This window comes from Crotalus tigris, unplaced genomic scaffold (genome assembly GCF_016545835.1).
Source record: "Crotalus tigris isolate CLP2741 ecotype Arizona unplaced genomic scaffold, ASM1654583v1 scf7180000017987.690289119674:8195010, whole genome shotgun sequence".
NCBI classification, from domain to species: domain Eukaryota; kingdom Metazoa; phylum Chordata; class Lepidosauria; order Squamata; family Viperidae; genus Crotalus; species Crotalus tigris.
Window position 1 is genome coordinate 5,135,213 of NW_024096758.1, and position 125,078 is coordinate 5,260,290.

Consider the following 125,078-nt stretch of genomic DNA (forward strand, 5'->3'; position numbering starts at 1 on the left):
AAACTTAGAGGCTGGGGCGTAGTGCCATTAAGCCCAGATGGACTGAGACACTTTTTGTAAAATCAGGCCTCTCCAATAGTTGCAGGCTCCACGTTTCATTGCAATCCTGTTTGGGACAATGGAAAAAAATCCCAGCGTGGGATGGCTGGACTGTAGTCAAGGGGAGCAGGTGAGACTGACCAGGGAAGAGCAGCAAGATTGCAGGACTATGGAAACGAGTCAGAGAATACCACCCCACTTCTCAGAAACAAAGGCTCCCCTGTCTCCAATGTGTTTCTTTCTCACACACAGTCATGCACACATCTCTTTGGGGGCTAGCCAGACAGGCTGCTTGCTGGAAACTCTCCTGGCTAGTGACGTGGGAGAACCGGAGGGGCAGCAGACACCAAGACCCATGAATCGGACCAGAGCTGAGATCATTTCCCCAGCCTTGGGGGGGGGGATGTGGCATGTTGAGGCACAGGGTCCCCGCATGGTGGGTACATGGCCTCTTGCCCTGTGGCAGGGACTTCACTCAGTAGCAGTGTTGTGCTGACTCCCTTGGGCTGGTCGGGCTTCATGCACACCCCCTCTCGTTTTTCCCATTCCTGCACACTCCCCCCCCCTCGTTCCCGTCCTGACTGTAACGAGAAGCAGATGTGAGCAAGCAGCCCAAACCCAGCACAGGAGGGAGGGGGTGGCCAAGCAGGAACTGAGACTGCAGAAAATCCCCATTTCGAACGAGGCTGGCTGGTGGAAGGGATGTTCAGAGGGCCAAGGCCAACCCAGGGGTGAGGGAGCCAGCGGTTGGGCAGGGAGCAGGGAAGCCCAGGATAGGGAAAGCTGGGGGGGGGGAAGAGGGCGCTGGGGCTCATAGCTGCCAGGCAGGAAGTTGGGGGGAGTGAGCAAGCCAGCTCTGGGAAGTTTGCAAAGCTGTCAGTGTGTGAGGAGTGAGCGGCTGCACAGAGCCCTCTCGGCCCGTGTCGTGCCTGCAGGCTGAGTGTCAGGGAGAAGGCCAGAAAGAAAGGAGGACTCCTGCTCTGCCAGCATCACTTGGCCCTGCTGTCAAGGCCTAAGGGCCCAGGCCATGTGCAGCTGACCCGAGGACCCAGGGAGAGGATCACCAAGAACTGGGAATGGCCGGACCTGGGGCCATCGCATGGCTCTGTATTTGGTGGGGCCTCCTGGCCAGAGAGGTCTGGGGCATGAACTATCCTCCCAGGTACAATCTATACACAGGAAGCAACTTGCCTTTCACACAGCTCCAAGGGACAGCACAAGCAACCAATGGGGCCCGAGTGGCCAGCCGCCACAGGTAAGACAGCTGACTATACAGATTATGGGGGATGCAGGGCTGGAGCAAAATCAAGCTGTCTGGAATAAGGGTCCTCCAGAAAGAAATGGAAAGGCAAAAAAGAAGGAAGTCAGACTTCCACAGGCATAATGCACTTATGCGTCTGCAAAACTGGTTACTGCCTTGTGCTTCCCACCAGCCTGAGGGGAGGGCACTGGAAAAGACAGCTTTTATGTTCTATGAGGTTTAAAGGATACGGAGAAGACCCAGGAGCTGGTTGGAAGAGGATGGAGGGTTGAAAAAAGGCCCCATCAGAGAAGGGCCTTATTTGCTTAAATATTGCATATTTATATATGGCTGGCTATCCATCTCATGAGTGGCAAATCTTCATTGCATGACATTGCAGGTTTAAAAGTACCCATTGCTTATCCCTCCGTGTGGGTTTGGAAAAAAAAATAGGATTCACACCATGTCAGTTTTAAATTTTAAATCTGAATAGCGGCAAGCCATGAATAGTCTCATCAATCTATTGCTTTTTATTGTAATGGACTTTATGTTATATTATATTATATGTTTGTTATGGATGATTATACACTGGCTTGAAATCCCAAGAAAGATGCCTGACAATGAACATGGAAAAGAGGTGGTGACAATGGTGTTTCCATAGCAACACACTTCAATTCCTGTCCATGTGCTTATCTTTCCCAACAGAAGGTAGATAGAGGCTCTGGATGCAAATTAAGGGCTGAGGACTATCCCATGCCCAACATGATCCTAAACGATTGGTCTAGCTACCCACCCCATCAGCTTCCTCTTTTGTTTGAGGCAGTGGTCTTTCCCCACAAATCTGGGGTGAGCATGGAGGCTTGCAATGGAAAGTCCTGCTTGCTAGATGTATCGTAAGCTGTTAATATTTGTGAGAATAAGACTTGGGGATGGGTTGTCTTTATGAGAGAAAGGGTTGTGCATCAAGATGACCACAAAATATTTGTGGGATATTGAGGAATTGAGTTAAATGCTGAACAATCAAATAATGGAAACAAGAGACAAGGTGGGAGTGGGGTGGGAGAAGGAAGTTTGCTGCTTTATCCAGTACTTCAGATTCTTTCTTAGCTAGCGTGGGGTAGGGGGGGAGGGGGGAAGGAAAAGCAAAAACAGTTGTGGTTTGAATGGATACTGCTTTTTGAAGGGGGAATTAGATTCCAGGGTAAATTTGCAGCTAGTTTGGTAAATAGGAGCAGCATTGTACAGAGGCAGAAAGAAAGGGGCTCCAGAAAATAGTAACAAGAAATGGATCTTGGCAAGAGTTGTAGCTTAGGGGAGAAAAGCAAAGTAATACAAGACTTGTTCATTCATACAACCACCCTTCACTTCCTCCTCCCATCTTAACTACTCCATAACCTGCCCAGAATACGATAAGTTTCTGCCCAAGATTTTTCCTAGTTAGGCCTCTTCTCATGGGCTGGTTTTGGAGATATGGAGAATATTTATTTGTTGTTAGATTTATAGGCAGTCCTTCAGCCACACCTCTATTGTAGTTTATAACAACCAAGACTAAAATCATCCATTATGGAAATGTACTGAATCAGTGCACAAACATTACACAAAAATAGCAGCCAGACAGAAACAACATATTATCTCAGATCTCCAAAGGCTGTCAAAACCAATGAGTTTTGCCATCTGCTGGAAATTCCCAACAGAGTGGGGCCTTCTGGAGGCTCTCAGTGGAGGCAGAAATGTTGAGTGCCAAATAATGGGAAAAGGCTTATACTGGTCTGATTTGAACTGCCCCTATTCAAAATCTTCTCATAGTAATTATAATGCAGGAAAGGTTCTCAACACATGCTTAGAGGATCAATCTATTATCATTTCATATGAATTCCTTTCTCATGTTGACCCTGGCATGCAGGAAATGCCCTAAATTTCCTCTGTGAGGATGGGAAATATGATAAGGTGAACTGGGCAAACATTAACCAGTAGGAAAGTAACTTGTTAGTTCAGACTAATCTCTTCCAATAATGGAAAGAGGCATCCCTGCCCGGCCTTGACCTGGCTGTTTTTTAGCAGAATCTCTCTGCTAAGATCAAACTCCTCCTTCATTAAAGGCCCTTAGGCAGTGATGGCGAACCTTTTAGAGACCGAGTGCTCAAACTGCAACTCAAAACCCACTTATGCCTCGTCAGGTGCTGGGTGGGTGTGGCCCATTGGGTGGGCGTGGCTGCGGTGATAATAGCAGACTGGGTGGGATTAAAAAGTTCAATCAATCAATTCCAACTTTGCAAGATCTTTTTTGAGAAGTTGAAATTGATTGATTGATTGAACTTTTTTTTCTGTACATGGCAGAGGCCAAAAGCGAAAAGGTTTTATAAAACCCAGCGACGGCATGCGTGCCCAGAGAGAGGGCTCTGAGTGCCGCCTCTGGCACCCGTTCGCCACCACTGCCCTTAGGCCTTAAGGATCCCTCTGAGCAAAGGTGAAAAGCATTCTTGAGGCAATTCACCTGGATCCAATATGTAGTGCAACTGGGGTCTTGGTGACAAGGAAAGTAAGTAAGCAGGGAAATAGGACTCCTTCATTAAGTGCATTGCCAAGAGACAAAAGAAGAGGGAATTGCTGTGGTGCCATTTCCTCTGTTACTCAAGATTTTGAGGGGTTCACTATACTACAGGAGGAGGAGATGACACGTTTTCTCTCACTAGGGCAGTGGGATTCCACAGATCATGAGCAACTTACTTAGTCTGTTGATCGAAGAGGATATTAAAGGCATTGTTCTACTCAAACCACCTAGTCAGTACAGGATCCCTTAGAACCTCTCTGACTATCCGCCCTCTGCCAGAGAACTCATTATTTTGTGTGGCAGCCTGTTCTACTGGCTGATAGTACATATAGTTGGGAAGTTCCTCCTGACATAAAGCCTGAACTCCTTCCTTGTTATTTTAACCCATTGGTTCTGGTCCTGCCCTCTGGGGCAATGGAAAATAAATTCATTCCTTTTTCTTGTGACAGCAGTTCAGATAATTGAAGACTTCCGTCATTTCTCCCTTTAGTCTTTTGCTTTTTTCTGTCCAGATTCTTTTGCTGCTCATCATCGGGCTGAATGTCTATAAAGATTCTTAATCATCAAGGTCATGGTTCTCCCAAAGGTGCTTTTTCACAAGGCAACTGGACTTTGTTTTTCCTAGATGTTTCACTTCTCATCCAAGAAGCTTCTTTATTTCTGACTGAATGGTGGAGGGTGGAAGGAGTTATATTCCTTGCAGTCATCTGGTTGTTAGCTCTCTTTCTGAGAGTCATTGAGGCCACTTGGACTCAACTGTGCTTTCAAGGCCACCTGACTAGTTCAAATGGGTCCTTCACCATTCAGCCAGAACTGAAGAATCTTCTTGGATGAAAAGCCAAATGTCTTCAAGGAAAAACAGAAGTCTAGTTGCCTTGTGAAAAAGCACCTTTTTTCATCATAGGGCAGGATTGCAGACTTTTATGGTTCCCAGTAGCCTTCCTCTGAGCTTACTCCAATTTGTAATTATCTTTTTGAACTATAGTACCCCCCCCCTTTCCAAATGGAGTCTGTGGAAAGGAACAATTACTTCCTATGATTTGAGTTTTATACTCATTAATGTAATGCAACGGCTCCCAATCTTTTCTATACTCCGCACCCCTAGAATGCTTCTGATATATTCTCCCTTACAAAAGTTCAAAATAACAGCAACAAATTATGCATATACACCAGGGGTGTCAAACTCAATTTCATTGAGGGCCGCATCAGCATTGTGGTTGCCCTCAGGGGGCCGGGTAGATGTGGCCAGGGTGGGTGCGGCCTACTGGGTGGGTATGGATGGAGTGGGTGTGGCTTACTGCGTGGGTGTGGCCAGCTCTACATTGTTCGCGTCAAGGGTGCCTGTGGGGGCCTGGGCAGGAGTGGGACAGATCTGAGGGTCTCTGGCAGAAGGGGGTGGGACCAGGGCAAGTGCCAAGGCATGGTCCACTGGAAGAGCCTCGCTGTTCCTTTCAGGCCATGCAGCGGGGGGAGGGCTTATGGAGCTAAGACTGAATGCGTTTCAGCATAGATGGCCACCACAAAATTGTACATTGGCTCCCAGTTGGCCTGGGCCAGGGCCAAGGCAGTGGGGGCCGTTCCCTCACTGTTTCCAGGATGGCTTCGCGGGCCACATGAAACCACTTTGTGGGCCGCATCCGGCTCCTGGGCCTTGTGTTTGACATGTCTGATATACACTATAATTTTGAAAACCCAAGATTTCACACCCGCTGGAATATTGTCTTGCACCCCCGATTGGGAACCCCTGATGTAATGCAAGATAGCATGTGCCTTTTTAGCAGCTGCATCACATTGCTGGCTCAGCGTGGTCAACAGCAACAGACTCTTTTCAGATGTTCTATTGAAGAGCCAAGTCTCCCCCCTCTTGTGTTGTCTTTGTATAGCCATGCCCCACTTCTGTAGCACAGCACGAAGCTTCTCCACTCAGTACCTTTTTTGGTCTTTATCAACAATAACAACAATGAAGAAGAGTTTCTTAGTTTAGATTAACATCGAAGTGTGCCTAGGCACATCTGCCTCTGGCTTTTACTTGAATCCCATGCTTTGTTTGGGGATTTAATTTATTTAAAACAAGCATTAAAATTTAAGGCCTCTCTCAAATCCTCATCCTCTCTAGAAGTTGAATCTTGCGCCAAATATGTCAGAGCAATGTTGCTCTTTATCTTTAGCAATGTGGAGTAGGCAGAAGTTAGAAACATGCTGCTCAGAGAATCTTGCTGAAAATGAAGCCGTTTAAGTCCTGGCCTCAGCCCTGAATTAGAGCATCTCTGTCTGGCATGTGGGAATATGGAAGTGGGGTAAGATTTTGGGCTTTGCTACTATTTGCTGTACATGGGCCGGAATAGAACAAAATAATTCAGTTGTGGATCAACCCAACCCTCCTTTCTTGCACCATTGCAGGAACTGGTGTGCTTATGTGGTATCACGGAGTGTGAGCTGTGTGGTGGAAGATGGAGTCGACACGTATGTGAAACCAGATTATCAGCCATGTGTTTGGGGACAACTCCAGTGTCCTCGTGTTGTCACGTGAGTGAGGGGCGAGCAGGGAAAAGGGAACACCTGTGTAAGTCACTGTAGATCCCTTACTATTCCGAGTCATTGCAGAGCATGTAGAATTGGGTTTGGACTGAAAACAGCAGCAGGGCAATGGAAAGCATTTGTCCCCTTCTCATTCGCAGTGATCCCAGCCTCACTGGCAAGCTGGCCTGCTACCTGGGTAGAGTAAGAGGTCATGACTTCTCTGGGCAAATGGGGAAGAGAGGCTGGATGCCTGTGGCTGTTGCCTGGCGTGTGCCCAGTCCATCAGGGAAATGCACTGATCCCAGCGCCAATAAAAGTTAATGGGCCATGCACATGGAAGTGAACTGCTGCCTCCTAGTGGTGATCTTTTGGATTGCAAACAAATTAAAAACTTCTTTAAGTCAGATTTGACTTTTGGTGACTATTTGACTGTATGTATTTGACTATATGCAAATACATCCATGTACTGTAATTTTAGCAACAACACAGAAGTGGATTGCCATTATCATCTTCTGGGATTTTTTTTTTTTTTTACTTCCCCGTGCAGACTACATCTTAAGGATTTCTGGTGGTCTCCTACTTAAGCATTAACCAGGTTTGACTCTGTTTAGTTTTTTTAGGTCAGTCATTGTCAAGCTTATCAGTCCAGAAGAGAGACCAATGCTTGTTCAAAGTAGATGAGCTTTTATCTTTTTCTGAGGAATACATGCAGGGAGCTCTGACTATCCATAGGTGAAAAGAACGCTATAGAGAATCACCTCACCCTAAGAAGAAAAATATCTAATGCTAGCAGTTTGCTTCCCAGCTGCCTGCTAAGAATGTTATTACTTCTCCAAGCAAATAGTTAACCCACAAAATGACCCCTGCCCCATTTCTTACTCCAAGCACAAATCCTCTTGGCTCTTCCTTCCACCTGACAGATATCGAAGTTTTGTGCGCCCACGCTATAAGGTGGCCTATAAGATGGTCTCAGACTTGGAGTGGCGCTGCTGCCCTGGCTATTCAGGCAATGACTGTGCCGAAAGCGGGACGCTACTTGCTACCAGCCGACCACGACCCCAGCCTGGTCAACCCAACCTATCCGGCTTTGGCAACCCACTCAGTGGTGGAGAAGGTAAATTCAAAAGGCGTAAATAAAGTTTCCAGTTTGCTGTAATGGTATAATTGCTATCTTTTAAAAAAATCTACATGTGGTTTTCCTAGCCCAGTGATGGCGAACCTTTTAAAGACCGAGTGCCCAAACTGCAACCCCAAACCCACTTATGCATCGTTGGGTGCCGGGTGGGTGTGGCCCATTGGATGGGTATGGCCAATTGGGTGGGTGTGGCCCATTGGACGGATATGGCCAATTGGGTGGGTGTGGCCCATTGGGTGGGCGTAGCTGTGGTGGTAACGGCAGACTGGGTGGGACTAAAACGTTCAATCAATCAATTCCAACTTTGCAAGATCTTTTTTTTCCCACGAGAAGTTGAAATTGACTCATTGATTGAACCTTTTTTTTTTTTGCACACGGCGGCGGAGGCCTAAAGCGAAAAGGTTTTATAAAACCAGCTGAAGACCTAGGACTGGGGCGACAGCGCGCGTGCCCACAGAGAGGGCTCTGAGTGCCGCCTCTGGCACTCGTGCCACAGGTTTGCCACCATTGTCCTAGCATAAAAGAAAAGCTCTAAATGAGGAACCCAGTGAGGTAAAGCATAACTATGTATGGGATCAGCATATGCAAATGTATATATAGAGCATAAATCATAGCATTTGCTAGCTTCTTAAGAGATTGACTCTTTAAAGGTTGCCTTTTTAAAGACTGACGATTGCTCTGGGTTTATAACTTGGCAATATTGCAACACATCTTCAATATTCTCACCTGGTTGGCTCCCAGCACCGACAACTCATCACTCTGGTTTCTCCTGCCACAAACATCTTCTCAGACTAAATGTACATTAGAATAAATCTAATTCCTAGCATTGGGTATTTTCCCATGCTTCTTACTCCCATGCTGCTGCTTCTAGGGGAATTTGCATGAAATTGTCAGAGGAGATGAAGAACAGTGGAGCTCTTCGATCTTTAATGGGTGAAAATATGGCATTTTAGCAGGGCTTCTTTTCTCACCCCTGTGACAAGCTGCACCTGTCAAATCTCCTTCAAAATGACTACAATCTACCCAGTATCTTTGCAGCTGCTCATTGTTGAAGGAGGCTGATGGAAAGATAAGTGCCAGATGTGGAGAGATTCAGGTTCTCACAAGATTATTTTAAAAAGGCTTAAGGATATGATTTTAAAGAGGATTCAATAAATGCATGGAAAGATGTCCTTAAGTTTTCCTTATTCAAATGCAGTGCATTTTGGAAGACCAGATGTTGGAGGCAAGTTATAGAGGAAGCTATCATCAACTTCTTAGAAATACTAGCCATTTGCTATTGGAAGAAAGAGTGCTGAATGAGAGGGAGCTTTCGGCATAATCCAGCAAGTTTGTATCCTGTAGTTGCCTACTACTTGACCATAAGGCTGAAAAAAAGCTATTAATCTTTACTTTTCTTCAGATTAAGTTCCAGGAAGGAACTTTTTTTTTCATTAGGGTAGAAAAACTTAGTTATTCTAGAATAATTTAAAGTTACATTTTATCCTGGCTAGTTAGTAAACTGTATTGTCCTCATTGGTGATTTTGATAAAAACATCCTGGTTGATGAATAGCCAATGACATGTATTTCTCACGTATGCTGCCCAGAGTTGCATAATCATCAGATGGGTAGCGTATAAATGCAATAATAGAATCATACTAAAATACCCTTATGGTTACTGATAATTATACTTGTTTGTTATAGTTCTCCATAATTGGGGAGGGGGGACAATAATATCAATACCTCATGGTTCTGTGCCACTCTACTTGGAAAAGGTTTTACACTATACAAAGGACTGGTGTAACATGATTTAAATCACAGGCTGCAGATGATTAAAGATAATCAACAAGCATTGAGATGGCAATGAAAACTGCACATAAGGAAAAGGCTTATGTGATTTGTGCAAGAATATTCCCAGAATCAACAGCCCATTTTAAGCTTTTCTTAATGCAGTTTTGGTTTCAGGAAAATGATCTAAGCATTTACTTGATTCTCAGGCCCTTCTGGCGAAATTTCCTTGGTGCTCTCTGAGCTTGGCTGTTTGTTTGCAGCTGATTCATTATTCAACTAGGTAATATCAGTGCAATGTTATGTGGGTTTGCTCCCTGTTTAGCACACACACACAAGCAAAAAGTCAAGCTGAGAAAGCACCAAGGATTCCACTGCTCAACCCCAAACTACATACAGTATATTTTTTTCTATTGGTTTTTCCCAGTGTAGGGCATCCCAAATAGAAGAGTTGGATTAAACTTCTACCGTGTCTTGATCATTGGTGTTATACATGCTGCCCTCCAAACAAGAAGAGAGGAGCAGGTTAAGGGAGGTTATCTTAGAGTTAAGCAAGCCTCTCAGATTTAAGCTGCCCACTATTTTGTCAAGTTGATAAATTCAGACCAAAGTGCCCTGATGCCTTTTTCAATCTCTCCCATTAGGACACAGGGACTCAGCGAAAGTCCAACAGCTGGAAGAAAAAGTGCAGAGCCTGACCAAGCAACTGCAAGACTTGCAGTCCACCATGCAGGCCAATAACGCCAAGCTGACCGAAGATGTGCGCCGGGCAATGGAGACCTCCCTGAACGGCAAGCAGCCAGCAGACGCCGCCGCACACCCGGAGATGAAGGAAACCCTCAATGAGATCCAGCGCCACTTGCAGCGCCTCGACAACCGCATCACCAGCCACGAGAACGGGCGAGGCACGGGCGGCAGCGGGTCAGACGTCCGGGGCGAGGTCATCCGGGAGGTGGAGCGGCGCTTGCAGGACTCCTGCGCCTCCTGCCAGACGGGCGTGGAGGGGCTGAAGCGGCAGCAAGCCGACGACCACGACCGAATGCGAGCTCTGGAGAAGTTGCTTTCCTCCCAGGACCAGCGGAACCGCGAAGCCGTGAGCGCCATCCAGCAGCACGTCAGCCGCCTGGCCGAGCAGCTGCCCAAGGCGTGCTGCCCTCAGAGGGAGAGTCGGGTGGGCGAGCTGGAGCGCCGCCTGGAAACCGTGTCCGATTCGGTAGCCGCGCTTAACGAGCACGTGGGAGGCCGGCCGCAGCCACAGGCGCCCTGGAGCGTGGACAGCCGAATGACCGAAATGGAGAGCCGCGTCAACACCACGCAGCGCAGCCTGGAGGAGCACTTGGTGGACTTGCAGGTCATGCTGCAGGGAGCGGACGATCGGCTCGGCCGGGCTGAGAGGCAGCTCGACTTCCTCTTCTCCCGTCTGAACGATTTCCAGAGCCACGTGGGCCGCGCTCTGGCCAATCTGTCGCGGGACATCGGCGGGCTGAAGGACAGTAGCCTGCAGCAGCAGGGGGCGCTGGAGCGGGTCCGCGTCTCGGTTCACGCCTGCACCCAGATCTGCACCGAACCGGGCAACCAGGACTCGCAGATCAGCAGTATCTTAAGCGACCTGGAACGGCGCGTGCTGGACAACGAGGGGCAACTGCGCTTGCTGGGCTCCAACCTCCACCAGCTCGACGTGTCGGGGAAATTGCGAAACTTGCAAGGCTTGGTGGGAGCAAATAGCGAAGCCCTTAGCAAGCTGGCCGGAGAAATTGGCGAGCTTGAGAACCAGATGGTGATTTCCATGAGTGCAGGGCCGCCAGATTTAATACGTTATTCCAATCGCACCAATAAGCGCCTGGATAAATTGGAGCAAGAGGTCGAAAGGTTGGAACACCATCCCTGCAGTCAGAGCTGCTCCCAGCTATGGGGAGAAATGAGACAGCTCAGGGAACAAGTGGAAACCTGCCAAACAGCCTGCCAACCAATGGGAAAAAAGCCAGCACTGGGTACAGAGCAAGGGGAGACCTCCAAACCTTTGGATGGCTTCAGCGTGACTGGCGGCAGCTCTAGCATCCACCTTCAGTCTTTGCAGGGAGAGCTCTCCGAGGTGATCTTGGGCTTCAGCTCACTCAATGAGACACTGGCTGGGCTGCAGGCCACGGTGGAAAAGCATGAAACCGACATCCATGAGCTGGGCACTACCAAGGATCGCATCATCACAGAGATCAACCGCGTACAGCAGGACGTGACGGAGCATGTGGGCGAGAGTGACGTGCGCTTCCAGGACCTGGGTCATGAGATCCATCGGTTTAGCGGTACTCTTCAAGTGGAGGCATCAGACTGTCGGAGGGCCTCTGGAGGTCTGGCAGAGCGACTGACTAAGCTGGAAGGCACTTGTGAACGACTGGACCATGTCTCAGGGAGCTTGCGCAAGATTAAGGAAGGGCTGGACAAGCACATATCGGCTTTGTGGGGCTGCATTCATGAAGTGAATGGGACTCTGCGCAGCCACGGAACCTTGTTAGAGAAGATCCACGGCAGCCAGTTGGGCACCATCCACCGCCACCTCAGTACTCTTAATGGCTCCCTTCATACTCTGAAGGGTCAGCTGCATGACCTCACCCTGCAGGACTTCACAGGTACTTTTATCAGCTCTGATGGGGAAAGATGGATTAGAAGCAGTAGGACTCAAGGTTGGCATAGTACAGGTAGTCCTCGACTTACGACCACAATTGAGTCCAACATTTCTTTTGTTAATTGAGACATTTGTTGTGAGTTTTGCCCCATTTTGCAACTTTTCTTGCCACAGTTGTTAAGTGAATCACTGCAGCTGTTACGTTAGTTACACAGCTGTTAAGTACATCTGGTTTCCCCATTGATTTTGCTTGTCAGAAGATCGCAAAAAGGGACCACATGATCCCGGAGACACTGCAAATGTCATAAATATGAGTCAGTTGCCAAGCCTCCGAATTTTGATCATGTGACTATGGGGACACTGGAATGGCCGTAAATGTGAAAACCGGTTATAAGTCACTTTTTTCAGTGTTGTTGTAACTTTGAACGGTCACTAAATGAACTGTTGTAAGTCAAGGAGTACCTGTATATCCTAGCCATCTTCCCCTTTCTTATGAGGTGCTATCTGGAATGACTGTCCTTTGTTCTAAATTTCAGGCCCTCCAGGTCTTCCAGGTCCCATGGGAAAACAGGGCCCCCCAGGCCCGATGGGAGCTCCTGGCAAGGATGGAAAGACTGGCATGGAGGGACCTCCAGGTGAGAAACCAGCCAAGTTCAATTACAGTTTGTGTTCTAGCCTGCGCCTTTAATATACAATGCTCCCAAGAAGATCAGCTTTACTGCTTAGCAAATGCTGTATCTCTTCAAACTCTCTGATTCCCTTTCATTCCATAGTCATCCTTGCCAAATATGTTAGTGATAAAGAGTTTCAGGAGCTTCCTCAATTAATGATTTTCAGACAGAAGAAAAACAGCTGCAACAGGTCTAGTTCTTGGATTAAACAGATGTTCTTACAAGGAAATTGAGATTGGAGATTTTTTTGTAGTGGATAATAAGGCTTAAAAAAACCAAGGAAGGTCTAGATTAGGATGATAATGGGAAGAATTGTACCAGAGTACTCTTGTTGGCATGCAGTATGCAAAAGTAGCAGTTGCCAAACCTTCAACTATGAACTTAACTAGACCTCACTAAATGCAATATTGGCACATCAAGACCATGTTTTCTCCTTATTTGATCTGCAGTGTTAACTATCAACACTGTAGGAAGTACAATCCAATAAGGGCAAGACACTATAGCTTATCCCACCTCATGGGCATACTTGTATTCATGTGATTCCTTTTCTTTGTTTTGCAGGTTTCCCTGGAAAACAAGGTAACAAAGATCAGATAATGAGATGTAGAAGAGAAGTAATTTCTATTCTATTCTTGGAGGAAACTGAAGGCTTAAACATAGGAAATTGGAACTGCTAAGTCCTGTGTTCTATCTAGTTTAGAACTGGTAGCAATAGTGCTTTGAAATCTCTAGCAGAAAAGGAGTTTAGTGCTAAACCTGGCTGATACCGGGATAGCTTACATGCTTTACTACTGCACTATGATAAATGGAAGTCTCCTTTTCAGCCAGTTTCTTTCGTCTCCCCTGTTTCTGTAATGTTATGGGGTGTGGGGATGGGGTAATGAAGGAGAGCGAGGAGAATATTTACAGGCTGTTGCTTGAATTATGGAAGCTAGGAGAGATCACAGTTTTGATTGCCGTGTTTCATGTAAATGGACCAATGTGATTAAATTGAAAAGCTGGTAGATTAGGATAGTGTAGGCAGAGAAGGAAAGCAAGTAGTAGAAGGTGATTCTTTCTCCTCCCAATTCTCTTGTAGGACCACCAGGTCCACCTGGAAGAGTGCTCAAAGTCTCCTTCTCAGCGGCTCTGACAACCTGGCATTTCAGTACTGGAACCATCATCTTTGACAAGGAGCTGGTGAACGATGGCAATTTCTATAACCCAAATACAGGTCAGTGAATATAAGATGCAAAGAATGTATGGAATGGGATGGTTGTTATATTAGCATGAAGGAGCCTGCAGCTGGGTCAGACCACTTGTTTAGCATCCTATTTCCCATGGAAGGGTAATAGCCAACCAGACATTTTAGGATGAACCAGAATGCTGCAATCTTTTTTCACTAAGGTGCCCTAGCCACTAAAATTCAGCATGCCCTCTCCACTACTGAAGTTGCATATTGCCATTTTGACCATGAGCCACTGATTACAATGGTTTCCCATGGGATTTTCTTCTTCAAGCTCTTTTTAGTGTCAGATCAGCCCCTAGCCACCTCTGAAATTAAGACTTTGTCTCCAACTCCTAATGTGTACTCTGTAAGCTAGGATTAAAGGCAAAATTTCTTTCTTTGCCCAATGATTCTTCTGTCCTTTTCTCCCTTCAGGAATTTTCACAGCTCCTGTTTCTGGCCGCTATCTGGTCAGCGCAATTTTGACTGGGCACAGAGGTGAGAAGGTTGAGGCGGTGCTCTCCCTTTCCAACAAGGCCATTGCCCGCAGCGACTCAGCTGGATATCAGCCTGAAGGACTGGAGAACAAACCGGTGGCTGAAAGCCAACCAAGTGCTGGTGCTTTGGCAGTCTTCACTCTCATTGTCCCAATGGAGTCTGATGAGACCCTTTGTGTGGACCTCGTGTCTGGCCAGCTAGCCCACTCTCCAGATGAGCCACTGACAGTTTTCAGTGCTGCCTTGCTTTATGAGGAAGATTTGGGGGTCCATATAGTTCCTCAATGGGGGTAGGGAGCAGCCCAAAGCAGCCCACAGCCCAGCAGGGAAAGGGATCCCAAGGAACCCCAACTTGCACCCTAATAACACCTCTGTTCTTCCTTTCTGGGCTGGTATCACCGAGCGATGGTAGAGATATAGTGATTAAGGTGTTGGATTCGGACTAGGGAAAAGCAGGGTCAAGTCTTCTCTTAGCCATGGAAGTTCACGGAGTGACTTTGGGCCATTTACTCTCTTTTAGGCCAGCCTACCTCACAGGGTTGCTGTTGTGGGGATAAAACAACAGGCATTCCCATGGAAACTGCCTTGAACCTTGGTGGAAAGGCAAGGTATAAATCTAATAAACCAATACATTGGCAGCTTTTGCCACCCCAGATTCCTGAGAACTTAAGTTGTTTCAAGCAAACTTTTTGCTGGCACTTCCTATTTCCCTCCTGCCCGCCCTAAGGCATGAACCATGGAGAGTTTCCGCCTTTCAAAGGCCCTGCAGGCTATGCTATAGGTGTATTAGTACTCCCTGCATTGTCTAGAAGAAAAAGGCAGAAAGTGCAGCTGCCTAGACCAAGAGAACATGTTGTCAATGACAGTGATGGCAAACCTATGACATGCATGTCAAAGCTGACACACCACAACATTTTGAGTAACTCTCCAGAGTTTATGCCAACGTTCAACAACTATTCTCAAAAGCACACCCCATTCTCCTGCAATTTTCAGAGGCTGTGGAGGCCAGGCAAGAATGAGGTGTGCTTTGGTACAGCTGCTGGGTCCTCCAGAAGTCAGGCAAGAGGGTCATGCTCTTACATAGCCTCCTAAGCCTCTGAAAATCATGCAAGAACAGATCGTGCTTTTGTGTGGTTTCTAGAGGCTGTGAAAGCCATGGAAGAGCATTCTCCAAAGCCTTATTTGACCTGAAGCAAAATCAGGTGGGCTGCAAGAACCAGTTAACAGAAGGAGAACATCCCCTAAAGGTAAGTGGCACATAGCAGATGCTGGGGAATGTTGGGCCATGGGGGCAATTCTGCCATAGCCTGAAGCTTTTGTGCCTTTATTAGCGGCAGTGGTGGTGCTAGGGATGAAGTTGAGGCCTGGGCTAATGTTCAGGGTGGCTTAGATGCGGTAGATAGAGAATTATTTCTCTTTTGTTTGGGGTGTGTGTTTGTGTGTGTGTGTGTGTGTGTGTGTGTGTGTGTGTGAGAGAGAGAGAGAGAGAGAGAGAGAGAGAGAGGTCAGCAGAGTTAAGTGTTTTCTGAAGTTTTGACATGTCGAGCCAAAAAGTTCGCCATCATTGGTTTAGGAATTAGCCCTTCCTTACTTGCTGTGGAATGGAGGGAAGAATCCTTTTTGTTATTTATCTGTGTCTGTCATTTCCTGGAAAAAATGCCCACTGCTCTTTTTTGCATCGCCAACTGACTCCCTGCTTTGCCCACATTTTCTCACAACCCGCATTGTCTCATCTAATCATGTCTGCTGCCAAGCTGCCAAAAACCAGGCCAATTTGCTATAGATTTAAGAGTCCTGGATTTCTAAGCCACAAAGCCACTAATTCCTACAATAAGCGAGGAAGAAAAGATATCTTTTGCAATCTTTTTGGCAGAGTTGTAAGCAGAGGAAGGTGGTGATGAATGGAAAGTAATTCCACCTCTCTCTGTTTCGTCCCTTATGTATATGCTGTATAATGGCTAAATTCAGCTAATGATATAATTATTGAATAAATTTTTTTTTTTAAAAAAAAGGATGCACCTTTCTTTTCATTTGTGTGGTGTGTGGCAAGTTCAATCATGTAAGAAAAGGGGAGGAAGATTACTGTTCTTTCTTCCCCTGTACTGGCATCTCCAGATAGCCTGGAGGGAGGTGTTAAGAGGGTGCTGAGTTTATAAAGTCTTTGCACTGCAGAAAGCAACATGATCTACCTCTGAATCCCCAAAGCCTTATCTGACTGTGCCCAAGGGAATGTGAGCAGTCTGGCAAGATTCTTGTAACACAGGGGACTAACACTAAAGCTGCTGCTTTGAAACTATTCACGAGTGGTTCTGGTTGCTTGCATTGACATCCCCTGATGCAACTGTCTCAGACAAGTAACCGACCAAATTAAGAAATACTTGACCTCCTAAAATGGGACTCCTTCTAAGGACCTCATAAGTGATCTCCTGTGGATAAGAGGGAAAGGCAGAATAAAATTTTAGAATAAGAGTAAGAGTACTCTAAGTAATTCAACCAACCTGCCTGGTTGTGTAGGGAAAGGAAGATGTTGGCTCTCATTAGTGGTAAACATGTTCAAGTACAAACATATGCATGGAATCTTTTCGTCCCATTTTGGGCATGGGCCAACAGGAGAAGATGCATGTTGTGTGAGTCCAATAGTCATTTAGAAGAAAGATTGATTAATGTTCTTAATCAAGGAAGATTCCAATTGACTAAGAACTCCAGATTGCCCAAGCAAACAGACTGTCCTCAGATGAAAAATCGCACTGTATATTACTTTCTTGTCAGCCCAACTGAAGCAAAGGGATAGGACTGTAGTTGAGCAAAGCGTGTATAACAATCATTACCATCAGACTGAGTCCTACAATTAGACAGATTTTGAATATAAATGACTCCCAAATGATTGGTTGCTACAGTATTCGATTTTTACTACTAATTTGACAGTCTGACTTTTAATCAGTCTGTGTGGTTTTAGGTACCATATGGGTGATGTTTATGAGACAGTGTCATTTGCTGTTCTACTTCAGCAAAAAAAATAAATAGATCTTGATACCAATTAGCATGAAGCAGGAATATTCCCAGAGAATGCGTTGTGGGGGAATCAGTGTGTGCAATTAGTATCATTAGGATTTTCCATAATTTGATAATTGAAATATCTGATTTGGCAGGTTGTCTTAATTTATCAGGATTCTGAAACTGCAGCTAAGAAATGAGCAGGTGAGTTCAAAAAGAGAAAGCAATACTGCTCTCTGCTACAAAAGATAGATATTCTCTCCACACTCATAGTATAGGTTACCCTATGAAGCCCAGATCTGAATTCTGCCTGGTTAATGTGACAATTGGATGTTAGAACTGTCAATAAAAATATAGAGGAGAAAAGGAAAGATTTTCAACCAGGAGTAAAAGTCATTTTGAAAAAAAAACATGAAAATCATCCCTACAACAGCGAAAGTACATGACAGTGCCTAATACAATATTCTGACATATTTTTTAAAAGCGTTGTGTCTACAACCATCCTTAAGTCTTCTTCATCCCCCATTTTTTTAAAAAAAAAAATACATTATTTTAAAACATGAATGGTAACAGTTGGGAGTTAGATAATCCTAGGAAAAGCAGAATGTAATGAAGAAAATAGTTCTCCCCATTCTCTGATAAAAATCCTGATTTGGCAATTGCATATGAAAAATATATTGACAGTACAAAAATGTTGGTCTGTAAATACACACAACTGTGCTTTTGTTCAAATATTCTGAGGATAGGGCTATTGGAATGATTGCTAAGAAGTTAAATTGGGGGGGGGGGATTACAGTAAAGAGACCAATGAAAGGCCTTTTTTTTTAGTAGCCATCTATCTCATCTCTCAGCAAATGCATCTTGAGGGAGACTTCTGAAGATTATATTAACATCTGGGCAAAGTGTGTGGAGGAAAAGTGTGGTCCCAGACTGATTAATGTTTTAAGGGGAATATTAACACTTTGAATCGAGTCTGGAAATGAACTTAAAATGTATCATGAGGCATAGACCTGACATAACACGATAATATCAGTCAGTTCCTGTTAACCATCTCGCTGTCTTATTTTAAATCTGTTGAAATTACTGGCATTTTCAAAGACAATTCACTGTACAACATACTGTTAAAATTCAAACAAAATATTACCCGTTTCTTTCAAAACTGTCTGGAATTGCATGTTAATTCAAGTATTTTCCCAGAAAGATCTATAATTCAGATCTTGTGTGTCCTAGATAGGCCTAATTACGCCATTTGTTCAAATGGCTGGCTTATTCCTTCTCATCAAGAAGGAATATATCATTCCCTGGACACAGCTGGGCATCACATACTGTATAAGTGAGCAATGATCAAACTCACAGATAATAAATAAGGTTTGTCCGAGCAACATTAAAATAAGCAACTTGGTATAAAAACCCATCCTGACTCTAGAACTTTATAAGAGCTTTATAAAAGCTATGATCTATTCATAATTCCTGTGGACCCTGCTCAAGCAACGCTTTTATGCTATATCCTGGATGGAAGGGAGGGACTGCCAATAATCTTTCCAGCCATCCTCACCACTCCCTGCAATGTCTTCCTGTCTGAAGCAGTGATGCTTCCAAACCAGACTGTAATGCAATATGACAGGATGCTCTCGATCGTCCCTCTGTAGAAAGTGGTAAGGACAGGGGAAGGAAGATGTCCTTTTCTCATTTGATGCAGAAAATACAGGTGCTGCTGTGCCCGCTTCACCAGTGTCTGGCTGTTGAGCGACCAAGCCAGCCTGTGCAGCTAACAAATAGTTAGCATAATATATCTGAAGTAGATCAATTTCAGCCTGCTCATTTGTGTCTCAAGTGAGAACTCTGGGTTGATTTATTCAATGATTCCTGTATTTGCTATATTGGCTGTCCACAGTAATCTCAGGAGTCTTCTCCAAAAACAAAAGTTCTAAAGCATAAATTATTCTTCCTATCTTGCTTCTTCAAAATCCAATTTTCCCTTCCATGGATTGTGACAGAGAATATCATGGCTTGCCTAATTCTGATCTCTGTAGGTATAAACTCATCACTCCATTTGAATATTTTTTTCAAGGCCATAATGACATCTATCAAATGCTAGACTGTGGTGTATTACTTCACTGCTTGTTCCTTTAGTGTGACGGATGATCCGGAGTGCCAAAAATAATGGATTGCAATCTTGTGGCTACACACAGTAGTTATTTTATATGTTTGTATTTATATGTTTTTGTTTTACATTATCTATGTTACTTTTATTTTCTTTTTCATTGTAAGTTACCCAGAGTCACATATTTGAGGTGGGTGGCTATACAAGTAAAATAAATAAATAGACAAGCTTTCTCCCTGGAGGCACTTGATCTTAAAAGGATCTTATCTCTGTTATTTAAGGAGCCCTTTTGATATAATTAAAGATCTACTGTTCCACCCAAACTTCCCCTTTGGTGAAATGCATAGACAAAGTTTTCTTTCTTGTTTATTTCCATCTATTTTAATGTATGAATCTTATGTTAATTGTTTTATTAGCATTTAGCAATAACATGATTGCTTTGATAGCATTTTTACATATGGCCTTAAACTGTTTCAAGATAGCAATATAAGTAGTTTGTTTAATGACTGTCCTGTTTAATGACCATTTGAAGTTACTATGGCTCTGAAAAAGAAACTTGATGATGGTCTTTACAATTACGACTATTTCAGAGTGCCCCTGAACACCTGACCGAGATTCAGGCAATTTGCAGCTGGCAGGGATTTATGAATCCTGCAGTGTCGCACAATCACATGGTTGTCATTCATGTGATCTTACCAGCCAGCTTCCAATAAGCAGAATCAATGGAGAAATTGTTAGTAAAATTGCAAATTGTGATCTTCTGATGTCTTGTTTAATGACTTTGAGTGATTTGCTTAACAACTGCAGTGGAAGTGTAATCATAAACCCGTTGTGGTTGTGTGATGTCTTAGTGATCAAGTGACAAAGGTGCTAGGTGTCGATCGAGGATTACCTGTATACAAATGTTTTAAATGAATAAATGAATGTTCTTGGGTAAAACTAAAATAAACAGATTGCATTAATTGTAGATTAAAAGCTATGACAGATGAAAAGCGTTTCTTCTTCAAAGTGCCTTTCAAATTTCACAGCATGTAATTGAGATTCTGTATTTTTTTTCTTCTTAGTCCAGATGAATCACTCAGAAAAGCAGTTCAGGATAACAGATCTAGCAGAAAGAAAAGAATCCCTCAGAGCCCTACAGAGACTCTTAGACATTTTAACATTTAATTTCACTTGCAGAGCGGAAAGGTCCAAAGTATTTAAACCTTAGGAGAAAATATCTAATCTTCACAAGAAGGTAGAAATTTCCAACTAGTTTCAGATTCTGCCCAATCAAGAAAATTAAGTCAAAGGCCCGTCTCATATGTACTGAGCCAATGAATTATTGGGATGGAAGAGAGTAGTTTGGTACCCAACCCACACAAGATAAAAGCACTCATTTGGCAGTTGAACAGACTAGAAACTGGTAGCAGACCTACACTATTTGAGTGGAAAGAGACACATTAATATACCAAAAGAATTGTAGGCCACAAAGGAATAGCTGACATTACTTATGTCAACTAGTTATCAGTCAGTGGAGAAAGATGTGTGAGCACCTATCCGCCATGGGGTTTAAGAAAGCATGTTAACTGCTTTTAATATTTCTGATGGGGTTATTGATGGGGAATTGTTGCTGATGGGGTGGTAAATGTCATTCCTGGTTTTGGTATGAAAGGAACTGTGCATAGCCTAATACAGTGATGGCGAACCTTTTAGAGACTGAGTGCCCAAACTGCAACCCAAAACCCACTTATTAATCTCTGGGTGCCAGGTGAGTGTGGCCCACTGGGTGGGTATGGCTGTGGTGGTCATGGCAGACTAGGTGGGTGTGGCCATGGTGGGCATGGTCACCTCGATGTTGTTTGTGGGGAGGGACGCCTGTGGGGGCCGGGCAGGTTTGGGGGAGATCCAGAGGATCTGGCAGGTGGGGCAGTGGGCTGGGGCAGCTGCTGCCTGACACCATCGGCCCCCGCACACAGAGGCCAGCGAGCACACGGGAGTCGACAGTGTCCGTTCACAGCCCAGCCTGCCAGCCCCTTGACTGGTGTACTCTGGGGCTCCACAGCCCATCACCAGCAGTTCAGAGAAGCCACCTCTGAGCTGGATGGCTGGCCGACAGCTGAGGAGGCAATGCAGTGGGTCGTTCCCGGGAAAAGGAGAGCATGCGAGGCCAGGAGGGATGGGACAGGGGGAGGGAAACCAGCCATGCTGAGATGCATCCGGCCACATGGGACCTCGGTGAGTTAGCGGGCAGCTGGCTGAAGAGGGACAGTTGCCTCTCCGGAGCATGGCGCACATGCCCATAGAGAGGGCTCTGAGTGCCACTTCTGGCACACGTGCCATAGGTTCACCACCACTGGCCTAATACAATATCTTTAAGTTTAAAAATAATACAATAGCTGTAAGTTTAAAAATTGCAGCATAACAAAAAACTCTCCCCTATTACATCCACCAAATTCACCAGGATGGAGAGGCAGGGTATGTTGTGGTCATATATATTAGGGATATACATCTGGTGGGACCACAAAAAAAGCCTTCTTGGTGATGGCCCCTTCTCTATGGACCATCACTCCCCCAAGATCTGATTGGCCCCCACCTTATTGCTTTTCTGAAAAGCCCTGAAATATGGTTTCATCAGAGAGCCTGGGGATCATGAACGGAGATGGAGCTGATCAAGTGACTGATTTGTTTGCATTGCTGTTGCTATGGGGAAAAGGGGTAGTGTGGATTTTTAATGTTGTAAGCCACCCAGAGTCACCTGTATGTGAGTTGGGCAGCCATATAAATTTGTATAATAAATAAAATAAAATTGCTTTCTACTCTAGTCTAGTGTGTTGTGTGAATTGTGCTCTCTGGCACTGCCTGATACTTTCAGTGATATCATAGATTAAAGGGCCAAGTCCAGGAATCCATTGATTTATGCAGCTGTCTGCCAAAGTTCAGTTTTTAAATGATTAGGGAACAAGGGAAGAATACAGATAAATCCAGATTTATACCTCTGAGTGAGATAGATCTCCTTTTCCTTGTACAGTAGATAGTATTTTATCTGGAGTGCAAAATAACAAGATCTTTCTGCTTGCTCCTTCTGCTCATGGGTGCTAGAAAGACAAAAAGTCAGCTTCTGCACACAGAACATAATATATTATTGTGCATTTCAGTAGACAATCTTCGCAGATCTCAAAACTTAAGTGAAATTGGACTTGATTAATACTTGAATATTAGTCCACTAGAAAATAGCAGAGTTGACTGCTCAACTGAGAAAGCTAAAAAACAACCTGGAAAAAAGCAATGGCAAATCACCATGTTGCCAAAAATCAATACGTACGTATCAGTGAAAATATCAGGAGTCAGGCCTGACTTGAAAGAGATTTTATCTTAGGGAAGAAGTGATGCCACATACTGTATTTCCACATAGGTGCTGAACCAAACAGATTTTCGACTTGATTTAAGAAGGCTCTTAATTCAGTCCAACAGCCCCTTTTGTCTTCTTAATATTGGTTGAAAAATCTAATAGATCAAAGTATGTATTATTGTTAGTTCCTAACCTGATCTGTTTCATTGGTTTTTGATTCAAATTATTGTGTGAGCCCAGAAAATTGGTTAACTCAATAACCAAGGTACATTATGTGAATGTAGCTAGTGTTTGTTTCTTGGGGGAAATGTATGAGTTGAGTTCAGTTACAATACCACTTTCCTTGTCACAGCCCTTTATGTACTTTCCTAATCTCTTATTTTTTATTACTATCCCTCCCTTGTCCTACCACCATTAGCTTCTCCGCACATTTGACCAACCTTTCTCTTCCCTCTTTCTTCTTGGCATGTTCAATTATGCAAATATCTTCTTCTCTATTTTCCAATGCTACACATTTTCTCTATCCATCATCTTTTGTTCCTTTCCTCTGAATTCCAGAAATGTGCCACTATTTATTCTTGCTGTTTTAATGCTCTTTCTTCTATCTCTGCTCTTCAGCCCTTCTTCTCTGGCTTCCTTCAGGCCTTGAAACATTCCTCATGAGATTCACCAATGACTTAATCATTAGTGCAACTGAGAAGGCTATATGTAGTTATAATATTTCTTAGTATTCTCTTATTGGTACTGTTGATCATTTTTCTCTACTCAGTCCTATTAATGCATTAAGACTCGTGGATGCTCTGGGAGATTATGGTCTCAACGTCCAGTTTAGGGTAGTCCAACGGCTTGTGGATATAGATTTGCAATACTTAAGAGCCAGAGCCAACAAAACCTGCTCCCCTTTGATCTTTAGCCATTCTAATAATTATGGATTGAAGATGGCTTCATATTTCTATATCTAACCATCCCCAAGTATAGAAGAGTCTTTTCCCTAGCCTGTTTCAATGTCTTGCCCTCAGCACTACTTTGACAGGTGATTCAAGAGGCTCCTGTTTAGTGAGCGACTATGCCCCTGTGATAGAGCTGAAGTTGAAACTGTGAAGCATGTCTTATCATACTGCCCTATGTATAACACAGCCAGAATTAAATTGTTGTCTCTCCTTGGAATTGATCCCTCTGGTTCTAATGTTAGTAATTTGGTCTTATATTGTCTAGGGCCGGGGTAGGCAACCTTGGCTCTTTTATGACTCGTGGACTTCAACTCCCAGAATTCCTGAGCCAGCCTGGCTCAGCTTGGAAACTTCTCTCTTTCCCCTCAGCATGGCTGGCTCAGGAATTCTGGGAGTTGAAGTCCACGAGTCATAAAAGAGTAAGGTGACCAACCGTCCTCCTTTTGGGAGGACAGTCCTCCTTTTTTGAGTTCTGTCCTCCCTCAAAAAGTGTCCTCCTAAATGTCCTCCTTTTCCATATACCGTCCTCCTTTTGTGAGTACAGTCCTCCTTTTGTGAGTTCTGTCCTCCCTCGAAAATGTCCTCCTAAATGTCCTCTTTTTCTATATTTGAAGACTTATCTGCAGGGCTTTTTTTCCCTCATAGAACGCTCAGAAGGCGTTCCGGGACCTTTTTTGATGTTTTTTTTCAACTTTTGCCTGAGCTGTGCTACTCCCCCTATTGGCTTTTGAAAGCCAATAGGAATTGCTGCTGAGCGCGCCAAAACACCCAGGTGGCAAACTTTGCACGTCCAAGTTGCAGGAACTTTGCACCCCTCACTGCTATCCAACTACACTATCTCCTACTTAGTTCCGCAGATAGCTGGAGAAGACTGGAGCGGTAAGTTTCTCTTGATCTTCCCTGTTCGGTTCTACACAGGGATGCACAGGTAGGCGGTGGTGCTGGGCGGCAGCTGGGGGGTGGCTGCAGGGCCGGAGCCGGGGCAGCTGGTGCTTTGCCTTTGCGAGCCGCGGAGCTGGCTCTACGGGGATGCGCAGGGTGGGCGGTGGTGCTGGGGGGCGGCTGCAGGGCCGGAACTGGCTCGGCTGGTGCTTTGGGAGCCACGGGGCCGGCTCTCCATGACAGGGCAGCGGTGTTGGCGGGGCAGCTGTGGGCAGGGACGCGATGGGCAATTGACCTTCCGTGGGCTGCACCAGCTGTTGGTCTATGCCAGTGGTTCTCAACCTGTGGGTCGGGACCCCATTTGGGGTCGAACGACTATTTCATGGGGGTCGCCAAACAAGGCTGTCCTCTTCTTTGTCCACGCCCCTGGCACCCGGTGATGTATAAGTGGTTGGGGGTCACCACAACATGGGGAACTGTATTATGGGGTTGCGGCATTAGAAAGGTTGAGAACGACTGGTCTATGCAGTGCTGACCTGCGCTTCCACCACCTCACCCTGCGCACCTACGTGGCCATCCTGCAGTGCCTGGCTCACAAAACCTGCCTCCGCCACCCATCCCCGTGCAATCCAGCTGTGTAGATTTTTGGACAAGTGAGAAATTGAGATTGAATGTTGATACTCTAGCTGCAGCACTTGCTGTAAAATTCAATATGAAGGATATTTCTTGTTCAGATATTTCCAATATATTGTTAGAAGATGATACATTGACCAAAAATATTCATTCAATGGAAAAGTACTCATTTAAATAATTAATAGGCATGTAAGCATAATTACAATATAAAATGTTATTGTTACAAATGATTTTTATTATGCATTTATGATATTATAGTGTATTCTGTATTATTGTTGCAATAAATACAATGTTTCCTTTATTTACGATATTTTTTTTCTTCAATTTATTCGTGTCCTCCTTTTTGTTGTAAAAAAGTTGGTCACCTTATAAAAGAGCCAAGGTTCCCTACCCCTAGGGGATGGCTCCTCCTATATTACTTCTCAGGTTTCTAGAGCTGTAACTATTAGAGGAGAATGTTGTAATTCCCTTTAGCCAAGGCTTCTGGTGTTAATTGTTTGTGATTATATTTTTGTGTGTGTGTTTTCTTTTGTTGCACTTGCATTTTGATCTGTGACCGCAAAATAAAATTATTATTATAATGCATTAAGACTCCATGATTCTAGCTTCAGTTGTTTGTCTTATTTGCCTTAATTGGATTTTTAATATTCACAGAATAGGAAACATATTCCCCCACTTTCTTCCTTTCTGTTAAGGGTCCTCAGAGAGCAGCTGTTATTCTCTTTTTCTTTCTCTGCAGATCATTCTTGAGGGCCTCTGAAAATTCAGTGATTTTCAGTTTTGTCTCCATGAAGCAATAATCTGTATATGTATGATTGATTATCTGCCATCTTTACTGTTCTCCTTTCATTAATTCTACTTTCCCAATCCTTTTTAAATACTTAGTTTAGATTATTCATCATTGTTTTAAGCTTAATATATTCACAGCTAAATTATTTCGTTCTTCCAAAACTCACTTCCTTCTTCACTCCTTTTTCCATTGCTTTCACCATACTGAACAATTCTTTCCCTTTTTTTGTTCCATCCTCATTTTGTAATAGAGATTTTGTTAAAGGCTGTGCTACCCCCTTATACTGTAGTGGACAAAGTGAAGCAGCAGGAAAGATATTAATACTTCAGAGTGAGAAAGGAGCAGAGATTTTACTGAATGGCATCCTTTCCTTTCAGCAAAATCTCTGCTTTACTAATTCTAGTTTTAAATTTAGACTTACTAATCCACTAATCAAGGAACCTCAAGAAATAGTAAATACTCAGCCAAGCTCTTTCTGCACCAATTGATAATTCAAGGAAAAGGTGGCCTCCTTGGGCTTGCCAGCAAGGACAAACAGCAATAGCACTTGGACTTATATACCACTCCACAGTGCTTTACAGCCCTCTCTAAGTGGTTTACAAAGTCAGCATATTGCCAGCAACAATCTGGTTTCTCATTTTACTGACCTAGGAAGGAGGGAAGGCTAAGTCAACCTTGAGCTGGTCAAGATTGAACTCCTGGCTGTTGGCATTTTAACCTGCAATAATGCATTCTAACCACTGTGCTACAATGATTAACTACTGTGCCACCACAGCAAATAAAAGACAATCAACAACGATAAAAACTCTGTAGTAATGAAAGGCACCACAAGAGTTAAAATGCTCACCTTGGAAACGAATGACTGATAAGAGACAGTATCTTCAGGCATGCTGACATGCTAGTCCTCTCTCTTGGAAGAGGTGAAACATATGCTGTTTGTTCTCTTTTGCAGCTTCATATAAGACATATTCCAGATATTTAAAGAGTTTAGCTTTCATTTTTAGAGAAAAGCTGGGATTAACCCATCTCAATGCAAATAAATGAACACAACAGCATGGATAGGAGGGGTTTTTGTTTCAGAGTAACTGACATCAGAACAACAGAACATGTCTTTATCAACCTTCTTTCCCCTACTGATATTTTTTTTTCTACACTATAGTAGGTTATTCACAGAACTGGAGGAATACTAATATAGTTCTTTGAAAAGAAAAGCAAGTCTATGCTCATCAGGGCCATTTACCTACTCTCACCCCTTTAAGGAATTGTTTATTCAGAATCTAGTTTTGGTGGTTCATAATGCTCAAGGGAAGGAATGTGTGTGCTGCATAAAAACTTGGGAAATAAATAAACATATAGTGCAGAAGTCTTACTTGTAATAACGCCCATCTATGATTAATTTGGTAGCAGAAATCTTATTATTCCAAGTGTAGAGCTCTATTACAAAAGTGTACCTCTCATGAATTTAAAGGCCTGATCAGATCTGGGCAACCTATAGGCCCAGTCAAGACCCTCAGTTTAATTTCAAATTCCTTCTTGTGTAAGGAATCAATTCAGATCTCTGATCTTTACTGTTTGAGAGAGAGAAAAACAGACAGACAGAAGATGCTGCCAGAAGAAAAAAAAAATTGGTACCCTTATCCTAAACTCTCACCCAGCCCTTTCTTTGCTTCAGTATTGACACTCTGCAGCCCCTCCCCTTCCCCTCAATCTCTTTAAAGAAAATGTGGCCAAAAAAAGTTGCCCACCTAAAGAGGGAGCCATCTTTAAATTTAAGGACTGAAAGTAGAAAAGAATTGGAATCCAGAATGGAGATCAGCCAATCCCCCCCCTACCCCCAGCACACACACACACACACACTCTGCAGCCATGTGTGATTCATAGAAAGGAGGCTCAGGTTGTCCCCTGAATGTATTTATTCCCCACACTGAGCAGCACAACACAGGAAGACAACCATCCTCACTCACAGTGACTTTGCCCACTGCAATAATCTGTCGGAGAACCGAAGAGCGGTGGGGAGCGAAACAACAGGAGGGGCGGCCTAGTCTCTGCCAAGCACTGAAGAGAAAGGTAGAAAGGCAGGAGAATAGCAAGGCAGCAGGCCCCTCTTCAGGGGCATCTGGTTGTGGGAGTGGGAGAAGTTGCTGGGGTGACTCATGTCTCTCAGCTGTGCCTCCAAAAACCCATCCAGTCCACAGGACCTATAGGGAGATGCCTCTGGTCAGGCCTTTCCCCTGCAGTCCCAGAAACTCAGAAATCTTCATCCCAGCCGGAGAACTCCTCCTCAGGCAGCTGCCGTGAAACAGAGTACCGCTTGAAATTGGCGTAAGGAAAACCCTGGAGGAAGAACAAGAAACAAATAGTAGAAACAGGAGCAGCTTCCCAACCTGTTTGGTGTGGAAAAGCAGGAGGAAAGTGCTCTTGGAGGCCATTTTCATACCTGCTTGAGCAGCACCGTGGTGGGGGCCTCAATCTGACGCAGCGCTAGCTTCTTCCAGGAAAGGGAGTTGAACCACCTGAGGACAGAAATGGCCATGAACTGCAAGCATCTAGACCAGTGTTTCTCATGGCTGGCTGGGGAATTCTGTGAGTTGAAGCCCACATATCTTAAAGTTGCCAAGGCTGAGAAACACTGGTCTAGAGTACTAGGATCCAAAGCCAGATAAATGAAAGTGGCTGCAGATCCTGCAGTTGAGCACTTAGATCCTATTGACAGGTCTCACATTCCCCCTAGCCATAGAGCGAACATATTCTAATAACCTTTTTAATGCTGTATTTTTAAGATATTTCCTTCACGTTACCCATAATTCATACCTGAGGCCACATAAGGGTTATTTAGCTGTTATTTAGCTGTTCCCATCATAGCATTTTTGAATTTGACATAATTTTTGCCATAAATACAATCTAGCATACTTCATCATCAATATGGTTGCTGACACTCTCCAGAAGCTCAGATATATCGGCCACTTTGAATCACTGCTGGCCTGCCCCTCCCTCTTTATCCCTGGATACTATTTTGATACAAGCTTCAAGAAAAAATGGGCACTTGTTCATGTAATGCCAGGTTTTTCATAGGATTTTTATACTTCTGGATTTAGCACTCCTTGAAAGATTGCCAGATTAATTTTCTGAGTTTAACATTAGAGCAGCAGACTCAAAAAAAAGAAAAGGACTAATGTAGAGTATTAGCACTGATGATGTTACCTAGTTTGGTAATGAAACTTCTGCAAGTAAACAACCAAGTTCAGAGAGCATCATGGATGCCACAGTTCAACCCTGAGCTACAAACATTCACTTCTGTAGGGATATTTAGTCTTAGTCAGTAGGCCATATGCAAATAAGAAACCACCACAATGCAAAGAACAATGATCTGATCAGTATCTTTGCTTACTCAAATAGTTCTCAAAAACAATTCAGTAGGTCAAATGAGCATTATGCCTTTGAGTGAAAATAGGAAAGATGAGCATCTGAAAATACATTGATCTTCTTACCAACTTCTGTACATTTTGAATTACTCCTCAACTTCATCCTATTTTCCTATAGAATGTGGACCTTTTTTATTATTCCTGTGCCACCTTTTGGCAGAGACAGGTTCTGCAATTTCAGCTGGTAACTTTTCTCTGTCCAGGATTCTTCCTTATGAACGTACCTGTGCTTCCGAATGCCCCGGATCCCACTGCTGGTGTTGCCCAGTCTCTGCCCTGGTCGACGCCTGCCAAGGGGGAAGGGAGGAAAGAAAAAACCCCCAGTGTTTTCTTAGTAGACGTCTGGTGGGATAAGCTGGTATAGAAGATGTAATAAAATGACTGGATTCTTTTTTTTTCAATTTATGATTTATGATTTTTTAATTTACTAAACAAAAAGGAGGTGATGATATGGGGTTAGGGAGTGTCAGGATAAAAGTGTATAAAACGAATAGAAGAAACAGGAGTGATGTTTTCCTTGCACTTTTACAATATTAGCACGTGTGTTTCTTCCACTTAGTTTCTGACTCCCAGCAATTGCCTGGAAAAATCCTTACAGTTTTCTTGGCAAGGTTTTTTTGAAAGTGGTTTCCCATTGCCTCCTTCCCAGGGGTAAAAGGGAATGACTGGCCCAAAGTTCCCCTGCTCATGTTGTACCTAAGGTGGGACTCACCATCTCGTGGTTTCTAGCCTGAGGGGGTCCTTGGTGCTCCCTGAGCCTTGCTGGTTTTCTTGCAGACATTTCATTACCCAAACTAGTGATGCCTTAACCCAGTGATGGCAAACCTTTTAGAGACCGAGTGCCCAAACTGCAACCCAAAACCCACTTATTTATTGCCAGGTGCCATGGCCCACTGGATGGGCGTGGCTGTGGTGGTCATGGCAGATTGGGTGGGTGTGGCCAAGGTGGGCATGGTCACCTCGATGTTGCTCATGGGGAGGGACCCCTGTGGGGAACCGGGCAGGGTTGGGGGAGATCCAGGGGGTCTCTGGCAGGTGGGGCGGTGGGCAGGAGGCTCGTCCTGCGGAGTGAGGTGAGGTAAGGTGAGGCAGGGGCTGGGGCGGCTGCTGCCTGACACCATCAGCCCCCACACACAGAGGCCAGCGAGCACATGGGGGCCGACAGTATCTGTCAGCAGCTCCACAGCCCACCGCCAGCAGTTCAGAGAAGCTGCCTCTGAGCTGGCCAGCCGGCCGACAGCTAAGGCGGCGATGCAGTGGGTTGTGCCCAGGAAAAGTAGAGCATGCGAGGCCAGGAGGGATGGAACGGGGGGGGGAGGGAAACCAACTGTGCTGGGATGCATCCGGCCATGTGGGACCTCGGTGAGTTAGCGGGCGGCTGGTTGAAGAGGGACGGTTGCCATCTCCGGGGCATGGCGCGCGTGCCCACAGAGAGGGCTCTGAGTGCTGCCTCTGGCACGTGCGCCATAGGTTCGCCACCACTGCCTTAACCACTATACGAAACTGCCTCTCATTTATAATACTAGAAGTGGGGATTGTTTTAGCTGAACAGTAGGAAATTCAAGATGCCTCTGGATATCACCCATAGATTATCTTTGGTTTTACATGGGAACTTTTCAGAGGCATGATGGGACATTTAACCAATTCTAAACACAGTGTCCTTTTTATGTTCATACTTCTTGGAAGAGGTGACCAGGGGCCTAGACTGTTTACTACTGGGGTTATTTTGCTTTTGCTAAATTGCAGTTGACACAGAAACTACAGATTAATCTGCAAGCAGGAGAAATATCATTATTAAAGCTCTCATCTACATTCTCCATTATGTTCTCACTATGCCAATTTGTCTTGTTTGGATTAGGTTGAGATGGTTACCCACCTGATTCTTTCCTTCATTTTTATTGAGGGTGGAACTTAATCATAGTACAGCCCTGTCTGCTTTCACATTGACTGGAATGAATGTCAGCAAGGAGACATACCTGCAAAGCTTGGCTACAAGGGAACATGCAGCCTCACTGACAAATGTAGGGAAAGAGAAGACACCATCCATGATCCTGCTATATATCTTTTGAGGTTCAGTACTGTGGAATGGTGGTCTAAGAAGGAGGAGAAGATAAAAGAAAAACATGGATATATAGATACTACTGTGGGACAGACCCAGCCACTTCCTCACAACCAGAAGTTCCTCCTCAATAAAACTCACTCTTCCACTTGTCTAAAAAGCATGATGGTGTATCACCAGAAGGAACAATCCTTGATATGTCCCAGAACCAAGTGAAATTGAATCTCTACCACTTCTGCTTGTACTGACAGCCTGGTCAACTGGGCTCTAAGCAAATCCAATAAATGGCTCTGGCACCCCATTCAATTCTATAGTGCATAGTTGATGCTTTGTCCCTCTTTCTCCAGTTCTTGCCAATTCTTTTTCCCAACTTCCCCTCCCTCACTAATTACTTTTAGGAGAGAAGAAGGGAAGAAGATGCACCAGGAAGTAGTGTCCCATTGCTATGCTCAATGCCTGAAGAAATGCAGAGACAGGCTTACCGTCCTACAAGCATTTCAAAGATGAGCACACCAAGTGTCCAGAAGTCCACAGCATAATCATGTCCTTCATGGCGCAAGATCTCAGGGGCCAAGTATTCAGGAGTCCCACAAAAGGAGTAAGTCTTCTCTCCACGTCTGAGTGCCTTGGCAAAGCCAAAGTCCACCTATAAAAAAAGCAGGGGGGGGAGTAGTAGTTAGGAATGGAGGACAGAAAAACAACATTTGTTCTTCAGATGAGTTCCACTGCCCCCATCAACCTATATGTATATCAAGCTGGAGTTCCAAAATCTTTTTATTCAGAAAACAATGCAGAATTCTAGGAATGACCAACAACCTACATGACTTTAAAAAAAATATTAGAAAAATAAAGGGAGGAAGTGCAACAGAGGTAGGACAGTAAACTTTTCTATTTAGAGATATTCTGACTCTTTAAAAAAAACCTATCTAACTGCACCAGTGAAGAAAAGCAAGAGAGAAAGCAATTTTCATGCAGACTTGAGGTTTCCTGAAGATTTAAACCTGGCTGTTGCGCAAAGCACATGCACCAGGGACCCTATTAGCAGATGTGTACCACCCCCAAAACTGGAAACTGAATCTCCAAAAATAATTAATAGGGTCAGGATGAAAGCTATATTTAAGTTTATTTCATTGCTACTTAAATGTAATTAAAAGTGAAAATAGTTGATGATTTTTCCAAGTGTGTATTTAATAATATTGTTTTTTCAATCTATCACATTGCAAATTACAATCTGGGAATTACTTTTGGCGGTCACTAGGATTTACATTCCAGTCTGAGATTGGACTGTATGTGCCCTGAAGCCTCAGACTGTACATTTCTGGACTTGCAGTGCAGATACAGCTGACTTGCTGCTTCTCAGGCAGATCCACTTTCAGAAATGGTCCAGGGGGAAAAAATAAGAAAAAAACCACTCACATCCAATGGGTAAGACAATCAAGTTCAGAGATGTTTTATTTGGGAATGGCAATAGAGGAGCCCTCATCTCATAGTCTATCAATGGAAATCCTCACATCCTCATCAACTCATGGAAAGAAAAGTCACTGGTATTTGTTTTCTAAGAGCAGGTTGGAGGGATAAAGCAGTAGGAGAATCCACAAATATCACCATTGGGATATGACACCTAAGTTGGACAGCACTGATGCCGTAGCTGAAGAAGAGCTTGAAATTTGGACATCAATGTCATTTCCAGCTGTTTTCAGCATGGCAAATAAGCAGCTTAGGGCTGCTGTGTGAAAAATGTTTTATTCCTCAACCTCTGTTACCAGTTTTACGTAGCCCTTGGCATCCAACATGAGATTCTCAGGCTTCAGGTCACGATACACAATGCCCTGTCCGTGCAAGTAGTCCAGAGCCTCAACCACACAAGCAGAACAGAAGATGGCCACAGGTTCTGAGAAGCAGCGGCTGGAAATAAAAAAAGATTTAAGTGGTAGAGTTTATAATACTGGCTGTTCTCATGCAACATACTTAACCCAAGACAATCATAGATCTAGTGACTGCATTTGATTCAATATATTGTGCAAATCCAGATCATGGATTAGTTCAGTAACCAGGTGGTATTAACACATTCTGAGTACAAATGATCCCAGATTCAGTCCACATTATCTCCAGTTTGGGCCTGGAAAGACCCTATGTACCCTTCTGGATTGCTGCTCCTTGATGTAGCTTAAGCAACTTCCTTCATGGACAGGATGGAGTGGGAAGCTGCTTCATCAGCTCCATCTTTTCTCTACTGCCCATCCCTCACAAGCAATTGCATGACAGGCCTCAGCCCACTCATTAGACTAGTTAAAGTGGAATTGGGTTTTCATGATTAAGCAAATTATGTGGACCTTCCTATTATTTTAGAATGTTGTTTTATGAGTACATTAAACTATGATACAATTTTACATGTTAGGGGTATAACATGTTTCAGGGGATAGCAATCCCCTACAACATTTTGAGTTATTCCAACAAAGCCATAAAAAACTCTAACCAAAGTTCACACTAAGAGTCACATGTTAGTTCTTTATCAGACTTGGTCCAATTGTGCTTTGTTAGCCAAGTTATAAGATTCGGTATGTTGTGTGAACCCAGCCAATGTCTACACGGAAAGCTTGAAATCACCCAAAAGTTAGATGGTGATAAGTAATTAAGGGCAGCATAGAGGGAACAATGCACTGTATGGGACTTTTCCTTAGCACTGGAGCTTTGGGCCTGAAGTATATATCCTAAGTGAAAGGAATATTTTGTGGGCCAAGAAGCAAAACTAGCGGCTCCCATGTTAACAGTTTCTTATGGCCCACAATCTCCTTGACCTTGGAATAACTGGTAAAGACATACAGGTGATCATTTTCTGCCCCACCCTTCCATCCTGTCCCACCCTGCCCAGGTCCCCTGACTGTATCTTCATACACTTCTCGCAACTTGGCCCATAGTTCGCCTCCTTGACAGAACTCCAGCAGCAGGTAGACATGGCGGCTATCTCGAAAGGTTGAAAAAAGCCTAGAGAGAATAAAAGAGGGTGAAGAGAGATGGACAGAATTAGTCCCAGTGGTAGCAAAATGAACTAAAGCACTTTAGTCCAATCAGCAGTGGACAGGACAATCCATATTTTTCCTCAAAGCCCTTTTGCCTTATTAGGCTTCAGGATAGTTTAATGAAGAGAAGGACGAGGGGGGTCACATGATAGCAGTGTTCCAATATCTCAGGGGTTGCCACATAGAAGAGGGAATCAAGCTATTCTCCAAAGCTTCTGAAGGCAGGACAAGAAGCAACGGATGGAAACTAACCAAAGAGAGAAGCAATCTAGGACTAAGGAGAAATTTCCTGACAGTTAGAACAATTAATAAATGGAACAACCTGCCTTCAGAAGCTGTGAATGCTCCAACACTGGAAGTTTTTAAGAAGAGACTGGACAACCATTTGTCTGAAATGGTATAGGATTTCCTGCCTGAGCAGAGGGTTGGACTAGATCAGAGGCACCAGGGACCAGTTCCATGGAGATAGATTTTTCCGCGGACTGGAGGGGGCATGGTTTTGTGTGCTGCCTGCATCTCGAGGATGGGGCTTTGCTTGTTTGGGCAGACCGGTTGCTGGCATGCTGAGGCCCGGTATGGGGACCCCTGGACTAATGACCTCCAAGGTCCCTTCCATTATTATTATTGTTATTGTTGTTGTTGTTGTTGTTGTTATTGTTCTCTCTGCAAAAGCCATCATGCTCAGAGAAAGCACTTTAACAGGAAGTCATTTTAAACGTTGAAGCATGATCAAAAACAATCCTTTCTTTGCTTTTTCAGCTCCTGTAGAGAATGCTCTTCAGGCTATTTTTACTTTGCAAAAGCATTGACCAGCTCCACAGCTGGAACAGACTATGTTGTTTTGTTTGACTAGATCAGTGTTTCTCAACCTTGGCAACTTTAAGATGTGTGGACTTCAGCTCCTAGATTTCCCCAGCCAATACAAAGCAATAAAAAGAACAAAATGCACAAGTACAACACTATTAACATCACATTTGCTGAATAGAGTAAGTTCTGTGTTTCTTGGCCACTATGTAAATGAATATATGGAATATAAATAATACATTAAGCGTTCTACAGAACCCTAGGGTTTAATTCAATTCAATTACTTATGAAAATCCAATGCAACTCTAAGTGCCATATGAACATAAATTATCTTCCAATCTTCAAGATAGTTGCAACCCTAATAATTTCAGCTTGTGAGGGTTTTTTCCCCATAGTTTCCTATTTTATTGTTCCTTCTCAAGCTAGGATAAACAGTCACTATCTCGTCTGAATTTGCCGATATGGCTGCCATGTTAGATCAATACCTTGTTCTTGTAAATCTTGTCTGTCTTTCAATTTTCCTTCATTGTCCAAAATATCTTTATAAGTCACAACTTTATCATAGTTAATTAAATTTGGGCAAGCGAAAGCTTCTATTGTTGAAAGCCATCCAGGTCTCTTAATATAATTTTTTTCTTTTCTTTTTTCCCATTCTGAAAGAAGTGCATTTCTTATAAAATGATTTTGAAAGTAACTATGTATTTTATTCTTCCCATACCACAGAAAGGCATGCCAACCAATTTGTCGGTCATGCCCCTCTAGGTACAATAGTCTTTTGTCTCTAAGCATTATCCATTCTTTAAGCCATGTTAAATAGTTGGTTGATAGTATAACATCCAGTCTGGCAGTCCAAATCCCCCAATTTCTTTCGCTTCTTGTACCATTTTCAATCTAATTCTAGCTTTTTTTCCTTGCCAGATAATTTTCAGTATTGTTGTATTCAGTTCATCTAAAAAGGCTTTTCCCAACCTTACAGGAATCGTTTGAAATAAAAAGAGTATTTTGGTAAGATACTCATTTTCACTGTTGCTATTCTCTCCAACATTGAAAGCTGGAAGTTTTTCCACTTTTCCAAATTCAATTTTATTTGTTTTAGCAGTCTTACATAGTTATCTTCTTTTATTGTTCATATCTTGCTGTTAGATAAATTCCCAAATATTTAACTTTTTTAACTATTTGAAGATTTGTTTTTTTGTTAGTTGATTTTTTTTGTTTTTCTCTTAAATTCTTTGTTAGCACTTTAGTCTTTTCTCTGTTTATTGTCAACCCTGCCACTTCTCCAAATTTTTCTATTTTCTCCATAAGTTTAGTGCTTGTTTCCAATGGATCTTCCAATATGAAAACCAAATCATCTGCAAATGCTTGTAGTTTATATTTTTCATCTTTTATCTCCAGTCCTTTAATTTCTATATCTTGCCTAATATTTCTATTCACTACTTCCAGTGTTAGTATAAATAGTAATGGAGATAGTGGACATCCCTGTCTTGTGCCCTTTTTAATGTTGAAGTATTTTGTAAGATCTCCATTTACAATTATTTTGGCTGTTTGTTTACAATAAATTGTTTTGATTAAATTTATAAAGTTTTTTCCAAAGTCCATTTCTGCAAGTTGCTGGAACATAAATTGCCAGTTTACATTGTCAAATGCTTTCTGTGCATCAGGGAATATTAAAACCATCTGTTTCCCTGAATGAATTTCATAGTATTCTAACACATCAAGAATCATTCTTAAATTATTTTTTATCTGTCTTTTAGATAGAAAACCATTTTGGTCTGTATGTATAAATTCGATCAAAAATTTCTTTAGTCTTTTTGCTATTATTGAGGTGAAGATTTTATAATCTACATTTAATAGTGATATTGGTCTATAATTTTTTATTTGCGTTAAATCAGAGTCTTCTTTGGGTATTAAAGTAATGTTGGCTTCAGTCCATGTATTTGGTATTTTAGCCTCCAAACTCTGCAGGTAATCCATCTTGGCCAGGAGTCTTATCATTTTTTTTTGATGATGTTACCTTGACTGGGTAATAAAACATTGACAAGAAAACAACCAAGCTTAGGGAACACCAAGGACCCCTCAATTCTGAGAGTTTTATTGAAGAATGAATTAGGATTTGAAATGATCTTACAGGGCTGAACTAACAGGACTGAATGCAAGGTAGATAAAAGTGACATTCTGTGTTTAGTTATAAAGGATATCATAGGATTAAAGGGGATGTATGGATGGAATACATGTGAAAATGTGTGTTTTCCAGCTAAACTGATAGTAACCAGCAGCAATTTGAAAATATATCGAATCTAACACATTTCATCAAAAATGCTACTGGAGGCCAATCAAATGTCTCTTGAGGCAGGATTAGCTGGGCATCTATTGGCAATTTTAGGCTGTTATGAGCATGTCTTCTTTCCGTTCAGTTCTCTAATATATTTCTCCACAATTTTTTTCCTCCTCCAACCCTGCAGAAAGCTGAAAGACCTGCAGTCTTCTGAAAGAGAAGACTCTCTTTTATAGACCTAACATCCACATGTTTGAAAAGTTGATCACCGGGCTAGTGGAGATTCCAGGGTTGAAAGAGAAATACTGCCCTATTTGACCAGTGCTTATTTAGTACTTCTTCAAAGCTCTATTCATCCAACTCTATTCATTTCAATTCCATTTGAATCAATTTCTGGCATGGTTGGTGGATGGTTTTCCACCATTTGACAATGTCCTGAAAAAACGGTAGCAAGGTCCGAGAATTTACTCAATCATTTTGAGAAATGTCCTACATAAGACAAAAGAGTTCTATGTGAACTCAAGGACAAGTAGATTGTAGTTTAACTTTCCTTTGGGGAAAGCCATTCATTAATGAGGAAAATAGCAGAAACATTTGAGGAAACTAATTTTGCCATGCTTGAGCTTGATTTTAAGGGAAATGGAAGCTGGAAGCAATTGAATACATATTTGAAACTTTAAAATACCCAGAGCAATGATAAATAGGGTTCAGTGGCAACTAAAAGGACCTCAAAGACGGAAGTTCTCTAAATAGAGATGCTTAAAGTGCACTTGCAGGCCATTCCAGTGAGAAAAAATGGAGGACAGAAAACAAAAAACCCTTAGTGAAGTTCTGTAAATAAAAGGATACAAACTGAAGCAGTCACCTAGCTAGCCTAGACTTAGAACTGTAAGAAGGTTTGTAGGAAAGCTAGACTTCATGTTTATGTTCATAAACTTTGGAATGGTGAGATTGGCAAACAATGCTAAGAATGACTCAAATACCTTCTTAAATATTTTAAAAATAAAAGGAAAACAAAAGATATACACACTGCTAAATAAAAAAGAACATAGTAGCAGACAAGAAAAAGACATCGTTGATCAACCATTAACAAAGATCCATCTTCTCCAACAAGAGAGTTTGTCTTTCATATTTTAAACTTAGCAACTTCAAGATGTGTGAACTTTAACTCCCAGAATTTCACAGTATAGTGGTTCGGGAATTCTAGGTGTAGAATTCCACACATCTTAATGCTGGCAAAGTTGAGAAACACTGAATTAGATATTTCCCTTGTATCTCATTCACCACTATAGAAATTTTGGGATCCTATTAATCAAGGGGATGGCTTTTTTTTACAAAATCAATTTATTTTTATCTTGTCTTTCCTCTTAGGTACTTTCTTTCAGACTCTTACAAGCTTACCCAAGCTATTAAAAAGATCACATCAAACAAGTCAGAAACAGTGTTGACTAATGGTCTTGTACTTTGAGAGTTGAAATAGCAACTATTACCCTTGTCTTTGAATGAGATTAACCACCAAAAATATATCCAATGAAATCTCAGTTCTGAGGCTGATTTTATGTTGCGGATCTCATGACTGAAATACCTAGTCCAGCTTTTGTTACTTCTTATTACCTATCTTTGTACTATTTTGCATGATGACATTTTCTAAAACCTTGCCCACTCATTTGCATCAGTGTGGATGGCTCTGCAAAAGATATTATCCAACTATGGATTTGTTGTTGTTTGTTCAAAATGGAGGAGTTATGTTTGCTTTTACATACTAGGCAAGATCTTTGCAGGGCCCTTGTTGAATATACTCAGTTCTCTTCTCCAGTTAGCATAACTGAGAATGGTATTAGCCTTTGAGAGTCATAATAGCTAGGGCTACTATACCTTGGCTCAAAATTCTGGATAACCTCTAGACAACAAGAATGAATCCTAATGATCATTCAGATTTATGATCGTCTTCATCAAGGCGGTTAAAAAGCTTCAGACAGGCCATTGAAACCTAAGCCATGATCGTTGCCATCTCCGCAGTTCCAGCCCTCAGCTCATGCCCACCCCAGAGTTCATCCTTCCTTTCTTCCTTCCACAGCATGGCAATTCCAACCTGACAATGAAGGGGCAGCGGCTTTGCTGCAGGACTTTCTTCTCCATCAGAACGTGGTCCTGCTGACGCTTCTGCACCACATGGTCCTTCCTCAGGCGCTTGAGGGCAAAGAAATAGTCCTGGCCCTCCACTGTGTTTCGGACCTGCAGAAGAAGGAAGGTAGCTCAGAAATTCTCACTCCTATGACCTGAAAACCCAAATGTTTTTGATGGCCTTCTCTTAGTGAGCAAATGAGAAGATGAAACAGAAGCGGGACAGAGAGCATTTATCCAGAAGTGGAAAATTGAAAACCTTATTTTGTCCTCTTGGAAGAAAAGTACTGGCAACCCCACTTCCAGTAAAGGGAAACTGACCCCCCCCCTTCTTCATTTGCTATTTCAATAGCATAAGAATATCATGTCAGCCTTAATGTTTCCCCTTCAGTTCATGACAGCTGCTGTATTTTGAATCTATTGTAGCCTAATATTTAAACATCTTGTGCCAATACTTCTTATATCGCAAGCTCATTTTTTTCCTGCTTAAACATAAAGCTAGATTTGTAACTTTATCATGATACTATGCTGCCTTTATGCAATGATGTGTTCATGTGACCAGATCAGCCTTTATCAGTCATTGGTAGATTCCCAAAGGGGTAGCTCTCTTAGGCAGCAAGGTGGGAAATTCATGTAATTAGCTTCTTCAAAAAAATCTCCCCACTACCATTGAGGCTACTTCATTTTATTAACTAGCTAGGACTGTAATGAACGTCAGATCATTAAATCTCTATCCCCCAAAGCCATTAGGAACATACTTCTTATTCCATTATCAGTTTCCTCCCAATTAAGCTGACCCCCCACTGTTAAAAGAACATCTTCACTTTGCTGCAGATATGGGAAGATTGCAGGAGTAGCAGGACTGCAAGGTATTCCTTAAAGGGCCAGCAAGCAACAACTCCTGGCATAGACCAGTAGAATGGGGAGATGAGCAAAGCTTAACTAGCAGGTCCAAGGTGTTCCAAGAGCCTTCTTCTCTCCAAATGCTCTTGGGGACATCTCTGTCAATAGCTTTTTAGATTGCAGGCTCTTATGTAATGATCACTCTTATTTGCAATATTTCTGTATATGAGAATATAGTTGTATGTAGGTTCAGTTAAAGACATAATGCTGCCATGCACAGCATGTTAAACTTGATTAATGTTGATTTTATTAAGTTTTTGAAAACAGTTTTTTCACAGTAGATCCTCAGCTATCACACTAATGGCATTGTTTCAGTTTGCTCAGTCACCGTTTCCATCAAATCGTTTCTAATCCCCATATCCACACATTCATCTATCTACCTTGAACTTTAATAATCTTCTGCCTAGATTTTGCCACAGCACTTTTGAGCATGCCAGTGTGCTGAGAAGACTGGGTGGAACAGAAACTTCCATGGGACTAATTTCTCAATAAAAATACCCTTGTTGAACCCAACCAAGACTTATCTTAACTCAATTTTTTTCAGTCAAATGCCTTTGGTGTGCTCCTAATTCTTGCAAATGGCATTTGGAGGCATGCTGTCCCTCATACAAAATGTTAAAGATGAATAGCTGTTGAAATACTTGTCCCTGGGATTTTATCTAATTTCCCTTTAAAGCTGTCCAAATTAATGGCTATTGCCACAATCTTGGGTAATGAATTTAAGTAGTCAGTTATACAATGTGTGAAGAAATACCTCTTTGCTTGTTCTAATCTAAAGCTACTTCCAATTATTCATTGGATAACCTTTGATCCTAATACACTGAGAGACTCTTTTCTATCAGCTTTCTGCACACCGGATTTTATGCATCTTGATTATATCCACTCTCATTGTCTTTTCTTCCTAAGCTAAATAGTTCTAAATATTTTAGCCTTTTCTCATGAGGCAAGTTTCAAGGATTTTTTTTTGTGTGTGTGTGGTCCTCTTCTACATTTTTTCCACCTCTATTTTGTTTTCATTCAACTATGGAGACCAGAATTTCACACAGTATTCCTGGTTAATACATATATCCCATAGATTTCTATAATGCTACTTTATCATAAATTGAGGCAAGACTGATGATAGTTGGCAACAATCTAAAATGATATAACAATTATGAAGTTGGATCAGGACTAGAAAAGCTCAGAATCAGGTTCTTCCTCAAGCATGGAAAGCACTAGGTTTCCTTGGATCAGTTATTCTTTCTTAGCAAAATGTATCTTGAGGGGTCTTTGGTGTTCTCTGAGCTTGATAGTTTTCTTGCAGATATTTTATTACCCAAACTAGGTAACATTATCAGTGCTGTCATCATGATGTTACCTAGTTTGGGTAATGAAACATCTGCAAGAAAATAACCAAGCTCAGAGAACACCAAAGACCTCTCATTTCAACCCTGAGCTTACACATCTCCTCCTTTAAAGTAAACTATACTTTGCCAAATTCCTGTTGTTGGAAAAACTGGAGGTGGATTAATACGTACACCAACCTGAGTTTCAGGAGGAAAGGTGTAATGTAAAACCAACAGCAGATTTCTGGTGTCAGGCCACCTAAGCTGTGAGATAAATCAAACTAGATGCAATTTTACCCTATCCACCCACACCCAAGCCATTCTTTACCAGCTCAACTGTGCCAAAGCCACCAGTGCCCAAAACCACTGGCCTCCCTCTCTGCTCCCCATCCTCATAGAAAACAGGCAGAAGATCCTGGAGTTGCACTGGAGTTGGGGGGCCCTCTAGGAAGGAACCCCTAGGAAGAAGAAAGAATAAGGAGGGGAAGAGAGAGATTGTCCATCAATAATACGAAAATTCAGGATTTCCCAAGACCAATGTTAGTAATCTTTCTTCCACAGACAGCAAACCATCAACCTGCTACAAAATGGATCAGGAAAGCTGCAGAAAAATTTATATTCTTCTTCTAACAGTCCAACATCAAAAATTCTCAGTGCTGGTGCAGAGAAACACAATGTCTTTAATCTGGGGGACCAGGTCTGGATATTTATTTGAATATCCCATTTACTTTCTTTTTAATGAAGCTACAGTATTATGCACTTTTTTCTTCATTGCTTATACGGACTGAAGTCAGTAACATAATAATCAGGGTTGTCTCAGAAAATCTTCAAAATCAGATTTTAGCTATATTTCAGCTCATTAGATTTGTCACTTGAAATAAAAAATAGCCACATGTTCATTTCAAAGACTGCATAGTACTTTGAATCAAATAGGTTAGCTTGACATATGACACTACAAATCTAACCAAGGATAACATGCTTGTCCACGCAGCTGCTAAACTGCCAATTGTCCTTGTTCAACATTTTGTGTGAATGTAGCTGCAGGAAGGACTTTCTTGGAATAGGATTTTTAACTGGTCACTTGATGCGCTTCCTTCTCAGAGATTAACCTTGCTCAAAGCAGCCACCTAGCAAAATAAGAGCAACACACACACAAAATCCCAACCTCGGCAGCTGCTTGTTCCTCCTGGCAGCCTCATTTTTCCTTCTCAAAAATTAGCTGAATCTCGGCAGCTGCGTCCTCTTCTGCGGGGGCAGGTGTATAAGATTGACCTAAATGTGACTTTGTATTCACTGTGAATGTTGTAAAAATGCAAATAGCAGTAACTGGGAAGGGAAATGGCTTTTCATTACCAGGAACAAAAGTATTGTGAAGGGAAAAAATCATAGCAGCACAGCCCTTCCCTTCTCAAAGCAAAGATCAGCTGAAAAGGTACTACTTTCCACAGCAGTGACTTTCAAAGTGTGATCCATTGCAGCCTCCTCACATGTGTGGGTCAGAGCCCGCTCATTGTCTCAGCCCTTGGCTTTCCTCTGCATGCTGACACTTAGTCCCCATGTGCCTGGCAATCAGTGGATGGATCAGGGGCTGAAAACTGCAAGCAATAATGCAAGTAGCACTGTGAGATTAATATTAAACGAATCCAATAATAATGAACAAGTTCAGTTAGCAGCTGTCAGTCTGCATGTGTAATGCTAAGTGGATGTGAGATCTCTCGCAGGCAACCATAAAAAGTACAAATAGGCACTGTTACGATAAATACCTAAAAATTGGATTTCATGGAAAATGACTTTCAATAGCACTCAGGGATTTCTAACATTTTGGATCAGTAAGTTTGTCTTGCACATTCTGTTCTTTTAGCATGTGGTGCCCATTTATTGAACTGATAAATAAAGCCTTAATTTGGCATTAAAATGTTTGATTCAAAATTTCACACAAAAAACTTTAAAAATAGAGGTAATAGGAAGGCATACATAACCCAACTCAACCCACCCATAATCATCCCATTTGCCAAAACAAATATGAATGTGAACACCTATGTTCTTAAACACAAAAACATAGGGATTATTTAATTGTGTGGTCCATGATCAGAGTAAATTTGAAAAATAGTCTAATGGAGGCTATAGAATCAAGACAAATTGTCATACGTAGTCAGGACATGAATCCACAGTATACTAAAACCTAAATCTTGTTGAAGTTGACAAGATACAAACATGCTAAGAAAATAACTGGGTTCTAAAACATGCTAGCTTACAAACTATCCAACCCCCATTTTATCACAGACTAGCATGTACTTCAGGCCCAGCCAGGGCATGATTTAGGGTTTTGGAAACTTTCTACACCTCACTAATTCTTTTGCCAGAATTCTGAATAAGCTGTTTATTTTCAATCCTTGTCTTTCCTCACTGTGAGATGTTTTCCTGAGAAAACAAACTTCATGACCTTCTATAAGCATAGAGAAACCCCACTTCCTCTATGATGGTGAACTCTATGAATTTATTCCTTTTTCAGTCCTACCATCAGAAGATTATTCTCAACAGCACAGACAATCTATCACAAGTTTCTGGAGCCATCATATTCGATTCACAAGGGGAAAATAGTCATTACTAATTTGCCTTTGTCATTTGCTAGTTAGATGCTTTAGTTTGAGTTATCTATTATTGTCAGCTTTTCAACCCACAAGAGTTCTTAAAGTGAAGAATAATATTAGACAGCTATCTAAATAATATAAGCGGAAATATTATTTTAACAGCAGACAAATACATAAAACCTAGCAACTGCTCTGACTACTTAAGTCAGGAATCTCTCATCCACAGCTACCATCCTTCTGGAACCTCAACTGGAGATGGAAAAATGAATGACATGGTAGTCCACTGAGAACTTAGTGCTAAATAAAGCCTTCACATTTAGGTAGTATGCCAATCCAGAGAACCATCTGGGTGACTCCTTTTTGAAAAAGGTTGGTGGTGGACTAGATAAACCAGGTGGGCTACCAACAATCTTAGAACCAGACAGTATATGGTCTTTAGCTGTTTCATGTAGCAACAGTAGTAGCAAATGTCTTTTGCAGAACACTAGTTTGAATCCACTGTTTCCTACAGTCTCATCCACCATGGATAACATTACTGTCACTGAAATGCAGCCTGAAAGGAAAATGATTCCCCAACCATAAAACAGATTCATCCTGGTTCAGTTCAACAAGGATAGCCTCACTCAATAAAGAGTTCCTGCATTGCTTGTACTTTGATACAGCTGATGAGTATCTGCATTTCCTCCAGGGTCTTGGGGCTGCATAGAAAGAGTTGACAGTTTTTGCCTTTGGCTGCATGTATTGCTTGACTTCTTTTAATTGAGACAGCTGCATTTAAATCCTTTTTGGTTTGCCATTGGCATCTCTGTTTTGCAGTCTACCAACTTTTGACTTGTATAGGTTGATGACCATTCCTCAGAGCAGTGTGGCACCTAAGCTTTGAGATTTTCTGCCCCTAAATCTGCTCTTATAATTCCTATTTAGTGCTATTTAATCTATAAGATGTACAAAAAATAAAGTTGATACTTTGTGGAGATGTTCCAGATTATGGTCATGATGTTTTCTTGATTAGCGGAGGAAAAATATTCCCATGTTGGTGTGATATGCTGATCTCAACAAGACAAATGGACTGTTAGCAGAGGTCTGTTTTTATGAATAACTTCACTGCTGCTACTCCTGTTGTCTAGGGCAACCTCTAGATTATTACCGCCCCCTGAACTGAAATCAGAGCATTAGTAAGTGCCTGGAACTGGCAGGGAAAAGGCATCATTTTGATAAAACCTTGGAAGTTACAAGCAACAAGAGAAATCCCAATATATCCTTTAATTAGGCAAAACTAGAACTTTAAATCCTAGAACTGTTCTTTCTATTGGATAAATAGCCCCTGGAAATATTGCTAACAAGCTTAGACTTAAACAAAAAACAGGAACTTTGAGGTATTGCCTTCCATTGATTTTTGTAACTTTTATAACCACAGAAGAATAGGATGTCTGCTAAACAAGCCATGGAACAGCAACCTGTGGCCTGCCATCAGTGCAGAAACCAACCAAGTAAGGTGTTATTTGTCCTAACAGCTCTCAGCCTTACTTGATCACTTTTCCATGAATGTGCTCCCAGGATCAGCAACAGCAACTGAGGTGGATACCCAGCAATGACACACCAGTATATTCATAAAGAAGGTTTAACACTGACCGTCTTGTTTCAGAAAGAGGGAGATCCTCTTGTACCATGACTTCCCTGGGAGGATGGGAAAGGAGAAGAAAAAGAAGACATTAATGGAATAAAACTTTCCTTTCACATCCTTCTTCAGCTCTGAAGAATTCACACACACAGGATGCTTTCTCGTGGATGTTGGACAGATGGAAATGGAGGTTTTTCTCAAAATGGGAGCAAGTTACCAAAGCAAGAATAAGCCATATTTCTCAGACTGAAGCCTAAGACAAAATCTACATCTGCAGAAATCATAGAAGGAGGCAAAACCAGATCCTTTCACTTTAGGATTCCATAGGAAGAAATAAACTTAATTTGTGCTGTTATTTGGCAAGCAAAGGGAACTTCCCAGGCCCAACACTGCAGACAGAAATAAAGCATCCTTCATTTTTAATTAATAGAATAGAAGGAAGATCACCTAGTAGATCCCAACTAAAGGACAAAGCCTTTTAGTAGGAATGGAGGAGAGAAAAATTAAAAATTATCATCTCCTGATTATACTCATAAACAAAACAGGGACCTGGATACTATGTTTTCATTCACCACATTTATTTTCTGAACTTACAAAATACACTGAATTATAAATTAACCAAACTAGCTGAGTCTGTGCAGCATGCTAAGCTATCCCCAGCAAAATAATGAATCTAACAAACAAACACGTTAAGGTTAGTTCATATTAAACAAGCTCAGCATATATTACATGAATGCAGTTGGTTGATCTTTAATTGATCTGGTTAAGCATGTTTTGTGAACATAACTAGTATATATTTTGAACCAATCCAAATGAAAGCCAGATAAATGTTCTTCACAAGATCACTAAATCAAGTTTTCTTTAAGCTATCAAGCAGGATAGTCAGTTCTGTATTTCCCCCCCCCCCCAGGCAATTATTTAATAAATTCAATTTGTACACTGCCCTACTCTGAAATGATTGTTTGTGGTTCACAAAAAAAACCAACAATAAAAGAAGCAAAGATTGCATAACCAGACAGCTACAAAAATACAACAAAACAACTAAAATCATATTTATGAGAATCAAATGTATCTTATACCTACAGTACTGGGATGATAATTAATCAATGCAGAATCATATTTAGGACTCTAAAGTGTTATCATCAGTCACCAAGCCAACAATAAAATTCAAGTGTAAGATTTTCTGCTCCCATTGGCTAGCCTTATGCTACCATAGACACAATGCCAGCAAATGGTGCTGTCATCGTTTACAGAGAACAGGACACACTAAGGACAGTGATTGATGGATTCCTCCAGCTTTGTTTTCCTCCCCTCCCTCCATATGTTAGCAGCCAGTGGGAAAACATCCACCAATTACTCTGCTTAATACGGAATGATAGGGGAGGAAGAAAATTTTGACAGATGGTTAAATAAGTAGGTTTAGTCCTCTGACACAACTAGTTCTGGTTTGGTGCTGTTCTGCATGGAGGCATTCAAAGAAAGGCTAAATATCAGCTGATCTTAGAGAATATTTGGGCAAGGGTGGACAAGCACTATTCCAGAACAGTGCCGTTTTCAAATATCATTTAACTCCATGTTCCTTTGATTGCACCCCTACTAAACTGTTACGTCAAATCGGAGTTGATCATTGATGCCTTCTGAATATGAGTTCAGCACTTTACCTGCCAGATCCCTGAACTGATCCCTGGTTCAGAGACATGGATTAACCAGAACACAAAGCAGCTAGAAGAGAACTCTCTCACACACTTCTCTACACAACTCTACCCCTGCTGGTCAGTTGTGTTGTCCAAAACAGAATTATTCTGAAAAACAATGTCCAGGGGCCATATGGGAAAAAGCATGCACATACCAGCCTAAACTGGCCAATAAATCAAAAGTTTATCTCATTCCTTATGGGTTGCTTGCCTGCAACTCTAACCAAATAGACAGTAAAGATGCCAAAAGGAACCCATGATAACTCTAGGGTGACTTGTTGCTTGTCTAAAGGAAAAAAAATACTATTACAACAATGGAGCAGCTACAGGCCCTTATAGGTGTATGTAGATACAGTATACTATTAGGAGAATTATTAGCCTATTATTTATACTGGCCAGTAGAAGGCAGTGCATAATCAATTATATATTGTCTCCAAGTGGTCAATATAAATAAAAGCATCACACAGGATAAACACTGTGTGAAAACAGTCATGTCTTGTGTGCAGAGTATTAGACATTTTAAGACTAATTTAATTAGTTTAATAATTATGCCTTTTTCAAATTACAACACAAATAAAAAATTGGAACTAAGTTCCACCTTCAGAATCATTATACAAGACTATATTTTAAAAAATAGTTTCATCTTTACAAAATATCCATCCTCAAGACCATATAAAATCTAATTTTATGTGGCTCTTCCACACATAAGACTTGGGGCCCAGGTTTGAATGTTTTGTACAGGAAATAAGACATATTTATATTTACCTGGTGATTCTGGGCATACCAGTTCTGTACCTTTAAGCTGCTCCTATCCCATGCTGATGCTACTTAGACTCTAAACTGATTTAAGAAAATTCTGTCTGGATTGTGATGCTTCAGCAGCAACTTGCTGGGTATTCATTCTGCACTGATATCTTTCATGATAATAGACAATGTTTATTTATTTTATTTCTCATCTTTAGAAACCACCCATCTCTCTCCCTTACTGTTGTGTCCTCTCAAAATTCTCTGCCAGGAAAGCAATTGCCAATCATAGTCCTTTCTCTGGGCAGGTTTTACTGAACAGATGTACTTTTATATGCATGTATAGAAATGCATGTTTGTAAAATTAAATTAATATACAGAAAATTAAAGCATTTGAATAAAAATGAATCCAGGTATCTTTAAAATGAAAACAAAATCCTTTTTTTTTCCCATTTTCCTAAGTTTGGCTCAATAGCTTGCAGGCCATTATTACTGTATTGCAGAAACCTCTCAGGTGAGGTGGGTATAACATTTTCCTGACATACAGAAGGTCACTGGTCGAAACATAGCAGATTTTTATATTATTATTAGGGGGTATTTTACCGAGAGCCACCCAATTTGCTACCTGAAGGATCCTTAATGCTCTCTGAGCTCAGCTTTTTTTTTTTTGGCAGACAATTCATTACCCAAACTAGGTAACATGATCAATGTACTGATATTATCTAGTCTGGGTAATGAAATGTCTGCAAGAAAACAATCAAGCTCAGAAAGCATCAAGGACACTTCAAATTGTATCTTTTGCTGAGAAAGAATATACTGTTTCATAATCTTCCTGATACTAGAGAAAGGAAGGTTTTATTTCAGCTCCAAAATAAGTACTCTGCAGTTCTTATTCACATGGGCTATTTGGAACAGGAAAAGGAAGGAAGGAAGGGAGGGAGGGAGGGAGGGAGGGAGGAAGGGAGGGAGGAAAGAAGGAAGGAAGGAAGGAAGGAAGGAAGGAAGGAAGGAAGGAAGGAAGGAAGGAAGGAAGGAAGGAAGGAAGGAATGTTTCAGTGGTGCAGCAGTGAACTTTTTTTAAAAAAGCCTGATGGAAAAGTGGGTAGCTCTGGGGAAAGAATATTAATTTCAAAAATGTATTTGTGCCAGGTTCTCAACCAGTGAGACTTTGCATGTCAGGGAAATGCTGTTGGGAGACCACTGGCAACAGAGATTAGAGAGTTCCAAGACAGCAGCCCTTAAGCCAGCTGAAAAGACATTTCTGCCACTGCACATAGTAATCAATCAAAGTGCCGGAGTTGCCTATAGCAATGTTTCTCAACCTCAGCCACTTTAAGATGCATGGGCATCAACTCCTAGAATTCCTCATCCAGCATTCTAGTTGGGAAATTCTGGGAGTTGAAGTCCACATATCATAAAATCAATGAAGTTGAAAAATACTATGCCTAGAAGAAAGTAAAGCATAGGAGGCAAATCAGATAACAAATCCTGTGACTGCACAAACAGGAAAAATGGAATAGGAATAGATGGATGGGAATCACATGCAGTGGGCCTAGGATAAGTAGAGGAGAGTGCTGCCCATATCTGCCTTCCAAAAACAATTGGTAGTTCATACTTGCAGCTGGGGAACTTTGTGCAAATGCATCTTTTGTTGAACTGCCTCAGTGATCACAACACAGAGCTCCATTCAACCCACCCCAGAAGCAGGGAAATACTTACGGCTCACAAGCACACATTGGACTCAGCTCTTGGAAATCCCTGGAAAAGGGTAGGGGGTGGATTCAGAAGACAGGAGATATTAATGAAAATTCAGTTTGGAACTATTCACAGGCCCCCATCCAGGTAGCCCCTGATTTACGACCTCAACTGGGAGCAGAAGTTCAGTTGCTAAGCAAGGTGGTTGTTAAGAGAATTGTGCACAATGCTGTGACTTTTCTAGCCACAGTTGTTAAGTGAATCATGCAGTTGTTTAACAAATCCAGCTTCCTCTGTTGACTTTGCTTATGGGAAGCCAGCTGGGAAGGTCGCAAATGGCGGTCACATGACCCTAAGAAGCTGCAACCATAGTAAATACATGCTGGTTGCGAAGCGCTTGAATTCTGATCATGTGACCATGGAGATGCTGCGACAGGCGTAAGTGTGAGGACTGGTTGTCAATTTTTTTTCAGTGCCATTGTAATGGTTTGCTAAATAAATGGTTGTAAGTCAAAGACTACCTATACCCCCCTCCCCACTATAAGAGGAGCTGCCACTTAGAACAACTATCTCCTCCAGGCAAGAATTCAGATTAAAACATCAGCAAGAAATAATCTGTTCAACCTCTGTTTAGATGCATCAGGAAAAGAGAAGCTCAGCAGCTCCCTTGATAACTGGTTCCAGATTTTGCAATTTGAAACACATCATGCAGCATGACAAATATAATCATTTTTAGTCTAGTTTCTAAATGTCTACAGATATTGCAAATCAGTTAGATGTATTAAAAGGGGGGAATCAGAAAACCAATAGTTTTCTTTTATTACTTTTCTTTTCCTCCCCCACCTCTGATAATTAAATTGTTAAATTTGCTCTATTTTTTCCTTTTATTAATAGGTGTTTCACACATACACACACAAACACACACACAAACACACACACACACAGAGTAACAATATAAGGGAGACTTTAATAAATAATCAGCTATTGAAATCTCTAGTATAACAATTATTTTGATGTGAGTTGTAGTGGTTCTTTTTCAATGTTACATTGAACTTTGGATGAAAAAGCTAAATAATTTTGTACGTGTAAAATTGCCAGTATAAATTGTAATTAACATTGATAGACTATTTTCTCTCTTTTCTATCCTCAATATTCTAAGCTATTTAAATAATAGAATGTTAATAATTTTTAACATATTATGCAAACATCAATGAAAGGAAACAGTATATAATTATACAGTATAATAAGATTTATAACAACATAATAAAAAGGGGAAAAAGACATCTTTTTCTTTTTTCCATTAGAAACAAGTTTGCCATACATGTTATTATTCTTATTCAAGTGTAAGCTATTTGAATATTGATTGCAAAAGTGGAGCATAAATACCAACATAATACAACAACCAATGCTACCCTTTTTGAAAGGCAAGTAGTGAAAGTGATTGTTGACACCCCTACTTCATTTTAAAATCTGTATTCCTATAATAGCCTGAGCTACCAATTACTCAAACTCTTTTCAGCCTGGAATGTTGTGAGAATCCAGCCATTATATTTCAAACAATAATCTAATCAGAGGGCTGTCTCGTAATTATACAGTTATTAAAAATTTTGGTCGTTGATGTAAAGCTGTGCAAGTTAAGATAGAAAAGAGCCATAAATTGTCCCTAACTTACATTCTGGGTGGGTAACCATGGTCCTAATACCATATGGCCTCTTTTGTGAAGTCCCCATAATGTCCCTTGACCACTGCTGAAAAACCGATGGCATAATTTCTCAGCATTTAAGGAAGGAAGCACATGAAACCTACACAATAAACTCTGCAATGAGCTTAGGATAGAAGACCCTCCAAGCCAAGAAAGAAAAGTCTCTTTGATGTGACTCTTTCCACAAAGTGGTTGATTCTTGAATTTGCACTGCAACCTGACCTAAAAATGTTCAACCCTCTTGTGTTTCAAAGCTATTAATTTTGTACCCTCTGCATCCATAGGCCTACTGAAAATAATCCCAGACACTGGTGTAATGTTCTTAGTCCATCACTGTGGCTGCAGTAAAATCATCCAAAAGATTCTCACAAGCACCCTGTGCATTTTCTATAGTTCAGCTTCCGTACAATCATTCTTTGATTTGTGAGGTGTTGGACAGCTCTTGAGTACCTTTGCTTCTCTGGAGCTAACATATCTGTCACCTTTCCTTTCACTTTCCTACCAGACCATCATCAGTAAATGTTTTCTACAGAGTGGAAAATGAGGCAGGCTAGATTAGAAGCAGCCTCTACAATACTATTTCAGGGAGTTTGCATTTCTGAATCTAGGGAGAAATCATAGGATCGTTTAAGGCTAGTTCTAACCAGAGGTTCCATGATACACCTTTGCACATATAGGCTCCATACGTGGAAGAAGTCAACATTACACTTACTCTTTAGCTACTGCAATGCAGGTTACTTCACCCTGTGCTCGACAGCTGGCTGTCCGCCGGATGTTGCTGCAAGTGTGAAGAAGCGAAAAAATGACCAAAAAAGGAAATTCATACTTTACCCTCTTGAGATCTCTGATTAATAAAACTACAGCCCACAGCTGAAGAAAAGTGCGGGATGTATTGATATACAAGGAAATACAAAGATATATAGGAGCCATGGTGGTTCAGTGGCTAGAATGCAGTATTGCAGGCTAACTCTGCATTGCCAGGAGTTTGATCCTGACTAGCTCAAGATCGACTCAGCCTTCCGTCCTCCTGAGGTCGGTAAAATGAGGACCCAGATTGTTGGGGGCCAATATGCTGACATTTGTAAACCACTCAGAGAATGCTGTAAAGCACTGTAGAGTGGTATATAAGCCTAAGTGTTAGTGCTAGTGCTATGCACATGTAACTCCTCATCCAAAAACACACCAGCATAAGGATCCTCCCTGAGAAGATTGATCTGGAGCAAGGGAAGATTCCTGCAAGGAAGAGGTTCAGTGGGATCCATGTCCAAAACTCTTGACCCATGTGGATCTTTCATGGGAGCCTCCTGGCCCAGTCAACCTCTGTCTAGCAAAAAATTATATCAATATGCACATTCAATACTATGATATTTCTGTCACCTCCAGTGGGCATCTGTATCAACCAGTGCACAAAGCCTGCCAGTATCCCATGCTTACCGGATGAGGGAAAGCTCCCCAAAGTGGTCTCCGGCCTTTAGCACTCGGATGTGCTCCTCCTGTCCATCTACATTCCTGGTCACCTCAACCTGCAGAGGCCAGGAAAGAAATGAGGACTAGGCAGCATGGCAAGGGGGATGGAGGGGACTGGTCCCCAGTTTGGCACTTGATAGCAGCCAGACACGGTAAGCTATTTTTGTACCAGATACAGCAGATGGGAAATACTGCTGTATCTGGCTAGATACACAAAACACACTGTAGACTTTGGTTGAGAAAATGCAACTGTTATATTCACATAACATGCTATGCCCAAGGAAATGAAGCAACATAATGATTTGATGTGATGGCTTGGTTTGCACAACACACTAAAATAGTGACTATGTTTCTGTGATGTGCTGAGCCACAAACCACCAAACCACATTTTAGCCTAGTTTGGCAAACCACTTTCATGCGGTTGTTAAGAACACTTAGATCCATGAAATTCTTAAGAATTGAATTCAAGTTTGGCCATAGCTACATTACTATGTTTTGTAACGCTCTTTTCAATTTTGTGTAGGATACCGGACAGTCCAGGAGTCAAGGATGTAAGCAGGAGAACTCAGCAATTTGCTTTAGATTGTGGAAGGATCTCTCAAAGTAAACAAAGGATCAGGAAAGCAGAGAGCCTCTAGCAAACAGCTCTCAAAATGTCAGAGAAATCCTGTGTCCGGTCAAGCAGAGCTCTAGGTAAGAAGGCTATTAAAAAGAGGGGAGTCTGCTTTAAGCTTGTTTGCCAGGCACATGCCCTGACTTGGAGCTTTGTGCCTTCACCCTACACATGTAGAAAGCTAACTGTAGGAGAATGGTCGATGTGAGAAAGTCTTCACTTTCTCAAAATCTCTTCATTGTTACTTTACTGTTCTGAGACTCACCTCTCCGATGAGAATGAAGAAAAAGGCTCTCCCCTCATCTCCTTCCTGGATGATGAATTCACTGGGCATGAAGGTGCGCTGCAAGAATGTACAGACTAATGTTCAGTCTCTTGAAAAGCGCTGGGGGTCATCTCAATGCTACCCCCTCTTCTGCACGATCCTAGCCATCCCTGAGCCAGAAAGAGTCTTTATTATGTTTGCAATTACCTCTTCTGCAGAGTCCAGCAGCTGTGAGAGAGCGGCATCAGACAGGCCTTGGAGAGGTTTCACCCTGGGATGGCAATAGAAAGAGAAGAGGGGAGAGGGAGAGGGAGAAGGAGAGCATACAAGGAATGCTTTGGAAATCTATGACCCAGGAGCTGCAGGACTCTCTCCTGATTGCTCATACTAATTTGGAATATTTTCTGGAATCTGCTCTTCCCCCACACCTTCATTCCAGGTACGGTAATCCAGCAGTGTTGGAGAATGCACTCCTGACACCCTCCTTTTCTTTCTTTTAATCCAAAATTCAGTTCTATAGCTCCTCAAACCCCAACCGGCTCTGCCACTCAGATCTTTCTTTAGAGCAGTGTTTCTCAACCTTGACAATTTTAAGGCATGTGGACTTCAACTCCCAGAATTCCACAGCCAGCATTGCTGGCTGTGGAATTCTGGGAGTTGAAGTCCACATGCCTTAAAATTGTCAAGGTTGAGAAACACTGCTTTAGAGGTAATGTTGCCTATTATTTCTTTCACTGCTTCTTTTTCCAAAAGCCCAGCCAATATTCTTGGAATCATGGAAGAAATCAAGAAGGAAATATTCATCGCAGAACTGATACAGCTGCCCTGCCTACATTTAGTTACTTATTTGTACCTCACCCGACCTCTGGTGAACAAAAGTTACGTTCATTATTCTTTTTCCTTCCCTTGATCTCCCCTCCTTTTGCCCCCTTCCTACTTACCCTCGCAAGCCTGCGAGGGCCAAAGCACGTTTCCGCTTGGCGTTTTCTGTGATGATGCTGCGATATATCTGTCGGTCAATGGCCCACAACTGCACCACAGTGAGTGCTGAGAAGACAGAAGTTACGGTTAACCAAGAAAAAAGATTTCACTATAGTTTAGCTTTAGTTCTTTTCCAGCATAAATCTTTCAACGTTTGGTAGTAACAACAAATGTTTTTATTTCTGGGTTTGTTTACTAGTGTTTGTTTACTCACTAGTGTTGTCATCAGCAACACTAGTGAGCAAACTGTTGACGTGGCCCCTGAAAGCATCTCTTCCTATATAAAGCTTAAATAGTTGATTTAAAAATACACATTCTTTCACTGTTCACAGGGAACTGCCACATTTTAGAAAGGGTATTTCAGAAAGAAACTGTAATTTTCAAAAAGCAGCGTGGGCAGCTTTTGCCATTAACTTTCTGAAACACTCTTGTACATTGCGATTGACACACATAGCCTTCAAAATCCTGTAATATTTCCATTTTTCCCCGATGCTCATTAAATGAGGTATCGAAGTTAGTGCTCAAATAAGAGAGCTGAAATTCACAGGCATACACAAATCCCAATAGGACAAACACATTGAGACACATTATCAGCAACTAGCCATTCACACAGAAAGAAAACAGAGAAAAGCAGATTCTGCTTCTGTTCCAGAAGTAGAAGGAAAGGATGCAATTGTACAATTGCCATAGCAACAGAATCAAGAATGCCCCAGCCCAGCATGACTTGCAAAGGCAGGACACACCAAGGCCTGAGTGCTGTTGGTGGGCATCGTGAGGAAAGGGATATTTTGACACCATCTCATCCCAGAATTGCCCCATCTCCCCTGCCCAAGAAGCCAGAATCATCTTGGTGCCCCTGGTGGTCAGTACACTTGCCATAGGAAGCTACACTTCTTGGCACGCTAAACCTTAATGGGGAGGGAGGGGGCCGATGAGTGAATCTTAGACATGTTGTGCTAAATATAAAATACTTTATGTAAAATATAAACACTTCCTCTCTCAGTTCTCAGGCTAATTATTTTAGATGGGTGAAAATATTCCCTAGCCGTTACATTTTATGAATAACTACTATCAAATATTGCATAACATTCCAGAGGCATAGTTGTGATAGTCTTTTGTGGCAAAGCCAAATAAGATTGAGCAATGTGAAGACAAATGAATTCTGTGTGTGTGATAGCTTCTGCCCCAATTTGTCGGTTCAATTTTATAGTGTCACAGATCTTCATTGTTTTGCCATATTTGTTTTCTTTAAGAATGCATCAACCCCTAGCTATCATTTCTTCTCTTCCATTTCTTCCTATTCCCCTCCACTTTTACCTTCTGAACCAATCCGAAAAGAGTTACACATTAGGAAGACATGAAGGTGTTGGGAAATTGTAGAAATTGGTGGACATAGGTTGTTGGACTCTTTTGTTGGAGAGAAGTGTGGCTGATAAAACTTGGAGCTGACATTAGCGGCAGACAATTTTGACAAGCAGACACACATCACAATTCCTTCCTTACCCGTGACAGTTGCTGTGCGCTGGCAGTTGTACAGCACAGCCAGCTCTCCAAACACATCCCCTGGGAGCAGCCTGCGGAGATGGCGCCCCTTCTGCGTCACACCGAGCTCCCCCTCTGCAACATGAGAATAAGGGCTATGAAGATGTGTCATTGCCACCTGCAGCTTCATCACTTGTGGAATTAACTCCCTGACCCAAGATAAACACAGGCTGAACTGTTTCATGGAGGAGAAAGAGATTTCTCCATGGCTATTAGCCATGCTAGTAAAATGCTACCTTTCTGTAATTTACTATTAACACTAATTCTTCCCATGCCCACACACAGTAATGGAGCAAAAGCGTACAAGTGCAGAAGTCTATCTGGTTTCACCACTACCATTAGCCACAGAAATTATATTTACAGACTATTTGTTTGTTTATGAAATTTATATGCCACCCATCTCACTGTGGCTGTGACTCTGGGAGGCTTATAGAATGTGAAAAAGGTAAAAAAGATAAAACAAAATGATTAAAATTAAGAAAGATTAAATAAAGACTACAACCCAAGAGGATAGGCAACATAGGGCTGGGGATCTTCTCTCTACTCTGTCAGCCACCCCCAGCAAAGAGCACCCTTATGGAGGCTCCAGGCCAGCTGCAGAGCCAGGTTTTAAGGTTCTTCTGGAAGGCAAGGAGTGGGAGTGGGGTGACCTCACCTCAAGCTGGACCTTGCCTTTGGCAGATGTGATCCAAAGTAGGTTTCTTCCACTGGAGCGAGTGGAACAGGCCAATCCCATTGGGATGAGGGTGGCTTCTCAAATACCCTGGACCCATGCCTAAATTATGAAATAAGCAATTTGCTGGAGAGTGAACAAAGTTCTGAAGTGTGATGCTGACCAATTTAGATATCAGGAAAATTCCTGTATCATTTCTGCAGACTCCAAGAATGGGCTGATAGAAAAGCACAGGCTTCTAGGATTCAGTAGGCAGAGTTATTGCATTGTGTATCTATGGCATACACAGAGCATCTGTTTTCAACCTGCCCTGCATTGTTATAATTTATCCAATTCTGTTAATGGTGTCTGAGAGTCAAGGCAGTGTTATCAGCCCCACACTCTGTGGCATTGGCCTTCATTTCCTAAAGCTCATTCAAGTGAATAGAAGGGTTTCTGGAATGTGGCCAGCACTTCTAAGGTTCTCCAGGGAGCAATAAGCCAAGCTAATAAAAGCTTGATTGCAGTTTGGCTTCTCCTGTGGCACAAGGGGGATCAAGGTCTTGGTCTACAATTGCTGTGTTTCCATACCATAGTATGCCCAAACAATAAACTATATTATTGCTTAACAGCGATGACTGTTTCATACAAAGGGAAACAAGTGAAAACCAAACTGCTGGTTTCATAAGTTCTGGTTAACGTGGTACTATAATACCAAAGGACAAGGTAACATTTGAACCCTACCTCTCGTCTTGCTCCAGGTCTCTGCCTGATCTTCACAAGTATTGTCTACCTAATTGGTTATCATCCTGCGTTCTGTGGCAACATGAAGAAACAATGCAAGAGATCTGCTAACAAAGGTTGGAACTGGTTTCAGCGTTATGTTTAAGATACTCCAATATCCCATGAATTCAAAAGAGGATCTAGGCTGCATTAAAAAAGAGCTCATTCACAAATGCTATGTAGCAGAAAAAATAGAAAACCCCTTATTTCACATCATTGAGAAGGAGAGTTTTGTTAGTCTATGGTAGCAAAAAACAGGCAGAAGGAAACTGGTAACAGCTTCGTTTTACATTTAGCCTTTCTTCTTCGTTCTGACTTCCTCTCCCCTCCCATCGGTTCTCAACTCAACTTTATTCCTATGCCGAAAGCAAGAAGATGCTGTCAGTTGCTGGAGTTGCACCTCTCTCTCCCTCTTATCAATATTCCTTGAACAGTGGTTTGTTTATGTTTGATTTTCTCTGGGGGCTCAACTTCCCTGCCAAATTTCAAGGGAAATGTAATCCCATTGCATTAGGAAAACAGCTGCAATACAAATGATGTCGTAGCTCCTTGGCAACCAAGTGGTCAACTGCTTTCACACTGAACAGCCAGGGAGCAGGACATACAGTAGTTGGGAGAAGCTCCCTTTTAGCAAAAGGTAGCACGGGAAGCAGTTCACATCCCACGATACTGAAGAATACCTATCAAGAGCAGGCTGTCACCACTGAGTATTTAAGAATAAGTACTCCATACTGGCTCAGAGAAATTCTCATCTTCTCCAAGTGGCTGGGTCTTTGCTTAAGCCTAGGTTAATTAGTAAATCACAAGTGGTTGAATTTGTATTATCAAAGCCATGCTCACAATCTGCAATTTTGAGACAACAACATGCTGGAACATTTTTTTCAAATTTCAGTTGACTGTGATATGAATCTTTTCATTATCTCATATAAGCTCACTTCTCCTTTGAATCTACCTGCACTCAGAGCACAAAAAAATCATCATATACTATATGGGGAAAGGGCATACAGGAGTGACCTCCATTTTTTTCGGCTGCATTATGCCGTGCCTGGTTTGGTAAATTCTGTAAATTCCCAGTACCACGAGCCTTTGATAATAGAAAGTAAACAGTCTCCTTATCAAATTACAAATTTCTCAGAAGCCATTTGTCAGAGAAAAGACTCACATTTTGACATTTTCTTCTGACACGCAGCCTTTTGAAAAAGGTCACTAGAGAATTTTCTTCAGGAACCTTATCAATTTTGGGGGGGGGGATGACAATTATCCACTGCCCACACACAAAACGCAAACAAAATACCCTGAGAGAGCATCATTCCAGGACTTTCTGAACAATATAGAATGAAGATCAGCCTACACTTACAATTTGGTAACAAAAACTAACAAAAAGTAATTTTAGGGCAAACAAAGAAAAGAAGCCCTGAGCCTTGTGTGGAGAAATTGTTGAAGAATTTCATCTCCTCCTGGGAAAATGCAGTTAAATGGTCTTCCCTTTCTGGTTTTTCATTTCTCATAGAGGCAGGAATCAGTTAACTGAAGGCAAAGCAAAATGAATGGATAATGAATAGGAAAAAACCTCCTCCTTTTTTAATTGAATATCTGCTGAACCTGTTTGGAATGAAGCTAACAGTGCTGCAAACAATGCCGTGGTAGGAAAGGCAGAGAGAAGGGCTAATGAATCATCCAGGTGGGGATGAGTGATGGAACTGGCTAGTAGGCAAATACCCTTCTTGCCCCCTCACCAGCCACGATGTACATAGCATGTCCCTCATCGCCTTCAGCCACTACAGTGTCACCAGGCTGGCGCTGCTCTGAAGTGAAGCTTTCCACTAGTGTCTGGCTCTGACCATCACCCAGACACCGCAGGAATTCATTGCGTTTAACTGCTTCCAGAATTAGACTGGCATCTCTGGGGTAAGGGAAGAAAAAGACCCAATGGTTATTCCTGCAGCTTCCCCACACTCCATCCCAGCATGTCACAGGACATCCCCATTATCACAAGCAGGGACAGGAGTTCCAAATTCTGTCTTCTGCTTATAACCCTGAAGACAGATATCCCATTTAAGCAAACAATATGTGTTACCTTGGGGATTTGGGGACACATGGCATCTGCCAATCAGCATCAGTAATAAGGGGTTCAGGGACAATGACTTTCCCCCTACTGCCTCTTCTGGCTTCTTCCATTGGGGAGTGATCCAGAGCACTCTCATTCGTTGGCCCTGGAGCATGCTCTGAATTAACTGTGATTGAAGAGACAAACAAACAAACAAAAGCCTTAATCTGGAATCTTTAAACATCTCCCCCTTTTCTCTCAATCACTCTAATCCTCTGTCATCTCAACAAATCTGGGTGATACTTAACTGAAGAAAGTTTTCTTCAAATATTGGACTAGGAAGGAAGAAACCTGGGGGTGGTGACTGCATACACTTAATTTGCTTGATTAATCCATTTTGTGGGTTTGCAGAATATAATGAACTATAAATTAATTCACATTTAGCAGCACTGACAAAAAAAAAAAAAGCCCTGATCTAAGGTTAGCAGGAATCAAGTGTAGTTTGTTGGGTGAAAGTGTCTGCTTGGTCTTTATCTGTTTTGCTTAAACGTGCTGTGTGAATACAGCCACTTACAGTAGTAAACTTGAGTCCATTTTTTTCCCCTCAAAGCAACCAACCAAATAAGGATTAAAAGGGAAAGCAGGTAGATAACTGTCATTTCTCTGAAGAAAGCACTTGGCGTTAAGCAAATGACTGAAATGCATTGTTTTCCTCCCTGCATAGGACTTCATGATGGGGTGCCTTGAGTGATGCCAATGGAAGGTTCATTTTAGGAAGATGCCCAGCCTGACATGAGGCTTGTGGTCAACACCGCGCTGCCTCCATTCTGGAGCTATCAGAAGGAGCTGGGCTCCTCAAGATGCGATCAGGCAGCAATAATGTATGGAAGAGGAAGCCCCTAACTATCAGTCAGGAAAAGCTTTCAGGAACACCTGTTGAACTGTTGCAGAATTCCCTTTGATGTGGAAACACAGAGCGAGCCTTTGGAGGAGAAAGGACTAGTGATAGTAAAATAAAACTGAAAAGCCTCGGTAGTGGATTGGGGTGGATGGTGGGAGCAAGTAGCATCCTGTCAAAGACTGAACAAACAGATCTCTGCCGACACAACATAGTCCTAAAAACAAGGCAGATTTGCTAGAAGGAATCTGGACAGACATCCTCATCACCCACCCACCCACCCACCCCCTCATCCTGGAGACAAGGGTAGGTGGAAGTGGACCATATGTGGGGCCGGGGGCGACATTTGACACCCCCTCCTTACCACAATCTCCTGCGCAAGCTTCATTCTAATGAATAGGAGCTGCGCATCAGCGTGCCCGATTGTATCTGGCTTTCATTCGCGGGAAGAGCAATTCGGATGTTCTGCCTGGGCACCGGCCCTGCCTCGAGCCAGTCCAACAACGAGAGAGAAGCTTGCAAAGGGCCTGAGGCGGTGATTCCTCTTTTTCGAACAGGCACTCTGCCTTCCGATCGCGGCGAGTAGGGGACTTTGGATGGGGTTCCTCTTATCCGTCCCCCTACCCTTCCGAGCTGGATCGCTTTACCTGGCTGGGGTAGCGCCACGCTCTCCAGAAACTCCCTTTCCTCCTGAAGGCGCAGATCCCGTAGCCGAAGGTCCATGGTCGGTCTCAAGAGGTTCGACTCGCGAGTCAGGCTGCAGCGGAGAGTTGCCCTGGGGTCTGCAAAGAGACAGGAGGAGGGATTTTAAAAAGTCACCAACAGTTCAGGGATCCCGCGATCCAACTCGCTGCGCTGCCCACCACGGAAGGGAGCAGCAGTCCGTCACCCGATCCCCTCCAAGAGAGCAACGCGCCGAAGACCACGGGAGACTGAGGACCCTGCACCCGGCTGAGCTGCCCGAGGCAACGGCGGCTGCAGGAGCGTCTCTGTGCCCCCTCGCTCCTCTTCCCATTCCGTATGGTCCTACCCCGCTCGTGACTTCCTGGGATCCCCCCACGAGGTGCCCCACCGCCCGCCCGCCCGTCCGCCCGCGCAGGCGGCACCTGAAGCTTCGCTCCAAAGTGCTGCGAAGTGCTGCGGCGCCTCCACACTCCGCGCTGCCAGCCGCTCCAACTGCGGAGTGAGGGGCTGCCTGCCGGAGAGGGGAGGGCGGAGGCAGTGAGTCACCCCGGTGTCCGTGGGTGGGGGGAGGGGGCAGGTGGGCGTGCCAATGTCTTTACCGAGCCTCGGGCCCGGCGAGCTCCCTGCCCTCGACGCTCCACCGCCATTCCTGATGCCAACGTGTTACTAGGCAACCGGCAGGCTCCGTTGCAGGTCGGGCACTCGCTGGCTTTTCCCACAGTCCGCGGCGAGGGCTTCCCTGAGGACTAACGCACCAAATAGGTCTGGAGAGGTGCTCGGCCCCCTGGAGCGCCTTCCCGACGTGAGACGGGGGATTAAGGGGCGCAGGTCACTTGGGGCCAGGCTCAGCCCCTTTGCCACATTTACTGGAAGTCCACAATGAAATCAAGTCCAAATGGTGGCTGTTACATTCACACAATACACTTAACTCGGTACTGAATAATGCCTTTGGCTTGGTTCACATAATACACTGGCCCGTGAAGTAACCACAGTGCGCTGTCACTCCCCCCCCCCCAATCTAACCAGATTTAACCCTAACCATTAGAATGTTACGCAACTGTAGCTTCTAGGTCTTTTTCCCATGGTGCAAACACAGCCAGCAGACTCCTTTCAATGGCTGCCCAAAAAGGCGCATGACGCAGTCGACCCAGGAGACACCACTGTCTGTGAAGAGTGGTAGCAGCAGCCACATTTGAATAGATCTCCATATTTTGCAGACGGCTTGTTGCTTTCTGGAAGTTGGTGGGGAGCAGTTGCGGCACCCTCAATGGCAGAAACTCGCCATGAGGATCTGCTGGGAATCGACACTCCACTACCAGGGTCACACTTGCGCTTGTATGCTCACAAGGCCTGAGTGAGCGGTCGCCAGCCTTGCTTTCTAGTCCTACACCAACCAGACCAGCAGCCTCAGTTTGGGAGAGTTGCCTTCCCCTCACCTGGTCTGCTTAAATGAGGTGGTTTAATAACACACATATCCCAACACACATTCCAACAATCCACTGTTAAATCATGAGAAGTAGGAGCCAGAGTGCAGGCAGATAATGTTAGACCCTAGTCTTAAAGGTTTTTCCATCTGAGACTGTCACTGTTTTATTTTAGAATAAACAGCAGTCTCTTTCTCAAATAAATATTATTTAGTCTCCCAGAATCTAAAACTCAGCCAACTGTCTCTGCACAAAGTGTCCCCAAAAAAAGGAGAAGAGAAAGAAGGTTACGATGAGCAGCTTGCCGTTAAAGTTAACAACTATATTTCCTTTCCAATTCCACATGGATCTGGCTGGCAAAACAATATAAAACAGCAATAAACCCTAGTCCAACAATTTAAGTTCTAGAGCCAGCTACATAAAGGATATAATACTGGAAAAGGTCTTCAAAAGGAGAAAAGAGAGACAGGGGAAGGGAATGGGGGTGGGATGGGGTAAGAGAGAGATTCCCCCCTGCTCTCTTAGGGGTCCTCTGGAGCCCTCCTTAGCTGTCAGGCCAACTCCTTAAATCAGTCTCTCTAACCTATGCAACTCTAAGATGTCAGGACTTCAACTTCAGATATCTTAAAGTTGTTAACGTTGAGAAACACTGTGTTAGACCCTGAGACCCAGTCATAATTGCAACCTTGGCTAACCAAAGAGAAGGCAGTAAGTTTGGGAGAAGCCCTCTTCCTTCATACTCAGCAAGCAGCCCAAAGAGAGATCAAGTCATCTCTTCCTGAGATCTGAGCATAAATAAAAATAAGGCTGCTCAGTTATGTTCCAGCACCAGCTCTCCTAAGATAACAAAGGCAAAGATCCTCTTAGGCCAGGGTGGTGGCTTAGAGTTACATTTATTATTTTTGGAGTGATGGAACACCACAAAATAAGTAAAGCCACATCATACAGTATATAGATCTGCTGGCTTTGAGGGGGACAATTTGTGGGGATTTCTTTAGGGTTTTTTTTTTTTTTACAATAATTCCACTAAAGGGACTATACTATAATTTTCATGTGGTTCCTGGCTTAAAAGGTGCTGTCATTTCCCAGCGTTTAGGTTAAAGGGAGCTAGAGAGCTGGAAGACAGTTTCCAAGTAGCCAGTGATATGTTCCTAAGGCAGGCAAAATGAGGTGTCTGTCTCAGCAGGTTGTAAGTGTCACGAAGAAGAAAAAAAAACTACTGTTTTCATTTGCTATGTTGGGATTGTACTGTCACAGACTGGGAAAAGAGCTTGACAAATGTTCTGTCTCATGTATTACAATAAATTGGCTAGCATAGGTTTGGAAGAGGATACCATTTTCAGCTCTGCTTCAAGCAGTAAAGCATTGCAAACCCCATCCTTAGACTCTCTGTGAACATTGATTAACTTTTGTCTGAACACTGCCCATTGAGTTTGTGCCATGTGCAGTCTGAAAAGGGCAGACCTACAATGTGGCAAGGGAAAGGATCAATGTCTCGTTTGCTGCACACTGGTCCATAAAAACATTGCCATCTGCAATTGCAGACGAGCTATCTTGTCTGGGCATTGGTTCAGTTGGAAGCGGGTGGAAATGTTTAACATGATGCTTTTCACATGGCTACTTTCACATTTGTGCAAAAATTACTAACAATCCTGCAACTTGATAATGCAGCCAGCAGCTTGAGAACTCATCCTTCGCAAAAGGGGAAGGGTAAAAAGCATGTCCAAAAATCAAGCTTGTCTGTCCTTTGGAAAATGCACAGCCTGGCTCGAGAGCAAAGCTGGGGAAATGTTAGCCTTTTATACAAGCTAAGTCAGATGTACGGCTGACTTCACTGGTTCTAAACAGTCCAGTGGGAACTGGCAGACACTCTGCATGTTCTCAGAGCTATTCTTCTACTTGCTTCAGTTATTTTAGAACAGAGATCTGGTTTTAAAGGAAGGTTACCAGGTGAGTTTTGCAGCTAATTAAGCTTCAGCATACATTCCCATGAAATACTTTTACTGGCATCTGAGGAACAATACTTGCCAAAACAGACTGACAGTTTCAGAGCCATTCAACTACAAAGACAGACAAGGAAACCACAGACATCTGTGTTGGTGTTCACGTGTGATGGGATGAACGAGCTGTGCGTCTGTCTCCTTCCTCCAAGGGATTGTCAGAAAATGGAATATGGAATATGATGCCCAGTTCTAAGTCTTGGCCTGGGATAGATTTTGCATCTTTCCTTTCTCTCCCCATCAAAAGGTCTATGCTGGTGCAGAATTTCAGGGCTAATACACGATTGGTCTCCCTCCATTCTCCCAGGAACACCTTTGAACAAACCTGTCCCTTTGGGGTTCCATTTCAGCTCTGGAAGCCTTGCATGTTTCCTGCTGCTGTCAGCCACACCTTGCCTGTCAGTTATACATTAATCCAGGTGTTGCTTAACCCTCCTCTCTGCATTCCCCCTCCCCACCCCCACCCAAGGATGTCTCTCCTGTAAGAGCCTGGAGTTGCCTTCTAAGCTCCCTGCGGACAAGAAGGAAAATGGGTGGAAGCCTTGCTCACAGCAGGACTTCTTCAGAGCCAGTGTCTTCATGCTGCAAATGCAGAAAAAGGTCTGCAACAGAAAATGAAACCATTGAAGTACCTGGCCCATATTTATACACACGCACAAACAGGAACGCCTCTGCCTTGTGCAAAGTCCCAGGATTACAAAAGACTTTATGTAACTATAAAGGGACAGCAGGCCAGCAAACAGGTTTATTACAAGGGCAGGAGTGAAACAGGTATCAGGGATTGAACCTGAAGGGAAGGTCTGATTCTGCCTCTTGTCTGCCCTGAAGAGACAGCCACTTAGAGCCAAACCTTGAACACAAGGAGGAGAGATCAATGTTGGTAGTTCTACTGTCTACAGTACTTCCCATATAAATGATGGAAAACACAAAAAAGTATACAGGACTTTTCTATCTTTTTCTCTCTCTATTTCTTTTGGTCTAAACACCCATTCACACATGGAGCCATCTATTCTGGAATGCAGAATAGGACAATTCACCACAGCCAACTTGCCATGGCCAACTCACTGCTGTCAATTGGCCAGGGCCAACTCACCGTGGCCAGCTCGCCACGGCCAACTCCCCCGGGGACAAGTTGTGGGATAATTCAATCATTTTATTTAATTATTTAAAATAATTTTAAAAATTACCTTAATTTTTTTGTCATTCACTTCATTTTGTCCCTCTTTTTGCATCCTTTCTTTAATGATCCACCATTTCTTTGATATTATGTAAGTTTTGTGCTGCAGTAAGTTGTACCATGGCAAGTTGGCCATGACAAATTGTCCTGTGGCGAGTTGGCTGTGGCATGTTGGCTGTGGCGAGTTGGCTGCGGCGAGTTGGCTGTGGTGAGTTGGCCACGGTGATGAGTTGTCCTAGACCAGGGGTAGGCGACCTTGGCTCTTTTATGACTCGTGGACTTCAACTCCCAGAATTCCTGAGCCAGCATAGGGGAAACTTTGGCCCCTTCATGACTCGTGGACTTCAACTCCCAGAATTCCTGAGCCAGCCTGGCTCAGCTTGGAAACCTCTCCCTTTCCCCTCAGCATGGTTGGCTCAGGATTTCTGGGAATTGAAGTCTACGAGTCATAAGAGCCAAGATTGCCTACCCCTGTCCTAGACCCTCTGGAATATTGTGTTAATGAGACTGAAACAGCAAATCCAAGTCCAAATGATAACTGAGTGGTTTTCTGGTCACCAAAATAATATCAGGGTTGAGAAAGATTATGAATGCTAATCAAGAAACAAAAGACAGCACTGATTTATTTTAAAAATCTGAATACTGAATGTGCATAAAATATTTACATGTGAGCAGAAAAAACTGTGATAGGCCTGGAAGGATTATTCTTCACTTTCCCTGTCCCTCCTTTTCTTTTACACTGTAAATTGCATGGCCTTGAGACAAAGAGACTGATTTTGCTTGTTCCTGGAAAGAATCAAAAAGGGGCAGGAAGAAACTAGAGTTGGTATAGTTCACTTAATTTTCTCACACAAGCTTTTTTAAAGAACAGAAATTGTTGAAGAGAATGTCATCTCCTTTTCAATACAGAAACAACTCATGGGAGAACAGAGTTGAACATTTAAACCATCAAGCCTAGCCTTGTGCTCCATGCAGGAATCCAAGGCCTTTCCAACTGATGGTTGTTTAACCTCAATTTAGTGTGAAGGGCAGCCCACTGTTTCTCTACAAATTGGTTCCTTTGTCAAGTTTCTTGTACAGTTTCTTTCCCTATAATACATTTTCCCCTATACTACAGATTATAATATATTCTCTGCCCTGCACTCTGAAATGATAGAGAACGGGTCTTCATCTTCTTCCATCTGACATTGGGATTTGAAGAGTGCTATCATATGCTAGCTTCTTCAAAGTTTTTACACCGTGTTTCCCTGAAAATAAGACCAGGTCTTATATTCTTTTTTGGACCAAAAGACCCATTAGGTCTTATTTTGGGGCGGTGTCTTATTTTGCAGCCGCCCACCCAATCCCTCCCACCATCTGCTTGCCCACAGCCGCAACGGCTTATAGGGCTTCCCAGGGCAGACGCACTTTTCACCTAGAGGGTGAAATGACGGAGACTGGAAGCTTTGTCTACTTGCTAATCGCTCTGTCTCCAAGCGCCCCATTTGTAAACAGACTAAGCTTCCAGTCTCTGTCATTTCTCTGTCCGGGTAAAAAGTGTATTTGCCCTGGGAGGTGTGTCTGCCCTGGGAAGCCCTGTAAGCCATTGTGGCTACAGGCAAGCAGATGGTGGGAGGGAGCGTGTGGGCAGCTGCAAAATAAGATATCCCCTGAAAATAAAAGCTAATTGGTCTTATTTGGGCGCCTATGGGGCACTTGGAAATGGAGCAATTTGCTCCGTTCCCAAGTGTCCCATAGCACCCAAACACTTTTTGCCCAGAGGGAGACTGGAAGCTTCATCTGCTTGCCAATGGGGTGCTTTGAAACAGAGCGAGCAAGCAGACGAAGCAAACAGAAGAAGCTTCCAATCTTTCTCTGGGCGAAAAATATGCAGTGGAGCCAGTAGAGGCAGAGGCATGGGGGTATATGCAGATGATCCACATGTGCTGCATGGCTGCCTGGCTTGTGGGAGGCTTGTGTGACACACCAGCAGCAGGCGGAGGTAAAGGCATGGGGGGAGGCAGGCGATCCCAATGTATCACCCACTCCGTCCCACCATCTCTCAGCTTGTCCGCAGCCGCGCCGGGATCACATGCCTCTGCCTCTGCCTGCTGCCAGTGCCACTGCGCAAGCCTCCCGCAAGCCTCCCTGAGTCAGCCAGCTGCATAGCACATCTGGATTGCCTGCCTCCCTCCTCGTCTCTGCCTCCATGCTCAGGCTTACCTGTGCTGCACCATGGGTTGGTGGGCTGAGGCTGCTGCCGGACACTGTCGGCACCCTCACGCTCGCCGCCTCTTGTGCTGACCATGTCCATTCCCTTGGGCTTATCTTTGGGGTAGGGCTTATATTAGGCCCACCCCAAAAAATCAGGTAGGGCTTATTTTCGGGGTGGATCTTATTTTCGGGAAAACACAGTAGCATTTAGTAATTTGTTGCCTGATAACCTTTTTGCTCTTTTCTGACCTTTTCTGATTTCTCTGAATCTTTGAAGTGTGATGCCCAGAACTGATACAGTACTCAAGACAGGAGAGACAATTTTGTGCAATGGTTAAAGACACCAAGACTAGAAATTGGGAAATTGTAAGTCTAATCCTGCTTCATGTTTGAAGCCAGTTGGGTGACCTTTGGCCAGTCACTCTCTCTCAGCCCTAGGAAGAAAACAATGGCAAGCACAACCAAAAAGTTTCCAAGAAAACTGCACAGACTTATCCAGGAAATTACCATGAGCAAAGAAACAAACCTATCCCCCCAACAACCCACCCAAACCCCCTCAAGTTGGAGTCTAACCCAAACAAAATAGATGTTCTGTCCCAGCCTACATGAGTCCTTGTTAAACTCACAAGGAGAAACCCCTCTTCCAACAAGCAGGCTGGAACCACAGGAAAAAAACAATCCCCTTTTATTATTCACAGACCTGAGTCAATGTCCAAGGCAAACAAACACAGTTCACAGAAACTCGATCCTCAACACAAATGGTTGCCTTTGGCAACCAGCACCTCCCACACCTTCCCTTTCATTATTCAGCCAAGGTGTGGCTTCCTAATGCCTTCTCCTTTGCCTTTGGAGCCGCCCCATTGCATTCCTCTGTCCTACTCTCTTTTCTTGCTGGCATTGTCATGCCTCCTGGATATCTCCCAGCTGTGATTCATCACTGTCCAACTCAGACTCCCAGTGCAGCTATGTCTTAGCCTGAGTGCGAGTAGAGGGGCCAGGCTCATCAGACTATAAGTCTTGGAGCTCCTCAGAGGCTTCCTCTGACTCTGATGTCACTCCAGGCCCCTCCTCCTCCTCTGATTTCTCAGACTCAGCTGCTGGGTCCACTAGCTGGTGAGGAATCACAACACTAGAATGGCATAATTACTCCCTGTGATTTTGAAATATATATTAATGTTGATATAGTTTAAAATTATATTTGCCTTCTTTATAGTCACATCACAATGCTTGCTCAAATTCAGTTGCAAATACTACTATTACCTAGTTGGGTATCTCCCATCCGATACCTCTGGATTTGATTTTTGTTTCCTAAGTGAAAAATATTGTATTTGTCTCTGTTAAATTTTATTCTGTAATTTGTGAATCATTTTTCCAAACTTTTGAGATTGAGCCAAATTTTCTAAATATTCTAAGGTAGTTTCTCCTACACATTTTGGATAAACTAGAGCTTTGGCAAACATTTTCTTTTCTATTTCATCCAAATCATTAAAAAAATATTAACAGAGGAGGATCTGGGATTAAAATTTATGGCCATCTCCTAATACTTCTCTCAATTTAATAAAGAATTATTTAAAAGCATTCTTAAGGCATAATTTTTAAAGCCAGCTATGTATTCATTTAATTGTCATGCCATATAGTTCATACTTAACTGGCTTGCTAATCAGCACAAAATGGAGTACTTTGTCAATACAAATACAAACACAATACAATGCTGAATTCAATGTGAATTATGTCTACAGCATTCCCACAATCTACTAAATTGGTTGTTTGATCAAAACATGAGAAATATTAGCCTTGCAAGATTTATTGTTGATAAATCCATTTGATTTCTGGTAATTATCAGATTGTTTTCAAGGTGCTTATAGATCAATTTGTTTATGAACTGCTTTAGAAACTCCCTAGATATTGATTGGTCTCTAATTTGCTGGAAATTTCATTTTATAGAGATAGGGACAATATTTCATGTCCTCCAGTCATCTTGCCCCTCATCTGTTCTCCAGAATTTCTGAAACACAAAAAATAAAGCTTCAGTAAGACATCAGGTAGTTCCTTCTGTAATCTAAGATGGTCACAACTAATCAGGAAGATTTAAACTCAAGGAGGAAAACGAACATTTCTATTAATCTTAAGTTTCAATCTTCTTTATTTTTCCCTAGAAAATTTCTTGTGAAACATAATTCGTTGTGCCTTTTGAAAAGTACCTTTGGGACTGTGCTTCAAAGGTTAGATGGCCTAGACACTAGTATTTGAACCTAGAGCTTTTTAACACTTATTTTATTGTGTTTTACTAATCTAGGTGTTAATATGTTAATACATATTACTAGTTCATGTATGATATGATATGACATATGCTAAATAAATAAATAACCCTTTTAAAAAATGCTATAACTGGATTCCTATCTAGGATAAAAAAAATCACAGCTAATATAGCAATGATGTTTCATATTTATTGGGAAGTAAAAGTTTATTTCCTCCTTTTGAATGGGGTTGGGGATTTCTAAGCCTATTTTATGTCACAAAACACCATAGTGTTTCACATCTCAAAACAGCAGGAAACAAAGCTGCTAATTTTCACAACTCTGGATGGAGAAAGCTCTGGGAGTTAAAACAAAGGATTTGGGATTTGTTACTTAGTGATTATGTAAAAATTACTCCTAATTCAGTTCAAAAGACCATCAACTGTGGCCAATAGTGATGGGCACAGCCCTACAAGGTACAAGGACAGAAAAAATTGAAATCAGGATTGAGACTGGCTTCTTCTGTGTTTAGGTGATTTTCAAATTACATGCTTAATCAGCTCAGATACAGATTTAGAGGCTGTATCCATAGAATAATATAAGTATGTTTGGCGTGTTATTTTGTGGATTAGGTCTACGTGTGTACCCAAGCTTTCTCAGTGTATTTGAAAATTCAGAAAACAGATTTGCACAAGAACTAGGCTAAACAAACAGGGTAAACCCAGTTTCTGACTATAGTCTCTCCTGATTGCTAGAGGTGCATATATATGTAAACTGTTTGAATATTCTGCTTTAATTAGTCATGAAAATGTTTGTGGCTGATTTATTACTTGCTGTCTACTAACAACCCAAGCACTGAGTTGCAGATTAATTTATGACTGAACATTATGAATGGGTGCCTCGGCATTGGCATTTTTGTTTTTTGTATTTTTATATTTATTTGTACTTGTCTTTATGTGATTCTGATTGTTTTATATTGTGAGCCACCCAGTGTTATTGCCTTAAAATGGCCAGCCATATAAATGTCCTAAGTAAATAAATAGATGTGTATGTGGACAGAAATGCATTTGAGCCCATTCCTCAATCCACATAAAATAAGACATAACAATTTAACCACTATGGGTTCAATTATGTCTGACTCAGTGAATGAAACATTAATTGTCTGAGTCTCTTGCTGATTCATTGAAATGAATTTTTTGTAGATGATTTCTTAGGTTAGCAATGAATATTCTGGAGAGGGAGTGTTTACCGGTGTCTCGAATCTGTGGGGGAGGTGAGCTGGTGGGCTTATTATTGTTCTATTGTGATATGGTTTTGGTTCTTTCTGATGTGATTGCAGATTCCTATTGTTCCCTATTGTTTTATGTGTTCCCACAAATATCAAACCTACACTGTATATGTGCTCTTAATATTAAACATTGTTTGATGTGACCATGACAAGCAAAAACAAAATAATACTTATGCTAATTATTTCTTGATATTGCTGTGACTGACAATGGTGTTAAAGCATAATTATTTTCTGTGGTTTGATTGCCTTCATTTTTTAAAATATATTTCATCAAATTTCTACAAAAGGTAAAATCTAAAAACAAAAAAACAAACAAGAATTGAGAAGGAAAAAATAGGGGAAGAGAAGGAGGTACAAAGGAATAAAGAAAAATGGAAAGAGATAAAGAAAGGGTAAATGTTGTGTTCTCCATTCGTGTTCGAATGATGATGACACATGATGGCAACTAACAATTCTTTATTCTCCTACTCCAACTCCAAGCAAGAAGCAAAAGGCACACAGACCTTTTATAGGGCTTGAACCCCAGACAGAGTGAACCAATAAGAGTTCTTCTTTCTTCGCGCCTTGCGCATGCGCACAAGGCTGGCGCCACTCTGTCTGGTCCCTGGCAGCTTTTAGAATGCCCGGGCCCATTTGCAACAATTCTGGGCCTGCTGAGTTTCCTCATCAGGCCCAGGACACAACACCCCTCCCCCCTGGATACAACACACACAATTCCACTTCTTTACAATCATAATAAAATAAATCAAAAGAAAATAATAGTCTGCTCACATGCAGACACCCTTCTTCTACTAACATAGTTAGTCAACCAACCCACTCTCTAATATGGACTTCGCATGTCTATCTTTTACCCCGCAAAGGTCCCATCTCCTCAACCTAGACATGTAAAGTCCCTTGTACTGACAAGAACCTCATATATTTGCCTAGATGCTTAGGAGGAGCCTTAGCCCGTTGTGACCTACGCAAGGTTAGGGAGGGTGCCTGGTCTGTCAGCTCACCTGCCCAGCTAGGCAGACCAGGACTTGTTCTTAAGGGCGCCTGGCCTACCGGCCCATCTGTTAGGCTCGCTAGACCACGACTTTTATGCACAAGTTTTGCAGGTGACCCCTGGTGAGGCGTGCCAGCAGAATTGCCAGAGCTCTCCCCAGGCTCCGTGAGAGCAGCTGAAATTCCCCAACCTTCTGAGTTGGCTGAGGATTCCCCAACTACTCTGAATGGCTCCAGGGAACTTAGTTCCTTGAGCCTGCGACCAGTCTCAGACGTGACCTGCGTTGCAGGTGTGTCCCAATACTCCCAGTCCCCAGTGGCCGAGGTGCCAGAGTCAGGAGCCCAAATTGCAGTCTCTTGACCTTGAAGGACCCCCTGTGAGTTACAATAATCTGGGCCTCTGCAGCTGCCTCATCAACAGGTAGCTGTTGATAGGCTTGTGCCAGGTCAAGCTTCGCAAAAATGCACCCCCCCCCTGGAGGGAGGCCAGGATGTGACTTACAACAGGGACTGTATAAGCGTGCTGTTGCAATGCCTTATTCAGTGTACACTTGTAGTCTGCACATATAGGTATTTCCCCATTAGCCTTTAGAGGCGTTACTATGGGAATTTCCCATGGACTAGAATCCACAGGTTCTAAAATGCCCTGCTGGAGCAATTTGTCCAGTTCATCATCTATCTTACCTTTGAGGGCAAAAGGTACCCTCCTAGGCTTAACCCTGATGGCGTGATGGTTGAGTCTAACCGTACCGAAATGGGAGGCCCCTTGTAGGATCCTAGCTCTGAACTAAACACATCTGCAAACTCCTTGCAAACCTCTGCAAGGCCCAGTGTTTGCAAACTGTGCAGCCCAGTTACCTGGATTCCCACGGCCTCAAACCAATCGAGTCCAATAAGACTCGTACGATCACCCCCAACAACCACCACATCTAGGGAACCTTCAAAATCCTTATACTGTACCTTAAGGGTGGCCTCCCCCTTAACACACACCATAGAATTTTGAAAATCAGTGAGTATTAGATTCGATGGCCTAAGTTTAACTCGAAGGCCATTAGTGCAGCAAATCCTTTTAAAGGTATTAATTGAAATAATGGAAAGAGCAGACACTGTGTCCAACTCCATTAGTAAGGGAACCCCTTGTAACCTTACGTTAAGGGAAAGTTTCTTCTTAAGGGGCTTGTGTGTTCCTGTTCTTAGAATGCTCCTGTGCGATGCGCAGAAACCCACCCTGTTTTGGCTGGGGACCCTGGTACTTTTCTGAAGCAATTCTTCCCAAGGTTGAACCTTCTGACGACCCAAACAGATGGATGCAATGTGGCCCTGCCTGCCACGCGCCCTGCAGATGGCAGAGGGAAACCTGCAGTCCGCTCACTTGTGACGTCCTCCACACCTGAAGCATTGAAGAGATGCTGGGGCTTTGACCAGACGTCCCTTCTGCCTCCTTTCAGCTGGCTGGTGAAGTCTGTCGACCTCCTCTTCAGGATCCACTTCTGATCCTTCTCAAGCGTCCTCTTGATGGACGGTAGCTGCTTCTGGAGGATTCTGGCGAGGCGCAAGGCCTTCATAGCCCCGCCTGCTGCTTCCTCAGCTGCCACCTCTTGCAACGCATCTTGGAAGGAGACATCTTCCTTTGCAAAAATCTTTTGTTGTAAGTCTATGCTCCTTAAGCCGCAGACAAAGCAATCTCGCAGCCTGTCTTCCAGATCCTTGGACTCACAAGGTCTGGCTGCTTGCCTTAAGGCCGCAATAAAGTCCACAGCAGATTCACCCGGCCTCTGGTCTCTCTGCTCGAACGTGTGCCTCCTAGCAATAATGGATAACTTCGGCTGGAAGTGTTCCTTCAACATTTTCTTCAAGTCAGCATATGCTACCGACTCCAGAGGTGCAGGGGCCACCAGATTTTCGGCGATGTCAAAAGCTTCTTGTCCACAGACACACAAAAGGGTGGCTGTCTTCAGGCCATCTTCTCTAATCTGATTTACTCTGAAGTAATTCTCCACCCGTGCTATATAGGAATTCCATCTCTCTGGATGGGAGACATCAAAATCAGTTAAGTGGCCAATCTTCAACATTGTAAGTTTACAATCTTCACCACTCACTTCCTCTGCAAGCTGCTGTTCGGGGAAAGGGTCTTTAAGCCGAGCTCACCCTCCAGCGACGCTATACTGGCAGACTGGGATACTGATTCAGACGCTGACTTCCCCTCTTCAGGACTTCCTGAGTAAGTCCTTAAATCTTTTTCTTCAGCTTGCAAAGAATCTCACCTTCGTCGTCAGTGTTGTGTTCTCTGTTTGCGTGCGAATGACAACTAACAATTCTTTATTCTCCTACTCCAACTCCAAGCAAGAAGCAAAAGGCACGCAGGCCTTTTATAGGGCTTGAACCCCAGACAGAGTGAACCAATAAGAGTTCTTCTTTCTTCACGCCTTGCGCATGCGCACAAGGCTGGCACCACTCTGTCTGGTCCTGGGCAGCTTTTAGAATGCCCGGGCCCATTTGCAACAATTCTGGGCCTGCTGAGTTTCCTCATCAGGCCCAGGACACAATAGTAAACGTCCTACTTTCTTTGATATCATTAGAAATAAAGAATACCTAAATCTTTTGATCTAAAATGTAATAATACAAAGTATTTCTATAATCATAAATATTTCTAAATTGTCAAATCCCAAAATCATGTAGTATTTCTTTCGGTTTCTAGCAAAAAGTCTAAGAGTGATTTTCATGTAGAAACATAGTTAGACAAATGATTTCATTTCCAGCATGTAGATGAAGAGCAGAAGGTAAAATATGAATGACTTATTTGATTATTCAACACCCACTGATTAAAAGACAAATGCAGGGATGGGAAAGAAGATCCCCTTTGATCTTGGGTAAACCTTTGGTGCCTTCCCCACTGGAGAAACAGGAACAAAGTGAATGACACCCAGGAAGGAAGAGAGCTCCCTTTAGGGCAGCAGTTCTCAACCTGTGGGTTGTGACCCTTTTGGGGGTCACACGAGCCTTTTACAGGGGTCGCCTAAGACCATCGGAAAAGACATATTTCCAATGTTCTTAGGCAAGGCTTGTCAACTGCCTTCTCTCCCTCCTCCCCTCCGCTCCACCTCACTTGTTTGTGGAAAATATGCTGCTTGGCGGCAGTCTGCACAAACTCTATCAAATGTACCCTGCAGGGGGCGCATGAAGAGCGCAGGTGCAGAGCAAGGCCCCGCCCTCCCCAGAGACTCATTGTGCAGCAATCGGATTGACTTCTTCTCTTGCATGCAAGTCAGCAAAGGGGGCAAAAGCTCGCGGCGGGCTTGAAGGAGCACCTGTCAGCATTGGTGATGAGAAATTCCCCACAAACCTAGGGAAGGGATGGAGAAAAGGAGCCCCCTTCAGGAGGAAACCGCCACCTTCTTCTCCTTGGCTTTGTGCTCTTCTGTTTCTCGACAGCTGGGCTGGAACTTCCTTTCCTTCCCTCCCTCTTGGTCTCTTCCTCCTTCCCTCCCTCTCCCATTGTCCCTTCCTTCCTTCCTTTTGCCTCCCTCTTTGTCCCTCCTTCCCTCCCTCTCCCCCTTGTCCCTTCCTTCCTTCCTTCCTTCCTTCCTTCCTTCCTTCCTTCCTTCCTTTCCTTCGCCTCCCTCTTTGTCCCTCCTTCCCTCCCTCTTTCCCCTTGTCCCTTCCATCCTTCCTTCCTTCCCTCTTGTCCAGGATCGGGGCGAACCTCTACAGCTGATCCGCGCTTTTGCAGAGCAGCCAAGAAGCAGGTCAGCTGTAGCAGCTCCCCTTGGCTCCTGCCCAGCAAACTTCCTCAAAATTTGCTAGAAAACATGCCGCTTGCTAATTTAGCAGAAGCGCGAATCAGTTGTAACCCAGCGCTGATCCTGGGGCTTCTGCTAACTTAGCAAGCAGCTTGTTTTCTGGCGAAGCTGAGCAAGTGAGCTGGGCGGAGCTCTCCTCTGCCTCTGGCAGCCTGTCCCCCTCCCCTTTTCCCTTCCTGGGCACGGAGGGGGGGAGGAAGAGGGAGGGAAGTAAGGGACAATGAGAGAGGGAAGGAAGGAAGGAACAATGGAAGGGAGGAAGGAAGGAAGGAAGGGACAAAGAGGGAAGGAAGGAAGGAAGGAAGGAAGGAAGGAAGGAAGGAAGGAAGGAAGGAAGGAAGGAAGGAAGGAAGGAACTAAGAGGGAGGGGAAGGAAAGGAAGGAAAGAAGGAAGGGACAATGGGAAAGAGGAAGCGAAGGAGGAAGAGACTAAGGGAGGCGAAGGAAAGAAGGAAGGAAAGGACAATGGGAGAGAGGGGGGAAGGAGGAAGAGACTAAGAAGGAGGTGAAGGAAAGGAAGGAAAGAAGGAAGGGACCATGGGAAAGAGGGAGGGAAGGAGGAAGAGACTAAGAAGGAGGTGAAGGAAAGGAAGGAAAGAAGGAAGGGACAATGGGAAAGAGAGAGGGGAAAAGACTAAGGGAGGTGAAGGAAAGGAAGGAAAGAAGAAAGGAAGGGACAATGGGAGAGAGGGAGGGAAGGAGGAAGAGACTAAGGGAGGTGAAGGAAAGGAAGAAAAGAAGGAAGGAAGGGACAATGGGAGAGGAAGGGAAGGAGGAAGCGACTAAGAGGGTGGTGAAGGAAAGGAAGAAAAGAAGGAAGGAAGGGACAAGGGGAGAGAAGGGAGAGAAGGAAGGCAGGCACCCACCCCAGTCCCATCCCAGAGACCCACAGATTCCCGCCCACAGGCACTCTGCAACCTGAGTGATCAGCTGGCCACACCCCCTGGCCATTGATCATGTGACCCTGGGACTCTGTGAACATCATAAGTATGAATCAGTTGTCAAGCATCCAAATGTAAATCACATGACCCTGGGGATGCTGCAACAATCATAAGTGTGAAAAATGATCATAATTCGTTTTTTCAGTGCTGTTGTAACTTCAAACAGTCACTAAGCAAATTGTTGTAAGTCGAGGACTACCTATACTTTCCCATCTTTTTCCTTTTTTTGGGGGGTCAAGTTTTTGATACCCCCCGGCCAGCTGGATGGGGGGTTGGAAGTCACCACAGCATAAGGAACTGTATTAAAGGGTCGCGGCATTAGGAAGGTTGAGAACCACTGCTTTAGGGGTAAAGCAGAAGGGATGATAAAATACAGTAAGTAAATCAACATTGGGTGAAATCATTTTTGCAAAATGTCATTATCAAAGACCCAACTGAAAAATAGTCAGTTGGTACTGACATTTAACATTTAACTTCAATCAGTGCATTCATTAATTTTGTGTCCAACTGGAATCAAACTGATCAGTGATGCCTTTCATTGGCATCCATCCTTCCCTTATTTCCACTAAGAGGTTATATCTTGCATTATAAGCTCCTTGGAAACAGGGACCTATTTTGCCTTGTAACTTTTAACAGCACCATACGTGTTAGTAATATTGCATATAAATAAATACACTTTACAAAATGTGAAAGGGCCAAGCAATTAAAATTAACTAGGAAGGTTCTGGTGGTACTGAAGAAGATTTAGCAGCTCATAGTCCAGGTGGTTGGATTTGCAAAACACAGTGCAGTAAATTGAAGTGGGATTGGTAATTTGTTTTTCAGTGTACTGTGGGAACCCAGCTATTGTCTTAGTATGATGTGTGAATAAGATAATATATTAAGCCATAATGACATAGAATATTAACAGAACACAGCAGATGTGTTTTATTAGCATGTGTTTCGAATTCACTATGTGACATGAACCTAGAAAATGAGTGAGAACTTCAGCCTTGCCCACAAGGCCTGCGGCTGCTGTTCTGTACCATCCTGTTTGATGATGTCTTCCCACCATCACTATAATTTCTAAGTGAATCGCTCATTATGTTGCTGGTTGTGAAGTTCTCTTGATAAGGGTTGATATCCAATCGTAATTTGGAGACAGTGCTAAATGTTTAGGACCTAAATGCAAGTGTCACATTCCAGTCCTGTAACAATTTAAATGCAAGCCAGTCAATTTAAACAGTTTTTCCCGCTCAAAGTCAAACTTCATTTTCCCTCCAAAACAGTTGGAGACATGTTTAAACTATAACACATAACTCTTGATATTAATACATAACAGAGACAGTGCTAAATGTTTAGGACCTAAATGCAAGTGTCACATTCCAGTGCTGTAAACAATTTAAATGCAGGCCAGACAAGCCAAAAGATTGGACACCCATGGTGTAAGACCCTTGAGTAAGGGTACAGCCCCTAGTCCTCTAGATACTGCTGAACTACATAGACAATACACAATAGTTGTTAAATGAAAGCCACTGAGAAAACAAGTGGTTTTCAGATTCACCTCAAGAAGCCTAGAAGATGCTGCTGAAGAGAGTTAGATAAAAACAAAAGGATTCTGCCAGGTGGCTCCTTACAAACTCATAGTTGTCCTGCTCCATAATACAGCTATTGTGGCATTTTGCACAAAACACAACATCTCCATGGTATCAGGATTCCAAAAGGCAGGAATTGCAAAAAGGTGTTTAGATCCAGTTCATCTTTTAAAATAGATGTTTTTGCAGAAAGTAATGGCTCTTCTGCCATCTTATATATTCCCTCATAGATGTCTGTTCTTAGAAGCTACCTTCTGAATGTAATTAGAAATTACCTATTTATTACATACAACAATAGATAGATTTTTGGAGCACCCTCTTCTATTACAGGGCATTTTAAAGCATGTCATCAGGAAAGTAAGGGAGAAGAATGTAAAAGAAGAAATCATAAAAGTGAAAATTATGTACAGAAAGGAACAATCAACAAAACAGTTGTTAGATGGTCTTTTCTTTCTTTTCTTTCCAAGCTTTTTTCTACAGTAATTTCCTGCCTTTTTTCTAAAGTACCCTGCACTAAACCATCCTACAGTCCCCATTTTCTTGCCAGTTAACTATTGTTATTTTCTTTATTACCTATAATCATGCTTCAGTGTGGTTTTTTTTAACAAAACTTAATTTCCTGAAACATTCTGACCTTGTTTTAAGTTCACTAGTTAATTATACTTCATTCCAATATATAAGATTAAATTATATCATATTTAACCCAGCTATTTCAACCAAGTGCACATTAGAAAGCAACTCTTAGCACAAAATTGGCCTAAATCTTCTGTTATCTTTAATCTTAGAAGGTTTCAGGGACTTCCTGGGGGAAAATGTGAACTGAAGATAGCCCCACTGAGAGTAGAGCCAACAACTTGTAGAAGTTGGAATGATAGGTAGGTAGAATGAGATGGCAAGTGGACTGACCCTTCAGGATTTCTCTCAAAACATAGACAGGAGGGATCTAGATGATTCTTCCTCATGAGGAGACCACAAGAAAGTAGTCTCTGATGGATTTAAAGCTACGGGAAATGGGGAACACCATTATTGGACATTGGCAATCCTGTTTTTATCAGCAGCCGCACAAAAATGTGCTGCTGAGTTTTGTCCAAACCAGTCCCTTAGATTTTGAATCCATGATGCTCTTCTTCTGCCTGGACCTCATTTGCCTTCAATCTTTCCCTGGAGGATTAAATGGAGTATGCCGTATTTTTCTGGGTGTCGCATCATGTGTCCAAAATATTCTAACTTTCATTTTTTAATTGTTGTTATGATTTCCCTTGGCTTTCCCAGGTGGCTTATCACCTCCTCATTTCTGATCTTGTCAACCCAGCTTATACGTTAACAGCCGCCTGTAAATCCACATTTCAAATGCTTCTAGTCTCTTCAGGTGGCCTTCTCTCAGAGACCAACTCTGTACTCCATAGAGCAGGATAGAAAAAAAATAACATCTGACAAGCCTGATTTTCAATCTTAGGCTTATGTCATGACTACAGAAGACCTTTTTTATTTTGAAGAATGCTATTTGAGCTTTCTCTATCCTTGTCTTTACTTCAGTGGTCATGTCCCAGTTTTCATGTAAATTAGAACTGAGGTCATGATCCTTTCAACTTTTTATAATGATATTCCTTCCAAATTTATTGGTGGTAAATTAACCAGTTGTTTGCTGATGACCATGATCTTGGTTTTTGAGGTGTTAAGTTTCAAGCCGTATTTTTCAGATATTTCTGTGACTGTTGATGAGGAGCTTATTGGCAAGCAGAACTGTATCATCAGCTTTATCATTTACTTTGATGCCAGCATCGATGTTCTCCAGACTGCACTTAAAAGACGTTAAAGAAGAGAAAGAAGCTTTATCAAAGAAGACCGAGGCTGATATGAAAGTGAATTTCTAAATGACAGGCTACAAGAAATAGGAAAAGATGTTACACTGGATATACAAATAAAAGTGTCTGATGTCTTAATAATTAAAAGGGATATACAAATAACAATCCAAAAGACCGACTTAGATAACTTTTCTATACAGAATTTAAAAAAGAGATCTGATTAAGTTTAGAAGAATTTTGTGCATAGGGACAATGAGAAAATGAAATCAAGTTCTAGAACTTTATTTGAAAGAATTAAAGATCAAAACTGTTAAAAGTAAAAGATGGAATATAAAGTTGGTTTATTAGATCAAGGTTAAAATAGACATGTTGTAAATTGTGATAACATTTAATAGATTTTTGCTGATATCAGAGTTGAAATGGCAAGGTTTTACGGATTTGTTTATAGAGAAGAGATGGGATATGAAAAGAAAAGATCATTTGTATTTTAAGAGAAATTGATAAATTATAAAATTATGATGAAGGGGTAGTCATTTCATTATATATTTATTTTCTTTTTTATTACATTCCTATTTTTCTATTTTCTGCACTTTCTTTTTTCTTAGTTTCTCTTACTTTTACTAACATAACACTCACATTTCAGCCATTTTCTTAACAATAAAAATAAACTAAAAACATAATTTGAATTTAATTTTGGGATATCATAGTTGTATCCATCAGAAGGTTACAAGTATCATAGAGACCTCAAGTGCTATATTGTCCGTTCTTGGTTTAAGGTACACTCAAACATTTTAGATGATAACACTTTATAAAAGAACAGAATGGAATAAGTGCTTTAAGGAAAGCACAAGGCCCATATACTTCTGATGTCTGCCAGAACATTCTGTGTGACCTATTTATTGTTGCAATAAACCTCCTGATCCAGGTCTAGTGATAACACTAATGTTTTGAAATATATACAGACCTTGTGTGGACACAATTCATTTTACCTAAGGAAAGACTGGAACTCAGAAACATACTGACCTTCTTAACATACTAAGGAATTGATAAGTCTTTTGGGAACTGGACAAGCTCTCAAGTAAACAGGGACAAGGCATAATAAGATGTCAAGCTATTAAACATTCAAAGCAAATATACATTAACAATATATTTTGTATGCCATCCGGTTTGTTAACATCAGAATGTGTTTATTCAGGCTGATTGTTGAGAAAAAGAAATTAGAGCACAGCTGTTGACAGTAAAATGTTGAACCCGTAGAAAGGGATGCTATGAAATGACTTTACTAAATCCTTCATAGATGGATCTGATGAAATGTTTTTCCAACTTCTTTGGATATGAATCCTGAAACATTAGATTTTGCTATAAATAGTGGCTTCGCTTTAAAAGAGAATAATTTACTAGAAGAAATTTAGGACCTTTTCTGATAAACTTATGTTTTAAGAAAGCAATCTTTTCATTAAAGTAGCCACAGTAATATACTAGTCTTTATTAACAGGTAAACAAATATTCTAACATTTCCTTAACTAGAAAGTGGAATTGCTTTTCTAACTTTCTGATATTCATGTGTCTTAATCTACTATCAACTTTTTAAATTTCAACAGTTCATTGTATTGATAACATCTGTAATTCCCAAAGACTGACCCTATTAAAACGCAAAATGTGACTTATGGCTGCAGAAAGGTTGCCTATTCCTGCAATAAGTCTTGATGTAGTCTGTTTAGTTTTTAATTAACTTAATTTAAGAGCCATCTCATTATGGTTTATAAACTGTGTTTTAATATGATTGTATAAACTAAGAAATACGTCATAACAGACTCCAAAATGCTCTATAAGATTTGCTCAATAAGTGGCCTAATTTTCCTGACCTGACCTGGTTAATTTTGTAACCAGAATTCTCTCAGGTCAATGCTTGTCAGTGTCCTCTTAACAGACAACAACTTATCTTGGTTCAATAGAACTCTCTGGCAGCAAAGCTTCAAGGAAGACAATGGAACCAGACATAGAAAAAAGAAACTGGGATAACTTTTTTGTTTGTTTATTGGTTAAATTTCTAGGTCACCTAATTCCAAAATAACTACTGAGCTTCATAAAGTTAAAAGAAAAAACATGATATAAAAAGCAGTAATAATCTGAGGATCAACGTTATTTCCGCATCAACACCTACTCAATTAAAACGAACCAGCCTGAAACATCTTAATTCAATGCTTGAGAAAAAAAATATTTAAAGATCATTTGAAGGTGGGCGTTATATGGATCTTTGGGGAGAATACTGTCCCAAAGGGCTTATACCTAATGGACAGAATCACCTAGTTCAGTGATGGCAAACCTTTTAGAGACCGAGTGCCCAAACTGCAACCCCAAACCCACTTATTTATCGCCGGGTGCCAGGTGGGCGTGGCACACTAGGTGGGTGTGACTATGGTCATGGCAGACTGGGTAGGTGTGGCCATGGTGGGTATGGTCACCTTGATGTTGCTCATGGGGAGGGAAGCCTGTGGGGAATGGGCAGGGTTGGGGGAGATCTAGGGGTCTCTGGCAGCTGGGGCGGTGGGCAGGAGGCTCATCTTGTGGGTGAGGCGAGGCAAGGCGAACCAGGGTGGGGGTGCCATTGTCACAGGGCAAGGCGAGGCAGGGGCCAGGGCGGCTGCTGCCTGACACCATTGGCCCACACACACAGAGGCCAGCGAGTGCATGGAGGCCAACAGTGCATGGGGGCCAACAGTGTCCGTCAGCAGCCACAGCCTGCTGGCCCCTCAACCGGCACACTCTGGGGCTCCGCAGCCCACCACCAGCAGTTCAGAGAAGCCACCTCTGAGCTGGACGGGTGGCCGACAGCTGAGGAGGCGATGCAGTGGGTCGTGCCCGGGAAAAGGAGAGCACGTGAGGCCAGGAGGGACAGAACAGGGGAGAGGAAAACCAGCCATGCCGGGATGCATCTGACTTCGGCGAGTTAGCAGGCGGCTGGTTAAAGAGGGATGGTTGCCATCTCCGGGGCTTGGCACGCGTGCCCACAGATAGGGCTCTGAGTGCCGCCTCTGGCACATGTGCCATAGGTTCACCACCACTGACCTAGTTGCTCAGGGACAAGATATGCAACAGATATCATCAGCATTCTGATTATACATGACTCCAAATGAATGGAAGACCTCCCCCACCATCCTTATGTTGATGTTCCACAGCAGGGGGGAAAAGTTGAGCCTTGAGACATGCTGTAAATCACGGGGTCTGGGCTCAACTTCTATCCTCCTATCAATATGATTAAAACTAAAACTGACCATGGAGGACTACCTGAACACCATGTCTCCCTTCCCAATTCCTACAATGGGTCCATAAGGATACTATCATTGATGATATCAAAAACTGCCGAGATCTAGGAAGGTCAAGGTGATAGGACCAACCACATCTCAGTTCCCAGTTTCCTTATCATCATTAATCATTGCAACCAATCAAGTCACAATGCTATGGAATCCTTCCAGATTTCTAGTGAACCTTAGTAACCTTAGCCTCTCAACCACACTGGCTCTCATGAAAGCATAAGCACTGTAGCTTGTAAATGGTACTTGTGCCCCTGGGGAAAAGATGGATAAGTATTATTCTTACAACCTTGCATGCTTCAATAATTTTTTATTTTATTTTAAAACTGAAGTACTTGGTAGTCCTAACATCTATGATTCAGGATATAAAAATATTTATAAAATCAATAGCTACCGAAGCATCTGATTTAGATGCATTGTGCAGTGGTTAGAATGCAGCATTGCAGGCTAACTCTGCTCACTGCCAGGAGTTTGATCCTGACTAGCTCAAGGTTGACTCAGCCTTCCATCTTTCTGAGGTCGGTAAAAGAGGGCCCCAATTGTTGGGGGCAATATGTTGACTCTGTAAACAGCTTAGAAGAGCTGTAAAGCATTACTGTATGAAGCAGTATATAAGTCTAAATGCTATTGCTATTTATTAATCCTTCTTGACTGTTAGATACAGTATCCTTGTACTAAAAAGAAATCTATGCCCCTCCTCCTGAATTTCTTGCTTGAACATTTATAATGCACTTTTATGCCTCTAAAGAAACTGAAAATTGTGCCAGAGGTATTACTCTGTGGCCTACTGAGACTCCTCTACTTGCTGAGATTGACAGGGAAATTTCTGGTACAGGTTCTGCATAATTTCAGTTTATTGCAAATAAAAATAGTTGTTTGGGAATAGCGTTGAACATTACAGCCTCCCAGAGAGGTCTCTTGTGTAGCTGCCTTATTAGCAGGAGCACAATATATGGAAGTAGATGATGGACGTAGGGATCAAACTGAGTAGTGAGACATATATTTTACCTGCAGAAAAAAAGGAGACCTTTTCTCAGCCCACTGAATTTTTGTCAGAAAAAGGATCTTTCTATTCATTTTCCCACTAGCAATTTATAGCATCTCCTAGACTAGAGTCTCCCAACCATAATTATGCCAAAAAAGAAAAGAAAAGAAAGACAAGGCTTATATCATTGCAGTATATGTGAAAACACTATAAATCACCGTGAAGGAATGGTTTATATCTCTAGCCTTAGAAAACAACTGCCAACAGAGTAGATTTTAAAAAAATAAAGCTAGCTTCAATTTGTTTATTGGTGCAACTAATCAAACAAAACATTGATAGTAGTACCTTCACCCACTTACTTGGTGAACAGATAACTCACAAGGAAACCTGCAGGATCTTCTGGAGAAGTGCTGCCCTTTCTCCAATTTTCCTGAGGGCTCCAGAGCCGCTTCTTTCTTCTTTCCAGAGCGTGTAACAGAGAGAGGCACATCTGCAGCTGTTAATCATCAAAGTTAAGAATCTTAAATCACCTTGGGTTGGATGCCTCTCCTTTCCTAAACAAGCATATGGGGAGAAAACAGCCTGAGAGGCTTCCAAAAGGCACATATTCAGCTGTCATTGTTTATATGGGAACAAATGTTTTTGTCCGCTGCAGCAAAAAGGAACTGAAATAATCTATTTGTTGCATTAATTTGTTCAAGTCTACTCATTTACCCTGCACCAGTATACCTGGACCAAGCTAGTGCCATATTTAACCACTGCATAGGCTTTTATTATAAAAAAATAGTACATGCATACTGTGGCCCGGGAATATACAGTACATGGAAATAAATGCCAGGTGCAGAGAGGAGTTACAGGGAAGGTATTTCACAAGCTGATAAGTTAGTTTCCCATAGATGTTTAATAGACAGTCTGTTTTGCACCTTTGATTAAAGAATGCTCAGGTCAAATTCACCCCCTGCGCAGAGATGCCATGCCAGAACATTGCATACATACCTGGTGTCCGTCCCAGGGAGCACTGCATATTTACTCCTGCAAGTATTAAATAAAGATTGTGATGGTTACATTAACTTTCAGTTCTCTTTCTGGGATGAGATCAGCAGGACAGGAGTGAACGCTGAACCCTGGCTGAGACCAGCAATGGTGGTAGAAGGAACAGAGGAGGATGTCCATTATGATCCAAATCTCTCAAGGATATTGATCCCTGGAAAGTATTTACATTTGGATTTACATGTGGGGAAACAATCAGTAAACACCAAAATAGAAGGCTTCTTGCTGGAGTGTCAGTTGTGGAGACATGCCATCCCACTTTTCTGCAATTTCTGTAATTTAGATCAGGCTCTAAATGGCACAGAAACCTCTGAAATGAGGGAGGTTCTTTTAAACCACTGAAATTGGAATAGATCCAGGACCCTGGCATTGGTTGACTGGATATGTATTCCTTCTTTCCAACTCTTGCTTTATATCTGTGACCAGGGTCAAAACTTTCACAAAGTAGCCAACTGGCAAGCCATGCACAGAACATCTGTTTATACAATCCCCAATTGCAGTCAGTTAGTGGGTGCATTCTCACCTCATGCCACCCTTGGTTTGGTTTTCTGCAGCTTAGCCTATTGGGTAAAACCAGATACTTTATGATTATTGTATTGTTCTATCTCAAAAGGTTGTGAAAGCAACCTTTTCATTTGCAACGGGGCTGCCCACGTTTTTTTTTCCCGAACAGCAGTTCTAGATACGTCTTGTTGGCAGGTACGATTCAGGCCGGCCTTACTTCCTCTGCCGGGAGTTCAGCGACCGTTGAGCTCCAAAGACGAAAAGGGTGGGTGGCATTGGACGGGCACCCGCTAGACTGGGAGCCGTACTTCCTGGGCTGGGGGGGGGGGAGGAGAAGTCCTATAAAAAAGAGGGAAAGAACACTTTGAACCAAAGGGTAGGATTGATTTGCATACCGTGGAGGGAGCCAATCGGAACCGACCGTCATGCGCTTCTGCCAATGGCTGTGCGACTGCCTGGGGCGAGCGGAGGCATCCGCTGATCTCGGGGTGAGATCAGCACAAGAGAAAAGAACGCTGAGCCCCGGCTGGGACCAGCGGACGGCAGTGACAGGAGCCGAGGAAGACGCCCACTTCTACCGATGGAGGAGAAACGCATTTTGTGCATCGGACTTGTGTGCCTGGACATAATCAGCGTGGTGGACAATTATCCGGAGGAGGATTCGGACACTAGGTACCGCTGCTGCTCCCCCCACCCCAGCAAAGGCCTAGCAATGAAGCACGGCTGGGTGCAGACTGCGGGGGAGAGGAGTGGGTGGGTTTTTTCTCCGCTCGCACTAACCCGTTTTGATCCGTGTCGCGGGAGGAGAGCTCTCTGCTCTGTCCAGTTCCGAAACCCTAATAAGCAGGAACCAGCTCACACTTGGGGGAAATTTCGGGGCTCGGTTCCCCCGGCCGGGACTCAGAGCACTTGTAGCTCGCGGAAGAGATTCCGGGGGTGAGGAGGGTGGAGGTGTTGCCTTGGCGTCCCGAAACAGTTTTTCTGTCTGTTTCATGATCTGAGAACCCCTTGGAAGAGAGTGAAATAAATGCCAAGCCCTGAAGTGCTGCTCCTCAATTCGGTCCCTTGCCGGAGTCCCGGATACTAGGCTGCCTAAAGAGCCTGTCAGAATGGGACGCTGAGGCTGCTGTTGGCTGTTTCTTTCCAGGTGTTTGTCGCAGCGCTGGCAACGTGGAGGGAACGCCTCCAACACCTGTACCGTTCTGGCCCTACTGGGCGCCCCTTGTGCTTTTATGGGTTCGTTAGCTCCTGGTCATGCTGCAAAGTAAGTGCCAGCTGAATACAGAAGGGGATTGTGACTACCCGCTACACACACACACACACACTAAAAGCAGAAGGGGAAGGGCAGAAGTGTGTGTTTCCACTTCATGAAAAACGTATTTTTGTTATGTATTTGTGTCTGATCTTACTACACTCCCCACCTCCCATTCAATCATGTCCAGGGTCTGCCTCCAGAAGCCCTCCAGTTTTCTTGGCAAGATTTTTCAGAAGTGGTTTACCATTACCTCCTTTCTACGGTTGAGACAAAATGACTGGCCCAGCAGTCTACAAATGTTGTACAAAAGTGTTTTGCAGATATTTTTTTCTTTGTTCACTGATGTGGTTCCTTGCCTGGAATTGAGAAGTTATACTGGATTTGCCTCATAGGGGAGAATTCTAATTTTCACAACTTTGTGGCTTAATGTTTTTTTTATAAGCCTAGTCATTTACAGTTTAAAGAAATGTATTAATTCAGTAAACAAACTGTACATGTGCAAATCCAAACTAGGCTATTATTTGGCTGTCACAAGTAAGAAAGGAGACGCTGGTATGTGTACTCTGTTATGAAGTGACCATAAAGTTCACACAATGTCAGAGTTTATTTAACATGTTAATTACTTTAAAAACTTGTTTTGTATGGCTCAGCAAGTTGTGTGAACCCAGTCCATTTAGCTTCTAGTTCAGTGTATTGCTGGTACAACCCTGAATATGGGTTAATTCAATGATTTCAAACAAGGTTCAAATCAGGCTGCAGGGGATTCATTTCAGTGTCATAGTGGACTAGTTTTCTTCTGCCTCTAACCAAAAATCTCCCTGATTTTTGTCTTTATTTGTCTTTGTTCTCTCATTTAACTTTGTTTCTCTTCCAAGCTGGGTTGTTCCAAGCCATGTCCTTGGAATGAAAGTCTATCACGTGCTAGTGATAGTCAAATGATCAACAGGTCAGACTTGACATGAGATTCAAACACGGATGCCAGGCATGTTTCTGCCTCTGCTTTTAAAACAACTTGTTTTCATTAATATTGTTCTATTTTTTTATTTAAAAAAATCCTTCCCTTAAAATAATTGATTTCAACAAGGAATCTTGTGAGACTTTAAAGACTAATCATATTATGTTATGTCCAATGAATAAGTCTTATGAAATTCTTAAAGTTAATAATAGAGTAATCCTACATGCCTACTTAAAAAAAGAGTAATTAGCTCTTATTCCTAAATATGCATGCCTAAGATTATAGCAAAAAGTTGCAATATAATAGAGGTTTCTGTGAACTATATTCTACTTCATGTATGAATTATTATTTTCAATTAACCAATCTTTGTGAGGTTTAGATAGAAAAAAATAGAAACAGGAAATAAACAGTTAATGAAAGGCAAAACTATGGTCTGATAACTTAATTAAAGCTTAAATTACCTGTGATACAAAGACAATGACTGTTCAGATTGTCAGTAATTGGCAATTGCACAGAATTATTCTAGCATTGCTAAGTTAATTAACACTTGAGGTGCAACAGAAACTGTTGGAAGAACAAAGATAACAGTTAATTAACTAAGCTAACCTATCATGATTATCTTATCCCTGGCACCTATTACTAAGAAATGGTCATTATGTACGTCTATAAGTGTGTGTGTGTGTGTGTTTATGCACTAAACTTTCTTTTTTTTTATTAAAAGTTTTACAAATTTAATACAATATAACCCAAACCCCTCCCACTCCTTCCCTCCTCCCCCACTTCCCAGAGCTGATTACAGGGTAACAAATAAACAATCATAATCTAACAAACATTACCCGACTATACTATCAATCTATAACATACTTTAACTCCTTTTCAAAACAAATGTTAACTAATTAAAAACAAAAATAATAATATAATTAAACCATAACACTAAAAATAATATAAATTCAACCATATTAAACTATTAATAATAATCTAAAATCTACTCATAAGCAAGATAATACTTTTCAGTCTCATATTTCTTTTGAATATAATCAATCCATCTTCTCCAGACTGAAATATATTTTTGTTGTGAATGGTCCTTCAAATAGGTGGAGATTTTCGCCATTTCTGCTAAATTAGACACCTTAAGTATCCATTCTTCCATAAAAGGCAAAGAATTTTGCCCCACCAATAATCTTGCAGCTGTTATAAGATTCAGCATCAAATTAATTTCTTTAACATCAAAATCAAGCATAATACCCAACAAAAATAATTGCGGAGTAAATTTTATCTTTCTCTTAAAAATCTTTTGAATATTCTACCAAATCTTAATCCAAAAAGCTTTTATATCTCTACAAGTCCACCAAATATGAAAATAGGTTGCATCTAAACTTCCACATCTCCAACATTTGGGCTGTAAACTAAACTTTCCATCCAGGTGTTTGAGAGATGTGGAACTTGCAGTCGCAAATTTTCATGTAGTCCCTGTTTTCATTTTTGTGGCCTTCATACTTGACTCCAACCATGATTACTGAAGTTGGTGTAGGGTCTCCTGTTGGGTGGGTGGACTAGATGACCTACAACAGGGGTGTCAAACTGCGGCTCATGGGCCGGATGCATCACACAGAAGCCACACCCACCCCAGCTCCATCAAGGGGAAAAACGTAGTGACACATCATGACATGTCACATGACATGGCAAGTTTGACACCCCTGACCTACAAGGTCCCTTCTAACTCTGTTATTCTGATTCTGAAGTTAATGGGACATTTTTAAAACTCTTTTTAGGTAGGAAACACATGAAAACTATAATCTTACTTTTGATTGTAATTCTATTTTTATTGATTTTAGAATTTTTATATTTTATTGTTTTATAGCTTTTAATCTTGTAAGCTGTCATTAATGTTGTAAACCACCGAGCATTATGGTGGCCTAATGATGAAGATGCTTGCCTCCCACTCGGAAAATTGAGAGTTCGGTACTAGGTAACAGCAGATGTTTCTCTCCTAGGGCACAAAGAAAAAATATCTGCTCATGGCATCAGGAAGGGCATCTGCCAGTAAATGTTCAGCTCCATCCAGTCACCCTGACTCTATCCTGAATTAAGGGATTACAGGGTCATAAAAATAGAGGGGTTTTTTAAATATTCTAAGTTGCCCTGAGGTGAATGGGCAGCAGACAAAATGAATAAAAATAATAAAATAATCTTATCCCAACAGTATTGCTATCCAAAATGTCTTCATATGTAACATATTAACAGGACAATACAAAGCATATTTATTGCCAAGTATGCCTTGGAATATAGCCTAGTTTGCCCATTTTAATTAATTATTTTAGCTATTGTAAAACTGTTGAGAAATTTAGAATGTACTATTAAGACAATACTTTTTCAGTTTTCTCTATTAATAATCATATTAAATCAGTTCCTAGTTTTCCAAAACACTGTTTTTCACAGCTGATTTGGTTAGGCAAGTAAGCCATAATGTCACTGAATGGCTGTAGAGCCATTAGCCCTGAGTTTTCACTGTTTCATTGTAGTTCTTATTTTAGTCTTTATTAAATCTTCATTTCAGTCATAGATCAGCATAAATTCTTGTATATGCTTTCAAAAACTTGCCAAAATTGTGTTGATGTGTGGTCATCTTATTTCAGTTATGGAGCCTAGTTTTAATTCTTTGCCCAATTAGAAAATCCATTTGAATAAATGCAAGAGACTTTCTTGATATATACTGGAACAATTGAGACTGCAATTTCACATGAATAGTTTAACAGGTGTGGATGGGCTGCTACTAGTTACTGACATCTGATGGATTAAGAAACAGCTGACTTTCAAATGAAAAGGTAATGATGTAGCCAAGTTCTAGTAGCTTTTGTTCAAAGCAATTAACCTGGGGTAGATTTGGGGAGTCAGATTTGTGGACATATTCGCACAACATGTTTTATCTGGGTACTGAATTAATCTTTTAGGCTCATATATGGTAATACATTGAAACAAACTAATGACACAGAGGAGTTCACCCCAAACATTAAGCCACAAAGTAACTAATCAAAACAACCATGAAGCAAACTTGGCATGTTGTGTAAATGCATCTGCTAGATCCTGAAGTGAACTGGTGAAGCAAGTTGGTGAAGATAGTCTATATTCTCAAGCTCTAAATTTATGATCTTCTGCTTTTAGGAAATCTGAGGCAGATCAAGGACCATTCTATTCCCATTCTGCTTACTATGGAATAAATTCTGTCTGTTGACTCCTGAGCAGCATGTGCTTCAGGGAGCAGAGCTCCGGAGTAAATGTAATGAGATTTTTTTAATAAGTACTAAGCATTGAGGGCATTAGAGCTCTCAGCTTCCAAACTGCAGAGTTCATTTTTATCTGCTTTCTTCAGACAGTTACCTCCCTCTGTCCTTGCAGCTTCTAGTACACTGACAACCTTTGTCAAGCGGCAGTAACAGCTCTGCTGTCTTGAAGAGAAGCTTGGGAACATCTGCCTTCTATTCTACCAGACAGAGAACCTCACCCCACCCCCAAGAAGATGCTCATGTTTTCTGCCCTCCCAGCTTCGTCCGTGATGATTTCCAACGCTATGAGGTGGATCTCACCCATGTGGCTTTGCATCTGGCATGCAGCTTGCCCATTTCAACGGTGATCAGCAATTCAGCCACAGGCACCCGCACGATCCTGCACGCTGCTAGGTGCGTAAGTTGAGCATTCCTTGCAGTGAAGTCTAATGTTTTTTTCTCTCTCCTCTTCCCTGGCCCCAAGCTTCATCTTGTCTGACTTCCAACGGTGCAAGGTAGAAGTTGCCCACTTGGTCTGGCAGAGCCAGGGGGAGACACCATGTGCCTGCTGCCTCATCAATTGCCGCAACGGTTCTCGGACAGTTACTCTTTATGACACGTAAGACTTGGCCCACTTTGGCTCTGCTGCCTCCATCCTTCCCCCCTCTACCCATGGGTGGCACAAAAGGATTCTCAGCACCCCAGTAGAGGCCAGGTGGCCTTAACTGCTGTGTGGTGGGGGAGGATTGGCCTGCTACAGCAACTTTTTTTTTTTCAGGAAAAGATTACAAAGAGTATAACTAGGATTATGTTTATATTATTAAATAGTTGAATAGGCCCTTCCTAGTTTCCCATTTTAGCTGCTTACATACAGAGTGGAGAAGCAGGCTCATAAAATTGCATGGTTTGTTTCAGTACATGGTTCAAGCTTGTCTAGATTTTCATTTCTTTCTTTCTCTTCTAAACCGCTCCTTCTCCCCCTTCATCCAAGTCATTAATAAAAATGGCAAAGTTCTCAGGAAATAGCTGTGTGGCATTCCACTTGATACTACTCTCCAAGGTGATGTGGAGCTGGCTAGGAGTACTACTGGGGTATAATTTCTGGGTCAATAGTTCCATCATCTAGCCCCTATTATACCATTTTATTAATGAGGATATTGTGAGAGTTGATGGAATCCCTTGCTGAGATCAAGATACACTAAGTCCAGATCTATTAAGCAACTGTGAGAAATTGGGTGATTCCCTGAGAAAAGGAGATAAGGTTAATCTTGTTTATGACAAGCTCATGCTGACTGCTATTAATTCTTGCATTCCTGTTAAGTGCTTATAGGCATCATGTTTAAAATGTGCTTGAAGATCTTGCCCAGTAGAGAGAACGGGAAGTATAAAATGAGAAACATGAAAAAGGATGTTTAATAGAATGATAAACAAGGATGTTGATGAGAAAAAGATGCATATAAGACAAAGACTGCTCACAAGTGAGAATGAGAGTAAGATGTTGCTTAATGTGTATAGGGGGAACGGTAATCACAAAGAATAAAATTAAAGAAAACAAGGAACAGTTACAATGAAAAAAGAAATGAAGATACTAAGCCAGTGGTGGCGAACCTATGGCACGCGTGCCAGAAGCGGCACTCAGAGTCCTCTCTGTGGGCACGTGTGCCGTGCTCTGGAGATGGCGATGGACTGGCCCCCACCACCCTGGCCCTACCCACCCAGTCTGCCATGACCACCTGGCACCCGGTGATAAATAAGTGGGGTTTGGGTTGCAATTTGGGCACTGGGTCTCTAAAAGGTTCGCCATCACTGTACTAAGCAATTTGTATGGAAATAAAAATTATTTTGTAAGTACAGTAGGTGAAGAGAGCTAAACAAGGACCTTCCAACAATTTGAATGATTATGAAATTAAAGATGGAAATGATACAATGATTTGGGATGAAAATGTAATTAAGAGAATTTTGAAAGAGTATTTTGGAATGTTGTGTGGGGTGCTATAAATGTTAGTGTTCATGAACATATTGATGATTATCAATATGTTCATGGACATTAACATTTATAGCACCCCACACAACACTCCAAAATACTCTTTCAAAATTAATCATTAATCCTGTGAGAACATTGGAAAATAGTAAGACAGTGTAGCTGTAGATTATTGTAACTATTTTGCCTATGGAGTGACTTTACTGTAATTTATTTAATGTATTGGAAGATTACAACTGAGTCTGAAGATGGGAATTATGCTATTACTGTTACCCTATCTAAAAGGCAAGGTGACAAGAGTGAACAATGCAAAAAGCTACAAGTGTGTTAGCATATTGAGTGCCTAGTAAGCATTTGGTAGAATTCTGATAGAAAAAGTATGAGAAATAATTTCAGAAGTGCAATGCAACTTTATATTGGACAAAGGTTATGCAAACCAGATTTTTTCCCCTTCAATACATCATTGAAAGAAGTAGGTGTCAGAAAACCTACTGTAGTATATGTTTCTTGATGTATGCTATAAAGAATAGGATTTCATTAAATAATTTTTGAGCAAAGGTGATGTTGAAATTTGATTACCTAATGTAATGAGGTGAAAATAAAATATGCAAGACAATAAATGGAATGTTTAGAGAATAGTCTATTTTGACCAGGTCTAGAGAGGTATTCTGAATGATGATGGTGAAAAACTATAGTCATAATTGCTTTTATTTTATTAATTTCATGTCTTTAACAGCGTTGCCTTACTATTTCTTACTTCTTTTCTAATTTCCATGTACTGTTGCTTACCACAATAGACGATAGCCTGGTGTGTTTGCGTGTGCATGTGTACAATGTTTTCTTCCTTCCCATCTATTACTATTATTTGCTAATATTAATTATTAATGTCATAATTATTTAATAGATAAATGGATATAAATTATATAGCACTTTGTACTTCCAAAGTACATATGGAATAATGATCAAGCTGGTTATCAAATATTAATAACTTTTTTGCCTAGCAAAGCTTTAACACCTACACAACATTCATATTTCTGTCAAGGTTCCGACTAATGAAACACTTCAAAGAACTTCCAGGCATTTTATCCTAAAAAATCTTTTTATTCATGTGACAAAATGTCGGCACAGCATGATGAAAGAATGCTAAGATCTGAAATCTCCACCCCCGAGCAGTTATTTTTGCTAGCATTTCCCCTCCCTTATTTTGCTGTCATGATTTACGTTCTTCAATTAGTTTGAAGGGCAAAGGTTCTCTTCAGTTCCCTTTCGGTGGGCTTTTCTCTCCTCCCTCATTCTCATCTGAATTAACTCTAAAAGCACCAGACAGTTCTGCATATTTTGTCAAAGCAAGAATATTCAATATTAGCAGCACTGACAGCATCACTTAACTAGATTACTGAATTAACGATTTTCAACCCATGGATTGACACAATGTACTGCATTATAAACTAACCAAATATAGTGGATTTGTACAGTATGTTAAGCCATTAAAGAATCATACTGAAATTAAGGCTAGCCAATTCTAAATACAGTCACTTGTTCTTATTGTCTGACTATTATTTGTAAGGAGAAACTGCTGTGCATGCAGTAAGCAGTCTGCCATTGCCTGAACTTTTCTTTACCTGATGGCTTGATTCCATTTTACAGATAGAGTTCCTGAACCTGAGAGAAATGGGTATCACCTAATAAATAGCCTGCCTGAATAACCAAGAAATCTACATTGATTGACTTACTTGTTATTATAATTTTGAAACAATAAACATTTTGAAAAATAAAGCGGCAAGAGTATGCTAGTTCCTTCCCATTGCTTTCTTCTATCTAGGATGTTTTTCCCTGACTAGGTTTCACTTATGGGATTTCTTGGACAGCCTGATACCCAAAAGAACAACCCTATTTGTTCCTTTAAAATCATCCAAGAGCAAGGAAATTCCCACAGAGAAAGAGTTAATACATAAAATATTAGCATGTGCGGAAATGAACAGGCTCACAATGATATTAAAAGATAAATGTGGATCAGTTTATTATGAAACCTGGGATAAATTTTACTGCTGGAGGAATTTGAAGAGGACAGTCAGGATTAAAGATGAATGTTAAGATAGAAATATATGTTATTTTAGAACAAGTATATAAAACTTAGATGTATATGTAGAGATGAAGAATTGATTGTAAAAAGTGGAATAATCTGATCAGAATGTATATACTGGAATGTCACGTTAAATCCAATGTTTGTTTGTTTTTAATTGTATTATAAATAAAATTTGAAAAAAAAATCATTCAAGATAATAGCAAGATAATAAGAAAAAAATATTAAAACTACCCTCTCCCCATCAGAGAGTCAACATCCAGTAAATGAATAGACTCCCCTTTCTGTGTTGAGAGCAGGACCACATAGTAATAGTTATAGCTTTGTTAAGAAATAGCATATCCAGTTTTAATTCCTTGGACTACATAGGAATTAATATAGCTCTTGTTCCAGTTTATTGGGGAAAATAAGAGTTGCTTGAGCAGGTCAAAATAGGATTTAAAATGCCTATCCGATTCCTCCAGACATGCCACCCAATGGGAAAGGAATAAAAGCATCCATGCATGAGCTAATAAAATCTGATTTATTATTAATTCTTGGTCAATTGCTAATTAAGTCCAGATTGCTGTCAATCATCATTGCCAATATTAATTCTTGATTATCCTTCCCAAATATGGTTGTGTCAACTAGTGACCTTCCCCTTCCTCAAGAAGCGTTTTGGCTCATAGAGTGAGAAATTCAAGTGTGACTCCCACCAGCTCACAGCAGGAAAGAACCTGGGCTTTTGACAACAGCAGGTGAGATGTAGGTTGGGCAGTGCTAAACAAATCAATTCTGAGGGGATACAGGAATCAACTACATAGTATTTGTACAAACCAGGTCTCCACAACTACAAAAACAAAATAAATAATCAAGGGTAACCTATACCTGGTCTTTATCTGACTAAGTTAAGTGTGTTTTGTGTCTACAAGCAATGCCTGCGCATGTGTCTATATTCTCCATCCAGAGATTAGGAGGGCCCAGGCCCTGCTGATTTTTCATAAAGCCCTAATGTCCTGGTTCTGCACCTGGCCTGCAGAGCCAAGTGTCTGAAGGGTCTTGTCTCCTGACTGTATTAGTAACTGTCAATTGTGATACTTTCCCGCTGTGTATTTTAATTTTTATATTTATGATGAAAAATTATCTATAAAATTTATTGGCCACCCATCTTACCATTAAGATGGGCGTTAAATTGTTTTACATTGAAGATGGTTTGCTACTCAGTCACTTGCTGAGATGGGTGGCTAGACAAGCTGAATGAAAGAACAAGTAAATAATATACATAAACACTTACATGACCCCCTTATCTTTTCCCAAGGGGTGGGAAATGTGCAGTTTTCCATCTCCCATTACCAATAGAGTGTCAAGGCTTGGTTAATAATTTGAGGACATGCAGAATGCCCAAGCTTGTCATCTTTCCAAATGTGATTTTTGTGGCCTTTGATCAAAGCAATCTCTGTCTCCTTGGCTGGTGGGTTAATCATTAAAATCAAATCATTTCAGGTAAAGTTAATCCTTAAAAATGAGGACTGAGAATTAAATATCATCCGTTTCCATGCTGAATATCTCCAGATGAAGCTCCTGAGTATGGCTTAGTGCTAAGACAATGTTTTCAAAGTGAGGGAGCTATGAAATAAAAGGAACAAATTGAGAATGGAGGATCAAACTCAGTTCTAGTCAAGCATCCTTTTTCCGCCATAATAGCTTAAGGCAGACATGTCAAACTCGCAACGTCATGTGACGTCGCACAATGTATCGGAGCTTTTTCCCCATTGCCGGCAATAGGGTGGGCGTGGTTTCCTGGTGACGCGTCTGGCCCATGGGCTGGCAGTTTGACACCCCTGGCTTAAGGAAAGGAGGACAGTCCACAGATGCAGAACAAGGGTAGGCAGGCCAATCTCAGTATTACTGAATGGCCCTATTAGGGCTAAATGTGCATTCATTGCAGACTTAGTAAGCAGTTGAGATTAGTCTTTTTTCTCATGTTTATTTTGTAATTTTTAACACTGTACAGACTGATGGCCATCATTGTTTTCTATAATATATTTCAGTTTATGTGTATATACTGTCTGCTTTCTTTATTCTGAGTACATTACAATTTAATCTCAAGCGATGGCTCCAAGTTTAGATTGTTATCATGGAAACCAAAAAAGAGGTTGGCATATCAGTTTATTATGGTTCAGTTAGATGCCTAGATACATCTCTAAAGTAAATAAATTCCATACCAATCGTACATGATACATTTACCAAGAGATTTCTTCATATTTGCTTTTTGCCAAATTTGGGGAAAAGGAATGAAGCTATAGAGACATTCTTACGTGGGATGGCTGCCTATACAGCTGCAAGCAGCTCCAAAGTACATTGGAATTGCTCCCAGTAGGAGGTGAAATTAACTTTAAGCTTGCAAAATCAGTTCTGTATAAAATTGAACCACCATATTCAGAGGAAATATGTTTATTCATTGGAAACTCGGGACTAGCAATAAGAAACTGTTCATGTCCCCTTTGGATTTGCTAGATTTGGTTTGGTGCTAAGAAAACAGGATGCTACACGAGATAGAGCACTGAGCTTAAGAACAGGTGTTTTGTTTCCTGTTTTATTTAATTGTAAGGATGTATGCATTTGCTTACTGTTTCACTGATTTAAGATGGAAGAGAAATCAGTTTTTTTGCATTAATTAAACTTTTTTCTTCCTGTATTCCCACTTCCCATTCTCTCAATTGCAGCAATCTGCCAGATGTGACAGCTGCTGATTTTGAAAAAGTTGACCTGTCTCAATACAAATGGATCCATTGGGAGGTAAGGCCTTGACTGGAAAGGGGGTTGGTTTCAATTGTTCATATGAATAAAGTGATGGTGGTCAGATTTACTATCCTTCCACAATATGTGGGCACTCTTTTACACATAGACAGGTGATGTTTGATGGCAGGGAATTGTCAGCAGCAGTTTGAATTGTGCCATCCTCCCTAAGCATTTGTCTATGGGTGGCTTGCTCTACTTCTTTATTTGGGCCAATCTTCCGCTCTTCCTTTCTAACCCTGCTTTCTATCTTCTGCATGCCATTTTTATTTGTTTGGGTCAGTATAATGGTACCTCTGAAATCAAATTTGAGTGAGATGTTTTAATATAAAACAGATAATTGTAACTAAAATTCAAATACCAATGAAGCCAATAACTCAACAATAGAACAAGGAAAAGCAGAGACTATGGCTGTGTTCATATCTACTTTTAACAAATTCAAATGAATGGTCTAATCCTAACCAAGAGTAATATATTGCACAAATGATTACACTTGGTTAGGATTAAACGATAAATTTACCACATAGAACGGGTTTCCATAATGTGATGGTTTATAAAATTGTTCTGTAAATTATCATGGATGAACCTACCCTGTTGGTTAGTTTATGGTTCAGTGCATTGTGTGACAGAAAATAGGTTAATGAGGTAACCAAGTTAGGTATTTTATGTTAACACAGCCTATAACAACAAACTAGAAACTTGAAATGAACCTGGCAATAGGCTGAACATTTAATGCAAAATTTTCAAAATACGTGCCAACCATGCCTATTCACTATTGAGGAAGAAAGTATTCCCTACTCGCTGGGGTTTCTTGGCTCATCAAACACACCAGAGTCCACTATCCAAACCATAAGTGGCTGGGTATCAATTTCGGGAGTAGCAGGTACACATGGCCCAATCAGTGAAAGTGGTGAGGCATCTAAGGTCACAAAGGCTTTCAATAATTCCAGGAATAACGTCAAATACAGACATCTCAGATTGTGTCACTAACAGTAGCATTTTCTCCCAGGGGAGGAATGCTTCGGAACAGGTTAAAATGCTGCAACAGGTGGAAAAGTATAACCAAGCCTGTCCACCATCTGAGCGAGTGACCACATCTTTGGAGGTGGAAAAGACCAGGCCAGAACTGTACCAGCTGTTTTCCTATGGAGATGTGGTAAGGGATCAAGGGTGAAGGTGATATAGGTTGATGTAGGTGGGAAACACAGCTGGTCAAGAAAGAAAGATCACAGTGATGAAGAACAACCTGCCCTTCAGTTACGTTCTTCACATAGGAAGATGTATTGGCATCCCTTGTATAATTATTAAGGATTCTAAGTTCACTTTCTGAATCAATAGTAGTTTCAGTCACACATTTCCAGAGAATTTCTACAGATGAGTTTTGTGTGCAGAGAGAAGTAAACAGCAATATTCTTGAGGGATTTCGACAGCTGTGAGGTGAAATTCTCTAAATCTAGCTAGAACACACCCCCATGCTCTTGAGAATACACCCCCATGCTCTTGAGAGTCACAGTCATTCCCTTCACACATAGCACTCACTATCTGGTCACCCAGAGATACTATGTAATAAGGCTCAACCAAAAAGTGTGACTTTATTGTGGTTCTCTTCTTCTAGGTCTTTGTCAGCAAAGATGTGGCCAAGACATTTGGATTCTACTCAGCTCCTGAGGCTGTGAAAGGGCTCTATGGGCGTTTGAAGCCAGGGTAGGAGGGAACCAAAACATGGGGACAAACCTGAATCCTTCACCTGTTATTGGGGGTGTTATGAAAAAGAATAGCAGAATGAAGAGAATCTCAGAGGCAAAAATGGAAGCTCTTTAGAGGTCATCTCAAACAACTTCATCAATTGTAAGAAATCTGAGAGCCCAAATCACAAGTCATTTAATGGTTTGGAGAAGTTCTTCTTTTCCAGCAGCTTTAGAGCTATTTCTTAGCAGCTTAGTTCAGACTGGAGTCATACATAGACTCTGCCAAACCACGTATGACTGGGTCTTGTTGAATAAATTGCAATAGGGGTGGCTTCTTTCCATGCTAAACCAGAACTGTACTGATCATGGTTGAATTGGTGCTACAAGCCGATACGCCCAAATCAGATTAAATGCTTGTTGCATGTGATAGACAATCCAGGGTGCTATCTTTTGCAGCAGCTTTAGTTAGTAATCCTATGTCAGAAGCACAATTCTTTTAATATTTTATTGATTGAATTTATATCATGCCTTCCTATCTAGTGTTCCCTTAAGGTCTTCTATCTTTCTTTCTGTTTAGGCCAAAGGCTGAGTTGCACAGCCTTATCTATTGAGAACTGAAAGGAAAGCTCAGATAGATTCAGCTTCTTGCCTGGGTACATTATTGGAATGGGTGGATAATCAAGAGTCAGCCTCCCCAGTTATGTGGCAAAGTCTCTATCAGTAACTCACACTCCTTCAGATTTGCTGATGAGGTCCCAAATAACTGGAATAGAGAATGTTTTGTATGGAAGTAATGGGGAGAGAAATATCTATTAATGCTGGTCCAATGCTTTGGCTTCAGTCCCATCAAAATACTATGAAGCAGACAGGTATGAAAATGTACCATCTTTCTGCAACACCTGGAAGCATCTTTACTTTTTCCAGAGATCATACACTTTGGAATATTGCAGACAAGGAATACATTCGTGCATCTGCCTGCTTGTATAGTAATTTAGATTTATTCATTTGATGAATCCAAAACACTGCATAGGTTAATTTGTATATTCCATATTCTTCTGTATTTTGGGATTCTCACTCATCCCTACCTTGTTGGTCCATTTCTAGAGCTACTTTGGTCTGTGCTTGGGCTGAGTATGGAGCTGACGCAATGGGACCAGATGGACTGCTGGTGCATTCAGATGCAGTCTCCCCTGAAACTGTTGTGGACACTCTGGGGGCTGGAGACACGTTCAATGCTGCTGTGATCCTGGCTCTAAGCAAAGGTAAGTTCTGGGTGCTTCTCATTTTCTTGTGGATATAGCACGAGTGGCAGAACCCTTTACAGTTGCTTCTGTGTCTCAGACAGAATACTTTTAAGTTGCACAACAACCCACTATCTAATAGCATCAAGGAGATCTGAATGGTGAGGAAACTCCTGGCCATCTTTCCTCCATCTCTTGTACAGCCCATCTGCCCTAAAGTTAAACTGATTTCTCACTTTCTGTGGCAGGAAAAGCACTTCCTGCAGCATTAACCTATGGATGCCAGGTGGCAGGCCGGAAGTGTGGGGTTCACGGCTATGATGGAATCGTGTGAGCAACATGCTGAAAACTGGACCTGCTGGATTTCACTGGACCATGAACTAATACTGTATTTCTCACAGTTGTATTCTATTTGCTAGTGGCAATGGCACTGCTCCTCTGGCATCTCCTGCAGGTGGGAAGACATGTCAGGCTGTCTGCCACACATTCCATATGCAGTCTGGCTGAGCTGGCTCAGATGCTCCTGTCTCTTGCCAGGAGGAAAAGAGATTTTACTTTATGACCATGAACAGATAAATAAAATACTTGAAGTTGCTGATTGCTCCTGGTTCATTATGCAAGTAATTCTACTCAAGGTGTGTGTGTGTGTGTGTGCGTGTGTGTGCGTGTGTGCGCGCGCACACACAGGCTGGCCTCGGAGGAAAGGGATTGGCTGTGCCTCATCCAGCCAGATCCAGGAGTGCCAGAAGTAATGAGAGGAGAAAGAACATGGAATTAAAATGCTGCTGATGCACTTGCTGCTATTCGGTACATCAAGACTGGGAGCGATTTAAAAGACTTCAGTAAAGTAACAGAGAAAAGGAGAATACTAATCCATGCCACCTAACAATGGCCAGAACACTCCTCCCCACTACTGAGCCTACTTCTCTTCTGGCTGAAGACATCATGTGAGGGAGAATACAGTACAGCTAATTGCCCAGTGGATTAATACAATGTGACAGTCCTTGAAGTTTTCCTCTTTGCCAGATACTGTGATTATCAGCTCCCCTACCTTGTAAGGGAAGTTCCTCCTTGTCTCTCTAAGCCACTAAGATTCCTGGTAATTTGTTGCTCTTCCTAAATGGTCCAGAAACATATTCAGTTTGCAGATGATTTATTGGCAGATTTGGAGAAGCAGAAGTACAGGAGAAGCATACGCATCTCTGGCTGTTTCCCCAGGCTTTGGACCAGGAGGTTACGCAAGCTCTGCTGTTGTTGATGGGTTCTCTTTTGTGATTGGGGTTTACTGGTTTAACCTTGGAAATCATGGCTTGTGGTTTTTGTTTTAATTTCAGAATCACTTTTGTGAGATGGGAGGTCATTTAAATTATATAGATAATTTAAATGCCCTGGCAAAAGACTTACGTGATTCCTTCTGCAGTGTTGTGTAGGCTTTTCCCCAACGGAACCTGCTGAGAGAATGACCAGAATGATCATCTGAAACGCACAGCTAAATCCTTAGCCAGACTGCGAAATTATAGTGGTAAGTGCTGTCCTGTCCCTCTGCTACAGCTCCTTACTTGAGGAAGGCAGAGTAAGAGATTCTAAGCAGGCTCTCCAGAATTGGGAGCCTGCTCTGTGAAGAGAGAGACTATTCGGGGAGACAACCTGCTGAGGCAGGCTTTTCAGTTTAGAAAAATCTTTCCTACCTAGGTAGCATCACCTCCTAGAAAGGCTGTGGTCCTGTATACTGGGGGAGGGAGGGAAGAGGCTTCTATGTCTGATTGATGCACTGAGGGGAAAGGGGAGCCATTGTGCTAGGGGTAACTTTTTAGTGACTTCTGTTTCTCAAGTTTTAGATTTGGGATATGCATCCCTTGAAAGCTGGAAAAGAAATCTCTTTAGATAACAGAGTGCAGAGCTGATTGAACAGGGAATCCTATTCTGTTTTGCTTTGGTAGAGAAGAGTTGAAAACTCAGAGCAGATTGCACAGAAGGAAATGTTGGGAAAGGGGTGATTATCTGCATTCCATTTCTGAAATTGACCTGCAAGCCAATCGCCTAAGGTTATGCACAGGGTATATTTCAATCTCCTGGAGCAGAAGGCATCTCTTCCCCTTGTTGATCTGGGTTTCCTGCGGTTTCCTGACCGAGCTCTTCTCCATGCTTCTCCGGGATCCACAATTGGTCACCCATCATGTCTTGCTCCTGAACTGCTGGTGCAGGTGGGGAGCCTCCATTGCTTTGTTGGTCAGAAGGACTTGGGAAACCTGGTTTATTTGGCTTAGGAAGTGCCCACAGGACTGGGCCATCTTCTTCACTGACAGAGGTAAGGAAGTTTGGTTTCTCTCCCTGCCGAGGAGGAAGAAACAACTCTGAAGGCTCCAATAGTCCATCCCAGTTGAAGTCCTGAGTCTCCAAGATACTGTCCACCATTGGCACTACCTAAAAGGAGAATAGGAGAGGTAATCAAGAAAGCCTTCCAATTATCAACACAAGATAAGGAACAATGTAACTGACATATTCTATAGACAGAAGAAAAATTTAAAAAACTGAGCTGGATCAGGCCAAGTCTAGTTCAGCTTCCTTTTCCTACCATGGCCAACAAGATACTTTTAGAACAGAAACAGTGTACACTATTTGGAGCTTATCTATTGAGAGAGAGAGCCAGTTTGGTGTAGTGGTTAAAGCATCAGGATGGAAATCTGATTTCTGGGTGAGTGATTTTCACTCAGCCCTAGGAAGGAAGCACTGGCAAACCATTACCAAAAAAGTTTGCCAAGAAAACTACTTGTCCAAGCAGTCTCTGAAAACAGACACAACTGAACAGAAAAAAAAATCTACTGAATACAGGGATTCAGATAAGGCTCAATCAGAAAGAGTGAGAACAGCTAGAGGCAACTCTTGTGTTACTCAAGAGTTGGTATAAATGTAGGGACTTCCGGTGAAGATCCATGGTGAACTAGTCATCCCAATAGAAGGAATCTATGGATTGGCATGTTTTATAGCACAAGGTGAGTTTTGTTCAATCCTTCATAAAAGTTTTAAATACAAGCTTAAAACTTAAAAGTTTAAACAATGTGGAATAAACAGAAAAAGGGTTATTAGAACATTGATTTCAGAAAGCTACAAATGGACTAAGGGTTCAGATAGATTTGAAATAAGATTTTGAAATTAATTATAACTAGCCTTCCCATGGGAAAATGCTGTTATTTTGAATTCTAAAAAGCCCCTGATAGGATAGGACTTTGAAGGTTGGACACTACAGAGGGAGCCAGAATGAACTAACAATTATAATTAAAGAAGAACATTTACATTTGATGAACTAATTTAGAATGGAGCAGTACTTTGACACTAGACATACTGAGGGACATTGAGTAACAATGGATCCAAAAGTTACTTTTAAGAGTATGTACCATTAACTTGATGTTAATCAAGAGGAACAAGTTTTACCAGATAAGACTGAGATTGATTTGAAAGTGGATTTGAAGATGAGAGGCTACAAAAATGATATAGAAAAAGATGCTGCACTGGAAATGCAGATGACACCAGTTGATACCTTAATGATTAAAAGGAATAAACAGATAACAAACTAAAAGTATGACTTGGATAACTTTATTATATTGGATTTACAAAAGAAACCTATTAAAGTTTTGGAGGATTTTGTGAGAAGTGACAAAGAAAAAAATGGTAAGAAATCAAGTTCTAGGACATTATTGGGTATGTCTAGTTTAATGAAGAGAAGGACGAGGGGGGACATGATAGCAGTGTTCCAATATCTCAGGGGCTGCCACAAAGAAGAGGGAGTCAAGCTATTCTCCAAAGCGCCTGAAGGCAGGACAAGGAGCAACGGATGGAAACTAATCAAGGAGAGAAGCAACCTAGAACTCAGGAGAAACTTCCTGACAGTTAGAACAATTAACCAATGGAACAACCTGCCTCCAGAAGCGGTGAATGCTCCAACACTGGAAGTTTTTAAGAAGAGACTGGACAGCCATTTGTCCGAAATGGTGTAGTTTCCTGCCTGAGCAGAGGGTTGGACTCGATGACCTCCAAGGTCCCTTCCAACTGTATTATTATTATTATTATTATTATTATTATTATTATTATTATTATTATTATTATTAGTTGAAGGATTAAAGATCTTGATTGTTAAAAGTAAAAGGAAGGAACATAAAGTGGATTTATTTGATCAAAGTAAAAAATAGATAACCAAATAATAACTCTAGTAATCCTTCTTGGATGTTTGTGGATCAGGAATGAATGATGAGGTTTTAAGGATTTGTCTATAGGTAAGACATCAATATGGAACGCTACCATTTATTGTATCTTAAAAGAAAGTGATAACTTACTAAAATTGTTTATACTTGTTATGAAGGAGGAAGTCAGTATATTTTTTTCTTTTTCTCGTCTATATTCTTACATTTTTAATTTTGTTTCTATTTTCTTTCTTTTTTACATTTTCCATTTTTTCTTTTTTTTAGTTTGCATTAGTTTTTATTTCTTTAATTGTAAAGTTTAATAAAATTATTATTAAAAAAAAGTTGGCAAAGGTGCCAACCTTATCTGAGACTGAGGAATAACATGTGCTTACCATATCTGATGCAGGCTGTCCTTTTGCCTGTTGGGACACCAATTCACTCAGCAGCCTCATGAATTCCAGACCATCCAAGTGTCCACTTTTGTCATAATCATGAAGAGCAAAGAGAAGCAAGAGCGCTAGAAAGAATTGGAATAGAGAAGGAATGCATAGTGAATTTAAAAATAGCAGAGGCCAACACAGCTCCTACTGGAAGCTACTGATGGGAGCTAGTCTCCATTGTATCAGAGTGCAGGATGTGGAATAATGGATTTAAGCTAAAGCAAAGCAAATGCTAACCTTCGTGGCAGATCAGACTAGAAAATTAGTGCTACTTTTATTAGATGCTTATAGTACAGGTAGTCCTTGACTTACAACTTTTTGTTTAGGGACTAGTCAAAGTTACAAAGGCACTGAAAAAAGGGACTAACTTACAACTGTCACAACATCCCCATGAACATGTGATCAACATTTGGGCACTTGGCAACTGGCATGTATTTACGATGGTTGCAGCATTCTGGGGTCATATGATCATCTTTTGCGGCCTTCCCAGCCAGCTTCCAACAACAAAGTCAATGGGGAGAAGTAGATTCATTTAATGACTGCGTGATTCAGTGATTTGCAGTGATTTGCTTAACTGTAGCAAAAAGATTGCAAAATCGGGCACAACTCATTTAACAACTGCTTTAGTTAGGAATGGAAATTCTGGTCCCAACTGTGGTCATAAGTCAAGGACTACCTGTAACACAATCTTGCAAGCCTTAAAGTGCCCCTCCCACCCTGCCATTATTTATAAGAGAACTAAGAAGGGTCAATTCTGAGATGTTTTCTCAGATTACATTTCTTTTATTGTTGTCTTGGTTGTGGCTCTTCCCCCTCTTCAAGTATATTCTCCCAGCCCATTACAGCAGACTCCCAATGAATGTCAGCAAAAGCTTCTTAATGCTGTAGTAAGAGCATTTGACAATGGATCCAATTCAACAGAGATGTGAGGGGACTCTTCGGTGAGATTAGACAGCCATCTGTTAAGAATGCTTTCATTTGGATTCCTGCATGGAGCAAGGGGTTTGGATCCTGTGACCTAAGAGACTCTTCCAGTTCAATGATTCTGTGAATGCTAATGTTTTTCCTAAACAATATTCCCACCAAACTCCACTTTTCTTGATCACTGGGACATGGAGTGACTAAGGAATCTGATTTCCTCTCCCACAGTGCAATCTCAGATTGCCTTGAGTAGTTTGAAGACCACAGTTTAGCAACATATTTTGATTTCTCCATATTTAAAAAAATCTACAAGTTTAGAGTTCATTCTGAGCTAAGGTGGCTGTTTTTCACTCTTGCCTGGCACCTGATCACTGCCCTGACACTTGGTAAAACACATGCTGGCCCAAGCTTGGCTCATTTCCTGTTAGTATCTGCTGAGGCTTTAAAAAATAGATGTTCACTACATTTTCAGTTTCTTATATTCCAACCATGAGGTCTAAAAGCATTTTTGAATGCTAAGCAAAGTTGGGTTTGCTGGTTCATGAGTGGAATTTATGCCTGGAAATATTCCATGCCTGTCTGTCTGCTGTTTAAATGGTATAACAGGAGCAAGGCAGGCTGTTGTAAATATCACAAGCAACAATTTCTAAATTTAGAATAACAGAATGAATCCATCCTGAAAGGCAGCATTTATATCCGTATCAGCATCAACAACAGAAACAAACCTATAATCCATTACGAGAGCATTTCATTTTGCCCATGTCCAACAATATCTCTGATTGCTTGAGAGAAATTCTTCTGCATTGAGTTTGCTGAATTCCCACATTCCTGGGCATTGTCTGCCACAGAAAATCGGTGGCTAGCATAATTTGCTTCATGTCTAACATTTATTAGCCACTGAGAGAGCTAGATGGGGGAGATTCTTTTAAAGTATTCTGGTTCTATTTGGGAGAACAAGCGTAGGGAAGAGAACTCTAAAAACCCTGAACTGTCTCCAGTACTCTGCAAATCATGTAAAGGAGACCGAAAAATCCAAAACTGGATTGTTTTTCTTTCTGTCTTGAGAACAGAAGACAGAGAAACCACCAAGCACAACCTCAGCCATTTAACTATACAGGGCAAGCTGGGGATTTATGTTAGGCTCCGGGTTTACTACATAATAATAGGCTTTGCATGAAACGGGTTCAGACTGAGCACAAGATTAAAAAGTGAAAGCAAAATATCAGAGATGGCCACGTTGAATCAGTTAACATCTCAAACTATTGCATAGGAAGCCACCATCTTTTTATTGTCTATCAGGGCCAGGCTTGCTGTGATCAAAAAGGTAATTTTTAGAGGAAAATGGTGATTGATTATCCTTTGCATTTTAATGAAACTTGAGGGGTTAATTTCAAAGAAGGTTGAAAAATAACTACTCACTCAAAAACAGCTCTGCCTTCAAGCAGGATAATTTGAAGGAGACAAATTGATAAGAGAAGCGGCACCTTCTCTGCAGCCGAGCCCTCTGATTTCAAAAGGTGATGTTTTTTCTTCGGTGAAAGATAGACAGCTTATATAATTTGTTTTGCTTTCTTTATTTGCTCTGACAATGTTTCTCTCAATCTGTAAAATTAGTTGTTGTGGACTCAGAACTTATGTTGTTTTTCTTATGTGTTGTTGTTGTTTACTCAGATAATCCTGTATACTTTGTTTGTTGGAATATCTTTTCCAACTTCAAAAGGGCTACAGAACTAAGCGAACCCTTGCATTGCTGGCATGTTCCTGAACCCCTATTTTTGAATCTGTGCTTAAAACTAGTCTCTTGTTTTCTAGAGCAAGGAACTATTAGTTGCCCTCACTTTGCCCTCTCAACATGCATTAAGTAGTAAAAGTTCTTACCCTGTTCCCTTGACATGGTAGCAGCATCCCCATTCAACTGTCCAATGTTCTCCAGATAGTCTTGGAGCACCCTAGAACAGACCAAGCCATTGTCTATTATGTTGCCATGATGGAACAAGCTACAGAACAGATATGTTGTCGAACTTTCAGAGGACAAGATAACAATCATTGCAACAGAGAATGCTATAGCTCTCAGAATCAGTGAGTGAGAAGATGGGCAAAGTCATTTGGGCCTCCAATCCATTTTGTTGGACATATACCCAGCCTCAATGGTGTGGAAAGGACACTCTTCAAATGATCAGATAAGTTATTTAATCCCCGAGTTCAGCCAACATACTAAATCCTAAATCTGAAGAAACAAAATGCAGTTGCTGTGTTCATACCCCATGCTATGCTCAAATAAATAAATAATGCTTAATTCCTGCTTAATACCTAAGATAGGTTGAGGTCCTACAACTTGCTAAACCATAAACTCCAAGCTCGCATTTTTGCCTAGGCTAGTGAGCAATTTAAATCCAGCTAGTATATGCCTGGCTGATTATGAACATTAATATGTTGATAGGCCGAGGCCAAGGCAAACCAGATCTAAAAAGTCCCCAAGTTTAGCTGGAATACATAAATTACTTGAATGTGGAGATGGAATCTTTCCCTGTTATTTTGGAGATAAAATGGAACGGGAATGTCCTGGGATAGAAGGGGACAGAAAGACAATCAGCCACCCCTCTTCCAAATTTTGGATCTCAACCTATCATATGTAGCAAAAGGGCTGAATTTTGGGAAAGGTACATCTGTTGGATGACAAGCACTTACTTAAGAGAAACTTGGCTTGGGTGTAGAGGATTTAGGATGGGTTGATCCATGGAATCGTGGGAGATGTCAGGCCTAGAAGACATAAAAAGAGTGGGGCAGGTACAAAGGCGTTGAGTGGGAAATGGATTGCTGACCCATTCTCAGCTCTGAAGGCTCCTTTAGGGGACAGTTTCCTGCCCGTCTCTGTGGTCACAGAAACCCTCATCCCTTTCAATTAGGGGCTACCTGCCACTGCTGTTCTTTGGTGCTGCCCAGCTGATTGGCACAACGAAGAGCCAAACTGCTAAAAATGGCTCCTTCATTCTGGTGCTGATGGGCAGGGGCAAGACACTTCAGTTCACGTTCTGCAGGTCACTGGAGGTAGAAATATCTCTCTGGAATGAACACCGCTACCTGCAATGACAGAGACGGCTATGGTACCCCATGAACATTGGGGTTCCCGTTGCACACTGTGGGCTAGCAAAAAGAAAGTTTCCAGCCAGAGAAGACAGACAGTATCCATCTGGAAGAAAAGTCGGTCTGGTCCAATTTGCCACCAAGCGCAGCTATGCTGCCTTTAAGAACAATCAGCCCATAATTCACATCCTTGGTGCCTTTTACTAACCTGAATCAAGCAGGGAAGCAATATTTTATTCTTCCTTCCCACACATTATTCTACATTCCGGGTCACCTCACCCCTTTCATGCTGCTCCCACACATTACCTGTCAGAAGATGGGGTGCAGTGGTAGTACAGATTTTACCACTTTCAGCTGCAGCTAAGGGGAAATACATTTCTCAGTATGTTCTCTCCCATCATTCATTGCAAATAGAAAACTAACCCACTAAAGAGGGAGAGGTTGCAGTGGAGCCCATCATTTATTCCACTAATTTCTCAACATTTTGCTTTAAATATATATAGAATGGTTAAAAGGCATATATGTCTGACCTGCAGGTGGACGTGGCACGGTCTTCCCTATCTTTTCCCACTGCTAGTGCTCCAGCTGCAGGAAACGCAGCCAGCGAGGAAAAACCTAGTGCCCAGCAACTCTTGCCTCCGTTCCTGCCCTCAAGGACTTCGGGCCGGAGAGTCCGGTGATGCCATCCTCCCTCCCCCTGCCCGTTGCACACCCCTTCTGCAGGGCAGCCCTCGCCCTCTGCGGGGCAGGGCGTGGCACAGCAGCAGGGAGCAACGCTGTTGAGCATGGATCTCCTCCTCCAGTTACCAAATTCTCCAGGCAGCGCGGATCCGCGTGGTGGCCTTGGGCGGGAGGGGGGGGCGCGTAGAGAGAGGCCTTCTCTTTCTTCTCCTGGCGCAGTCGCTTCGCAGCGCCGGTTGGTGCCCCTCGGCCGCAGTCTCGGGGCCACGTGGCGGAAAGGCGGGTGCTGGCTGACACGTTCATTCCCGCCTCTCTCCCTCTTCTGATTTCTAGTATTCCTCTAGGTCAGTTTGCTTTGTTGCTCCCCGCGCTCTTTGCGAGTCGGTCATTGGGGATGATCTACAAAGCGCTGGGAGCCCCAAAGGACATCGCTCTTCCCAGAAGCGCTTCAGAAAGATCTCGTCGTGATTCCTGGATGGGGGGGAGGAGAAAAGGGCGGGTAGCGTCTTCCTTCCAGTTCCACAGAGCTCCTGAGACCATCACTCCTGGGTGTCCCTGCCCTACAGAAGGAGCACTGATAAACATTCCTTTTGCAGTTCCTCTCCCACGGAAGACTCCATCATCTGCTTTTGAACTCAAGGAGCCACGGGTGGGTGGATGAAATTAAGAAAGGAAGCTTCATTTTTGAGTAATAGGGCTGTTAGGGCTGGAGGGCTGGCTCATGTTCCGAATCCCCACACATACCTAAGGTGACCAACTTTTTTAAATGAAAAGGAGGACACAAACAAATTGAAGAAAAAAATATCGTAAATAAAAGAAACATTTTATTCATTGCAACAATAATTCAGAATACACTATAATATGATAAATGCATAATAAAAACATTTGTAACAATAACATTTTATATTGTAATTATGCTTACATGCCTATTAATTATTATTTAAATGAGTACTTTTCCATTGAATGAATATTTTTTGTCAATGTATCATCTTCTAACAATGTATTGGAAATATCTGAACAAGAAATAATCTTCATACTGAATTTTACGGCAAGTGCTGCAGCTAGAGTATCAACATTCAATCTTGATTTCTCACTTTTCCAAAAATCATTAGCAATTGAAAAAAACCCTTTCAACTGCTGCATTAGTTCCAGGGCAGCACAACGTAAATTGAACAAGAATAAATAAATTTTCACATGGAATATGTTCATTTTTGAAATGGCTGAATATCTCCACCAATCGTTTATCAATTTCAACATGTTTATTTTCCCATTGTATTAATTTTTCAGAATTTAAAAATACATTCAATTTTTTAATTTCTTCAAAGAGCCAATTGTCTGTTTTAATGTCTGGCATTTCTTTAGATAAAAACTCAACACAAGATTCAATATTTGTCCAATATACTAGCAATGAAGTCATAAAACACCATTGAAACTGTTATTTCCTGTGATGTTTGTTTCAGACCATTCTTCGATATATTGAAAACATGTTTGGTAAAAATTCTGCACTTCTTTGATAAACTTTTCCGTTATGCCCGGATTTGATTCCTCTAAGTCTGACAATTTTCTTTTTATAACTAAAGGAAGAAATTTTTCTTCAAATTGAGTTTTATATTGAAGAATAAAGTCATTCAAAATAAGACTAACTTCTGTAGCTGAAATGTGTTCACCTTCAATCTTTTGAATCGTTTTGTGAAAAATAGATGCTTGATTATGTACAAAATACATTAATATCTCAGATATTTCATTATTGAAAAATGATTCCAGGATTTTAGGACATTTGTCTAAACTTAAAAAATATGAACGGAGAGGCTCAAATAATTGTAGAACATGCTCTATAGCAGGTGTTAGAGCAAGCCATCTAATTTTTGAATATTCTAAAAGTTTTTTGTATTGAACATTCACTTCTTCACAAAATTGTTTTAAAGTAGCCACACAAACGGTAAAATGACTAAAATACAAATAAATTGTAGTTATTATTACTTCTACATCAATTGGCATGGCACATGACGCCGTGTTGATTGCATTTGACAAAATATGTGCATTACAACCTATTCCTAGTATTTTCTTTTGGAGTAAATCTTGTAATTTTACATACACATTATTCACCCCTTTGCGTCTTTGCCTACCAAAATTTGTGTTTGTATTATCAGCTGTTAGTGCAACAACTTTGGATTTCAAATTGTTTTATTACTCTGTATAGATGGTTTGACAAAATTTCAGCAGTTTCGCCCTCAATGGATTCTAAATTTAAAAATTTTACTTGAATGCCCTTGATAACATTAAAATATCTTACTAGTTATTGGATACAATTTAGTTTCATTATGATTGGATGCATCAGATAAAACCTTTACAAATGCTGCAGTTTCCAAGTCTTCTGTAAGTATTTTGTCACAGTAATTTTAAAATACTGATTTAATAATAGCCTCGCATTTTGTCTTGGAGCATGAAAATTTAGCATTGTGAAACTTTTTCAATAATTTAGTTGTACAATCCATACTGCGAAAACTTTGATTGTGAATTATGGTATGGTATGGAATGCAAATGTTCCCTCCATTGCAGCTAACTCTTTTTCATCTTCAGAATACTTTGAAGTTTTTAAAAAACTTGTTACTTTACAACTGGAAGCAGATGCATCTGATGATTGCTTATGTTTCTTGGTGGTCAAGTGTTTCGTAACAGCTGCTCTGCCCCCAACTGCAATACAAAATTCTGCGCTGCAAATATTGCAGAAAACAATGTTATCCTTCTTTGATGTGATGAATGGAAATTCCTTATTCAATTTATCATTGAAATGGCATTTCCTCTTTTTTTATTTTTCGATCCCTAAATGGAAGTCAATTCCTGGCAAATAGATGGGAAAGAAATGGAGGTAGTGACAGATTTTATTTTTCTGGGCTCAAAGATCACCTCAGATGGGGACTGCAGCCAAGAAATTAAAAGACGCTTGCTCCTGGGGAGGAAAGCTATGGCAAATCTAGACAGCATTCTAAAAAGCAGAGACATCACCCTGCCAACAAAGTGCGTATAGTCCAGGCCATGGTTTTCCCAGTTGCAATGTATGGCTGTGAAAGTTGGACCATAAGAAAGGCTGAGCGCAAAAGAATTGAGGCCTTTGAACTGTGGTGCTGGAGAAGACTCCTGCGAGTCCCTTGGACTGCAAGGCGTTCAAAACGGTCAGTCCTAGAAGAGATCAACCCCGACTGCTCTTTAGAAGGCCAGATCCTGAAGTTGAAACTCAAGTACTTTGGACACCTAATGAGAAGGAAGGATTCACTGGAGAAGAGCCTAATGCTGGGAAAGATTGAGGGCAATAGAAGAAGGGGACGACAGAGAATGAGATGGCTGGATGGAGTCACTGAAGCAGTAGGTGTGAACTTAAATGGACTCCAGAAGATGTAGAGGACAGGAAGACCTGGAGGAACATTATCCATGGGGTCGCGACGGGTCGGACACGACTTCGCAATTAACAACAACAACAACTGGAAGTCAGTCTCCTCCAGGTATCTTCAGGACTAACTAGGAGAAGGTGTAGTTGGGTAGCAGGGAGGGGTGCAACGTTCCTGCCAATTTGCCTTCGCTGTAGACAACTTGCATGTGCAAAGTTTGCCAGCCAGGTGTTTTGGCGCACTCAGCAGCAATTCCTATTGGCTTTTGAAAGCCAATAGGGGGAGTAGCACAGCTCATGCAAAAGTTGAAAAAAAAAAAACCCATCAAAAAAAGGTGCCAGAATGCCATTCTGAGCGTTCTATGAGGGAAAAAAAGCCCTGCAGTCTTCAAATATCGAAAAGGAGGACATGCAGGAGGACACTTTTCGACGGAGGACAGAACTTAAAAAAGGAGGACTATTCTCCCTAAAGGTTGGTCAACTTACAAATACCATATTCCTATGCCATATCCATATCCTTTATAAAATTTGTAAAGGAATGTAATACAAACCTAAACTATAGCTCAATATATATATTTGAATATATATATTGAGTAGAGAGATATATTGAACTATACTATATATAATTCAGTCTCTCTATATATTAAACTACATTACATTCCTTTACAAATATATATAGATATATTTGTAAAGAAATATAATGCAAACCTAAGCTATAGTTCAATACATTTATATCTATCTATCTATCTATCTATCTATCTATCTATCTATCTATCTATAGCTTAGGTTTGCATTACATTCCTTTACAAACTTCTAAAGTGCTTGGAAGAAAAAAAATGGGAAAGTGATCCTGCAAGTAGACCATCCTGTGATGTAGGAAGAGAGCATGTTACTCATGCTTTGTCCCCTATAACAGGGCTTTTCAACCTTTTCACCCATTGTACCACTTTTAGGATATGGCAATATCCAAGCACCACCAGTCGCCTAGCAAGGTGTCACAAACTTGATGACCCCCCACCCAAAAGGAAAAAAGCGATAAAGTACAGGTAATCCTCGACTTACAACAGTTTGCTTAGTGACTGTTCGAAGTTACAATAGCACTGAAAAAAGTGCCTCCCAGGCCACAGCCGAGAAAGACACCTGCCTGCCCACCCGGTGGCGCTCTTCCTCCTGTCTGAGGTTTTCATTGTGAGCATTTCTGTTGAGGATTGGCAGTGGGAAGGGGTGGGGGTGTTTGGTTTTTATTCCCCCCATCTGCTGGGTGGTTGCAGCAGGTTTTGGTCACTTCACATGACCCTGGGACACTGTGACCATCATAAATATGAATCAGTTGCCAAGCATCTGAATGTAAATCACAAGACCCTGGAGATGCTGCAACATTCCAGCTGATCTGCGCTTCTTCTGGGTTCAGTGGAAGCACCAGGATCAGCACCGAGCTCCAGCTGGAGCCTGGCACTGATCCTGGTGCTTCCGCTGAGCCCTGAGAGCCCTGTAGCTCCAGCCATCTCTCGCTCAGGCTTGTGCGGTGCTGCCACAGGTTCAGCTCATTCCCCTTGAATGGGAAGGTTTTAGAAAAGTTTAAAATTTTCTATTCAGCAACAGGCTCACTGAGCATGTGCAAGAAAACATGAGTACGTGCCTGAAACTAAGTAGAGAATGTCCACATGTAGAGAACAAAAGAATACCCATATATGGTAAGGTAGGAGGTAAGGTAGGATAATTGTGTCGTCTGATAGGTTTGTGACCTGCCACGTCAGGAATAGCTGACGTAGGTATAGGAGGAGATAGGGAGGGGTATAACTGCTGTTACGCTTCTGTAGGAGGTGTGGCTTTTCCCTGCAACTCTTGGGAGTGCATGGTTAAGTTTCACCACGCTTTGCAAACCGTTTTCTTTTACTAAACTCAACTTTGATAATAAAAGAAACTTTATTCTGCTACTCCGAACCTCGTCTCTGAATTTCTTTCAAGGAATTCTACAAACAAATTGGGGGCTCGTCCGGGATCCAATCTGCGCTGGGACTCTGAGGGGTCCTCCTTAGGTGCACCCCTTTCCTTTTGAAAGGAGGGGACCCACCCAGAGGACTGCGGAGCTCTTGGAAAACCCGTAAAATTTTAATAAAGACGAGTATTAGGAGAAGGGTGAATAAAGTGCGGAACAGCCTGAAGACAGACCGGGTAACATCTGCGCGCAGACCCTGGTGAGTACTGGTTTGAAAACACCAGAACACAAGAGTCCAGGGCGGTCGGGATAGAGTGTGTGGATGTGAGAACTGGCAACGGGGCCGGGTGGAAGTCCTTTTGAGGGACCTCGGGGAGGTCTGCAGGACGGAGTGAGTGAAGGGGATATTATTGAATATCCGGAGACGGTGACGTGTGGAATTGAGAAGGAGTTGCTGGGAGGGACATAGGCACACATACTCAAGATAGGCTGAGCACCCATAAAAGAAATGGGGGGCAATACAGGGTCGACCAATCCGGGGAAAAAGTGTGTTAAAAGGATCCGTAAAAACCCCAAACTTAAAATCGACCCGAATGGCCCTTTGGGCAAAATATTGGCTGGATGGGGATCCCCGCCCTATAACCGGGAGATTTTGAGGTTGGGGTTGAATAAAGAAGATATGGTCAATTTATGTTGTTTTATTTGGTGGGAGGAATTGGAACCTAGCCCCAACAACAGCCAGAGAAGGAGGAAAGTGTATATTCAGAGAAAGTAAGGCAGAAAGTAAAATGATGGTAGCAACAGTACAGCAAGTGATGAAGCAGGAAAAACCTCCTAGAAGAGAGTTTGGGGATAAGAAGAGTCCCTTTGAGACAAGATATAGGGGGGATGAAAGGAACCAGTATGTTAATGGGAGTAGAGGAAGGGAATTTGGAGGATTTCAAGGTGGATACCAGAATAAGGAGACAACGTGCTTTGGATGTGGAATGAAGGGCCACTTTAAAAAAAAAAAAAAATTGCCCTAAACGCGCGAGAGAACAGCAAGTTTACTCAGTGTGGGAAGAAGAGGATAGTTTTTACTAGGGGAGGGAAAGGAGCTCATTGGCTTTTGAACAGCTCCTTGAAATAATAATAATAGTTATTGATTTGTCAAGAGAAAGTATGAAATGAAATATCCCTATGTGAAAGTGTTTATACAAGCAGTTTGAATGGAAGTGAATGTATGGATATGCTGATCCTGTCTCTCTCTCTCTCTCTCTCTGTGTGAGTGAGTTTCTCCCCCATCTAAACTGCAGGTTTTATTGTTTTAGCAAGTGTTTGCATGAGAAGAGTTCCATGGAGAATGTGTGAGAGAATTTATGGCAAATTCATGTGAAGGAGAGAAAGCCATTCCTCCCCCTTCATTTTCAGCTGGCTGTGTTGCTTTAAGAGTGAGAGACAGAAAGAAAAGGGGGGGGGCTGCTCATTTTAACTTTTTTCTCCGCTTGGAATTCTGCTTTGGGAGGAAGGTGGGGTGGATGTGAAATTTAATACCCATTCTTATAGTAATGAAATATGAGAAGAACTTGAATACACCTATACTGTAGTTTTATTTTTATGTTTTTATGTCTGTGTGCAGGACACACTGATAAAAACATAATATCTAGGAGACCTGAAGGAATGGTAATTCAACCCTTGTTTAAAACGAAGGAGTTGAGAAAATTTTGGGATTATAAATGAGCTATGTTTTGAATAAAGATTTGTATGCAAACAAACTCAAGCAGAGTTGGTGAGCGCTCCTTTGTTGGCTCTTTACTAAGCAATGTGTTTGTAAATACGGATAAAAGAAATGGCTAGGGGAGGGATAATTGATACTTTTCTATGGTTAATATATGGTTGGTTATATGATATGTAGACAAATACATAAAATGCTCTATAACATCTAATGGTGAGGCTATTTCAATGCATTCAAATTGATTTTAAATCATCTCAAGTAGGAAATTCCACAATATGAAAACTAATGACATGTTTATAAAGAATTAGATACTGGGGCTGTTTTCTGCTTTGTCTTATCTCAGGAAACAAGGCTTGCTGATCTAAACACCCCCTTTAAAATTTCCTGTCCACAAGTTTGAGGTGGGACAGTGGATCCTGATCCGAACGTGAAAGGAGGAAAAACTGCAACCTAAGTGGGAAGGACCATTCCAGTGTTGCTGACCTCTGAAACAACAGTCTGGACGAAAGAAAAAGGGTGGACCCACTACACACGAGTGAAGGGACCAGTAGCTGAACCAAAAGAACAGTGGACCTGTGTTCCAAATCCAGAACCTTTAAAGCGACAGTAATCGAATGTCCAAACCAGATCTATGACTGGAGAACGATATAGGAGAGCAACAAAAACAGAAGGATGTGAAGCCTGCATTACGAATGCCACCAAAGGAAACGCAGTAATTAAAACCTTGGTATATTATACCCCAGCACCTAGGGGATGTATATTTCAATCTATGTGTCAATTAAATAACACACAATATTCAGTTTGTAAGGGAGAAGACAAGAAGATACAATGTTATGATCCATCAATGCCAACATATTTCAATTTTAGTATATATGTAGGTCTAGCTAAAACAGGAGCAAGACAGAGACCTGAAAATGAATGGAAAGATTAAAACTATGTTAACGAAATTATATTTGGAAACAGGAATGAATTGGATGAAAACTTTGCCTATAGCCCTGTTTAGAATAAGAACACAACCTAGGAGGGATGTTGGGATTTCACCTTATGAGATGTTATTTGGCATGCCACTAAGAAATGCTGGTATACAAATGGGGAATCTACCTAGTAAAGATAAGGGACTGATTCAATACTTGCAAATACTGTCCCAGACTTTTGATTCTTTCAGAAAAACTGGCTATTTGATACAAACTCCTCCTCTAAGCTTCAAAGTCCACTCCATAGAAGTCGGAGACCAAGTGTGGATAAAGACGTGGAAAGATGATTCCCTCAAACCGAAGTGGGATGGACCGTTCTTGGTGTTATTGACCACAGACACTGCCATTCGGACACAAGAAAAGGGTTGGACTCATTATACCCGAGTAAAGAAGGCTAATCTTGAGGAGTCGGAAACATGGAAAGCATTTCAAAAAGAACCATTGAAACTGGTGTTAAAAAGACAATGACTTATATCCTTTTGAATATGACAATAGTGGCGATTGGGGGAGAATTATGGATTGAGCCGCCTAGAATCTTTGAACCTAATGGAACTTGGACACGAATTCGATGTTATAATGACAAAGAGAGTGAACACTGTCCCATGAATTGGATCTTTAACCCAAAATTTGGTGGTGTGAATCTAAGTTGCAACCAAACTGGCAGCAAGTAGGTCAGGAAAAAAAAAAAAAGCTGGATAACGCAAAATAAAGGGGGTAAGTGTCAAAATACTCTATATTTACAAGTAACCAGGGAGACTATAGGTAAATATACCTGTACCATGTGGGAAGGGAAAACTTATTTGACTAGTCACTCTTTAGTGGCTTCTCCAGACTCCTTTGAATTTCCTCCTATTCCCTTGTGGATATGGACAGCTTCGGCTATGAGGAGACACTTTCTGCGGAGAGAAAAGAGAGCAACTAGTACTATTATCTGTCTAAAAGGTGGGGGACATCAAAAGGGAGAGTTCCAATACTGGAAAACTACTCAATATGGATGTAATCTGACTCTGGAAGTAACACCAAGGCAAACCCAGAGAGATCCAGCTTGGACTTGTAAAAATCAAAGTAGAGAGTGGATGAGTGGAATTACCCAGATGTGTGAAAATGCAACCAGGGGAGACCCAAGGTGCCATTGGATAGGGAAGGCCTTGTGGTACAGTGGTTGTGGCACAGAAGGGGAAAGCACTGATTATCTCTACTTTCTATGTAACAATACTAGGAGTCAGTATTTACAACCTGAATGGGAAGGGCTGTGTGAAGTATTATGGGAAGAACTTGTTCAGACTCATCAGCCTGTCCATTCCTTATCCCCTCCTGTTAGAAAGATGAGAACTACTGTTACTACAAAACAGACCACAACGAAGTTCGGACCCTGCCAAGAGTGCACAGAATGTATTAAAAAGACTAAGCCAGGGAATATAGTTACTAGTACCTTATTATATCACACTCTAAGACCAGAGTGTAATGCTACTAAAGTGCAACCTTGTGTGTGTAATCAAACTCAATATTTTAGGTGTTATACAGCCCAAGGGATGCAGTGCTATGAACCAAAAGCAGTAGGTCCAATTACTGCTAACATTTATGTATATGGATATAAAGGGGGAGTTACTGGAACAGAAGGGTTATTTGCTATAGCCCAAACTAAGGGAGGATACGTTGCCCACAATACCACAAGAGGAAATACCAAGCTGTCTGTGTGTTTTGACACTTGTAAAGCTATAAGGATAGGACAAGGACATGATAATAGACAAGGAATGAAGTGTGGTAACTTTGAGTGGGAAAAAGATTATATGAGGGAAGAAAAATATTTATTCCAAGTTGCTATGCCCGCTGCGAATACAGGCCAGGTGGCTTTTGCTCCAAGTCACACTTATTGGTATACCACTAAGACCCCTTGGGAATGGAGGAAAGGACCCCAGGGGTTCAACTTGTCTATGGCCTCAGTATCAACAGATTGTAAGCCAGAACAGTGTACACGGATTTGCTTACAAATCAAGGCATCTGAAACCCCCTCTACTAATTTTTATTATTTTGGTATTGGAATAAGTGGAAGAGGAAGAGATCCATATGGGTATATTATAGTAAAAGTGAGTTCAACAAAGTTAACTTCAGAGCCAGTAAAAGTATATTGGGAATATCAGGAAGAGATTGCAAAATTTAATAGTCTCCCTGTTCCACCAAAGGCTAAAAATATGTTTATCGCTTTAGCCCAAGAGGTTGCTCAGAAGTTAATGCTGAAAAATTGCTTCGTGTGTGGGGGAACCAATATGGGAGATGAATGGCCATGGCATGCTAGAGAAGCTAATTATACTGAAATTGAGAAATGGAAAGGAAATTTCACTTACCAGAACACCTATAATGAAACTTGGAGGATGTCCATTAACCTGGTGGGCAATATATGTTACTCGAGGAGTAACCATAGTGGGAGAACTAAACCTATGGGGTTCATGCGCTGTTTGAATACCTGGGAAAACAATACTTGGATATCACAAACGAATCAAAGTGTCCCTAACAACTCTTTATCTTTAATTCCCGAGCTTGCCTTCCTAAAAGATCCTGAAAACGATACCCTCCTCTGGACCACTCCTGATGGGTTATATTGGATCTGCGGAGCATTTGCATATAATATTCTCCCTGCTGGATGGTTTGGGTCTTGTATTCTGGGTGCTATACAACCCTCTTTCTTCCTCTTGCCATTACAAAGAAGACAATTATTGGGTGTCCCTGCCTATGAACATGTGGGAAACCTGGTAAGGCGGTCTGTGGCTAAAGTGGGAGAAGGGTTAAAAATTGGGAATTGGAAAGATGATGAATGGCCACCCGAACGAATAATTGCTTATTATGATCCAGCTACTTGGGCCCAAGATGGAAGTTGGGGGTATAGGACCCCAATTTATATGTTAAACAGAATTATCCGATTACAAGCAGTAGTAGAAATTATAACCAATAGAACAGCTGAGGCTTTAACTAAGTTGGCTAAAGAAAGTGTTTTGTCCAGAACATATATTATGCAAAACCGCTTGGCTTTAGATTATTTGTTGGCTAAGGAAGGAGGTGTCTGTGGAAAATTTAATTTAACAAATTGCTGTATACAAATTGACGATTCAGGCATGGTAATTAACCAGATAACGAAAGACATGGTTAGAATTGCACATGTACCTGTACAAACTTGGACAGGGATATTGGATGATGAAGGGTTCTTGGGAGGAATATTCAGAAATTGGAAACAGGCTCTGTTTATGGTATGTATTATATTCATTGGAATAATGATGTTACCTTGTCTGATTCCAGTAATAAAGAACCTAGTAAACAGTTCAGTCCATGGTATATTACAAGCCCAACAAAATGCTAAGTCCATAATGGTATTAAAAGAAATTGAGGACCAAATCCAGTTGTTGGAAAGTATGAATACTTCACATCCAATGAAAACTACCAAAGAGGAAACTAGTAGGTTAAATGAAATAAAAGAAAATATTAAACTAGTGACCAAATAAGAAATGGGGGAATTGAATGGGAAGGTTTTAGAAAAGTTTAAAATTTTCTATTCAGCAACAGGCTCACTGAGCATGTGCAAGAAAACATGAGTACGTGCCTGAAACTAAGTAGAGAATGTCCACATGTAGAGAACAAAAGAATACCCATATATGGTATGGTAAGGTAGGAGGTAAGGTAGGATAATTGTGTCGTCTGATAGGTTTGTGACCTGCCACGTCAGGAATAGCTGACGTAGGTATAGGAGGAGATAGGGAGGGGTATAACTGCTGTTACGCTTCTGTAGGAGGTGTGGCTTTTCCCTGCAACTCTTGGGAGTGCATGGTTAAGTTTCACCACGCTTTGCAAACCGTTTTCTTTTACTAAACTCAACTTTGATAATAAAAGAAACTTTATTCTGCTACTCCGAACCTCGTCTCTGAATTTCTTTCAAGGAATTCTACAAACACCCTCCCCCGTTACTTTTCTAGAATGGTCGTGTACCACCTGCCAGGTGTCAATGTACGACAGGTGGTACCTGTACCACTGGTTGAAAAGCTCTGCCCTATAAAATTATGGCCATCGCCCTGTTGCCACTTCCCAGAGGTCCTTTTATTTGCAACAATTGAGCAAGCCAACAGCTATCTGGCAGTTCAGATTCAATAAAAGATATCTGTCTACTTCAAATCATTCCTGGTGATTTCATGGACTTCTACAGGGCTTTCTTGGCAATACTGTAAAGTGGTTTGTCATTGTTCCCCCCCCCCCTTCTCAATTAGCCTGCAACTCTGCAATTTCTTCATTCTTTTAAAAGGCTATCCCATCCAATTCTACTTTTAAGATGAACCTATGTTTATGATGTGCTGCCATCTAGCTACAGTGGGATAGTATTACTTCCTTAATTCTTTTTTTCCTCAAAAACACAGTTGGCCAGATGTAAATAACAGAATGTTTAAATATTTTAAACTTAAATAACAATTGGACTTTTAATTTTACAGCTATGTTCAAATTGTAAAACATATGTAGTGGCATTTTTCTAATTCTTATTTATTTTATTTTGTTGAAAAGAAATGTTTTTTCAGTCATTTAAATTTAAATGAGTCTATATAAAGTAGGCAATAAAATGACTTGATGACACATTAGCAGTAATAATTAAGCATATTTTGGCAGATGGTGAAACATTAACTATCTACATTTAGGAAGCTTTGTGACAAAATGATTTGCCAAATAAATTCCAAGACTGAATTTCATTCCTACAATGAAATAAACAGGAGTAGATTTTGTTTGCAATTTAAAATGCAATTGTCCAAAAAAAATTAACTATTTTGGGGCTGATTAATTTCTTAGAAATATCTGTTTAGAAACCTTAGAAAGAAAAATCTGCTTTATGGTAGATAATTAAGGCAGAATTTTTCACTAATCTTACAGAATTGGCTGACCCTTCTCCCATACTACAACTATCAAGTTTAAATGTTCCACCAACATTTGTTGTATGGTTTTGCAAATAGTTTACAATCATGTTCACATCAAGCTATTTATTTAACTATAGTAAAGTGAATAACCCATATTTATTTGGATTTATAAACTACAATTACTATGTTTGTTTCAACACACCAATGCACATTAGAAACAAGAAACCTCACATTTTGGCTGAACCCAGCATGTAACAGTTAAGAGGCAAAGTTCTGAATCTGTCTTGGCTAAGGAGATCGAAGTACATCATTCTCTTAGTGACCGAGTTTGCCTAGCATGCTTAATCAGGTGCATTTTCATAATATACCAGGCTTGATTAGTTTAAACCTTAATTGGTTTTTGTACATACATGACTACGCAAATTGTATGAATCCAGCACATTTAATTTACTATTCCACATACTGTGATTCCAGACAATGGGTTAATTTAGTAACACCCAAATCAGAAGA

General features: G+C 41.7%; 4 protein-coding genes across 14 annotated transcripts; 2 read left to right on the plus strand and 2 right to left on the minus strand.

Annotated features, from left to right (window-relative positions):
* The first annotated feature begins 777 nt into the window (after window positions 1-777).
* EMILIN1 (elastin microfibril interfacer 1) lies at window positions 778-16,260 on the plus strand. The gene is made up of 8 exons (XM_039346088.1): window positions 778-1,294; window positions 6,231-6,356; window positions 7,271-7,464; window positions 9,898-11,877; window positions 12,410-12,508; window positions 13,106-13,123; window positions 13,623-13,757; window positions 14,187-16,260. Exons 1-8 carry the CDS (start codon window positions 1,116-1,118, stop codon window positions 14,540-14,542), a joined length of 3,087 nt encoding a protein of 1,028 aa, XP_039202022.1. The 5' UTR covers window positions 778-1,115; the 3' UTR covers window positions 14,543-16,260.
* An 11,570-nt stretch (window positions 16,261-27,830) lies between these two features.
* LOC120309158 (cGMP-dependent protein kinase 2-like) lies at window positions 27,831-87,607 on the minus strand. 6 transcript variants are annotated; one of them, XM_039346091.1, is made up of 23 exons: window positions 87,518-87,607; window positions 86,565-86,600; window positions 85,928-86,064; window positions 61,807-61,941; window positions 60,292-60,448; window positions 59,951-60,117; window positions 56,741-56,854; window positions 55,198-55,303; window positions 54,464-54,527; window positions 54,257-54,334; window positions 53,346-53,434; window positions 52,624-52,689; window positions 50,234-50,272; window positions 46,088-46,132; window positions 42,193-42,322; window positions 39,605-39,747; window positions 34,309-34,398; window positions 33,177-33,318; window positions 31,896-32,059; window positions 31,331-31,447; window positions 29,579-29,641; window positions 28,370-28,445; window positions 27,831-28,266 (listed from the first exon to the last, which is right to left on the minus strand). In XM_039346091.1, exons 4-23 carry the CDS (start codon window positions 61,880-61,882, stop codon window positions 28,180-28,182), a joined length of 2,013 nt encoding a protein of 670 aa, XP_039202025.1. In that variant the 5' UTR covers window positions 61,883-61,941; window positions 85,928-86,064; window positions 86,565-86,600; window positions 87,518-87,607; the 3' UTR covers window positions 27,831-28,179. The 6 variants fall into 6 exon arrangements, with proteins under 6 accessions (XP_039202025.1, XP_039202023.1, XP_039202027.1 ...); XM_039346089.1 differs by lacking the exon at window positions 87,518-87,607 and adding an exon at window positions 87,142-87,414; XM_039346093.1 differs by lacking the exons at window positions 86,565-86,600; window positions 87,518-87,607 and adding an exon at window positions 87,142-87,414.
* A 55-nt stretch (window positions 87,608-87,662) lies between these two features.
* KHK (ketohexokinase) lies at window positions 87,663-105,943 on the plus strand. 5 transcript variants are annotated; one of them, XR_005557025.1, is made up of 9 exons: window positions 87,663-87,794; window positions 88,270-88,386; window positions 92,821-93,009; window positions 99,365-99,437; window positions 100,447-100,593; window positions 101,053-101,141; window positions 102,230-102,387; window positions 103,787-103,888; window positions 104,307-105,943. XR_005557025.1 is itself a non-coding variant. In XM_039346096.1 (8 exons), the coding sequence occupies exons 1-8, from the start codon at window positions 87,703-87,705 to the stop codon at window positions 103,819-103,821; spliced, it is 900 nt and encodes a 299-aa protein (XP_039202030.1). In that variant the 5' UTR covers window positions 87,663-87,702; the 3' UTR covers window positions 103,822-105,943. The 5 variants fall into 5 exon arrangements, 4 of the variants coding, with proteins under 4 accessions (XP_039202030.1, XP_039202029.1, XP_039202031.1 ...); XM_039346096.1 differs by having other exon boundaries at window positions 103,787-105,943; XM_039346095.1 differs by lacking the exons at window positions 103,787-103,888; window positions 104,307-105,943 and adding an exon at window positions 102,615-102,961.
* On the minus strand, window positions 103,503-112,381 carry CGREF1 (cell growth regulator with EF-hand domain 1). 2 transcript variants are annotated; one of them, XM_039346101.1, is made up of 6 exons: window positions 111,800-112,381; window positions 110,822-110,989; window positions 110,597-110,668; window positions 109,787-109,857; window positions 106,940-107,064; window positions 103,503-104,790 (listed from the first exon to the last, which is right to left on the minus strand). In XM_039346101.1, the coding sequence occupies exons 2-6, from the start codon at window positions 110,896-110,898 to the stop codon at window positions 104,431-104,433; spliced, it is 705 nt and encodes a 234-aa protein (XP_039202035.1). In that variant the 5' UTR covers window positions 110,899-110,989; window positions 111,800-112,381; the 3' UTR covers window positions 103,503-104,430. The 2 variants fall into 2 exon arrangements, with proteins under 2 accessions (XP_039202035.1, XP_039202034.1); XM_039346100.1 differs by lacking the exon at window positions 111,800-112,381 and adding an exon at window positions 111,523-111,787.
* Window positions 112,382-125,078: the final 12,697 nt, after the last annotated feature.

What these genes read in the sequence shown, in the direction of transcription:
- EMILIN1 (XM_039346088.1), top strand. Translation starts at nt 1,116, where the DNA reads ATGGCCGGACCTGGGGCCATCGCATGGCTCTGTATTTGGTGGGGCCTC. An exon ending in CCCACTCAGTGGTGGAGAAG is followed by an intron (nt 7,465 to 9,897) that starts GTAAATTCAAAA and finishes CTCTCCCATTAG; the next exon opens with GACACAGGGACTCAGCGAAA. An exon ending in CACCCTGCAGGACTTCACAG is followed by an intron (nt 11,878 to 12,409) that starts GTACTTTTATCA and finishes TCTAAATTTCAG; the next exon opens with GCCCTCCAGGTCTTCCAGGT.
- KHK (XM_039346095.1), top strand. Translation starts at nt 87,703, where the DNA reads ATGGAGGAGAAACGCATTTTGTGCATCGGACTTGTGTGCCTGGACATA. An exon ending in TGTTTTCCTATGGAGATGTG is followed by an intron (nt 100,594 to 101,052) that starts GTAAGGGATCAA and finishes CTCTTCTTCTAG; the next exon opens with GTCTTTGTCAGCAAAGATGT. An exon ending in GATCCTGGCTCTAAGCAAAG is followed by an intron (nt 102,388 to 102,614) that starts GTAAGTTCTGGG and finishes TTTCTGTGGCAG; the next exon opens with GAAAAGCACTTCCTGCAGCA.
- LOC120309158 (XM_039346091.1), bottom strand. Translation starts at nt 61,882, where the DNA reads ATGGACCTTCGGCTACGGGATCTGCGCCTTCAGGAGGAAAGGGAGTTT. An exon ending in CCAATGTGTGCTTGTGAGCC is followed by an intron (nt 46,133 to 50,233) that starts GTAAGTATTTCC and finishes CCATCCTCCCAG; the next exon opens with GGAAGTCATGGTACAAGAGG. An exon ending in CCAAGGGCTACGTAAAACTG is followed by an intron (nt 32,060 to 33,176) that starts GTAACAGAGGTT and finishes CTTTTTTTATAG; the next exon opens with GTGGACTTTGGCTTTGCCAA.
- CGREF1 (XM_039346101.1), bottom strand. Translation starts at nt 110,898, where the DNA reads ATGAAGGAGCCATTTTTAGCAGTTTGGCTCTTCGTTGTGCCAATCAGC. An exon ending in CCAAGCCAAGTTTCTCTTAA is followed by an intron (nt 109,858 to 110,596) that starts GTAAGTGCTTGT and finishes GGTCTGTTCTAG; the next exon opens with GGTGCTCCAAGACTATCTGG. An exon ending in GACAGCCTGCATCAGATATG is followed by an intron (nt 104,791 to 106,939) that starts GTAAGCACATGT and finishes TTCTCCTTTTAG; the next exon opens with GTAGTGCCAATGGTGGACAG.